The 144,179-nt window shown below is 41.6% G+C and overlaps 6 protein-coding genes, 2 long non-coding RNA genes and 1 pseudogene across 11 annotated transcripts in view; 4 read left to right on the top strand and 5 right to left on the bottom strand.

Annotated features, from left to right (window-relative positions):
* ncbp3 (nuclear cap binding subunit 3) overlaps nucleotides 1-2,749 on the top strand; it is a 16,148-nt gene extending 13,399 nt beyond the window's left edge. The window contains exon 13 of the mRNA XM_039776996.1: nucleotides 1,936-2,749. Coding sequence (XP_039632930.1) covers nucleotides 1,936-2,279 — 344 coding nt within the window. The 3' untranslated portion in view covers nucleotides 2,280-2,749. The remainder of the gene's footprint in view (nucleotides 1-1,935) is intronic.
* The window catches only part of LOC120543772 (complement C1q tumor necrosis factor-related protein 3-like), a 57,552-nt gene extending 22,656 nt beyond the window's left edge, over nucleotides 1-34,896 (top strand). The window contains exons 1-3 of one of the 2 annotated variants that reach the window (XM_039777007.1): nucleotides 28,288-28,520; nucleotides 29,219-29,353; nucleotides 34,409-34,896. In XM_039777007.1, coding sequence (XP_039632941.1) covers nucleotides 28,451-28,520; nucleotides 29,219-29,353; nucleotides 34,409-34,692 — 489 coding nt within the window. In that variant the 5' untranslated portion in view covers nucleotides 28,288-28,450 and the 3' untranslated portion in view covers nucleotides 34,693-34,896. Of the gene's footprint in view, nucleotides 1-28,287; nucleotides 28,521-29,218; nucleotides 29,354-34,408 lie in introns of those variants that run through there. The other variant, XR_005636393.1, reaches the window with a different exon arrangement.
* LOC120543767 lies at nucleotides 17,754-19,448 on the bottom strand (annotated as a pseudogene).
* Nucleotides 24,824-26,586, bottom strand: LOC120543765 (tripartite motif-containing protein 16-like). The gene has a single exon (XM_039776998.1). It carries the CDS (start codon nucleotides 26,560-26,562, stop codon nucleotides 24,892-24,894), a length of 1,671 nt encoding a protein of 556 aa, XP_039632932.1. The 5' UTR covers nucleotides 26,563-26,586; the 3' UTR covers nucleotides 24,824-24,891.
* Nucleotides 34,897-37,066: 2,170 nt separating the features above from the next.
* Nucleotides 37,067-42,845, top strand: LOC120543774. Of its 2 annotated transcripts, none has more exons than XR_005636397.1 (5): nucleotides 37,067-37,250; nucleotides 38,145-38,198; nucleotides 41,317-41,360; nucleotides 41,828-41,903; nucleotides 42,150-42,845. It is a non-coding gene; the product is annotated as an uncharacterized LOC120543774 (long non-coding RNA). The 2 variants fall into 2 exon arrangements; XR_005636395.1 differs by having other exon boundaries at nucleotides 41,314-41,360.
* Nucleotides 42,846-84,215: 41,370 nt separating this feature from the next.
* LOC120543766 (tripartite motif-containing protein 16-like) lies at nucleotides 84,216-85,937 on the bottom strand. The gene has a single exon (XM_039776999.1). The coding sequence runs from the start codon at nucleotides 85,918-85,920 to the stop codon at nucleotides 84,253-84,255; it is 1,668 nt and encodes a 555-aa protein (XP_039632933.1). The 5' UTR covers nucleotides 85,921-85,937; the 3' UTR covers nucleotides 84,216-84,252.
* An 18,573-nt stretch (nucleotides 85,938-104,510) lies between these two features.
* On the bottom strand, nucleotides 104,511-109,489 carry LOC120543773. Its single transcript, XR_005636394.1, has 3 exons — nucleotides 109,456-109,489; nucleotides 106,469-106,642; nucleotides 104,511-104,557 (listed from the first exon to the last, which is right to left on the bottom strand). It is a non-coding gene; the product is annotated as an uncharacterized LOC120543773 (long non-coding RNA).
* A 7,767-nt stretch (nucleotides 109,490-117,256) lies between these two features.
* Nucleotides 117,257-119,071, bottom strand: LOC120543764 (tripartite motif-containing protein 16-like). Its single transcript, XM_039776997.1, has one exon. The coding sequence runs from the start codon at nucleotides 118,968-118,970 to the stop codon at nucleotides 117,285-117,287; it is 1,686 nt and encodes a 561-aa protein (XP_039632931.1). The 5' UTR covers nucleotides 118,971-119,071; the 3' UTR covers nucleotides 117,257-117,284.
* A 15,995-nt stretch (nucleotides 119,072-135,066) lies between these two features.
* Nucleotides 135,067-144,179, top strand: part of LOC120543768 (collagen alpha-1(VIII) chain-like) — a 13,271-nt gene continuing 4,158 nt past the window's right edge. The window contains exons 1-2 of one of the 2 annotated variants that reach the window (XM_039777000.1): nucleotides 135,067-135,295; nucleotides 136,345-136,398. In XM_039777000.1, coding sequence (XP_039632934.1) covers nucleotides 135,067-135,295; nucleotides 136,345-136,398 — 283 coding nt within the window. Of the gene's footprint in view, nucleotides 135,296-136,344; nucleotides 136,399-138,760; nucleotides 139,135-144,179 lie in introns of those variants that run through there. The other variant, XM_039777001.1, reaches the window with a different exon arrangement.

Genomic DNA, 144,179 nt, shown 5'->3' with positions numbered 1-144,179 from the left:
TCACCATCAATTCCATAAAGAAGTGTTAAACTAGTGGTAATAAGTTCTGAAGTTGGCCAAAAAGATGTAACGCAGAATTGGGTGATCATTTATAGACTCCTTTATGCTTTATAAACGGGCAAACCAAACCGGAGAACAAGTGCATGGTCGTCGGGAAGACGGTACGAGAGTTAAACCAATCGCAGTCGTCGTGGGGCGGGGCTAAGCTCCGGACGGAGCCACGGTGCCTCTGCTAAATAGTCTCAGGAAGGAACTGGTTTTGGTGGAACATGTGGACATTCAAAAGGTTGTTTTAGTCGTGCAACAGAAACTCTGACTGGACAGATAGTCTAGCTAGCTGTCTGGATTTACCCTGCAGAGATCTGAGGAGCAGTTAACCATAGTCCTCACAAATCCACCGGAGGTTAGAACGCCAACACAGAGACAGAGGAAGGAGACGGGACATCCCATGAATACTATATAATATATATATTAATGCTGTCAGTTCTTTTTGGCCTGGCAAACTTTGTAGTTCTTTAACATGCTGTTGCAACAACTAGTAACGTTAGAAAAACTACAACTACCACACCGGATCTAGCTAGACCGGAAACACAACAACAGGCACGCCTCACACACTGGTTTGGGCTCACGAGCCGGCCAAAGAGTAGCAGGCTAACGAGAGGATGGCGAGCGCGAGACGCCGAAATGGACGCCTGTAAGATTCCGAATGGAAAGTTTACTTTTAAAAAGTTGCCAAATTGTTCCATTGACAAGACCAAAGTGATCTGTGTGTGTTTGGTCGTAGTGAACTGAGCTATCATCGCAGCACGTCCAGTCTGAAATACCAGCTGATGGCCGAGCGCACAGCTGATGGCCGAGCGCACAGCTGATGGCAATTCTCTGTCCGCCCCCTTGTCAAAGCAAGCCGATCCAATTTTCCATGTTGATAAGAGCATTAAAATGAGAAATAATGGGATAAAAAGAAATCAAGGGACATTTAGAATATATAAAAATGTGCGATTAATTGTGAGTTAACTATGACATTAATGCGATTAAATATTTTAATTGTTTGACAGCACTAATGTATACTAAAACAAAAACTACACTATACTATATACAGTACAGTATGTGAAATATAACTGCTTAGTAAAAATACATTTGAGAATTAAAAAAAAAACTTGATCCAGGTCGGCTTTATGTAATATTTGTCTGTTTCCTGCAGGCGGACTGTGAGTTTTCAACTTCTAGCTTCTCAAATATAGAGCGTTGCTGCTTTTCTTTGTCTTATGAGAAAGTAAACTGAACTTCCTTTTGGGTCTTTTACCGACCAAAATGAATAAAAAATGCAGCAACTTTATAGGCCGACAAGCCAGACCCACATCCAGATGTTGGGTCTGGGAACTCCCCATTGGTCAGGGCTCAAGCCGAGGGGCGGGATAAACGGTTGTCTTTCAAATTCCCTTCTGCACCAATAGGATAGCTCTACAACCAATCAGAGCAACGCTAGCTGATAGATTCAACTTTAAATTCTCTGAACACATCTACCTTTTTTAAGAATGACTTCAGAGCTGTTCTTTGTTCTTTTCTCAAAGAAAAGCTGAACTCCAAGTCTTCCAGAAGACCGCTGTTCACCAGCAGCCATAAGCCCCGCCCATCGACTTTATACACTATGTGATTGGCCCGGCCAGAGTTTGGTTTTTCCAGCTCGCAAGCGAAACTGAGAGTTGCTATAAGAAATGAACAATTATTTAAAGAAAGGCATCATCAAACGCCAGTAGTAACTGATAGGTTGGATATTTCAGCATTCAGGTTTTCAAGTGTATTTCATATCTTGTATGTAGGGTACTACACAAGAAGGTTAGTCTGGGGACAACCTGAACTCATTGTACTCAGCATTTGTTCTAGTCTTCATCTCATTTCCCATATCAGTAACGTGTGTGTGTGTGTGTCCTTTAGGCGGTCTGTGGAGCAGACTGGGCTCCGTGGAAGACGACAGCAGCGCCGGACGCAGCGAGCGCAGGCCCAGCAGCCGGCCAGCGGGCCTCTTCACCTCCTCCTCCTCCTCTTCCTCCTCCTCTTCCTCTGCGGGGAGGAAGGACGCCAGCAAGGGCGCCGGCAGAAAGGAAGAAGAAGAGGAGGTGGAGGAGGAAGACGACTCGACGCTGCAGAAGATGTGGGGCGCCATGATCAAACAGAAACAGGAGCGTATCTCCACCAGGATCAAGAAGAGCCGGCTGGACAACCTGCCCTCACTGCAGATCGAGATCAGCCGCGACAGCAGCGAGGACTCGGACGCCTGAAGGGCCAGAGGGGACCGGGGGGGGGGCGAGGGACCAGGGTGGGCAGGGGGCCAGGGGGGACCAGGTTCTTCTCTTTCTGAACTTTACATCACACCTTTTCTCCATGAACAGAAATATAAAGAACAGACTGCAGATCTGAGGCCAGTGGGCTGGTCCTCTTTAGCTTTATTTTGTGTCTCCAGGACAGATTTACTGAATGGGGTCCCGATCCAGGGGCTCTGAGGGTCCAGGGGCTTCTAGGATCCAGGGGCTCTGAGGGTCAAGGGACCCCTGTTGGAAGTGGCTGTTAACATGTCTTGTCAGTGTAAAGTAGAGATCTCCTGATGGTGTTTTGTTGTTTTAATATCCACATCCACCCGACAATGTGTAAAGAAACCCAAACCCCAATAATAGTAATAATAATGTTCTAATGCAGACATGTGTTTTTGTTTCTCGTCTCCAGTGTCAATAAATCAGCCTGTTGTCATGAAGCATTGGTACATATATCTCTCTGAAAGTAAACCTCTGTATTCTAGTATTTATGACTGTCAGTAGCACGTTGACTTGAAGAAGTTGAGGAGAAAACACAAGACTTTCACCCAGGAAACAGGTCTTCATGTCCTGGAAGAAGTTAAAGAGAAAACACAAGACTTTCACCCAGGAAACAGGTGTTCATGTCCTGGAAGAAGTTAAAGAGAAAACACAAGACTTTCACCCAGGAAACAGGTCTTCATGTCCTGGAAGAAGTTAAGGAGAAAACACAAGACTTTCACCCAGTCTCTACACTCTGGGCTAGATTTATCAAGCCGTTTGCGCCTGTTTCCAGGCGCTAATTGGTCGCAAAGACGGACGTAACCGATGCGGGCTATTTACAAACAGGGCGCACTTGGGTAAAATCGCAGATTGTCTGCCACATGAGCGAGAAGAGACAAGTTGCGCTTTCAATATGCGTTTGTGGGAGGGTCGTGGGGAAAGTGGGAGGATAAGCGCAAAGTGCACCTAATTATATATCCCGTGGTATTTACAAAGACTGTCAGTAAGAGCGCGCCTCTGTTCTGCGGGGGAAATTCTCCGCCTCTTAAAAGCAGGTCTAAACCAGCCGCAGTCGAGTTTCCTCGTAGACCTTTATGACGCTGGTGAAATGGCAACAGTAATCTGAGCAAGACGAAGACATAGGCGAGGCTGAAAATATTTTTAACACAAGAATCACACTTTGTCAGTGAACACAACATCATTTAGCGTTACAGATTAAGCAGCCATGCAATATTAGAGTTACTGGAAGAAATCAAAGATGAAATTGAATCTCCCACTCAGCGTTCACATCCCATTCCAGCAGTTGTTAAACTCCTCCCTACATTACAAATATTGGCATCAGGATCATTTCAAACAGTCCTAGCATCAGCAGTGGGGATATCGCAGTCTGCACTCAGCCATATCATAGCACATGTACCGCTTTGCTACAGCGCAATTTACGGTATAGTGGGCGGAGAAAGACGCTGATTGCCTGATGGGTGTCAGGGTTGATAAATACTACGCAAAATGTGGAAGCATAGCGTGCGCTATTACCGAACTCGCATAAACAGACGCAGCGCAAACTGCGCTAGTGTTAGTAAATCAGGCCCACAGTGTCTCAACACTACAATGTGGAGAGCCCCCCAAACCAAATTCTTCTTGGGGCCCCCAAAAGTCTTGGGCCGGCCCTGTGCAGGCTGCAGGCAAGATGGAGAAAGACAGCAGAAAACATAATTCTGAATGGCACTTTTTATTTTCCAAAACTCCTGGGGCCTCATGTATAAAATATTGCGTAGCTTTCATACCAGAAGATGGCGTATGGCCAAAACTACCTACGCACAGAAATATTCACATGTATAAAACCGGGCGTACGCCAGGTCCTGCGCACCGTTCCTTTATACATCACAATCCATGTGAAATTGAGCGCACGTGAACGAGCCACCGCCCCCAGTCTTGTCTCCTCCCACAAATGAATATGGAAATAACTAAAAATGCACCCCCCAATGTCATTCTTTGTCCAATCACAACGGGTTATCCCGCTGCAGATGGAAAAAACTGTAAGGAGAATTTTTTGTTCGCTTTGTAGTTTTGTCATCTTGGATAAGCAATAAAAGAAAATGCCCAGTGTGGCAAATGGTGACTCCGAATCATTGCAGAAATTTTTTAAAATGTCGAAGTGGAAATCAAGAGACTAGTGGCAGTGCCACACCAGTTACAGAACAACATGCATCTCCGAGACGGTTCATCAAGCCACAATGGAAGTGAGCATATACGGAGCCCCCTCGTGACAGCTGAAAAAAAAGAACCAAGCCCAACAGATATTTAAACTGGCACACAGATTCACAATACCTGTTTAGTTTTTTTCTACACAGCAATGACTGGACTGAAACATTCTGCTATAGTAACGTTAGCTCCCAGGGATTTAAGCTTTTATTTACCTAATTTTGACAATATAACTTGCGACAACACATCTGTTAAGGTACTTAGGGGTATGACTGTTGGTAGGTAGGGGTCCAAACCTGAGGGGGCTGGGATCGACGCCTACAAAGCAGCATCGATGTCAGATTCAGTGGAGCTGGGATCCCTTTTGTTTTCGCTGAGGTTTTATTATTATTGTTATTATCAATGGTATAGTGGTATGTTCATGTTTGTTGTTTAAAAAATGTATAAAAATTGTTAATCACAAAAAAGGTCCTTTGACACTTTGTATCAGCAGACACAAACAAATTGTTAGCTGTTTATCAACTCAAGTTAATTAGAGTTCAAATGGTCATCAGTGGAATAGTTTAATGAATCCTGACGTGAGAGTCTCCTGTGTGCAGTGTGGACTCTTTAGTCCATCAGAGATAAGCTTCCCTCCAGAGTCCTGCAGGTTGTTTCTACTCAGGTCCAGCTCTCTCAGACTAGAGGACTGGGAGCTGAGAACTGAGGACAGAGCTTCACAGTTTCTCTCTGACAGATCACAGACACTCAGCCTGAAGAGAAAATAGTAAGGAAATAGTTATTTATGTTTCTCCCCGGTTGAAAGATAGCGTAGAGAGTAAATAGATAGAATAGAGTATTTAACACTCATGACCCTGAAGCCATTTTTACAATTCCTTGTCCGTCTGGTTTTATTTTCTAAAAAAGCTTGTAAAACATCAACCCTGTTGTGTATAGTCAATCAATGTATCATTTTGTTTCAGGAAAAACTGGGATATTAGAATATTTGTGCTGTAGTGAGGTCACTTGAATGTAAAAAAAGGTTGTATGACCTTAAAGACAAACAAATAAATAAAACGGAAAATGAATCTCACAGATATTTATTGATATCACACAGAGCATTAAAAGCTAATCCAATCTCCTGTCTAAATCAGTTTCCATATGTCTTGGTTGTCAAACTGTGAAGAAATAAACAACATACAGTTGACAAAATATATACATTTTTTCAAAAAAAGTCCAGACGCTTTTGCCAATAATCAAAATAATGTCATATTTGTTGATTTCACACACACAGCAATGCTACACAAGCATTTGTGTTGTCTAAAACAGTTCTCAGATTCCCTGGAGTGAACTCTCTTTTCCACTACATAGACTTTGTGTGACGGACCTGCCTTCCCATTGGTTGAAAAATGTCAACACACTCTCGCAAAGCATCATGGGAGATTTATACTAGACGGTAGCACAGAGCTAGCGGCAGAAATGACCGAAAACGTGATCAATTATGGACATCAAGTGGATAAATCTTGGATGTAAGAGTTTGGATTTATTGCTGAACAACTCCGAAAAGAGGCACAAGTTCCAGGCTGGATAGAAAACCTTCTGTAAAGGCTACAAAGACACCAAAGACACCCGCGTGATGGCTAACTTCTTAGCTTTTAGCAGGAAAAGTCCGTAAGCAGCTACATTAAACCGTTATTAAATTATCTAAATATTAATCAGAGGTGCCGTTTGTCATCGTGGACGATGCCTTAGGGCTCTGATGAATAAATCCCACTTACAGAGCTTTGTTGGAGGCTTTGACCACTGGCAGCAGCCTCAGAAAAGCCTCCTCTGAAATTTGGCGAAGATTGGCCATTATTTTGAATTTTTCAAATTCCATAACTTTTCCAGTTTTTTTCCAAACGTACGAACCCTGTATGTTATTAACCCTTAAGGCTCAGACACATAGAGCCGATAATCAGCCATTGGACAGTCTGGCGAGGTCAGTGACTCGAGTCTGTTCGGTGTGTTCTGTGCTGTCGTCAGTCCACTTGGCCTTCATTTTGGTTGATTTGACATGTATGATTGGTGGGGCGGGCATTGCCAGCAGTCGGACTAAAATGACCCATCTGATTGGTAGAGTGCTAACCCGGAAACGGGGAGCAGAATGAGCATGACAAGAGTCTCTCAAAATCTGAGGAAAATCTTTTAAACTGACCTTTGTTGAGCTGAAATGAAGACAGATTCAGCAACTGCATGGCCTATTTCTCTCTTAAAATGTTTTCAGAAACACGTTTCGGTGAACTATTTTAGTACAATATGAGATCGTATTCTGACAGTCTGTCTTTGAATTTCCGGAGAAAACAGACCACCGTGATGCATTCGTCCAATCATGTGCCAGTTTTCATTTTTTGGGCAACAACACAGATTAGCGCCGCCTGCTGTTATGGAGACGTATTACGTCTCGTCTCTTCGGTGTGTTCTGATGCATTTTTAGGTTCATTTTGCGCCGGAATTGTTCTTTAAAATATAAAAGATTTCTAGATCTCAGCCACAGTTCATATTTCATGCTTTATGACGTGTGATTATAAATAGAAACAAAATACTTTGGAAAAATTCAAAGATTTTCCGAAATTGTAAAATTTTAGTTCTGATATGAGATGGGCTATTTAAATTAAATGAAGCTTAAAGTTTATAGCAATATCTCAAATTAAAGAAAAACAGTAACTTGATCTAACCTGAGAGTTTCCAGTCTGCAGTGTGGACTCTTCAGTCCAGCCGACAGCTGCTCCACTCCTGAATCCTGCAGGTTGTTGTTACTCAGGTCCAGCTCTCTCAGGGAGCTGAGAACTGAGGACAGAACTTCACTTCTTCTCTCTGACAGATTACAGCCACTCAGTCTGGAGAGACTCTGCTCTTTATCCTCACCCTCCCTCTTACTCTCTGAGCATTCTGGGTAATCTGGACTCAGAAGCTTCTAGATCTTCTTCAGCTCGTTCTTCACAAAAGTCCTGATGTTCTCCTGCAGCAGCTGGAACAGAAGATTATATGAATGACAAATCAAACTGCAGCATGGAGATGATTGTGAACAGAATAGATGTAAAATAAGTAGTTGTACATGTACAGACCTTAATTATGTCCAGGTGTGTTTGATGCTGCTGGGCAGACTGACCACTGGGAACCTCTGAGATCTCCTGGTCCATCTGTGGAGGAATCAGGAAGAATTAACTCACATCATGTCTGTCCACACAGAAGGTCAAAACACAAAGCATTTCAAGAAACACTTCAACATTTCACAAAACAAATAAGACATTTGGTGAGACCCAAACCGGAAAAGGAAGGTACATATTGGACAATGATTCCTTGTTGCTGATTGGATGCACTGGCTGTCTGCGACAAACGGAAGATCTTCTTTTTATTTTGGATTTAAGGCCGACTGGGTGCCTTACAGCACATTGTATTTATTTATAGTGGCCAGCTGCGTGGAAATATTCACTCAGGAGACAGAGTTACCAATTTCTCAGCTATTTATTGAGCAATAAATACAGACTCACTGCCCAGAGGCCATCAATCCCCACCAGGGTCTCAGTCATGGTAACACCAATAAATGTACAGGAGATGAACAACAACACTAAATTATCCAGACAAAACTAAAACCCAGATAACATAAATGCACACCCAAAACATTAACAGAACATTATTAAAACACACGTCAACTATGACAGGAACAGTTCAGAACACAGTCCCATGGACAGTCAATTTAGGGCGCACGGCGTCCTGCCAGACATTGTTATAGCTACTATATTGCAGTTCGGAGTGTACAACAACTAGGGCTGTATGATATTTTGTTTCATTGTTTACATCGCGATTTGTGATAGTCACATCGCAGGACATTGATGTTAAAACTGCTGCTTTATAGAAAAGTAAACTTTCACCGTTCTCCTTTGACATGATTTTTACCGGCGACCCTTCCCCTTTAAGACAGGTGGTCATTTGGGCAGCGTGCGTATGTGACGTAATGTTAGTCCGACGGGGTTTATTGTTATGGAAAGTGAGGCTCTCCGTGTCATGGTGAATATTTCCACGCAGCTGGCCACTCTAAATAAATACATTTTTAAATATAGGTGTCAGATTTTATCGACTTGATCTGTGAGGCATCAATGTGCTGCAAGGCACCCAGTCTGCCTTAAATCCAAAAGAAGAAGAAGATCTTCACTGACAGCCAGTGCATCCAATCAGCAATGAGGAATCATCGTCCAATCCATACCTTCCTTTTCCGGTTTGGATCTCACAAAATGTAAATTTTTTCAGTTTTACAGATGCTTCTGTTGCCTCTGATGTCTGTTTCAGAGCATCAGAGAGCAGCGCAAGCATTTAAGTGGCACCATAATCCGTGTTACTATTCAGCCTGGTAGATACATATTGGAACTGGGTTTCAGTACCCAACCCAGAACACCTCTGCTCGGTTGGCTCTGATCCAAAAGCGACACGGAGGTCGCTTACAGGAGTTGAGGAGCTGCTGCATGGGTCTGGCCGAGGCAGTGTGGAGGTAGTGCTGGTGCCGGGGCTGGAGCCGCCACCAGATCCTTGGCAGAACCGGCTGATGGCTGTCGTTTGCTGGAGACCCTTCACAGTTGTTAGGGTGTTAAGATGTTGTAAGCAACTGGATTTTTGCCCTAAATTCAGTTTTTCAAGCCAAGTAAATCTAAACTTGCACTTCCACTTACCTAAAGAATAAAATCTGTTTTATGTCTGTGGTACAATCCGAAAGAGACTCGCACCAATAACACTAAAGCTGATTGGCTGCAATTTAAATTGCATTTTGGTCTTATTTGTAGTCGCAATACATCAAATTATATTCAGACTAGCGTAAGAAAGAACTACAACACCAAGGAATAAAATAAAAATCTAACTGCAGGAAGCTTTCAATGAGGAATTTAAGATTTTAAGAGGCCTTAAATTTTGATTTTTGAGTTTTTCTTGATTGCTTTGGTGCAGCAGTCAACTCAAACTCATTTTCAAAACAGTTAACACACAGGCTGAAACAGTGGCACTTATGGTCAAAATGACACATTTTGTTTGCAAAAGGCTCTAACCGTGCCAAAACATTTAAAATATCCAACAAAAGCAAATTTTGACTTCAAACAACACAACTTCCAAACAAGTGTATGAGCTCTTCCAATCAACCATTACACAGTGGACAACAAAATACAGCACTCAGTGCGAATCAGTGAACCATTGCTTTTCATTGCAGTCTATTACTAGATGTAGTTTTCATCCCAGTGACATTTGTTGTCAATTTGCCTTCTTTCAAAGAATTGGATCCAGAATCAGAAATGCTTTGATGCAAATTTTATTGATTCCAATTATTGTTATTTTTTAAACTGTGGCTGAAAACTGAAATACTGTAAATATTACACAAAATACATGTAAACCAAAATAAAATCTATTACAGTAAAGTATAACCATATATTACTGTAGAGTATGAGAAATAGCCACTATTGATACTCAGTCTCTTCTGTCTTGACGATGGGGCCGCATGGCCTAACCCTGCAGACTGATCTATGGGGCCAGATGGCCTAACCCTGCAGACTGATCTATGGGGCCACATGGCCTAACCCTGCAGACTGATCTATGGGGCCACATGGCCTAACCCTGCACACTGATTACTAATTGAAGATTTGTGTGGAGTGTCAAACAGGTGCTTCAGTGATTTCATACTGATGGAGGTAGTTTCTAATAGTTAGGAACAGATGGTTTCTGTTTGGTTACCATAACTAAAACAATGGAGTTTGGACTGCTTGAATGACATCCGTGTTAACTGTTCTGCAAAAGGGTGGGAAAATGTGTCAATCCAATGAGAAAGGGTTAACACATTTGCAAGAGGTGTCTTCTGCTCTGCTGAGACAGTGATGATGAAAACCGAGTGGATCGCAGTTTCTTTAAGCAGGTCAAAGCAATCAAGAAAAACTGTAAGACCCCGCTGACACCCTGTTTAAAAGTAGCCCAATCCCGCTGGAAAAACGCAAACCTGGTGATGACTCTTCAACTATTGTTTTGTTTGAAGTAGCGTGCGTGCGCCTGAGCAACCACATGCAGCCCCTGGCCAATAAGGTGGGTGGGAGGCTGCCGCTGGAGAACTTTACTACACATGAACAGCCAATTAAGCACAGGCATGTGGTTGTTGCTCTCGGCGTGTGTGTAGTAATTTTTTGACATTAATGCCGAGCCCTTGATCACACATTTTTAGTAAATATCGGCCGATAATGATCGGTGGTTGATCAATCAGGGCACCCCTTGTTCTTTCAAATGTTTTGTTAACTTTTCCTACTACAGCTTAGACAATGTACAACTGCAAACTCTGCTGTACTGATCTTATTTTACATCTATGTGCTGTATAGTCACTTGATATCCTCGCTACTAAACTTAAAACTCTCCTGCTCAGGCTAGCTTGCTCTCTCTGTAGTCACCGTCTCTTACTTACTCACGCCCCAGACTGGCGGGGGGTCCCTATTGGTTGTGGCTAGAAGGGATACAGCTACGGTGTTTAACTGAGAAAAAGTGAGCGACATGTGGCGACGACAGTTAATAGTTAACAAAACGACTCGTTAGCGTTGTTCTCTAAAGAGGCAGGTGCTGGGCACCAGGGCACGTTGTGTGTGTGTGGATCTGGTCCATCCAACCAGTGGACAAAAAATTCAACCTGCAGCAACACTTTAAAAGTAGCCCAATCCCATGGGAAAACCACAGACCTGGCAACCCTGGTGACGACTCTTCAACTATCGTTTTGTAGCAATTTTTCGGCGGCTAGAAGACATTAATGCCGAGTACTTGATCCCACGTTTTTAGTAAATATTTAGATAATGATCGGCGCTTGATTAATCGGGGCACCCCTTGTTCTTTCAAATGTTTTGTAATGTTGCTGACGTTATAAAGTAACTGAAGCTGACTTACTAAAATTTTGACTGGTCACTCTTAAAGGACACACAGCTGGGTTCAGGTTCAGGTCCCTTGAATGTCCTGTTAGAAAGAGAGGAAGACCACCAGAGAGAGAAATGTGTCAAATGTAATCCTTCTGTCCTCCTATAGGGCCAAAACTTTTATATGAGAATTAATCTCAACATTTATAAATAAACTAAATTAGGAGGAAGTAGAGCGGGGGTTAGGATATACAAGCAGTAACTCCCTTCTGTCATCATGGTAAAGATCTCTGGTTAATGATGGACGAGGTAACTAGAGTTGGGCCGGTCCGGTCCAGTGTACCAGCCTGAAACAGTTTGATTTTAACCTAACCGATTGTTTATTAGAGGTCTGACCAGATCTTGAGGGCCGATATTAAAACATGACAATATTTCTTGTTGAGGTTAAACGTTGTCTCGTTACGTACTGACAGTACTACTGAGGACCAATTCACATTAAATTAATAGGTGACAAACGTGTTCTCTGTGCCCTGGTGATTGACTGACAGGCTGGAGGTTGTAGGGCAAGGCAACTTTATTTCTATATCTCTCTCATCTTATTTTTCGACTTTGCTGACTACTCTTCCTCTGTAGTCTCTTCTGCAACTAAAAGCAAAACTACCACCTTCTGCTACTGGAGCTAAATGTTTATAAAGACTCTAGCACTAATGTTATCTTTTTAGTCCTCTAATGGAGCCAAGACTTCATCATGAGAATATTATATATTAGACTTTAGAAACAATGGATGCAGCATATGTGACGTCCACAGCATTACAAATCATAATATCAGTTAATATGACAGTAAAACTGTTTCCACAGCAGCCTGGCTGCTACTTTTAAACTAAGCTATCAGGTTTTAAACTTTCTAAAAAAATGTTAAAGGTTCCAGGGGAAATGTTAGTGTCCTGTTGTGTCTGACTTTATGATAAAATAAACTTAACTTCAGCTGTTGAATCCGCTAAATCAACAACATGTAGATTTATCTTCCAAACTTTCTCAGGAAATAAGAAATTACTTTACAGATTCTGAATATTAAAACAAAATCTAATCAGCTAGTAAATGATGATAGATTAAACTACCGAACAGTTTATAAAGTCACTAAATCAGTGTTTTATTCTTCTTCTAATCTTATATCTCTGTGTGAGCCTGGTGTTCAGACATCGTGCAGTTTACTGTCCCACCAGCAGATGGAGCCTCATGACTTCTGATGACGAGTAGAAGAAGGAAAAGAACTTCAATTTAAAACACTTATCTGTAACATTACATTATTATTTACTGCTGATCAATACTAAATTAATAATATAAGTTTAGGGACATAAAAAGTGGGGAAAGTACAAAGGGAAAATGTTACAGAAATCAATAAATACATTTAAAATAATTTTAAATAAATAAAATTAAAAATAAATTAGGAAAATAAATTTAAAAAGTGGTCAATTTCTGACATATTATATCAGTCAGTTAATTATTTTTTAAAGGTTTCCTTCTGAAATTAAAGGAAGTATTCAGACATGTTACTACAGTAAAAGTACTAATACCACAGTGTAAAGTTACAGCAGCTGGCTGAGCAGATAACTAAGGTGGAGAGAAAACTCTCTAGACTTTAAAAGCCCTGACTCACCTTTACAGAGAAGACCTCAGCAAAGAACTCTGCATTACAGACGGCACATTGAGGGCTGGGAGCCAAAGGGCTGTCACTGGGTTTAATCAGATTTGACATGAGAGCAAAAACAAACCAGTTTCTAACTGAACTCTGAAGTAGTTTTGTCAGGAGGAGGGAACAGAACCAAACAAACAAGGCAACAGCGCTGTGTCAGTGCAAACAGGCCTGTGGGACATCCATGAAAACTAAAGACCTGAATGAAAAAATTAATCATGGGATTACCATAAAGTAGGCGTGTCTGTGATTGGAGACTTGTGAGTACCCAGAGAAGCCGTTTTCAGTCAGATATCTGGAGGTTAGAGGTCAAGAGACCCCTTTGAAAATGGACATGCCAGGTTTTGCCTCAAAATCTAGACAAACTGTGGAGCTTTTTTGTATCACTTCCTGACAGGAATGGTATGATATAAGGTAAAGGTAAAGGTACTTTATTGTCACATACACATACATGTAGCGAAATTCATTCTCTGCATTTAACCCCTCCTGGGGGGGGACCAAAACAAAAACCCCAGGGACCCAACTCACATCAAGATCCAGTGATCAGTGAACTTAATCTAGTCACTGCCTGGAGAACCTAGTACATGTTTTTGATGGTATGGTTGATACCACTGGATTCCTTCAAGAGCCCGTTACAGCCTCTACTGCCAGGACCAGACTATCGACGAGGTCTTGCAGTCGGTGTAGAGCAACTGCAACTACATTTTGTTCATACAGTAGCAGTTAAATAAAATATTTAGTGTAAATCTCAACTTAAACAATGTAATCAAAACAAATACAAAATTAAAGCTTATTGCTACTGCCAGGGCATTCATGTTATCCTGTTTGTTATATATAAAATAAAACTGCCCACAACTTTTATCAGGGAGTAGCATGTTCAGTACCAAATGTCCCTGTTATAACCAGTCTATGTTCAGTACCAAATGTCCCTGTTATAACCAGTCTATGTCCAGTACCAAATTTCCCTGTTATAACCGGTCTATGTTCAGTACCAACTGTCCCTGTTATAACCGGTCTATGTCCAGTACCAAATGTCCCTGTTATAACCAGTCTATGTTCAGTACCAAATGTCCCTGTTATAACCGGTCTATGTTCAGTACCAACTGTCCCTGTTATAACCGGTCTATGTCCAGTACCAAATGTCCCTGTTATAACCGGTCTATGTCCAGTACCAAATGTCCCTGTTATAACCAGTCTATGTTCAGTACCAAATGTCCCTGTTATAACCGGTCTACGTTCAGTACCAAATGTCCCTGTTATAACCGGTCTATGTCCAGTACCAAATGTCCCTGTTATAACCAGTCTATGTTCAGTACCAAATGTCCCTGTTATAACCGGTCTATGTCCAGTACCAAATGTCCCTGTTATAACCGGTCTACGTTCAGTACCAAATGTCCCTGTTATAACCGGTCTATGTCCAGTACCAAATGTCCCTGTTATAACCGGTCTATGTCCAGTACCAAATGTCCTTGTTATAACCGGTCTATGTTCAGTACCAAATGTCCCTGTTATAACCGGTCTATGTTCAGTACCAAATATCCCTGTTATAACCGGTCCATGTTCAGTACCAAATGTCCCTGTTATAACCAGTCTATGTTCAGTACCAAATGTCCCTGTTATAACCAGTCTATGTCCAGTACCAAATGTCCCTGTTAGAGTGAGGTGAAGCACAAACGTTTCAGCATAATGTCTCTCCTCTGTTTTCATTACAGTCAGAGCATGTGAATGCAGCGTCCATTGTTCATCAATATAATGCACTGTAACTCAAAGGTAACTATGGTTACCCAGTGATGTCCAGTAGTCCCCAGTGAAAGGAACACGTTGTAAAGTTGTTGCGGTCCTTTCCTTTGCATACAACTCGTGTATTCTTCTTGTGATGGTGCGTCTTGAGGGAATCTCATACCTGCCGTCATTTGTTGAGATTCTCAGAATGTTTCTCAGACCGTTGTCCTCCACAACACTAATGGGCCTGCGGTCTGTAGTTATCCACTTCACTATGGGCCTGCAGTCTGTAGCTATCCACTTCACTATGGGCCTGCAGTCTGTAGCTATCCACTTCACTATGGGCCTGCAGTCTGTAGCTATCCACTTCACTATGGCATTTGTTAGCTTCTCTTGCCTTTGTTTATCTATACTTCTCCCACATGCTGCATCTAATGCGCCACTGTTTGTTTCGTTGAATGATTTGCTGGTATTAACGGTGTGAATTGCATTTAGGTGATATTTCAGACTGGAAGTACTCCGGTGATAAGAAAATTCAACTTTGCAGTGGTTAAAAATAACTTTGGTTCTGTTGACTGCACCGTCTGGAAGAACTTTATAAATTTCTTTTACAATCACAAAAGAGATAATAAAAACGGCATTAATGCGCGATAAAATAATTGTCGGCGTTAATGAATTATTGAGTTAACGCCATAATAACGCGTTACAGTTTTTTCCAACTGCTTACACACAAAATCTTTTCATGTCACACGATTTTTGAAACCTCTCACTCAAAGTGCAAAACTACACAGCAAATCTCCAAAACCATAAGCTATTTCTCAGCCTTTCACTCAGCTTTCAATAGCATAAAACACTTTTTTCAAAACATTACACACAATTCTCCACCTAAGACACAGAAATCTAACAGGAAGTGACTTGCTATCCATTTCTAAACACAACCAATCAAAATGCTACACTTATTTACCAGGGCACACACACACTTCTCACATTTGCAAACACATTATGTCAAAACTGAACACTAACCAATCATTGCTTTAGTATAGGCCTATACATAGTTCAAAGGCCAGATTACCTGTTTTGAACAATGGATGCCAACAATAGACAGAGAGCAAGAGGAGGAGGAGGGAGAGACAGGGGATAACAACGAGGAGGAGGAGGAGGAGGAGGAGGAGGAAGAAGAGTAAGAAGGAGAGCCATCTCTGATGAGATCAGGGAGAGAAGCCCATCTTGAGTATCTTTATAGTGGCGTCCATACTGCATGCAACTATCTAATGACTATTTCAGCATTACAAATCAATCAGATTTTGTTTTGCACAAAGTGCATACAATTCTGCCCCCCACCCCCACCGACAAGCACGGACAAACACTCACAACACACACACAACGCACACACACACACACACACACACACACACACACACACACACACACACACACACACACACACACACATATTCTTTATTCTAAAAATGATACCTTTGTTTTACATATGTTTATACTTTTGTTTTCTTGTTTCATGCTACTGTATACAACACTGAGCTACTCTTACAATAATAATGTGCCCAATAAATATTTTCTGTTTTACTGTAACATTACATTGTTTTTTACAGTGCACTTTTCAACCCCTCTCAGCAGATTACTTTCTCTCTAGAACATTGTAAATGTAGATATAAACCTATGAAAGACAAAAGAGCTTTAGATTTAGAACAACAGTGTGTACATGGTATATCCAAAAATTTACTATTATGAAAAAAGTGTTTGCCATTTGATGTAAATGCTTCATTTTGAGATGAGTTTATGGTATTTTGAATGCAGTGTTTCCTTTTGAAGGAGATGTGAGGCATTTAGCATTTTGTGTGAGCAGTTTTAGGAATTGTGTGTAGAGTTTTGAAAAAAGGAGACATAGTTTTGAAAACGTGTGTAAGCAGTTGGAAAAAACTGTAACTGGCCCAGCCCTATCCAAAACCCAAAAGATATTCAATGTAATATAAGATAACACAGGAAAGAGCCGTAGTTCTACATATTTGAGAGGCTGAAAACAGCATTTTCTGACCGTTTTTTAATGAAAAATTACTATTAACAATGAATCGATCACCAGTGATTTTACCTGGCAGAACACGGGAGTTGCTGCTCTACCGCTGCCTCCATTAGTTAGTTAGTTAGATAGTTTTGTCAGATGATAACTCTTAAAAACACATTAAGGCCCAGACACACCAACCAGACGGGCGACCGCTGGCAGTAAAGCCAGTCAGACTGATCAGTCTCCCCGAGTTGGTCCAAAAAGTTCCTCAGAACACACCGAAGAGACGAGACATAATACATCTCCATAACAGCAGGCAGCGCTAATCTGTATTGTCGCCCAAAAATGAAAACCAGCAGCTGATTGGATGAACTCGTTTAGAATACGATCTCATATTGTACTAAAATAGTTCACCGAAACGTGTTTCTGAAAACATTTTAAGAGAGAAATAGGCCGTGCAGTTGCTGAATCTGTCTTCATTTCAGATCAACAAAGGTCAGTTTAAAAGATTTTCATCAGATTTTGGGAGACTCTAGTCACCTCATCCTGCTCCCCATTTCCAGGTTAGGGCTTCAAAAAAAAATTAAAAAGCTACAAAAACATGTAAACACGTGAAAAACGTCAAACACTGACAAAAAAACCTGAAAAAATAGAATCTCACAAACAAAAAAAATACAGAATTGAACCCTTAAATTACTTCTGTCTATTTCAGTTTACACAGGTCAGCAGAGACTCCAGACCAACCATAAAAACCTTAGGTAAGGCCCAGACACACCGACACAGACAGTAAAGCGGCCGACCCCTCGGCAGTAAAGCCAGTCGGACTTATCAGTCTCCCCGAGTTGGTCCAAAAAGTTCCAAAACATCAAACATTGAGAAAAAAACACTGAAAACATAGAATTTCACAAACAAAAGAACACAGAATTTAACACTTAAATGACTTCTGTCTATTTCAGTTTACACAACTCAGCAGAGGATCCAAACCCATAAAATCTTAGTCCAGCATAGAGGGGCTGAGTGAATGTGGTCTGGACTCTGTGGAGGAGAGTCATGGTTTTAGAGACGCTGTAGAAGGACAGAATACCTGCACTGTGATCCAGGTACACTCCTACTCTGGAGGACACAGGACCTGAGACGGGAGTTTGGACTTTGTTGTAATAAAATGTATAACTGTTGTTGTTACAATCTAACATCCAAGATTTGTCATTTAGTCCAAATCCACATTCATCCGACCCCCCTGCTCTGCTGATATTCTTGTATGCAACTGCTACATAAACTCCTCCTCTCCTCTCCACCTCCCAGTAACAACGTCCAGTCAGACCCTCTCTACTCAGGACCTGATCCCAGTAAGTGAATCTGTCTGGGTGACTAGAATAAGACTTATGGATGTTGCTTTCCTGTTCCCCTCAGATAATACCAGCTTTGTGTATGCTGTGTTTGGATCCAGTGTGATTTCCCATGAATATTTTAAGAATCCAGCTTTGGTCTTGGGCTCTGGTTGTAGCAGTAAAACGTCCACTTCAGTCCCTGTCAGTGAGACGTTTGTCCACTTCTCTCTCAGGACGTCCTGTAGTTTATCTCTGACTTCTGACACGGCCGCTGTCATGTCCTCAAAGCAGCTCAGAGGATGGATATGAATGCTGGATGTTGATTGGCTGAGTGGTGACAGTGAGGGGTAGTTGTGTAGAAACTGGTTGTGATCCTCTGTGTGTGAGAGCTTCTTCAGCTCAGCGTCTTTCCTCTTCAGCTCAGTGATCTCCTGCTCCAGCTTCTCCTGAAGCTCTTTGACTCGACTCACTTCACTTCTCTGCTGGGATCTGACCTGCTGCTTCACATCAGAGCTTCTTTTCTCCAGGAGACGGATCAGCTCAGTGAAGATCTTCTCGCTGTCCTCCACTGCTTTATCAGCAGAGAGATTGATGGCCTCCGCCTGCTGTTGAAGCAGCTTCACATCTTTCTCTTTGTCCTGGATTCTCTGCTGGATGGTCTGTCGACTCCCCTCGAGCTCTCTCTGCCTCTCAGCTCTCTCTGCTGCAGCTGAGACTGTGTCGTGGCCTTTATGTTCCTCCATTAAACACAGATAACAGATAAGCTGCTGATCAGTACAGCAGAACATCTTCATCACCTCATCATGACGAGAGCAGACGTTCTCCTGGAGCTTCTTGGACGGCTCCACCAGCTTGTGTTTCTTTAATGGAGCTGATTCATAATGAGGCTGAAGGTGTTTCTCACAGAAAGAAGCCAGACATTGCAGACAGGACTTGTGTGCTTTGAGTTTTCTCCCGGTGCAGACATCACAGGCCACATCTTCATCTCCAGCATAGCAGTGATCAGCAGGTCTAGCTTGGAGTCCAGTCTTCTTCAGCTCCTCCACTAAATCTGCTAACAAGTTGTTTTTCAGCAGGACAGGCCTCGGTGTGAACGTCTTCCTGCACTGAGGACAGCTGTAGCTGTCCTTACAATCCTCTCCATCCCAGTGGCTTTTAATACAGTTCATGTAGTAGTTGTGTCCACAGGGAGTACTCACCGGATCCTTCAGTAGATCCAGACAGATTGAACAAGAAATAGTTTCCCGGTCCAGCTGAACTCCTTTCTGCGCCATTTCACCTCTCGCTCAGTGACGACGACTGTCTGAGTCTCACTTCCTGAGAAGTGAAACTAGTTTAAGCTCTGATCTAAAAACAGCATGTACAGTATTTGGGAGGAGTTATCAAGTTTAGCTTCATTCCTGGACAAGGAGCAGTTCGAGAGAGATACTGGGCGTGTTGCAATGCCCATACTACCATTAGTATCCATCCATCTTCGTCCGCTTATCCGGTGTCGGGTCGCGGCGGGAGCAGCTCCAGCAGGGGACCCCAAACTTCCCTTTCCCGAGCAACATTAACCAGCTCCGACTGGGGGATCCCGAGGCGTTCCCAGGCCAGGTTGGAGATATAATCCCTCCACCTAGTCCTTGGTCTTCCCCGAGGCCTCCTCCCAGCTGGACGTGCCTGGAACACCTCCCTAGGGAGGCGCCCAGGGGCATCCTTACCAGATGCCCGAACCACCTCAACTGGCTCCTTTCGCGACGCAGAGCAGCGGCTCTACTCCGAGCTCCTCACGGATGACTGAGCTTCTCACCCTATCTCTAAGGGAGACGCCAGCCACCCTCCTGAGGAAACCCATTTCGGCCGCTTGTACCCTGGATCTCGTTCTTTCGGTCATGATCCAGCCTTCATGACCATAGGTGAGGGTAGGAACGAAAACTGACCGGTAGATTGAGAGCTTTGCCTTCTGGCTCAGCTCTCTTTTCGTCACAACGGTGCGATAAATTGAATGTAATACCGCACCCGCTGCGCCAATCTCCTGCTCCATTGTCCCCTCACTCGCGAACAAAACCCCAAGGTACTTGAACTCCTTCACTTGGGGTAAGGACTCATTCCCTACCTGGAGAAGGCACTCCATCGGGTTTCCTGCTGAGAACCATGGCCTCAGATTTAGAGGTGCTGATCCTCATCCCAACGCCGCTTCACACTCGGCTGCGAACCGATCCAGTGAGTGCTGAAGGTCATAGGCCGATGATGCCATCAGGACCACATCATCTGCAAAGAGCAGCGATGAGATCCCCAGCCCACCGAACTGCAACCCCTCCCCACCCCGACTACGCCCGATATCCTGTCCATAAATATCACAAACAGGATTGGTGACAGAGCCGCCCCCCTGGCGGAGGCCAACCCTCACCTGAAATGAGTCCGACTTACTGCGAGAACCCGGACACAGCTCTCACTTTGGTCGTACAGAGATTGGATGGCCCTGAGAAGAGACCCCCTCACCCCATATTCCCGCGCAGCACCTCCCAACAGTATCTCCCGGGGGACCCGGTCATAAGCCTCTTCCAGATCCACAAAACACATGTAGACCGGTTGGGCATACTCCCAGGCTCCCTCCAGGATCCTTGCGAGAGTGAAGAGCTGGTCCGTTGTTCCACGACCAGGACGGAATCCACATTGTTCCTCTTCAACCTGAGGTTCGACTATCGACAGAATCCTCCTTTCCAGCACCTTGGAGTAGACTTTACCAGGGAGGCTGAGAAGTGTGATACCCCTGTAATTGGCACACACCCTCTGGTCCCCCTTTTTAAAAAGGGGGGAACCACCACCCCGGTCTGCCACTCCTTAGGTACTGTCCCAGACTTCCACGCAAGTTGAAGAGGCGTGTCAACCAGGCCCCCTCCACACCCAGAGCCTTGAGCATTTCTGGACGGGATCTCATCAATCCCAGGGGCTTTGCCACTGTGGGGTTGTTTGACTACATCAGTGACTTCCGCCCAGGGAAATTGGACAATGATCCCCATCATCCTCCAGCTCTGCCTCTAACATAGAGGGGCGATTAGTTGGATTCAGGAGTTCCTCAAAGTGCTCCTTCCCCCCCTATTACCTCCTCAGTTGAGGTCAACAGTGTCCCATCCTTACTGTACACAGCTTGGATGGTTCCCCGCCCCCTCCTGAGGTGGCAAACAGTTTTCCAGAAGCACTTTGGTGCCGACCGAAAGTCCTTCTCCATGTCTTCTCCAAACTTCTCCCACACCCGCTGCTTTGCCTCTTTCACGGCAGAGGCTGCAGCCCCTCGGGCCCCTTCCGGTACCCCCTGCACTGCCTCCGAGTCCTCCTGGGATAACATATCCCGGAAAGACTCCTTCTTCAGTCGGACGGCTTCCCTGACCACCGGTGTCCACCACGGTGTTCGTGGGTTACCCGCCTTGAGGCACCTAAGACCCTAAGACCACAGCTCCTCGCCGCAGCTTCAGCAATGGAAACTTTGAACATTGTCCACTCGGGTTCAATGCCCCCAGCCTCCACAGGGATGCACGAAAATAAGCCACGGAGGTGTGAGTTGAAAGTCTGTCGGACAGGGGCCTCCTCCAGACGTTCCCAATTTACCCGCACTACCCGTTTGGGCTTACCAGGTCTGTCCAGAGTCTTCCCCACCCCTGACCCAACTCACCACCAGATGGTGATCAGTTGACAGCTCCGCCCCTCTCTTCACACGAGTGTCCAAAACATACGGCCTCAGATCAGATGAAACGATTATAAAATCCATCATTGACCTTTGGCCTAGGGTGCTCTGGTACCAAGTACACTTATGAGCATCCCTATAGTAACATGGTGTTTGTTATAGACAATCCATGACTAGCACAGAAGTCCAACAACAAACAACCACTCTGGTTTAGATCAGGGAGGCCGTTCCTCCCAATCACGCCTCTCCATGTGTCTCCATCATTGCCCACGTGCGCGGAAGTCCCCCAGCAGAACAATGGAGTCCCCACTGGAGCCCCATGCAGGACTCCAGTCAAGGTCTCCAAGAAGGCCAATACTTCGAACTCTTGTTTGGTGCATATGCACAAACAACAGTCAGAGTTTTCCCCCACAACCTGCAGGCGAGGGAGGCGTACCCTCTCGTCCACCGGGGTAAACTCCAACATAGCGGCCAGCCGGGGGCTTGTGAGTATCCCCACACCCGCCCGGGCGCCACACCCTGGGCAACTCCGGAGAAGAAAAGAGTCCAACCCCTATCCAGGAGTATGGTTCCAGAACCGAGACTGTGCGTAGAGGTAAGCGCCACCAGATCTAACCGGTAGTGCTCCACCTCCCGCACCAGTTCCGGCTCCTTCCCCCACAGAGAGGTGACGTTCCACGTCCCCAGAGCCAGCGTCTGCCGCCCGGGTCTGGTCCGTCGAGGCCCCTGACCTTCACTGCCACCCATTTGGCAGTCTATATGCACCAATTGCATGCAGACTGTATGTGGTGGAAGTTTTTCTCGTTAGCAGCAGGAGTGCGTATTAAAAACACAAGATGAAACGAAATAAAGACTATTTGAGAATTAAACCAAAGTTTGGTCTTTGAGTATTTATTTACCATTGCAAATGTAGGAATACAGTTTCAGAAGTACCACGGCACATCTGAAAGAGTCTTCTATCTGAACCAAAGTTCAGCACATCTTTATACTACAAACTCTGTTAAAGCCACCCCTTTCAAGATATCTTTGCACAATCACAATTGCATGAATCACAATGCAACAACAAATACCACAAAAAACCTTGAAAAAAACAACGAATGAATTGAAAATTGTGAATATTAAAAAAGGCTACAAAAACCCACAACAAGTTGTCCAAAAAAACTCAGGAAAACACTACAAAAATGCCTATCATAATAATAATAATCCATCACCGCTTTGATTTCAGTCTGAGCTTTATTGTTCCTTAACAAAAACAATGGCAGAATCATTTTCTACTTCAGCAACTGACTGACTTGTTGACTGTGATCTGCAGCAGATTTGAAGTATCTGTAAATGCGTCATTATGGAAATAAACTGTTAAACACAGCAGCAGAAGAAGTTAAGGAGACCACGTTCCACTTCCAGGATGGCTCCGGTGCCACCGGAAATTCCACCAGATGTCACTAATTTCGGCCGGATGTCCGTGACCTTTCTTTTTCTTTGTGTTGTAATTTTAAACTCCGGTGGATTTATGAGGACTATGGTTAACTGTTCCTAAATCCGATCTTAAATTGTAACCTCTCCCCCCTCTATGTGGAAAAACATGTAACCACATGTAAATAATCAACTACACATTATCTGTTGCCTTATGTGTGTCAGAACTTCTAACTCTATTTATTGACTCAGTGCAGATAGGAAATGTTGGCTGTAAAAAGCAACAAGTGATAGAAAACTCTGCTCATTTCTCTGTGACGGAGCAGTTTGAGTGAGGAAAGTTGAAAGGACAGAGACTGACTGACTCTAAATATCAACACTGTACTTTGTGGTGTTTCAGGAGGAACAGTGCCTCAGTTATACTCTCATATCAGTTTAACATTTTCTCCCTCAGCTTTGTATGAAACCCTGGAATGAAGACAGAAAGAAAATACTTTGTTCATGTTAGTTTATTCATCACATAAAGCTTCAGTTTGTTCACAAATCACATCAGTAAAGTCTGTTCAAAGACTCTTGTTGAATGATTTCATGAACACATTCTCTTCATCCAAAAAGAACCAGAATCTCAGCTATGTAAAAGAGAAGAAAGAGTTATTGATTATGATTATGATAACAACATTTTGGTCCGCCAAACAAATACATGTAAATCTAGATTTCTTTACAAATGTCCACAAAGAGAACAAAGTGTGTAGAATAAAGGAGGTCTGGTGCTTTATCTCTTCAGAGACATGCAGTGGAAGAGAAAGTAAATACACTTTTAGTTTGATTTGATTTCGGTGTCACGCCAAACATTTGGCCCGTCCCACATGGGATTACAAGAAACCACTATTTAACAGACATCTTCCTGTCCCGCAGATACATAACATGGAGAAATACATGAATAACAAACAACAGCTAATATCTACAGATCATCTTGGTACTTGGGGTCAAAATTTGTCACTTTTCTCGGCCTTTTGTTGTTTTTTTCTCCAAGTTATTGTTTTTACGATGTTTTCGTCGATGTTTTTCGCTGCATTTCTGAAGCTTTTTCCAAAAAAATTTACACTGTTTTCAACGTTCTTTTGTCATTTTTTAAGTGCTATAAAATTTAATAAAACACCCAAATTCAATGAAAGTTGTGAACTGATCAGTTATTTTACTTGTGAAGAGTGTTGTATGGAACCATCCATGTTATTTTCTTTGACTATTTGGTTGAAAGAAACCCAAATTTCTGAAACGTTTTGAAAATGGGTTAAATTTGACCCGAAGACAACAGGAGGGTTAACATATCGTCCTGTTTCAACAATCAAAGGTAAAATAACAGATCTCAACTGAGCACACTGAGAGTTTCTGGGGCTCCCCAAATGTTTTTCTCAACAGACAAAAACATCTCATTACGTCTAAAACGTCAACACAAGCAAATAAAAAACGTCAAACTAATTTACAAAAACGTTTAGAAAAGCAAATAAATGTCGAAGAAAGTGACAAAACATATTGATGAAAGCAAAAAAAACCCATGTAAATACACAAAAAACGTCAAAAACATAGTGTGTCACAACAATCTGCTCTCAGCAACAAACATGAAGACTAAATAAGTCAAAGAGTTAAAACAGAAGTTAACCCTTAAATGACTTCTCTCTATTTCAGTTTACACAACTCAGCAGAGGCTCCAGACCAATAAAGCCTTAGTCCAGCATAGAGCGGCTGAGTGAATGTGGTCTGGACTCTGTGGAGGAGAGTCATGGTTTCAGAGACGCTGTAGAAGGACAGAATACCTGCACTGTGATCCAGGTACACTCCTACTCTGGAGGACTCAGGACCTGAGACGGGAGTTTGGACTTTGTTGTACCAAAATGTATAACTGTTGTTGTTACAATATAACGCCCAAGATTTGTCATTTAGTCCAAATCCACATTCATCCGACCCCCCTGCTCTCCTGATATGCTTGTATGTGACTGCTACATAAACTCCTCCTCTCTCTCTCATCTCCACCTCCCAGTAAAAACGTCCAGTCAGACCCTCTCTACTCAGGACCTGCAGATAATCAGTGAATCTGTCTGGGTGACTAGAATAAGATTGATGTTCACTCATGAATGTTGCTTTCCTGTTCCCCTCAGATAATAACAGCAGTGTGTTTACGGCGTTTGGATCCAGTGTGATTTCACATGAATATTTTAAGAATCCAGCTCTGGTCTTGGGCTCAGATTGTGGCAGTAAAATGTCCACTTCAGTCCCCGTCAGTGAGACGGTTGTCCACTTCTCTCTCAGAACGTCCTGTAGTTTATCTCTGACTTCTGACACGGCCGCTGTCATGTCCTCAAAGTAGTACAGAGGACGGATATGGATGCTGGATGTTGATTGGCTGAGTGGTGACAGTGAGGGGTAGTTGAGTAGAAACTGGTTGTGATCCTCTGTGTGTGAGAGCTTCTTCAGCTCAGCGTCTTTCCTCTTCAGCTCAGTGATCTCCTGCGCCAGCTTCTCCTGAAGCTCTTTGACTCGACTCAATCCTCTTTTCTGCCTGGATCTGACCTGCTGCTTCACACCAGAGATTCTTTTCTTCATGAGACGGATCAGCTCAGTGAAGATCTTCTCGCTGTCCTCCACTGCTTTATCAGCAGAGAGATTGATGGCCTCTGCCTGCTGTTGAAGCAGCTTCACATCTTTCTCTCTGTTCTGGATTCTCCACTGGATGTTTTGTCGACTCCCTTCGAGCTTTTTCTGCCTCTCAGTCCTTTCTGCTGCAGCTGAGACTGTGTCGTGGCCTTTATGTTTCTCCACAGAGCAGAGAGAACAGATAAGCTGCTGATCAGTGCGACAGAAAATCTTCATCACCTCATCATGACGAGAACAGACGTTCTCCTGGAGCTTCTTGGACGGCTCCACCAGCTTGTGTTTCTTTAATGGAGCGGATTCATAATGACGTTGAAGGTGTTGCTCACAGAAAGAAGCCAGACATTGCAGACAGGACTTGTGTGCTTTGAGTTTTCTCCCAGTGCAGACATCACAGGCCACATCTTCAGCTCCAGCATAGCAGTGATCAGCAGGAGCAGCTTGGAGTCCAGTCTTCTTCAGCTCCTCCACTAAATCTGCTAACAAGTTGTTTTTCAGCAGGACAGGCCTCGGTGTGAATGTCTTCCTGCACTGAGGACAGCTGTAGCTGTACTTACAATCCTCTCCATCCCAGTGGCTTTTAATACAGTCCATGCAGTAGTTGTGTCCACAGGGAGTAGTCACCGGATCCTTCAGTAGATCCAGACAGATGGAACAAGAGAAGGTTTCCCGGTACAGCTGAACTCCTTTCTGCGCCATTTCACCTCTCGCTCAGTGACAACGAGTCTGAGTCTCTCTTCCTGAGAAGTTAGACTAGTTTAATCTCTGATCTAAAAACAGCATGTACAGTGTTTGGGAGGAGGTATCAAGTTTAGCTTCATTCCTGGACGAGGAGCAGTTCGAGAGAGATACTGGGTGTGTTGCAATGCCCATACTACCATTAGTATGGCAGGAATGTTTTTGTAAGTACGAATTGTATGCAGACTGTACTGCAGGCAACAGTACATACTTTTATAAGAGCAGCTGCAGTTTGTACTAAAAGTAAAAATAAAAAGTATGTGATAAGGTACACCGCAACACTTGTTTACAACAGAGCTCATTTCTCATTTAAAAACTCTGCTGACTTCCGCTTTTAGGAGGTAAACTCTTCTTAGAATCAGAGGGTTTGGAGACGGATCTCCAGTTTACTAAATGACTGAGAAATGTCCTGTTATTAAGTTTATATTGTTTAAAGAAATCCAAACACAGAACATGGAAGACACATGAATGAATCACAGCTTTTTGTTAGAAAATAGCAAATTTGCAAAGTAACTACAATCTGTGAAATATATAGAATAGATTTAGCGCCAGCTTAACCATCATCAAAATGCTGCTGACATGTTAAATATAGTTCGGCCTAGGACAATAACACATCCTGAGAGGACTTCTTCTGAACGATGAGGACTCTAAGAGTGACTACAAGTCTCTTTGGTAACCTTACTGGGTTAAGATGACTTCTTTTATGGTGAATGAAAGGCTTGATCCCACCAAGTAGCTCATCCAATCAAATCGAAGCATTGACAGCAATGCTGCTGCCAGTTCTGCCGTTGTTTACTTTTTTCTTCTTCTAGTCCGTAGAAACAGCGTCAGTAGCCTTTCCTCATTAGCGCCACCTCTGTTCAGGAGAAGACTGCAACTAGTGTTATGGCGCTCCCATGACATGAAAAGCCAGTTGGACTGATCAGTCTCCCCGAGTTGGTCAAAAAAAGTTCCTCTGAACACAACGAAGAGATGAGTAATACATCTCCATAACAGCAGGCGGCGCTAATCTGTGTTGTCGCCCAAAAATGAAAACCGGCAGCTGATTGGACGAACGCGTCACGTGGGTCTGGTTCCTCTGGAAATTCAAAGCCGACTGTCATGGCGGCTCGTTAGAATACGATCTCATATTGTACTAAAATAGTTCACCGAAACGTGTTTCTGAAAAGATTTTAAGAGAGAAATAGGCCGTGCAGTTGCTGAATCTGTCTTCATTTCAGATCAAGAAAGAAAAGATTTTCCTCAGATTTTGAGAGACTCTAGTCACGCTCATCCCGCTCCCCGTTTCCTGGTTAGCGCTCCACCAATCAGATGGGTCCTTTGAGTCTGACTGTCTCGGGCTTTAAGGACTCCGGGAGACTGGCCCGGTGCTCCCAGTTGCACCGCCCATGGATCTGCAATGTAGCAGAGAAAAACACCTGCAAGAGACAGACACACAACAGGCCCTGCTCTAACAGACACAAAAACAAGGGGAAATAAAGTTAGAAAAATACAGAAGTTACCCTTTGAAAATGTATTTATATGAATACTTTTCTTCTGTACAGGGAAATAAGTGTAACATTAAAATAAACTGGTTCCCATATTTGTTCTTCATACTGACGTTTTCACCCTTCATCATGCAAAGTACTATTGATTTGTGTTCACACACACACCCTTTTGTTGTTGCTGTAGGCTTCTACATAAAGCTCACACAGGTTTACAGACGGCACAGTTCAACAGTAAGCTGCCAGTGCGAGAATGAAGATCTCTGTGAGTTTTACGCTGTGGCTGCTGCTCGGCGCCGCCTCCAAGTGAAAGTACCGATTATCAGCAGTCTTTTCCTCAAGACATCTACGCTGCGCTGAGAGAGATGACCGCCTCATTGGTTCAACTGAAGGCGGACGTGACGACATTGCAGAGAGAATTCCTGCAGACTCAAGGTACAGTAATGAAGCCATCTCTAGAAACCACTGTTGTTTTACACCGTGTCATAGCAGAAATACAGTATCTCACAAAAGTGAGTACACCCCTCACATTTTAGTGAATATTTCATTATATCTTTATGAATGCAACACGGATCAACACTGCTAATGTAAACTATTATGTAGTTGCAGCTTGTATATCAGTGTATGTGCGGTCCCCTCAAAATATACGCAAACCACAGCCATTAATGTCTAAACCGCTGGCAACAAAAGTGAGTACACTTCTTATGTTTAATTCCATATAGAGGCAGGCGATTTTTATTTTATGTTATTTCATGGATCCGGGATATATGCATCCTGATAAAGTTTCCTTAGCCTTAGCCATTAAATAGCCCCCACATCATCACATGCGCCACACAACAATTTTTTACTTCTGGTTCGGATGACGCGAACTGCTCGCACAATGTATAAAGTTGAATCTAAAAAAATATCCTGATTCAAAGTAACTCTAATTGATGATCTGATTTTTTTTTCTCTCTCTCTCTCTCTCTCTCTCTCTCTGTCGCTCTCTTTCTCTCTGTCTTTCTCTATCTCTCTCTCTGTCTCTCTATCTCTCTGTCTCTCTATCTCTGTCTCTCTCTCTTTGTCTCTCTCTCTTTGTCTCTCTCTTTCGCTCTCTCTCGGTCTCTCTCTCTCTGTCTGTCTCTCTCTGTCAGTCCGACAGGTTGCATTCTCAGCCTCTCTGTTGGATGGCGGCCAAGCAGCAAATGTAGGACCCTTTCCCTCGCCCCCTACCCTGGTCTTCCAAAACTTTATCACCAACATCGGAAATGCCTACAACTCAACCTCAGGTAGCGCTGATATTCTAACAATACATTTTAGGGATGCATTGATATCAACATTTTGGCAGAAAACCAATATTTAGCGATGCCGATATTTATCTTTATAAAAGTTTCTATGATGTGTACAGAAAAGCACGTGTAAACACTGTATTTGTAAAAGTAATGTATTTCTTTTTTGCAAAACATTTGAAAAAGCAAATAAATTACAGATTATTATTCTAAGTGTCTGACAACATTATGGAAAGTATCCCTACAGAGATAGACCTTTTAGTTAAAGAGTAAGATCCTTTTAGTTTAACATGAAACAGCCCCAAAATCACCATCACCAAACTCCACCAGACTGTAATGTAAATAATCAGGACTTTTAGCGTGTATAGAGCCAGCATATTTCCACCAGACTCCATGTAAATAATCAGGACTTTTAGCGTGTATAGAGCCAGCATATTTCCACCAGACTCCATGTAAATAATCAGGACTTTTAGCAAGGCAAGGCAAGGCAGCTTTATTTGTATAGCACATTTCAGCAACAGGGCAATTCAAAGTGCTTTACATAAAACATTAAAGAGCAGTTAAAAACAATTTAAAACAATTTAAAAACATTAATAAACAAATTAAAAACATTAAAAGACAAGAATAAAATTGATAGTGCAGTATAAGAATAAAAGTTACAGTGCAGTATAAGAAATTAAAGTTAATAGATTATTTAAAGAAAAGCAACATCAAAAAGATAGGTCTTTAGCTTAGATTTAAAAGAACGTGGACCTACAGTTTTCTGGGAGTTTGTTCCAAATATGTGGAGCATAAAAACTGAACGCTGCTTCCCCCTGTTTAGTTCTGACTCTGGGGACAACAAGTAGACCTGTCCCAGACGACCTGAGAGGTCTGGGTGGGTCATAATGTAGTAGCAGATCAGAAATATAATTTGGCCCTAAACCGTTTAGTGATTTATAAACCAGTAAAAGTATTTTGAAATCAATTCTTTGAGGCACTGGAAGCCAGTGTAGAGACTTCAGTACTGGAGTGATGTGATCCACTTTCTTGGTTTTAGTGAGGACTCGAGCAGCAGCGTTCTGAATCAGCTGCAGCCGTCTGATTGATTTTTTGGGGAGACCTGTAAAGACACCGTTACAGTAGTCAAGTCTACTGAAGATAAAAGCATGGACAAGTTTTTCCAGATCCTGCTGAGACATAAGTCCTTTAACCCTTGATATATTTTTAAGGTGATAATAGGCTGATTTTTTAATTATGTTAATGTGGCTTTTAAAATTCAGGTCTGAGTCCATGACTACACCAAGATTTCTGGCTTTGTCTGTTGTTTTTAACATTGTCGTTTGAAGCTGAGCGCTGACTTTCAATCGTTCCTCTTTCGCTCCAAAAACAACCACCTCCGTTTTTTCTTCATTTAATTTAAGAAAGTTCTGGCACATCCAATCATTAATCTGTTCAATGCACATATTTAATTGTTGTATTGGGCTATAGTTCCCTGGTGATAAGGTTATGTAAATTTGGGTGTCATCCGCATAACTATGGTAACTTATTTTGTTGTTTTCCATAATCTGAGCCAGTGGAAGCATGTAGATGTTGAACAGAAGAGGCCCCAGAACTGAGCCTTGGGGAACTCCGCACGTCATATTTGTATGCTCAGATGTATAATTACCTATAGACACAAAGTAGTCCCTATTCTTTAAATAGGATTCAAACCACTTTTAGCGTGTATAGAGCCAGCATATCTCCTCCAGACTCCATGTAAATAATCAGGACTTTTAGCATGTAAAGAGCCAGCATATCTCCACCAGACTCCATGTAAATAATCAGGACTTTTAGCATCGTAAAACACACTTCATTCAAAGTGGACAGAAACTAAATAAAATGAAAGCTGCGAGCACCGATGGACGGGCCCAAAGTCAAAGTTTGAAGTCCATCGAATGAAATCTCTAGGAGGAGTTTGTTAAAGTATAGCACCTTGACTTTTAGGCCTACTTCGTGTTGCCACTAGGGGGCGCTATGACTTTAAGTAAATATCAGCCTTTATTTGTCCTCAGGGTTGGACTCTTATGAATCCTGAAAAGTTTCGAGCCAGTTGGACAACGTACACTCGAGTTACACCCACTTCCTGTTTTGGCGGCGAAACGCACAAAATGGCCACCCCGCCACGGCCACGCCCTATGACGAAAAGTTTTTCTTTTAACAAATTTTCATCTTTAACGTCTTATGATGGCACAGACCGAGTTTGAAGTTGATCGGATGAAATCTCTAGGACGAGTTCGTTAAAGTTCGACCAAATTGCCAAATTACCAAATTTGGTGAGTTTTTGAATATGTTAAGCCCCTCAAAAAGCCAATTCATTTGACTGGAAAAAGAATAGAAAGAAAGAAAGAAAGAAAGAAAGAAGAAAGAAAGAAAGAAAGAAAGAAAGAAAGAAAGAATAATAATTCCTTCAGTTTCAATAGGGCCTTCGCCGCTGTCGGCACTCGGGCCTTCAGTCTCTCTCTATCTCGCTCCACCATATAACGCTACTGTGCTTTGTTCTAACGCTGGGCTCTCTCTCTTCACTCACTCTCTGGGCCCTATCTTGCACTCAGCGCAATTGCCTTTGTGCACCGACGCATGTATCATTCCTATTTGGCACCCGACTTTTCCCTCCACAGACGCACGTCGGTAAATTAGGGAATGTATTTGCGCTCCCGGGGGCGGTTCAGCGAAAAGAGGAGGCGTGTTCCGGCTCAAACATTCCCTGGTGCTATTTTGCAGTTTCAGAAAACCATTCCGCCACTGACCAGGAAAAACCTGGTCTAAAGTCAGTGGCGCTAGTCTAAAGTCAGTGGCGCTAGTCTAAAGTCAGTGGCGCTAGTCTAAGTGGCGCTAGTCTAAAGTCAGTGGCGCTAGTCTAAAATCAGTGGTGCTAGTCTAAAGTCAGTGGTGCTAGTCTAAAGTCAGTGGCGCTAGTCTAAAGTCAGTGGTGCTAGTCTAAAGTCAGTGGCGCTAGTCTAAAGTCAGTGGTGCTAGTCTAAAGTCAGTGGCGCTAGTCTAAAGTCAGTGGTGCTAGTCTAAAGTCAGTAGTGCGTTATTCAGATGCTATTTTAGGGGCGCATGCTTGGCCATAATGTAGCGTGTATACACTTTGCTTCTCTCATCTACACGAGCAGTTCCCATTTTTGCAAACCATACATAAATACAAGGAAAAATATTACTGAAAATGCGCTTCATGTGTTTGGATAGATCAGGAGGCACTTTACAGTACAGTCCTCAAAAAGTCGCAGCATTCTTTGTGGCTTGTTGTGTTTTACACAACATTTCCATGAATCATGGATGTGTTGATGACATAAATGAGGAAATATTAGAAGGAGACGTGATGTTGAACTACGGTGGGATTGGACACTCCGGCAGGATCTGGTCTGGGAGTGGCAATACGCGATGCGCTCCTGGTGAAGCGGGTAGACGGAAATGGATTGGGGGGAGGAGGAAGGGGCACAACAGGAGCAGTTGGTGCGTTTGGAGGCCCACGCTCCATGGCTGCAGCAATCCTCTCCAGACTTGAGGAGATGCGCCCAAGAGGCCGCAGCACCATCGCCACCCGGCCAAGATGGGCATTAATTACTTTGCCGCATCTCGGACAGCTCCCGCTGGCGTGTGCCAGGCAAATCCGCCATCATAATAGCAATCCGCCATAGAACAAGCGCGCCTGCTCTTAAAGGGAATGTGAGATGACGCTCTGATTGGTTATTTTCACGTTACGCCCAAACCACACCTAGCTACTTCAGACCAACCCATTTTAGATTTGCGTCGGGCACAGGAGTCATTTATCCCGCCGGTATCATAGCAACAGCGGCCGAGATCCGCCCACAAAGCTACTTGCGTTTCACGTTTGATACTTGCGTTTCTGATCGTTAAAATAGGGCTCTCTATCTCGCTCCACCATATAACGCTACCGTGCTTTTGGGCGGTTGTTGAGGCTCCTCCGCTGAGGATTTTAAAATGAATGCGCTGTCGATATCTTCTGTAACAGACGCGATGGTGGAATCTAGCTACACATCTCAATTCTCCAGCGGCAGCCACCTGTTGTAAACAAATTCAACCCAAGTGTTCTTTGGTGACGTGGTTGATTCTGTTACTGTTGATCATCTGTCCGACAATTTGATTGGTCCGAACAGATCCTGTTCGGTCAATAATTGCTCCTCAACGAAGCAAGTCCAGACCGAACTTCCCGACCTCGAATGTTGTAGGCAGGGTTAAGTTCGGCTGGCATCCAGGCTAGTGGAAATATGCTGGGTCTATACACGCTAAAAGTCCTGATTATTTACATGGAGTCTGGTGGAGATATGCTGGCTCTATACCCGCTAAAAGTCCTGACTATTTACATGGAGTCTGGTGGAGATATGCTGGCTCTATACACACTAAAAGTCCTGATTATTTACATGGAGTCTGGTGGAGATATGCTGGCTCCATACACGCTAAAAGTCCTGATTATTTACATGGAGTCTGGTGGAAATATGCTGGCTCTATACACACTAAAAGTCCTGATTATTTACATGGACTCTGGTGGAGATATGCTGGCTCTATACACGCTAAAAGTCCTGATTATTTACATGGAGTCTGGTGGAGATATGCTGGCTCTATACACGCTAAAAGTCCTGATTATTTACATGGAGTCTGGTGGAGATATGCTGGCTCTATACACACTAAAAGTCCTGATTATTTACATGGAGTCTGGTGGAGTTTGGTGATGGTGATTTCGGGGCTGTTCCATGTTAAACTAAAAGGATCTTACTCTTTAACTAAAAGCTCTATCTCTGTAGGGATCCTTTCTACAATGTTGTCAGACTCTTAGAATAATAATCTGAGTCTGTCAGCAGCAAGAACAGAACTTTTAGTGGACTCTAACTGCTGCTGAACATTAGTCCTGTAGGGTTACATTACAGCTCGGTTCTGGTTTAATACTGGACCAGTTTCAGAGATTAATGTTGATATATTGTGCATCTCCAATACATTTCACTTGTATGTTGAAGTTGCTGTTGAATTTTGTTTTTTTCTATTTGTAAAATGACAATAATGTACGTCCAACAGGTGTGTTCACTGCCCCGGTGAGAGGAGCGTACAACTTTGAGTGGACAGTCGGTGCATATGCAGACGGCAGCCACGCTTCAGCTGCCTGGTTGGTCAGGAACTCAGACCAAGTTTTCATTGCATACGAGTATCAGACGGCCGGTTTTATGAGTTCCTCTAAAGCCGTTACGCTGCTGCTGAAGGTGGGAGACACTGTGTCTGTGCATCTGGCGACTAACACATTGGCGTTTGACAACGAAAATCACCACAACACCTTCAGTGGGTTTCTGCTGTTCCCCATGTGAGACAGAAACAGCAGCTCTGTGATAGTCATGCAGGTTTTTGTTGTCTTAAACAAGTCTTCATAGCACTTCATAGATATTCTCTGATTTCATCTGCATCCAAATAATGAGAATTAATTAATTGATGAGTGATTAAAAGTGATTAATGTTTATGATTCTCTCTTGTTTCTGTCATTTTAATCAAATAAACACATATCATTGCAATTATATCTGTGAGCGTTTCTTTATTCTGTTTGTTTCAACTTTAACTTATTGAAAGTAGATAATCAAATTCAACATCACAGCAGTATGAAGAAACAACGAATGTAAAGCTGTTTTCACATATGAACTCTAGGGCTGGGACAATATGCTTTTGTCCCGGTTTGATTCTTTCACCATTCATGGGTGCCGATTGGACATGTTTTGCGGTTTTAATTTATTGCAAAAATCTTGGGACTTTTGAGCCCCAGACCAGCCCACCAGTCCTTGCACTCCCCATCAACACATGTACATACCAGCCCATAATACTGCCACTAAGCTGAGTGGTGAGTAAGATAGTATGATAATGTCTCACTGAGTCTAAAGGCTCTGACACACATACTCGACGGCCGACCGTCAGCAGAAAAGGCAGTCGGACTGATCAGTCTCCCCGAGGTCAAAAAAGTGCCTCAGAACTAGAGGTGTTGAAATTAATCAAATAATCGATGCATCGAATCGTGGACATGGACGATGCTGCATCGATAATCGACCGGCTCATAATCGTTTATTTCTATTTACAATTTAATGTATGCCTAACAACATTTCTGTTTACATATTCTGGTATGTTTTGCACATTCAGGAAGTGCCATGTGCTCAGTGCTGTATAGTTTTATGTATCCAGTTTATTTAGTATTAGAGCACTGCAGAATGTTTTGTTTTTGAAGCTTGAAAAGCTATGAATTAAATATCCTAGATGGCTTTAATAGTAAAGATGCATTTGACGCATCGTGATGCATCGAGATATCGAATCGAATCAAATTGAATTGCTGATTTTGATAATCGTAATCGAATCGGGAGATCAGTGAGATTCACACCTCTACTAAGAACACATCGAAGCGACTTGAGCGTACGTTCTGGGCGAGACGTAATACGTCTCCATAACAGCAGGTGGCGCTAATCTGTATTGTTGCCTAAAAAAAGTGAAAACCGGAAATGACGACCATCATGGTAGCTCGTTCAGAATACGATCTCATATTGTACTAAAATAGTTCACCGAAACGTGTTTCTGAAAACATTTTAAGAGAGAAATAGGCCGTGCAGTTGCTGAATCTGCCTTCATTTCAGATCAACAAAGGTCAGTTTAAAAGATTTTCATCAGATTTTAGAGGAATTAATTTGCTAGTCAAGGGCTAGAACTCCACCAATCGGATTCGTCGTTGAGTCCGACTGCCCACTGGCCGATTCAACAAGTCAAATCGGCCCAAATTAAAGCTAAAGGTTGAGGGTGGAGCAGCTGGCTGTCAATAAAGCTGCAGACACACCGACCAGACGGCCGACCGTCGGCAGAAAAGCCAGTCGGACTGATCAGTCTCCCCGAGTTGGTCAAAAAAGTTCCTCAGAACACACCGAAGAGATGAGACGTAATACGTCTCCATAACAGCAGGCGGCGCTAATCTGTATTGTCGCCCAAAAATGAAAACCGGCAGCTGATTGGACAAACGCGTCACGTGGGCCTGGCTTCTCCGGAACAACAAACAACAAACAAAGGTCAGTTTAAAAGATTTTCGTCAGATTTTGAGAGACTCTAGTCACGCTCATCCCGCTCCTCGTTTCCGGGTTAGCTCTCCACCAATCAGATGGGTCATTTGAGTCTGACTGCCGGCAGTGCCCACCCCGCCGATTATACATGTCAAATCGGCCCAAATGAAGGCCGACGGCCCCTCGGACGACGGCACGGACCACACCGAACAGACTCGAGTCACCGACCTCGCCAGACTGTCCAACGGCTGATTATCGGCTCGGTGTGTCTCGGACTTTAAGGACTCCGGGAGACTGGCCAGGTGCTCCCAGTGTTGCACCGCCCATGGAGCTGCAATGTAGCAGAGAAAAACACCCGCAAGAGACAGACACACAGCAGGCCCTGCTCTAACAGACACAAAAACATGGGGAAATAAAGTTTGAAAAATACAGAAGTTACCCTTTAAAAATGTATTTATATGCATACTTTTCTGCTGTACAGGGAAATAAGTGTAACTGGTTCCCATATTTGTTCTTCATACTGACATTTCACTCTTAATTATGCAAAGTACGATTGATTTGTGTTCACACACACACACCCTTTTTGTTGTTGTAGGTTTCTACATAAAGCTCACACAGGTTTACAGACGGCACAGTTCAACAGTAAGCTGCCAGTGAGAGAATGAAGATCTCTGTGAGTTTTATGCTGTGGCTGCTGCTTGGCGCCGCCTCCCCAAGTGAAAGTACCGATTATCAGCAGTCTTTTCCTCAAGACATCTACGCTGCGCTGAGAGAGATGACCGCCTCGTTGGTTCAACTGAAGGCTGACATGACGATGATGCAGAGAGAATTCCTGCAGACTCAAGGTACAGTAATGAAGCCATCTCTAGAAACCACTTTTGATGTTTTACACCGTGTCATAGCAGAAATACATTCACCTAAAGGATTATTAGGAACACCTGTTATATTTCACGTTAATGCAATAATCTTATCAACCAATCACATGGCAGCTGCTTCAATGCATTTAGTCCAGGTCTAGACAATCTCCTGAACTCCAAACCGAATGTCAGAATGGGAAAGAAAGATGATCTAAGCAGCTTTGAGCGTGGCATGGTTGTTGGTGCCAGACGGGCTGGTCTGAGTATTTTATAGATTCATATAGATATATAAAGATATTCAGTTTCCTGTCACAGAGGACAGAAGAAACTAGAAAATATTCATATTTAACAAGCTGACATCACACAAGTTTCACTGTTTTTACATAAAAAAATGACTCACACCGATTCATCGATTATCAAAATAGTTTGAGATCAATTTAATAATGACTAATCCATCAATATTTGCAGCTCTAGAGCCAGACTGATATCATGAAGGGGCATATGTATGATACGTCAATTCGTATGCCATTATTGGCGTGTTATCAAGACGCATACAAGTTTTTTAGCGTGTTTATCAACGCCGTTTGGCCTCCATTGACTTACAGTACCTTGCGATTGCGTGTGAATTGACACCGTAGCGAGTAGTATGAAAGGGCAAAAATCTGTGTAGTGAGGTTGGTCGGGGGGGAGGATGGGTCAAACAACACAGGACTTTCACCCAGGAGACCGGGGATCGTGTCCTGCATGTCACGTTTCCTAAACCCAACCGTAGCCTCGCGATAACACGCCATGTGGCTTTAGAAAGTGGTGTGTATGTTTACGCAAAGTCATGATGTCATGTTGCTAGAGCAATGTCTAAAGAAACTGTTTCTGATTTTGCAGAACAAGCAGCACAGCAGAAGACTGAAGTGGACAATCTGAATCAACAACAGCTAGGTATTTTTCTCTGATCATTGTTCTTGCTGCTGGCTGCTTCTTCTGCTGAGAGATTTACAGCGAGACAGTTCATTTTTACTAAATGAAATCATGTTAGCCAAACACTTCTAACGTCTGGTAAATTTAGAAGAAATCTACACACACAAATAGACAAAATATAAAGGTCCTATTTGCTTTGGTCCTTACTGCTTTTTGGATGCTTTTATATAGGCCTTAGTGGTCCCCTAATACTGTATCTGAAGTCTCTTTTATATAGGCCTTAGTGGTCCCCTAATACTGTATCTGAAGTCTCTTTTACATAGACCTTAGTGGCCCCCTAATACTGTATCTGAAGTCTCTTTTATATAGACCTTAGTGGTCCCCTAATACTGTATCTGAAGTCTCTTTTATATAGGCCTTAGTGGTCCCCTAATACTGTATCTGAAGTCTCTTTTATATAGACCTTAGTGGTCCCCTAATACTTTATGTGAAGTCTCTTTTATATAGACCTTGTATGTGCCATTTCTGTGTCTGTAGCTTTAAATGCTATTGAGGAGGAAAGAGGTGGGGCAAGGTGGAGGGTGGGGGTGTGGCCTTGACCAACTGCCACTTTGCTCGTTTGAAAGTCATGATGTCTCTCTCTTTCTCATGGGTGGGCCAAATTCTTGCTCGATGGTGTTTTAAGCCCCCAACGTCTCCTTCCAGGCAGTGTTGCCCGGAAGGAGACATTGGGGGCTTAAAGCGCCCATATTATACTCATTTTCAGGTTCATAATTGTATTTTAAGTTTGTACCAGAATAGGTTTACATGGTTTAATAAAAATAAAACACCATATTTTTGTTGTACTGCACATTGCTGCAGATCCTCTTTTCACCTGGTTTCTGTTTTAGCTACAGAGTGAGACCTCTTTTCTTCTTCTTCTTCTGTACTATCTTTGATTGCACTCGCACATGCTCAGTAGCTCAGATGTAGATCATGTCAGCTAGCTCCATAGACAGTAAAAGAAAGGCTGTTTCTCCAACTTGGGTCAGTTACAAGGCAGGATTAGCTGGGAGACTTCTTCTAAACCAGGGCGCACGTGGAAGTAGTTCTTTTGGAGCTTATGGTGAACTTGTGTGTGTTGTAGCAGTGCTTTGCCATTGAGAACGAGGTAGGGGTTAGCATCTACCTCGTAGGTGTTAGCAGTGCTAACGCTAGCATCCTAACGGTTGCGGTTAGCCAGCTCGTCTCGGCTAGTGACGTAGAAAGCCGTACAGATTTTGACCAGCTCACCAGGAGACTGAAGGCAGGACACATTCAGAAACCGTATCTCACTCAGAACACCATGGATATTTTTTTTTTTTCCAAAGTGTGTATGTGTGTGGAAGCACCAGAGACACAAAATAGCACCCCAAATCCCAGAAAAAGTGTTTTTTTCATAATATGGGCACTTTAAAACACCGATAAACCAAATTCTTTGGACGGGCAAAGCAGAGAAAAGGGAGGTAACCTTTCCCCTTATGACTTCATAAGGAGGAGATTCCAAATCGGCCCATCTGAGCTTTGAGGTGTAAACCGAGCCCTGGGTATCATGCTCTGCCTTTGAGAAAATGAAAGCTCAGATGGGCCGATCTGGAATCTCCTCCTTATGAGGTCATAAGGAGCAAGGTTACCTCCCCTTTCTCTGCTTTGCCTGCCCAGAGAATTTGGCCACCCATGAGAGAGAGAGAGACATCATGGCTTTCAAATGAGCAAAGTGGCAGTTGGTCAAGGTCACACCCCCACCCTCCACCTTGCCCCCCCCCTCTCTCCTCCTCAATAGCTACAGACACAGAAATGGCACATTCTAAGGAAAGCTCATTGTGGGACTGGCTCTAGTGGCTGTAATTCTGCACCAAGGCTGAATTTCGGGAAAGAGACTTCAGATACAGTATTAGGGGACCACTAAGGTCTATATAAAAGAGACTTCAGATACAGTATTAGGGGACCACTAAGGTCTATATAAAAACATCCAAAGAGCAACATGTCATGGGCCCTTTAATGTTAAAAAACCTCATAAAGTGAAATTTTCATGCCATGGGACCTTTTAATAAAATAAATGTTTTCTCTCCATCTAATCCTAACCTTGAATGAACGGTGGCACTGAAGGACATAACACAACATTTCACCAATGTTGTGTTTTGTCCTTAAGGGCCTCCATAAGAAGACATTTTAGGGAAGATAAAGAATACAAAAACTATAAACTGAAAAATGTTTCTGCCTGTAGTTTCTCCTCTTAATTTAAATCTTTGCAACCACTGCTGTTTTTCAGCTTCTGCAACAATGAAATGCTTTTAACTATCAAGCTTCAATGACAGATAATTGTTTTTATAGTTTTGTTATTGTTATTAAAGTCATTCTGCCCTCTTCGAAAAGCTTTTAGGAGCTTATTTAGGGTTCTCCATTTCACACATTCTACATATAGATAAGATAAGATAAGATATACTTAATTGTCTCCGAAGGGAAATTTGTTTTGGACTCCACTGTTCTGCAGCTTTACAAGGACAACACAACATACAGAAAATAAGCATCTCTCAACACATGATCTCATGCAACAGAAAACTTGCTCTCATATACATTACACAGGTACCTATATAGTAATACTCTCAAATACATTAGACAGGTACCTATATAGTAATACTCTCAAATACATTAGACAGGTACCTATATATATATGTATCCTCCTTTCATTGGCAGTTTCTAATTGAACAACCCTGTATGTATTGCACAACTAACATATTGCACAACCCAAATAGCCTACATATTGCACAACTAACATATTGCATAAACCAAATAACCTACGTATTGACGACATAAATCACCACACCACCTTCAGTGGGTCTCTGCTGTTGACCATGTAAGACAGAAACAGCAGCTCTGAGATAGTCACGCAGGTTTTGTCTTCATAGCACTTCATAGATTTTCTCTGATTTCATCTGCATCTAAATATCAATAAGTAATTGTTGTAGACAAGAATCTTTTTTACTTCAAATATAAAGTGATTAATGTTTCTGATTCTCGCTTGTTTTTGTCATTTTAATCAAATAAACATATATCATTGCAATTATATCTGTGAGCATTTCTTTATTCTGTTTGTTTCAACTTTAACTTATTGAAGCAGATAATCAAATTCAACATCATAGCAGTATGAAGAAACAATGAATGGTAAGCTGTTTTCACATATGAACTCTAGGGCTGGGACAATATGCTTTTGATTCTTTCACCATTCATGTGTGCCGATTGGATGTGTTTTGCGGTTTGAATTTACTGCAAACATTTTGGACTTTTGAGCCCCAGACCAGCCCACCAGTCCTTGCACTCCCCATCAACAATTGTACATAGCAGCCTATAATACTGCCACTAAGCTGAGTGGTGAGTAAGACAGTATGATAATGTCTCAGTGAGTCTAAAAGCCTGCCTGGCTCCTGATGGCAGGATGGCTGAAAGGTTGAGGGTACAGCATGGCTGTCATTAAGATATCTTGTACAGTAAACAAGTGACAAGTCTGTAAGTTAAACCTACATTGTGTAATTTTTTGAGTTGATTCTTAGTAAAAACCCCTTTGTTCTTTCACAAATATGAGCTCATTCATGTGTAATTACTGCCACTAACTAATCAAAGTATTCTTGTAGGCTACAGCGTATAGGAGGCAGTATGCTGTCTTCACAACTCGGAGACAAATTGTAGGCACTACGAACCGGAGCAAGGGTAAGATTTAAAGAATATGCTTTCATCTGCTGTATAAGGAAATAGATACATTAATAGACCGATCTTAACCATACACAGACTAACTTCGTCTCATAATGAGGCTGTGACCTATTTGCTCGGAGCTATATGTCTGCAAGTCCAGATTTACATGGTGCTGACAATTTTTCATGTTTTCTCATTCCTCATTCCATTTTACTGTGATTTATGTTTTTTTATTCATACCACTCTCATTTAATTGTTTTCCAGCTGCCTGTAATTACGAGCCAGTTAGCAGGAGCTTCAGGTAGAAACAACCAGATCTTGCATCGCAGGCGGAAGCTGTGAAGAGCTCAGCTCAGAGTCCAGCGAGAAGAAAGAGGGTAAGATTAGATCCCTTTTGGTCAATGTGACTATTTTTAATGAATTAATAGATGTGTTGTGTCCAGTGTTGGGAGTAAAGGCATTTAAGTATAAAGGTGTTACTAACGGTGTTATTTTTTCAGTAACGGAGTAATAAAATTAATTACTTTTCCCATCGTTGCAACGCCGTTATCGTTACTCGAATGAAAAGTGGCGAGGTACTACAATTTGGTTGAATGGAGATCGAGGTGTCAGGCTTTGGCTACACGTCAGCTGCCTGGAGACAGTGTGGGGGGGGCGGTGATGACAGCGTTGCAAATGCGATGGTGATTGGCTGGGTGGGTGGATGCCCTGCTCACGCTGTCTCACTGCACGCTCTTACTACCACTAAACACAAGACAGCGACAATGGCGACAAGTAAGGGAAATTTAAAATGTAGCGTTCTTGAACTGGAAGTATCGGCACTAGTTTTCCCTCATTGAAATTAAAGGCAAGAATGTTTATGTAACATGCACGCTATGGCCAGGAAAAAAGACTTTATCCACGTCTGGCTCAAGCAACTAAAATCTTATGAAGCACCTCACATCAACACATGAAGCTCATTCTTTCAGGAAGACGTCATTACCCCATTCACTACTCCATTCTTAAATCAAATCAGCTGTTCAAGAAGTGACGTGTCAGTTAAACCAATCAGACTCGACCACGAGATTCAAGGGCCAATCACAGCCTTACAACTCTGCTTTAAATCTGTTCTCTCCTTGTGCTGTCAGCTGTCGTTTCAGGCAAAGCGCTCGTCCCTCCTCCTCCCCTGCCTCCTCCGGTAGTTGTGTTTCTCCCGGCTGACCGCTCCGTTGCCTCTTCGGTCCAGTCTCTGGTCTCTTCACCGCCACCACCAGTGTCTGGACTCCATCGGGGGTTATGTTCCTATTCCCTACCCCTTTAAGAAGATTAATTCGATGGAGTCCAATCCCGGCTTGATTCGTCGGCCTTGCATGAGATTTACCCCATCGCCGTAGCTTGCCGCGCCTGGGGCCATCAATGGCAGCGCAAAGGTATCTCCGTTTTGTGCGACAATCGAGCGGTCGTCGACATCATCAATAGGGGGCGCTCTTCATGTAGTGCAATGATGCCGTTTGTGAGAAGCATCACCTGGTCTGCCGTCATGCACAATTTTCTCATCACTGCCCGTCATGTTCCCGGTCATTCTAATGGTGTGGCTGATGCTCTGTCTCGTTTTCATTTTCAGGCCCCCCCCGCGGGGCCCTACCGCCCGCCCCTTCCCTGTCACTCTGCCTTCTCTCCAGGAGCTGGCGCTGTATTGAACCTATCGCCCTACGTCCTTATCTAGATTCCTCTAGGGATTATATGAGAAAAGGCTTGCCGGCGCGCGTCTACTTTGAAAACCTATGATTTTGCTTGGCATACCTTCTGTTTCTTTTGTGTTTGTATTTCTGTTCCTCTTAAACCCGCTTCTACAAGCAGCATTTGTGGCTTCATTTGTTATTGTACTGACACTCGCAAATTTAAGTTACAGTATAATCGGGGTTTGCTCACCCGGCGTTCAGTTTCACATCCGCTGTTACGCACGTCGTTTCCGGAGCATTTTTCTAATCAGGCCGTTAAATTGCTGCGGAAAGGCATTTCCAAGTCCCCGCATCCCTCTCCCCGAGGCGGGCTTATCACTCTCGGTATTTTGCACGCTATGGTCTCGGTTTCTGGGCGGGGTGGTTTCTCCTACATTGACTCCTTACTGGAGTCCGTGTTTTGCTGGCTTTTTATGCCTTTCTCAGATGCGGCGAATTTACTACCCCTTCTAAATCTTTTAACCCTGATAGGGATGTCACTTTTTCTGATTTGGCTTTTTATCCTGGTCATTATCGCTTATCTCTCAAACATTCTAAACGCGGTGGCGCTTGCTCAGTCCTCGTCGCCCGCACTGATACTTGTTTTTGTCCCTTCACATCCATGCTAACCTATTTACGGTTGCGGCCTCGCAATGGCTCCTTAGCGCCTCTGTTCCTCGTCCCCGGGGGATTTCCCCTGTCGAGAGCTTTGTTTGGGCTTCATCTAAAGCTCGTTCTCCTTAGAGCTAATATGTCCCCTCAGCATTATTCGGGCCATTCGTTTAGGATCGGGGCTGCGACGACTGCAGCTACCCAGGGCATATCTTGTGCTTCCCTGCAACTGCTGGGTCGCTGGTCATCTGCTGCTTACTCCTCATACATTCGTCCTGACGTCGACGACCTTCTCACCATCCAAAGATCATTGAAGCCTTGATTCTGGTGAGCATGCATATAACTGGTGGTGGTATGTTTTCACGTCTCTGTTATTGTCTCATTTAGGATGTTGTCCTGCTTGTGTCACATTTATTCTTTTTGTCGTGGGTTCATGGCCTGCATTGCACTGCCGGTCATCGTGCGTGGGTTCTTCGGACTGGTTAGGTTTTTACTTTGTTTGGCCGGTATCGCCATTCCGGTCTCCGCGCTGAGCTTAATAAAATCAGTTAGGCTAGGGCTTTCTTTTGTTTTGGCCAGTATTGCATTCCGGCCACGTACCTCGGTTCCTAAACATACTTGGGACTTTCTTTTGCTTGTTGCTGGCCTGAATTGCCACCCTGGCAGGTATGCCGTGATTCGTCCTGCTGGTGCAGGGCGTGGAAGTGGCGCTAATTCCTATATGTCGTGGTAGGGCTCAGGGTTTCGTATCGCTTATGTTTGAGTAATTACTAGAAATGTGTTTTCAATGTTTAGTCGGTCGATCATTTCTTACTTCTGTTGCACGTTTCTTTATTGCATATTTTCTTGTTTTCATATTTACCTCCGAACAAGGTGGTGGTGGTGTTGGTGTTGTTGTTGTGGATGCCGTCGGTATGCCGGCTTGAGTTGCCAATGCCGGCCTGAGTTACCGATGCCGGCTGGTGTTGCCGATGCCGGCCTGACTTGCCGATGCCGGCCTGACTTGCCGATGCCGGCTGATGCGGCCGATGCCGGCTGGTGTTGCCGATGCCGGCTGGTGTTGCCGATGCCGGCTGGTGCTGCCGATGCCGGCTTGAGTTGCCAATGCCGGCCTGAGTTACCGATGCCGGCTGGTGTTGCCGATGCCGGCCTGACTTGCCGATGCCGGCCTGACTTGCCGATGCCGGCCTGACTTGCCGATGCCGGCTGATGCGGCCGATGCCGGCTGGTGTTGCCGATGCCGGCTGGTGTTGCCGATGCCGGCTGGTGCGGCCGATGCCGGCTGATGCGGCCGATGCCGGCTGGTGTTGCCAATGACCGACTTCCCCGATGTATTTTGCCTGCTGTATTAGGGATGGATCGTTGCATTAGTTTTCTACTTCCAGATCCATGGAGGTGCCATGTTATGCCAGCCTGATTTGCCGATGCCGGCCTGTCTTGCCGATGCCGGCCCGATTTGCCGCATGTGATGCCGGCTGAGTTGCTGGTGCGGCCAATGCCTGCTGGGCCGGCTGATGCGGCCGATGCCGGCTGGTGTTGCCGATGACCGACTTCCCCGATGTATTTTGCCTGCTGTATTAGGGATGGATCATTGCATTAGTTTTCTACTTCCAGATCCATGGAGGTGCTGTATTATGCAAGCCTGATTTGCCGATGCCGGCCCGATTTGCCGCATGTGATGCCAGCTGAGTTGCTGGTGCGGCCAATGCCTGCTGGGCCGGCCGTTGCCGGCTGGTGTTGCTGATGCCGGCATGACTTGCCGATGCCGGCTGGTGCGGCCGATGCCGGCTGATGCGGCCGATGCCGGCTGGTGTTGCCGATGACCGACTTCCCCGATGTATTTTGCCTGCTGTATTAGGGATGGATCGTTGCATTAGTTTTCTACTTCCAGATGCATGGAGGTGCTGTGTTATGCCGGCCTGTGTTGCCGATGCCGGCTGGTGTTGCCGATGCCGGCCTGTCTTGCCGATGCCGGCTGGTTTTGCCGATGCCGGCCTGAAATGCCGATGCCGGCTGGTGCGGCCGATGCCGGCCCGAATTGCCGCTTGTCATGCCTCCGTGTTTGCCTTTCTGTGTTACTCCGTGCCTGTGCTGCGGGAATTATTTGCTTCCGTTTTGGGGATGTATCACTTAACCGATATTTTTATTTTCAGATTCGTTGCTGCAAGAGGTAAGCCTTAATGTGTATATGCTAGTTTGTATGTAGCCTCTACCTTTAAGAATGCATGTTACAGTCTACATATTAAATGTGTTATATCTATAATTCCCGTCATGTTTTGGGGGGTTTGTTCCTATTCCCTACCCCTTTAAGAAGATTAATTCGATGGAGTCCAATCTCCAAAAGACTTTGTACATTCAATATCATACAGTTGTACAATAAATATTTTTTGCATATCTGCAAACGAAGTCTCTCCTGATTGAAATGAAGCTCAGCGCAAATTCTTTCAGGAAGACGTCATTACCCCAGTCACTACTCCATTCTTAAATCAAATCAGCTGTTCAAGAAGTGACGTGTCAGTTAAACCAATCAGACTCGACCACGAGATTCAAGGGCCAATCACAGCCTTACAACTCTGCTTTAAATCTGTTCTCTCCTTGTGCTGTCAGCTGTCGTTTCAGGCAAAGCGCCTCCCTCCTCCTCCCCTGCCTCCTCCGGTAGTTGTTTTTTTCCCGCTGACCGCTCCCGGCCTCTTCGGTCCAGTCTCTGGTCTCTTCACCGCCGCCACCAGTGTCTGGACTCCATCGGGGGTTATGTTCCTATTCCCTACCACTTTAAGAAGATTAATTCGATGGAGTCCAATCTCCAAAAGACTTTGTACATTCAATATCATACAGTTGTACAATAAATATTTTTTGCATATCTGCAAACGAAGTCTCTCCTGATTGAAATGCTAACACGACAATTGTTGCTGCTGCTAACCCAACCCCCCCGAGCCCAAATGCTGCTAGCAGGAGCTCCAGCGAAGGAGACGGAGCCACTCTGTTAAAACAAGCAACGCTCGATTTTGCTATTAAAGATGTTATAAAACATAAAAAATAACGTCAATTACTTTTACAATGTGGGAACTGAGTTACTAACTCAATTACTTTTTGGGAGAAGTAATTATTAACTGTAACTAATTACTTTTTTAAAGTAAGATGACCAACACTTGTTGTGTCCATAAGCAGTGGATTGCAGTACTGATTGCCTTTATTGATTGTTTTTACAGCTGCTGGAAGAGTGTGCTGGATGGATTGTACGTCCTTTTCACAGCCAGCAGCAGTACAGGGCAACGCACCACAGACGTCTGTAAAATGGACAGAATTAAGACAGAATGCCGCCAGTTACATTTTTTTTACCAGTTTACTATTTGTTGTGTAGGCTGTTTGTTGTGTGCTAATAAAGCTCTTTTTTTAAATAAACATAATGTTCCTGGCAAATTTTCCTTTCCTTAATAAATTCATGTCCTTAATGGTAATATAGTGTAGTCCATAACATAACAATGACATGAATATACAACATAATAGCATATATACAGTCATGTGAAAATTAGGACACCCATGCTAAAGTTGACTAAAAAGAGGAATAAAAAAATCATCTTTTGCAAATTGATCTTAATGCCTTAATTAAAAAGAATAGGAAAAATCCAATCTTTAAGGACACCAATTTTCTTTGTGAAAGAATAATGTATCGTAAATAAATAAATGTTCTTCCTTAAAATACAGTGGGCATAAGTCAGTCCACCCCTATGTTAAATTCCCATTGAGGCAGGCAGATTTTTATTTTTAAAGGCCAGTTATTTCATGGATCCAGGATACTATGCATCCTGATAAAGTTCGCTTGGCCCCCCCACATCATCACATACCCTTCACTATACCCCCACATCATCACATACCCTTCACCATACCTAGAGATTGGCATGTGGGTACTTTCCATAAAATCATCTCTCAGTGCAAATCAAACCAGCTATTAGGTTAACCGACATAAAACCATGCCAATCTCTCTAAATCTCATATCCATATGCTAATTAGAGCCATTAGCACCTCTGCAGGAGCTCTCCACATACCTCATGGTTCATTTCCAACAATATGTGGCACAGACAAATGCGACGTTCACGGCCTGTAAATTGTCATTAACTGCCGAAAATTAGGGAGATTTGCGGGAGATTTGCAGGCGTTTACGGGGACGAAAATTTCACTTTTCATGCAGTGTTCTCTTTTACCCTCCTCGAATCCGCTTTACGTCACAATGTGTCCCTGAGCAAGACACTTAACCCATAGTTGCTCCAGAGGCATGCGATCTCTGACATATATATATAGCAATTGTAAGTCGCTTTGGATAAAAGCGTCAGCTAAATGACGTGATGTAATGTAATTTGACATTCTCAACCGGTTCTCACTCTTAACTTGTCAAATACAGCAGCTTGGTCAGTGGCCCTCAGTCTGATACCGACACACAAGGCACCCTTGAGCGTCTGTATGAGACACACTGGGCTCACAGAGTCACAACTGCTAGACCACATTGCTGGAATGCAATGAATGCAATGGTGTCCTGGCCAAGAAGGCAGCAAAGTTACACATTGATAACATACAGTACATACATTCAATAAAATACAAATGGTAAGTAAGAGTAAACACTATAAACCTATCCACCTTAATGAAATCCAAGGTGTAGTGGTTACTGTTTAAATGGGGTAGCAGTATCTTTCCACAGATATTGAGACCCACCTACTGTACTGGGAAATATAAGCTGTAGGCTTTAGATGCTCCAATGATCACACCATTTCTGTAGAACAGATGTTTGAATAGATTCCAGTTTTATTTGGTAGCTGCTGAAACATGTCTTGCACAAATTATATAACAGTCACACATAACAAAATCAGGTAGTCACACACACACACACACACACACACACACACACACACACACACACACACACACACACACACACACACACACACACACTATGTTATCTCTGGTTACTAACTGGGAATTTAAACACTGAACACACTGGGCCCTATTTTAACAATCTGAAATGCAAGTATGAAACGCCAAATGCAAGTAGCTTTGTGGGCGGATCTCGGGCGCTGTTGCTATGATACCGGCGGGATAAATGACTCTTGCGCCCGACGCAAATCTAAAATGGGTTGGTCTGAAGTAGCTAGGAGGGGTTTGGGCGTAACGTGAAAATAACCAATCAGAGCGTCATCTCACATTCCCTTTAAGAGCAGGCGCGCTTGTTCCATGGCGGATTGCTATTATGACGGTGGATTGCACCGCCGCCACGGGGAGCTGTCCAGGATGCGGCAAAGTAATTAATGCCCGTCTTGGCCGGGTGGCAATGTTGCTGCGGCCTCTCGGGCGCATCTCCTCAAGTCTGGAGAGGATTGCTGCAGCCGTGGAGCGTGGGCCTCCAAATGCACCACCTGCTCCTGTTGTGCCCCTTCCTCCTCCCCCCACTCCATCTCCGTCCACCCGCTCCACCAGGAGCACATCGTGCATTGCCACTCCTGGACCAGATCCCGCCGGAGTGTCCAATCCCAAAGTAGTTCCACATCACGTCTCCTTAAGTCCTCTAATATTTCCTCATTTATGTCATCAACACATCCATGATTCATGGAAATGTTGTGTAAATCACAACTAGCCACAAAGAATGCTGCGACTTTTTGAGGACTGTACTGTAAAGCCTCCTGATCTATCCAAACACCTGAAGCGCATTTTTAGTAAAATTTGTCTTTGTAATTATCTATGGTTTTCAAAAATGGGAACTGCTGTAGATGAGAGAAGTGTATGCGCATTGTGCACACCCTACATTATGGCCAAGCATTCGTCCCTAAAATAGCATCTGAATAACACGCTACTGACTTTAGACTAGCACCACTGACTTTAGACTATCACCACTGACTTTAGACTAGTACCACTGACTTTAGACTATCACCACTGACTTTAGACTAGCGCCACTGACTTTAGACTAGTACCACTGACTTTAGACTATCACCACTGACTTTAGACTATCACCACTTACTTTAGACTAGTACCACTGACTTTAGACTATCACCACTGACTTTAGACTAGCACCACTGACTTTAGACTAGCGCTACTGACTTTAGACTAGCGCCACTGACTTTAGACTATCACCACTGACTTTAGACTAGCGCTACTGACTTTAGACTAGCACCACTGATTTTAGTAGCGCTACTGACTTTAGACTAGCACCACTGACTTTAGACTAGTGCCACTGTCTTTAGACTAGCGCCACTGACTTTTGACTATCACCACTGACTTTAGACTATCACCACTGACTTTAGATTATCACCACTGACTTTAGACTAGTACCACTGACTTTAGACTATCACCACTGACTTTAGACTATCACCACTGACTTTAGACTAGCGCTACTGACTTTAGACTAGTACCACTGACTTTAGACTAGCACCACTGACTTTAGACTATCACCACTGTCTTTAGACTAGTACCACTGACTTTAGACTAGCACCACTGACTTTAGCACCACTGACTTTAGACTAGCGCCACTGACTTTAGACTAGCACCACTGACTTTAGACTAGCACCACTGACTTTAGACTAGTACCACTGACTTTAGACTAGCACCACTGACTTTAGACTAGCACCACTGACTTTAGACTAGCACCACTGACTTTAGACTAGCAGCACTGACTTTAGACTAGTACCACTGACTTTAGACTAGCACCACTGACTTTAGACTAGCACCACTGACTTTAGACCAGGTTTTTCCTGGTCAGTGGCGGAATGGTTTTCTGAAACTGCAAAATAGCACCAGGGAACGTTTGAGCCGGAACATGCCTCCTCTTTTCGCAGAACCGCCCCCGGGAGCGCAAATACATTCCCTAATTTACCGACGTGCGTCTGTGGAGGGAAAAGTCCGCTGTGCGTCGGGTGCAAAATAGGAATGATACATGCGTCGGTGTACAGAGGTAATTGCGCTGAGTGCAAGATAGGGCCCACTGTGTGTGTGTGTGTGTGTGTGTGTGTAATACTTATGGGATGTAATATTATACTGAGGAAACAAAGAGCAGACAGTGTGTCTGTTCTTTGTTAAAATCAAGTTTAACACTGGTTTAAGTGGTCCCAACAATGTTATGTTTAATTTGTCATTGAATGTCCAAATTTCTTATCGCACAGACTGTATAAAACAGATCTATGGTCGGAAATGTCAACTCTGAAAGATATAACATTATTTGCTCTATGAAAGACATTGACAAAGATGAAAACTAAGGACATTTACTTGATCATTTTGTTTTAGTTTTGCAAACAGACATCACAGTTTTAGTTAGTTATCGTTTTCTTGTAATGCCTCGTTTTTATTTTTATTTCAGTTAACGACAATGTTTTTTCCCTCCTAGTTTTCGTTATTTTGTTCATTTTCGTTAACGATTATAACCTTGGTCAACATACAAACATGGGAAGATAAGGCCACGTTTAAAGGTACCCTTTAAAAATGTAACCATAGATCATCAATGTGTTTCTCTTCTCTGAAAAATGTTGTGTGATATGTGGAAGAAGTGGTTACACCCTTGTTAATCAAACTGTGTCATAATGTAAATTAACATTCAACATCTGTGACGTCCTTTTTGTCCCTTTTTTTCTAAAGGCCTTCTATATAAAGCTCACACAGATTTACAGAAGGCACAGTTCAACAGTAAGCTGCCAGTGCAAGAATGAAGATTTCTGTGAGTTTTACGCTGTTGCTGTTGTTCAGCTCCATCCCCGCAAGTGAAAGTGTTGAAAGCCAGCGGGCTTCAGATATCTACGATGCACTAAGAGAGATGACCGCCTCGTTGGTTCAACTGAAAGCAGACATGGCGCTGCAGACTACAGGTACAGTAATGATCTTTTTGCATCGTGTCATAGTAGTTCAGAAATATCCAAAAGGATAGAATGAATTCTATTTCTATGTACTGGAGAAAAGTAGGGCTGAAACTACCAATTATTTTTACTGTGGATTAATGTGTGGAATATCTTCTGGATGTCTGGATGAGTTTTTTGGTCTTTAAAATGTTGATTGGTGTTTCCCACTTTCTCACTGTTTTTTCATGAAAAAAAAAAACGATTCATCGATTATCAAAATAGTTTGAGATTAATTGAATAGTTGACAACTGATTCATGCAGCTTTAAAGCAATGTCCAAAGAAACTGACGGTGCAGTAAAATGAAGCTGACAAAGAAACTGTCTCTGTTTTTGCAGGTCAAGCACAGCTGAAGACTGAAGTGGAGAAGCTGAATCAACAAATGCGAGGTATTGTTCTCTGATTTTTTTTCTTGCTGCCGGCTGCTTCTGATGCTGAGAGATTTACAGCAAGACATTTCATTTTTACTAAATAAAATACTGGTGGCCAAACACTTTCAACTTCTGTAAATTTAGAAGAAGTCTACACACACAAATAGACAAAGTTTAATACAATAAATGTTTTCTTTCCACGCATCTAACCCTAACCCTGAATGAACAGTGGCACTGACGGACAAAACACAACATTTCACAAATGTTGTGTTTTGTAAAATGTTGGCCTCCATTGAAAGACGACATTTTAGGGAAGATAAAGAGTACCCAAACTATAAACTGAAAACTGTTTCTGCCTGTAGTGTCTCCTCTTAATTTAAATGTTGCAAGTCCTGCTGTTTTCAGCTTCTGTAACGGTGAAATGGTTTTAACTATCAAGCTCCATTATAGATCATTTTAATAAGGGCCCGAGCACCAACAGCGGCGAAGGCATCAGGCCTGATGAAAAATTTTATAAGTTGGACATGACGTTGTTGCAAAGAGAGATTCAATGTACAGTAGTTAAGCCGTCTCTAGAAACCACTGTTGTTTTACACCATGTCATAGCAGAAGTCTATTCAAATGGTCAAACTGATTAATCAATTATCAGAATAGTTGTAGATTTATTTAATAGTTGATGACTAATACACTAATCTTTGCAAGTCTAGGAAAATGTCCAAAGAAACTCAAGCTGCAGTGAAAAGAAGCTGACAAGCTGTCTCTGATTTTGCAGAACAAGCAGCACAGCTGAAGACTGAAGTGGACAAGCAGAATCAACAACTGAAAGGTCTGGCCATTCTCATGAATGGGTCCGTATGATATTGTATGAAAATGTATGCACAGCAATATGTGAGATATTGTACAATACTAGGCTGGTCACATGACGCCAGCTATGGTGCTCTGTTGAATGTTTCTGCCTGTAGTTTCTCCTCTTAATTTAAATCTTAACAAGCCCTGCTGTTTTCAGCTTCTGTAATGATTAAATGCTTTTAACTGTCACGCTTCAATGACAGATAATTTTTTTTTATAGTTTTGCCTTTTTTTGGAGGATATTTTGTTTTGTATTGTTATTAATGTTATTTTGCCCTCTTCGAAAAGCTTTAAGTCGCTTATTTAGGATTCTATTTCGCACGTTCTACATATGAACAATAAAAATTTAGTCTTAAAGACGTGAAGATGAAGCGTGAATAAACTCAAAATGAACTGAATATATTTACAGAGAAGACTCAAAATATTGACACCTATACATGAAAATATCCTGATTCAAAACAACCACATCTATTAATTTTTACTTAATTCTGGTTATGTATGATCCCATAACTAGAACATTCTCAAAAGCCAATTAAATATTAAATATTCTATTTTAAACACATGTCCTGCTTTCTAAATACTAAACCTTGTTAGATATGTAGAACATTAGACACTTTGATTACATAGGATTCAAAATGATCAGTTTAATATTTGATGATTTTTAAAATAACATTGCTCTCTCCTTCTCTCTCTGTCTCTCTGTCTCTCTCTCTCTCTTTCTCTCTCTCTCTCTCTCTCTCTCTCTCTCTCTCTCTCTCTCTCTACTCTCTGCTCTGGCAGTCAGATGCATCGGAAAAAAAAAAAAAATTTTACTACCAACACGGTTACTACCCTTGTCTACAAACACGTTATCACCAACATCGGGAATGCCTACAACTCAACCACAGGTAGCTCTGATAGTCTAACAATACATTTTAGGGATGCACTGAATATGAACATTTTGGGAGAATAATAATATTTAGCAATGCTGATATTTATCTTTATAAAATAATTTTCTATGATAATTATATTTTGTGTGTACTGAAAAACACATGTAAACACTGTAAATTTGTAAAAGTAATGTATTTCTTTTTTGCAAAAGATTTGGAAAAGCTCATAAATCACAGATTATTATTCTAAGTGTCTGACAACATTATGGGATGGATCCCTACAGAGATAGACCTTTTAGTTAAACAGTAAGATCCTTTTAGTTTAACATGAAACAGCCCCGAAATCACCATCACCAAACTCCACCAGACTCCATGTAAATAATCAGGACTTTTAGCGTGTATAGAGCCAGCATATCTCCACCAGACTCCATGTAAATAATCAGGACTTTTAGCGTGTATAGAGCCAGCATATCTCCACCAGACTCCATGTAAATAATCAGGACTTTTAGCGTGTATAGAGCCAACATATTTCCACCAGACTCCATGTAAATAATCAGGACTTTTAGCGTGTATAGAGCCAGCATATTTCCACCAGACTCCATTTAAATAATCAGGACTTTTAGCGTGTAAAGAGCCAGCATATCTCCACCAGACTCCATGTAAATAATCAGGACTTTTAGCGTGTATAGAGCCAGCATATCTCCACCAGACTCCATGTTAATAATCAGGACTTTTAGTGTGTATAGAGCCAGCATATCTCCACATGTAAATGGGTGAATTAAGGGTTTATTTCAACCAAACCAGAGTGATGATTGTTGGAACAGTGGAAAGACGAACCTCTTTAACTAAAAGGACTATCTCTGTAGGGATACATCCCATAATGTTGTCAGACACTCAGAATAATAATCTGAGTCTGTCAGCGGTAAAACAGAACTTTTAGTGGACGCTAACTGCTGCTGATCATTAGTCCTGTAGGGTTACATTACAGCTTGTTTCTTACTAAATACTGGATCAATTTGAAATGATCACATAAAGATGTGAAATATTGTGCATCCCTTATATATTTTAATTGTATGTTGCTGTTCAAACTTTTTTTCCATTTTCCATTTAAAATGACAAAAACAAATGTCCAACAGGTATGTTCACTGCCCCGTTGAGAGGAGTGTACCACTTTGATTGGACTGTCGGTTCATGGAGAGATGGCGAGGCATCAGGGGGTTGGTTGGTCAAGAACTCTGAGTATGTTTTCTTGGCATACAAGCAAGGGTCAGGTTCATTGAGTTCTTCTAAAGCCACTGCGCTGTTGCTGGAGGTGGGAGACGTCGTGTTTGTGCGTCTGGTGGCTAACACCGCGGTGTATGACAACCTAAATCACCACATCACCTTCAGTGGGTCTCTGCTGTTCCCCATGTAAGACAGAAACAGCAGCTCTGTGATAGTCACACAGGTTTTTGTTGTCTTAAACAAGTCTTAATAGATTTTATCTGATTTTCATCTGCATCCAAATAATAATAGTAAAAAGTAATAACTGTCAACAGGAATCTATTTTTCCTTCAAATATAAACTGGTTAATTTTTCTGATTCTCTCTTGTTTCTGTCATTTTAATCAAATAATAAACGAATATTATTGCAATTACATCTGTGAGCGTTTCTTTAGTCTGTTTATTACAACTTTAACTTATTGAAAGCCGATAATCAAATTCAACATCATAGCAGTATAAAGAAACAGAGACTGTTAAGCTGTTGTAACATATCAACTCTGTACGTTGTCCACATGAGATTCTCTGGACATTGGACGGTTCAGTCTCGCTTTCTAACATGAAGACACACAACAGGAGATTTCTAAACTTAACTAAGTAGTTTTGGTGCCTAAATCTAACCAAACTGTGACTTTTTCACAGGGTTAATGATGTAATTTTAGGAGTTAAAATCATGTCTCTAGATCAGCTGGCCCACTCAGTTCAAACCACAAATCAATTTCCAAATATCAAATTGTTGGTTTCAAAGGTATTGGGAGCAAGTGGCCTATAACATTTACATTGTTGTTATACTGGCCGCCCTTAGAGGGCGCTCCCTCAAAAGGTAAGAGGTTTGTTGCCAAGCAACCGCGGCCTCGTGAGGTCTTGACTGTCTGACCTCACAATGACACGTGATGTGAAGAGAGACATAACAGCCCAAAAAAGAAAACTGGACCAAGAGAATCGTGTCTTCCAGGCAAGATGGGAAACAGATTATATTTTTATAGAATTCAACGTCTAAAGTTTGTGCCTGGAAACTAAATCAGGAAATAGTTGTAACATTATTGAAAGATGTTTTTTTTGTCATTACACTGAAATAATAGCTTGGTTGACACCAGACCCTTCTCATGTGTAAGGGGGAAACTTCATTGTAAGTTCATTTCCAAATGGGCGTCACCAACGGACGCCGCTCAAATGCCTCTGGGCGCCATTGGATAGTCCTTCAACCAATCAGAGCAACGATCTGGGTGACGCTGCGCTTCGGTGGCCGTCATGTTGAATGTAAACAAGAAGCTGCTCGCCGTCACTGCGCTATCGTTGTCGCGTAAAGCCCGCCTCAACGGTTGTGATTGGTGTAGAGCCCGCCTCAACGGTTGTGATTGGTGTAAAGACCTCCTCAGCGGTTGTGATTGGTGTAAAGACCTCCTCAACGGTTGTGATTGGTGTAAAGACCTCCTCAACGGTTGTGATTGGTGTAAAGACCTCCTCAACGGTTGTGATTGGTGTAGAGCCCGCCTCAACGGTTGTGATTGTGTAAAGCCCGCCTCAACGGTTGTGATTGGTGTAAAGACCTCCTCAGCGGTTGTGATTGGTGTAAAGACCTCCTCAACGGTTGTGATTGGTGTAAAGACCTCCTCAACGGTTGTGATTGGTGTAGAGCCCTCCTCAATGGTTGTGATTGGTGTAAAGCCCGCCTCAATGGTTGTGATTGGTGTAAAGCCCGCCTCAACGGTTGTGATTGGTGTAAAGACCTCCTCAACGGTTGTGATTGGTGTAAAGCCCGCCTCAACGGTTGTGATTGGTGTAAAGCCCGCCTCAACGGTTGTGATTGGTGTAAAGACCTCCTCAACGGTTGTGATAGGTGTAAAGACCTCCTCAGAGGTTGTGATTGGTGTAAAGACCTCCTCAACGGTTGTGATTGGTGTAAAGCCCACCTCAACGGTTGTGATTGGTGTAGAGCCCGCGTCAACGGTTGTGATTGGTGTAAAGACCTCCTCAACGGTTGTGATTGGTGTAAAGACCTCCTCAGCGGTTGTGATTGGTGTAAATACCTCCTCAACGGTTGTGATTGGTGCCTCGATTTTGGGGACATTGGAAATGGGTTTGAATGGGCTCTTCGCCGGACTGACTTCCAGAGCAAATCTCAAATTTGCCGGAAGTTCGTCAGGGTTTACCCAGGCTACCCAGACATAATCAGCCCAAAAAAGAAAACTGGACCAAGAGAATCATGTCTTCCAGGCAAGATGGGAAACAGATTATGTTTTTATAGAATTCAAAGGCCAACATTTGTATCTGGAAACAAAATCAGGAAATAGTTGTAACATTATTGAAAGATGATTTTTGTCATTGCACTGTAATATTTGTGTATCACTCAGGAATAGGGATTTTTAGTTTCTGTGTGAAGTTCATGGAAAGAATAGAACAACAGCTACATGCATTTGAATATAAAAAGAGATGCCGGTTAAATTAACTTTGATATTTTGTTGTTTTTATTAATTTAGTAAACCAAGCTATTCTTGGCTAACTGAATGATAAGGGTTACAGTATCCTACTGGTGTGTGTGTGTGTGTTTGTGTGTGTGTGTGTGTGTGTGTGTGTGTGTGTGTGTGTGTGTGTAGAGAACTCTAGTCGTGAGGGGTTAATAGGTTTGCAAAATTTCGGGAATTTTCAAAGTTGGAAACTTTTCATGGGAATTAACGGGAATTAACGGGAATTAATGGGAATAAATTTGTGTGTCTGCGTGTGTGCGTGTGTGTATGTGTGTGTTGGTGCAACCCAGTTTCACGGCAGTTAGTGAAATATTCACCTAATTTAATCTATTGATCCGTGTACATGACACGTTTATCTGTTTGTTTTTTTGTGATGACATCATAATACAATGGGAAGCATCTTTGGTGATCACAGCACAATTCCTTCTGTCAGTCAGACTGCAGCAGAGAAGCTGGATACAGCTTTACTATTATTGGTATTTTTAGCCCAATAACTGCTGTTTTACAGTTTCTCAATTGCTTAAACACATATTTACCCACTCTGACATCACATTTTCAAAACAGTTAACATACAGGATAAAACTGAAACTCAATGGCCAAAATGACTCATTTTGTTAGCAAAATGCTCTAACACTCACAAAACATTAAAAGCATGCAACATAAGCAAATATTTCCAACAAACACCGATCTGTATAGTTGCCAGACTCACACTGTTTATATTTCTAAATGCTCCCTGATCTGCAATTACTGCTGCCTGGATTTCACGCAGTCTGATTGCATTGTTTGCCACTACCATATCTACAATGGCAGACTCCTGTTCAATACTGAATATCTTTCCTCTGCCACCAGTGTGTGGTAATGTGTGGATCCTATAAAGTAAAAGCAAAAAGCATGTCAAAATTGACATTACCGTATGACAGTCACATAAATGGGATTGATAAAACATCTGCATTACTGTAGACACAGTTTGTTCTGCTAACAGGGCAATACAGTAAAGCTGAAATACACAGTGGTATACATTACAGTAACACTGTGAATTACCTGTTCCAATTCCGAAAAAGCCTGACAATAGATGCCACAGTGCTCCGAGCAGTGTTGGGAGTAACGCGTTACAAAAGTAACGCAATTACAGTAATGTATTCCTTTTTGCTGTAACGCAGTAATATAACGCATTACTAATTAAATTTCGGTAATATTATTACCCGTTACAATCTCAGTAACGCGAGTTACAACACATTTTAACGCAACATTTTTTAAGAATTTCCCAACACCGCGAAGCATTTGTTAACAGGAAAAAAAGCCGTGAGTATTATTTCATAACATCTGTGTCCCAACAGGTGACGGTACATCAGCGCGGACAGCAGTGTGTCCGAGCCGCTGACAGATTTAAACATTAATTAATGTTTAGGCTTGCTTACACGTAAATCATTGCAGTTTATCAGCCATGGAGAGTAACTCTGCCTGTAGTGGAAAGGCTTGACGACCAAAAACGCTTGTCTTTTACTGTGACCATTTACTGTTCAATATGTTTCTGTCATGAACGGTAATAATTATTACAGATGCAGTTTTACAAACAAGAAAGTGAGCAACTTAGCTTGACGGACATGTTGCATCCATAGACAGTATTTGTTGCATCAACAACATGCATAACAGTTGCATCTCAGTAAGCTAGCAAGAGTACACAAGGTACACAACCGACAACTTCCGTGTAGTCTACTTCAAAATAAAAGCACTTCCTGTGACGGTTCGCAGTAAAACTAAATTACTGTTAAACAAATAAGGTTGTGGACCTTTTCACATATCAGCTGTAAATTAAGTACTGTAAATAATGTAAATATTGAGTTTTAATCACACTATAATAGACAATTTCCTTTAGACTGTTTTAAACTCAACATGAATTTCTTATTCAAGTGCTTTAAACAAACATTTTACAACAATGCCGTAGTCTACTTCAATACAACTGTAAGGCACTTTTAATTGAGTATTTTCTCCTACTTGCCTATTGTACATTTTACTTATCTATTTTTTATAGCTTTAGTTACTTTGCATATTCATATACAAAATATTATGAATAATCTGTGATGTATTAAAGTGGGTAAAGAGGAGACTTTATTGACAAAAAAAAAAAAAAAAACAAAAAAAAAAAAAAAAAAAAAAAAAAAAAAAAAAAAAAAAAAAAAAAAAAAAAAAAAAAAAAAAAAAAAAAAAAAAAAAAAACAATTACTCTAAAATAACAGTAACTTTTTATTTAATATTGTAGGTAGTTTATTTCTATATTTTTTTTCCTAAATTTATTTTTATAATAAAAAAAAAAAAAAATTATTTTATAATTTTAAAAATTTAAAAATATTAATATTTTAATATAAATAATTATTTTAAATACAGTAATCTATAATGTATTACATTTTGGAAGTAACTTGCACAACACTGGCTCCGAGTCAGAATGGGCTGGACCCTTTGTCCAGCCTCTCTAAAGGACAAGCCATGATTGATGACATGGTCAATAATTGTTGCCCGAATTTCATTTGAAACTTGAGCTCGATTTTGTCCTCTTGCTGCTGCAGCTCCTCCACCACGCATACAGGCTCCTCTTCCTCTGGCCCCTCTGCCATGGCCTCTTACTCTATGGCCTCTTTGATCCATGCTTGCAAATAGCAACACAGAGGTGGCATCTTTTATAGATAGATGAGGACTGATTGCTGATTGAAGAGTTGTGCAAATGAGTTTCACACAGGTGCATAGAGTTTTATAATTATGCAAGTACTTTCTATCAGCTGTGAATAGATGTTTTCCTTTTGTTCAACACAGTGAATCCAATAGAGTTCAGGGTCTTTCAATGAGATCTGTGGTAACTGTTTTGACAAAGGGTGTGAAAAATGTGTGAAACAAATGAAAAAGTGTTAAAACATTTGCAAGAGAAGACTTCTGCTGTGTTAATAATGTGATGATGAAGATAAAGCAGATCCCAGTTTCATTTAGTGTGTCTTAGCAAATGAGAAAAACTGTAATCAACATTTATTCACCAGAGCTTAATATGGTTTATATGCATTGCTTTTAATGTTATTATTTCTGTCTTATTGCCAGGGAAGCTGGAATCCTTTGTTGTTTATTGATATTTTTTAAAACTATAACGCTACATCTATCAACATCTACTGTATTTAGATGTTATCATGGTATTCATTTCTTTATTTTAATAATATCATTTCGGTCTTATTACCGGTGAAATATTAGAGTATCCTGTATGACAGAACACTACGATATGGGCCGAGCTGGGTGCATTCTAAGCCCATATCCCGCAATGCAAGCATTTATATCAGAGAATCAGACAGTGATCAGCGTGTCTTTAACGCCAGTATCGCTTCAGTGTACATTTATTTAATCAGTGGTTTGGTCACCAGCAACAACACATTTCTCAGTTTTGTTCCAGTAAGTTATCCACTGTAATAACGTTTAAAAAAATCAGTTGAAGACTCTGGAAGATGAATAAATGTTGATTAATACAAAAAGAATCATGCTGTTATCACCAAAGATGCTTTCCATTGAAACACATTTAAAAAAAAAAAACACACATACATTTATTCTCACTACTCTTATGATGTTACCACACTGCACATAACTGTACATAGTGTACATATCTGTCTATATGGTTCATACTGAATATCCATATGTATTCTGTTTTTTTCCTATAATAATACACTGCATATATCTATATTATTTTTACTACTATTATAATCTCACTGCTACTACATATCTGTACAGGTTGTTCATACATTGTTCATATTAAATAGCCATATTTATTCTGCTCTTATAAGGTAACTGCTAATACACTACACATATTTATGTTTAATTTATATTACTGTAAACCACCTTCTATTAACCAACTGTATACTACTGTCACTGCACTATATTTCTTGTCCTGTCTATACTTGTATATCACATTGCACTTTTCTGCTCTTTTTGCATTTCTGGCTGCATGCAAACTGCATTTTGTTGTCTTTGTACTCTGCACAATGACAATAAAGTTGAATCTAATCTAATCTAAATACACACACACACACACACACAGACACACACAGACACACACACACACACACACACACACACACACACACACACACACACACAATTTTAAAGATAAACTACAGCATAATTTAAATAAAATTTAAAATACAAGCCCGTTCATAAATATGTTGTTCTGTTAGACAGTTTAAAAACTCTGAACTCTGGCCCTGATGAACAACATAAGTTCTTCCAAAATAAGTAAAGTCGACATGATTCAACATGAAATGTGACTCGTGTATAATTTGTTTTCTCTGAACTGGAACTCTTTAAAAGAACTCTCACACACACACACACACACACACACACACACACACACACACACACACACACACAGACACTCACACACACATACACACACACACACACACACACACAAGGCAGACAGTTTTATTGCTTTGACCTGCTTAAAGAAACTGGGATCCACTCGTTTTTCATCATCACTGTCTCAGCAGAGCAGAACACACCTCTTGCAAATGTGTTAACCCTTTCTCATTGGATTGACACATTTTCCCCACTCTTTTGCAGAACAGTTAACACGGATGTCATCAAGCAGTCCAAACTCCATTGTCTTAGCTATGGTAACCAAACAGAAACCATCTGTTCCTAACTATTAGAAACTACCTACATCAGTATGAAATCACTGAAGCACCTGTTTGACACTCTGTTAGACCATGTGGCCCAATCGTCAAAACACAAGAGACTGAGAAGTGGCTATTTCCTATACCCTAAAGTAATAGATGTTTATACTTTACTGTAATAGATTTTATTTCTACTTTCTTAATTTATTATACTCTTTTTGGTTTACATGTATTTTGTGTAATATTTACAGTATGTCAGTTTTCAGCCACAGTTTGAAAATAAGAATCAATGGAATCAATAAAATTTGCGTCAAAGCATTTCTGATTCTGGATCCAATTCTTTGCAAGAAGGCAAATTTGACAACAAATGGCTCTGGCATGAAAGCTACGTACAGAAATAGGCTACAAAAGAGATAGATAGATAGATAGATAGATAGATAGATAGATAGATAGATAGATAGATAGATAGATAGATAGATATACTTTATTTATCCCAAAGGAAATGAAGGTGTCCAATAGCTTATACACAACATACATCCACATAGTCACACAGACATATGACATATGACATCCAAGCACACACGAATACAAAAGGAAGATACCAACAGTGTGCCCTTACAGTAAAGTTTGGTTGTAGCATGTTTAAAGGAGTGGTGTGGAAAAAATGTAGAAAGGTGCAAATTCAAGTACAACAGGCAACACAATATATCAAAAATAGAATAATCATTACTTAACTATACATAGACACTAGTAAAAGACTAGAAGAAAAGTTTAAGTTACGTAAAGTTGAAAACTGTCCATACAGACAAAAGGACAGCATGGTGTTTTGACCATACATGCAAATTAGCAAAACATGACAAGCAATGGTGTACTGATTCACACTGAGTGCTGTATTTAGTATTTTGTTGTCCACTGTGTAATGATTGATTGGAAGAGCTCATACACTTGTTTGCAAGTTGTGTTGTTTGATGGCAAAATTAGCTTTTGTTGCATATTTTAAATGTTTTGGCACGGTTAGAGCCTTTTGCAAACAAAATGTGTCATTTTGACCATGAGTGCCACTGTTTCGGCCTGTGTGTTAACTGTTTTGAAAAATGTGGAGTTTGAGTTGACTGCTGCATCAAAGCAATCAAGAAAAACTGCAATAAGAATGTGAATTTAAAGCAAAAAGGTTACATGTTGACAACAAATGAAAAACACCATTTAAAACCATGAAAGAAACCAAACTGACATACTGCATTTACTCAAGTAACTGAATGCTGAAGATAAATAAATACAAAACACACTTTTACCCAAAATAACTCTACAACGGAGCGAATGTTAAGGCAGCTTACCATGCAGACTGTATAAAACCAGACAGTTAACAGCACAAAATAAAAATAATTATAACATAAAATGTAAATTTAAATGAAAACACATTGAAGTGATTGGGCTGGCTATAAATTCCATTACTGCTAAAACAATCCTTTAAAACTGTGTGTGTGTGTGTGTGTGTGTGTGTGTGTGTGTGTGTGTGTGTGTGTGTGTGTGTGTGTGTGGGTCTGTGTGCGTGTGTGTGTATGTGTCTGGTTGTGTGTATGTCTGTGTGTGCATGTGTGTGTCTGGTTGTGTGTATGTGTGTGTGTGTGTGTGTGTGTGTGTGTGTGTGTGTGTGTGTGTGTATGTGTTTGTGTGTGGGCTCTAAAACGTCAGAACATGGTGAAAAATGTGGATCAGTGTTCCCAAAAGCCCAGAGATGACGTCTTTTTAAATAGCTATTAAATCGCAAACTAGGGCTGGGCAACGATTAAACGTTTAATCGCGATTAATCACATTGTTATATGCAAAATCCAATAATTTTGTCAATAATGTAATTAATGAAGTCAAAAGTAGTGTAAGCGCAATTTTATTTTAAATGTTCTGCCATATGAATGAAAGTGCCATAACACTAGTTCTGCAAACACTTAACATCAGCATTTTGTTTATACAGTAGCAGTTAAATCAAATATTTAGTGTAAATCTCAACTTAAACAATGTAATCAAAACAAATACAAAATAAAAGCTTATTGCCACTGCCAGGGCATTTACCTTATCCTGTTTGTTATATATAAAATAAAACTGCTCACAACTTTTATCAGGGAGTAGCAAATGTCAGTACCAAATGTCCCTGTTATAACCAGTCTATGTTCAGTACCAAATGTCCCTGTTATAACCAGTCTATGTCCAGTACCAAATGTCCCTGTTATAACCAGTCTATGTTCAGTACCAAATGTCCCTGTTATAACCAATCTATGTCCAGTACCAAATGTCCCTGTTATAACCAGTCTATGTTCAGTACCAAATGTCCCTGTTATAACCAGTCTATGTCCAGTACCAAATGTCCCTGTTATAACCAGTCTACCAAATGTCCCTGTTAGCGTGAGGTGAAGCCCAAATGTTTCAGCATAAGTCTCTCCTCTGTTTTCATTACAGTCAGAGCGTGTGAATGCAGCGCCCACTCTTCATCAATATAATGCACTGTAACTCCGAGGTAACTATGGTTACCCAGTGATGTCCAGTAGTCCCCAGTGAGAGTAACATGTTGTAAAGGTGTCTATTTTGCAGTCCTCTCCTTTTCATACAACGTAGGTGATATTTCAGACTGGAAGTTCTCCGGTGATAGGAAAATTCAACTTTGCAGTGGTTACAAATAACTTTGGTTCTGTCGACTGCACCGTTTGGAAGAACTTTAAAATGAAAATGGCCATGCAAAAGTTCTGTACCCTTCTCCATGTTTGTTGGTTAGTTTATCTGCCAGTTATTTTCTTTTCCAGTTCCTGTAAGCGCGAAAGCAGTCAGCAACAGACTTTTACAAAATAAAAGAAATAATAAAAACAGCGTTAATGCGCGATAAAATAATTATCGGCGTTAATTAATTAATGAGTTAACGCGATAATAACGCGTTAACTTGCCCAGTCCTATTCAAAACCCAAAAGATATTCAGTTTAATATAAGAAAACACAGGAAAGAGAATAAATAGTTCTATATATTTGAGAGGCAGAAAACAGCATTTTCTGACCGTATTTTTATGAAAAATTTACTATTAACAATGAATCGATCACCAGTGATTTTACCTGCAGAACACGGGAGTTGCTGCTCTACCGCTGCCTCCATCAGTTAGTTAGTTAGTTAGTGTTGTTAGATGATATCTCTTCAGTGTGACTGATCAGTCTCCCCGAGTTGGTCCAAAAAGTGTCTCAGAACACACTGAAGAGACGAGACCTAATACGTCTCCATAAGCAGGCGGTGCTAGTCTGTATTTTCGCCCAAAAAATGAAAACCGGCAGCTGATTGGACAAACGAGTCACGTGGGTCTGGTTTCTCCGGAAAATCAAAGCCAGACTGTCATGGCGGCTCGTTCAGAATACGATCTCATATTGTATATTATTATATAAACATTTTAAGAGAGAAATAGGCCGTGCAGTTGCTGAATCTGTCTTCATTTCAGATCGACAAAGGTAAGTTTAAAAGATTTTTGTCAGATTTTGAGAGACTCTAGTCACGCTCATCCCGCTCCCCGTTTCCAGGTTAGCCCTCCAAAAAAAATTAAAAAAGCCACAAAAACATGTAAACACATGAAAAACATCAAACACTGACAATAAAACGCTGAAAACATAGAATGTCACAAACAAAAAAACAACAGAATTTAACCCTTAAATGACTTCTGTCTATTTCAGTTTACACAACTCAGCAGAGGCTCCAGAAGACCAATAAAACCCATAAACCATTAGTCCAGCATAGAGTGGCTGAGTGAATGTGGTCTGGACTCTGTGGAGGAGAGTCATGGTTTCAGAGATGCTGTAGAAGGACAGAATACCTGCACTGTGATCCAGGTACACTCCTACTCTGGAGGACTCAGGACCTGAGACGGGTGTTTTGATTTTGTTGGACCAAAATGTAAAACTGTTGTTGTCACAATCTAACGCCCAAGATTTGTCATTTAGTCCAAATCTACATTCATCCGACCCCCCTGCTCTGCTGATATTCTTGTATGCGACTGCTACATAAACTCCTCCTCCTCCTCTCCTCTCCACCTCCCAGTAACAACGTCCAATCAGACTCTCTCTACTCAGGACCTGGTACCAGTCAGTGAATCTGGCTGGGTGACAAGAATAAGACTGTTGTTCACTCATTACTGTTGCTTTCCTGTTCCCCTCAGATAATAACAGCTGTGTGTTTACTGTGTTTGGATCCAGTGTGATTTCACGTGAATATTTTAAGAATCCAGCTCTGGTCTTGGGCTCTGGTTGTGGCAGTAAAACGTCCACTTCAGTCCCTGTCAGTGAGACGTTTGTCCACTCCTCTCTCAGGACGTCCTGTAGTATATCTCTGAATTCTGACAAGGCCGCTGTCACGTCCTCAAAGCAGCTCAGAGGACAGAAATGGATGCTGGATGTTGATTGGCTGAGTGGTGAGAGTGAGGGGTAGTTTTGTAGAAACTGGTTGAGATCCTCTGTGTGTGAGAGCTTCTTCAGCTCAGCGTCTTTCCTCTTCAGCTCAGTGACCTCCTGCTCCAGCTTCTCCTGAAGCTCTCTGACTCGACTCACTTCACTTCTCTGCTGGGATCTGACCTGCTGCTTCACATCAGAGCTTCTTTTCTCCAGGAGACGGATCAGCTCAGTGAAGATCTTCTCGCTGTCCTCCACTGCTTTATAAGCAGAGCGATTGATGGCCTCCGCCTGCTGTTCGGGCGCAAAAACCTTTTTTTTTTTTTTTTTTTTTTTTTTCTGCTGCGACTGTGTATCGTCGCCCTTTTGGTCATCCATTAAGCAGAGAAGAACAGATAAGCTGCTGGTCAGTACGACAAAAAAAAATCTTCATCACCTCATCATACTTGAGCGAGAACGTTCTCCTGGAGCTTCTTGGACTCACTTGTTTTCGGTTTAATGGATTCATATTCATCTTTACAGGAAGTCAGAGATCTGATCTTCAGCTCCTCCACTAAATCTGCTAACATGGTGTTTTTCAGCAGGACAGGCCTCCGTGTGAACATCTTCCTGCACTGAGAGCAGCTGTATCTGTACTTACAATCCTCTCCATCGAAGTGGCTTTTAATACAGTCCATGCAGTAGTTGTGTCCACAGGGAGTAGTCACCGGATCCTTGAGTAGATCCAGACAGATGGAACAAGAGAAGGTTTCCCGGTCCAGCTGAACTCCTTTCTGCGCCATTTCACCTCTCGCTCAGTGACAACAACTGTCTGAGTCTCTCTTCCTGAGAAGTGAGGCTAGATTAAGCTCTGATCTAAAAACATTGTTTGGGAGGAGTTATCAAGTCTTGCTTCATTCCTGGACGAGGAGCAGTTTGAGAGAGATACTGGGTGTGTTGCAATGCCCATTCTACCATTACTATGGCAGGAATGTGTTTGTAAGTGCCAATTGTATACAGACTGTACTGCAGGCGACAGTACGTACTTTTATAAGAGCAGCTGCAGTTTGTACTAAAGTAAAAAAGAAAAAGTATGCGATAAGAAACGCAGCAACACAACAGAGCTCATTTCTCATTTAAAAACTCTGCTGACTTCAGCTTTTAGGAGATAAACTCTTCTTAGAATCAGAGGGTTTGGAGACGGCTCGCCAGTTTACTACACACTAAAAACTCTTATTTATTATTTATTATTTCTTCAACCCAGTTTCTGGGTTATTTCTGTTGGGTTAAAGTTATGGATTATTTTTTCAGAGAGTAACCATTTTCTGGGTTATAGGGCTAATATTTTGACACAATTCCTGAGTTGTTTGAGCTTCTGGGTTATTTTTATATTTGTAGGGTTGGCTTTCTCTCTCTCTCTCTCTCTCTCTCTCTCTCTCTCTCTCTCTCTCTATAATGTATTTTTGCGCACACACACACACACTAATGAGTCATGACATGGTATGGAAAGAGTAAAAAACGTGACATAAAAGACGTATAAAATCATTACATCAGATCATATCATATGTGTATAAGTTTAACTTAGTTTAAAAACAGTCTATCGATTTTATAATTATTTTATTTTATTTAGGTTCGTTTTATTCAAGTAACGTTATAAAATATAAATCCAACACAATATGCGTTGCAAATAGATACCAATAAAGGACTATGGTGGGCGGAGACAGAAACACATTGAGGAGTGCGCTCTATCTGGCACCCCGCCCACTGGATCTTCACACAGGAATAAAAAACGAGTGCACCTCTTCAACTGGCGTAACCAAGTCACCCCACATCGTCTCTGGGTGTCTCTAAAAAAATCCAAACACAGAACATGGAAGACACATGAATGAATCACAGGTTTTTGTTAGTAAATAGCAAATGTGCAAAGTAACTACAATCTGTGAAATCTATAAAATAGATTTAGCGCCATCTTAACCATCATCAAAATGCTGCTGACATGTTAAATATAGTTCGGCCTAGGACAATAACACATCCTGAGAGGGTTTCTTCTGAATGATGAGGGCTTTAACTTTTGAATATTTCAGGTTATCTCTACTCTCTCCAAAGCCACACACACACACACACACAAGCTGGGAATGACATCACACCTGAGTTGACTGCGTTCCATTAACAACTGCAAGAACAGATGGACATATAGTAGGGAAAACATCCTTAAAAAGTCGAGGAGGGACACTGTCACTTGGAAAACCTGAGGTCTTCAAGTGACCAACAATCGTCTACCCTATCTATAACCATTTGACAAGTGGAGTTAAGCCATGAGCTGAGCTCCTCTGGATCATCACAAATAGAGTCTGGTATGGCACTATTCTGATTGAAGACAGATGAGAAATGAACAGCACCTATAGCAGCAGCGCGAGGTTTAAATGTATTTCAGGCAAGAACAGACTCAAATAATACAGGCATGTGGTCAAAAAATGCTGCATCACAGATCTCTAAATTAATAATAGGCAAACCAAAGGATAAAACGAGGTCAAGTTTGTGCCCGCGTTCATGTGTGGGGCCAGACACATATTGCATCTGCATTAAAAGAGTCAATAAGATATAAAAAGTATTTTGCCATTGGCTTGTCAGGACAGCACACATGGATATTAAAATCCCCAACAATAATAAAGTCATATTTAGGCATGATTTTAGCCAAAAAGATTGCAAAGTGATTTATTAAATCCTTATTATATTTGGGAGGCCGATAGACCACTGCACACAGCACTGTATGAGAGCAACCCAGCTCAAATAAGCTGAGTTCAGAGCTTGTGTGCGTGGATTCTAGCAATAACGGTTTACATTTACATTCTTGTAGATAGTCGCTATTCCTCTTTCTCGGCCCGATCTCCATAGGGAGTTAAAATAACAACAGTCATGCGGCAATAATTCAGAGAAAGCACTAAACTCACCAACAGTCATCCAAGTTTCTCTCATAATAAAGAAATCCAATCCACGGGACGTGAAGAAGTCAGGTGGGCCTTTATCCTCACCAGCCACCCGCTGCGTTTACCCCTGTGGCGGTAGCGTTTCCACCGGGGAAGTGGAGCTGTGGGTCGGCACAGGTAGGATGGGATCCCCAATAGAAGCGGCGGCAAAGTTTTATATCCATACTCTGACTTTACTAGGTCTTTGGCAGAGAGTTGAATATCCATTAGTGCCTGGCGATCATACACCAGTAGAGGGTTAACATTTTGTGCAACAAAGTGACAAAAACTGTGGTGACATACAACAAGCCGCTAACAGTGCCCACAAAACCCCAATAGCCTACGTATCGCACAAATGACACAATGCACTGACATAATGCACAACCTCAATAGCCTATGTATTGCACAAATGACATAATGCACAACCCAAATAGCCTACGTATTGCACAACTAACATATTGCACAACCCAAATAGCCTACGTATTGCACAAATGACATAATGCATATATATATATAAATATATATATATATATATATATACTGTATATATATACACATATAGTAAGCACATGAACAATTCCTTTCATTGGCATTTTTTAATTGAACAACCCTGTCAGCTACATTCTCCGCAATAAGTGTAGTACAGCCCTTGCACAGTGAGATATTGCCCAACTAACATTTTGCCCAACCCAAATAGTCTACGTATTGCTCAAATGACACAATGTACACAATGCACTGACATAATGCACAACCTCAATAGCCTATGTATTGCACAAATGACATAATGCACAACCCAAATAGCCCACGTATTCCACAACTAAAATATTGCACAACCCCGATAGCCTACGTATCGCACAAATGACACAATGCACAATCCAAATAGCCTACGTATTGCACAAATGACATAATGCATAACCCAAATAGCCTACGTATTGCACAACTAACATATTGCACAACCCAAATAGCCTATGTATTGCCCAACTAACATATTGCACAACCCAAATAGCCTACGTATTGCAAAAATGGCATAATGCACAACCCCAATAGCCTATGTATTGCACAAATGACGTATTGCACAACCCAAATAGCCTACGTATTGCACAAATTACATAATGCAAAACCCAAATAGCCTACGTATTGCACAAATTACACATTTCCACATAGCCTATGCAGTACACAATGACACACGCGGGACACGATCCCCGGTCTCCTGGGTTAAAGTCCTGTGTTGTTTGACCTATCCTCCACCAACCAATGTCCATACGCTGATTTTCGCCGTTTCATACTACTCGCTACGCCGTAAATTGACACGCAATCGCAAGGAATTGCAATGTAAGTCAATGGAGGCCAACCCAGATAGCAATGAGTCGGCAGACCACCGGCGGTGCTCCAGAGGCAGTAGAAGCGTCAGAATGGCATAATCGCAAACACGTTTGCCGGCGCACAGCCGGCGGCAGACACTTTTTAAAAGCGGCAGCCACCTTCCTACCGCCTTCGTCCCGAGTCCGGCCCGTGGGCCAACCGCCATTCCGACGCCGTTATACCAAAGGTGTTTTTGAGCGATCTGCCGCCGCTTATTCATTTATATTTAATATTTATAGCATGCAGTTTATCAAGAATAATGATTGATCAAACCAGACAAATTTCCATTTGGCGTTTTAATTCCACATTTCAGTACAGTAACTGTCATTAAAACAAGACGTGTCAGATCACTGAAATACACACACACACACATATATATTTACGCATACATACAGAGGTAAAAACAGTAGTAGAACAGACCATTATAACTGCAATGCTAACTTGTGACATAAGGATTTACAAGTTCTATTTAACAATAGAATAAAAGTTAAGCACTTTGACGGAACGAAAAAAGCAATTGTTAAAAACAGAGTAAGTAGAATATTTGGTGAAATAGGATTTCCAAGCTATTTTTAATAGAATAACAGTTAAGCACACTGATGGAATGAAAGTAGAATTTTGGTACTAGTTAATGTGCAATATCACGTATGAAAGGTATGAAATAGGATTTACAAACTATAATACCATTGTTAGGCACTGATGGAATGAAATAAGCCAAAACTAAAGTCACGTTAAGTAGAATATTTAGTACCAGAACAGATAATGTGCAGATATCAAGTATTAGAGGTATAATCTAGGATTTACAAGCTATATTTATAAATAGAATAGTTAAGCACTGTAACAATGAAATAAGCAGCAAATTGTATAGGAAGTAATTGAGATCTTTGGTATCAAAGAATGTGCAGGATACCAGGTAATATACATTTTTACATTAAATTTACACATGACAACAAGTGGGCACAAACACAACTAGAAATGCAAGCAGTTATGACGGGGCCCAAGCCTCCGATGTGAGTCGCCTCCGACGCCAGTCGTCCCCGACGCCCCGGGGAGCCACGCCAGTCGCCTCCGATGACCCGGGAATCTGCGCCAATGCGGGACCTGAAGCATTACGTACGAGGGGCAAACGTTGGAGAATATCGAGAGGGTTGATGCACAAGGTCTGCGGTACTCTGCCGTGGCAAATGTAGTGGTTAACGGTTCATCTCCATGCATATACAGACTACCTTTAACAATTCTCTACTATAAACAAACTCGATAATAAAGTCGTAAAGTAGGCTTTCAACTCAGGACAGCACCACTTCTCACAAATACAGATAGGATTGGAGATGAAAAGTTTAACTGACACATAACCGCGATCAGCTTCGTGGGAAATTAAGAATCAATGCCACTGACATAACCAATCACACTATGACAGACTCTCCACTTAGCACCAACTGCAATGTGTAATTGCACGGTATCAGCGCCTATGAATGGTGTTGATTTTGGATTGAAAAAGTGGGAGAAAAGAGTTACATTTGTCCACTGTGAAGGTTGTAGAATCTTTGTCAGGTGTGTTAGGAAGTTTGTTGATTGTAGAACACCAGGGGAGCACGCGAAAGCGAAAACTAAAATGTAACACTAGGAGATAAACATTAGTAATTATGGAGAAGTGTGAGCTGCAAGCTCTGTAATACATTCCCATTGCAAATATTCCATTAACATTGATTAACAGGGCAAAACTCTTATACGTTGATTATAGCTCCCACTAATGTACCATCTTTGCCAAATTCGGTACAAATCCTCAGAACGGCATGCCGAACGAGCAACACGTCTACAGTTCTATATATTTGGAGTCATCCAGTGCAAAAATAAACCATTTGAATATTATAACTCATAAAGGACAAACTATTAACATTTCTTACACACAGTGTATCAATCTTGGTTTTTACAGTATGGATTAATTTCACAAAGACCCGAACAACTGACTTCTAGGGTGGATGCAAAACCTTCTGTAAGGGCTAGGAAGACAAAAAAAACACCAGCAGAAAGGGGCAACTGTTGGCTGTTAGCTCCAAAAGACCCTACGTTTTGACTATTTATAATTATGAAGTTATAAAGTTATGAATCAGAAGTGCCGTTTGGGGTTGTACACAACATGCTCAACCTCAGAAGGGGTTAAAAGGCCCAAAGTGATATATGTTGACTATAGCGCCCCCTAATGGCCAATCTTCACCAAATTTGGTACAGATCCTCAAAACAGCATGCCGAACGTGGATAACAAGTTTCGTGTTGATTGCTTTTACTGTGGAAGAGATATTACAATTGCAAATTTCCCATTTAAATGCATTAAGTTCTTGGCCAATACAAATAAACGTTGCTTATAGCGACACCTAAAGGCCGATCTTAGCCAAAATTGGTACAGAGCATCATAATCGTATGTTGAACAACGATCTCAAGTTATTTGCTGATAACATTTAATTTGGCCGAGATATGATATGATATGCGTGTGGTAGCTAGCTAGTAAAATGTATTTGGTCGTCAAATGCGCAGTTTAACGTAGCAAAATTCTTTCCATAAATTTTGGTCAGCTTTGTTTGGAGATGATATCTACAAGGTTTCGTACAGATCGGTCTCACGGCATAGGACGAGTTCGCAAAAGTTGGTTTTGCGTATTGTGCGATATTGCGAAATAACTCGTAAGCAGAAATGGGCGTGGCCTACATGACGTGATTCTGTTGAATCCAGGGAACACATCCATGTAAGAATTTCCAATGTGCCATGTGTAATGTGAGAGTTAAACACAAAAATCCATAATAGCGCCACCTAGTGGTCCACATGTGTAAATTTTGGTAGGTGTGGTCCATGGCCCATTGTCCACCTACCCTGTAAATTTAAAGTTGTTCACATTAGTGTAAGTGGTATATCTAGACTTTGGTCCCCTTGGGTCCCATAGGCCACGCCCATTTTGATCCCTCAGTACCCTACTCTAGGGTTGGCCTCAGGATTGGCCCGATATGGTACCCATCAAATTTTGTATGAATCGGATGAGCCGTTCATGAGATATAAACCTTATGAACATGTAGCGCCCCCTAGTGACCAATTTTCTTAAAACGCATGGGGCACCTCCAGAGGGTCATGGCAATCAATAATCTAAAGTTTGGCGTTGATAGCATTGACTTTGGCTGAGATATGGCAAAGTTGGTGTTTTAATAGTTAGCTACACAAATTAGTTTGTGTGTTATATACGCAATTTTTATCGTATAAAAATTCTTTCCATAACTTTTAGTCAGGTCAGTCTGGAGATGCTAGGTTCCAAGTTTCGTGCAGATCGGTCGCACGGTCTAGGAGGAGTTTGAAAAAGTAGGTTTTTGATAAATCACGTTTTTTCATGCATAAAACTATGGGCGGAAATGGGCGTGGCCTATATCACGTGATTCAGTTGGATCCAGAGAACGCGTAGAAGTATGGTCGGATGTACGGTGTGGGAGTTATACGGTCAAACGCGTTTTTTCTGCTATAGCGCCACCTAGTGGTTGAAGTGGGTACATTTTTGCGCCTGAGGTCCTTGCAGAGTTTTGGACCAGTCCTGAAAATACCAACCCCCCACCATGTACGGTTTAGGCTGCAGTCGGAGTTTTAGGCGGAGAAGAATAATGGAAAATAAAAATAATACTAGAACTGCAAGCAGTTATGACGGGGCCCAAGCCTCCGATGCCATTCGCCTCCGATGCCAGTCATCCGCCATGCCCCGGGGAGCCGCGCCAGTCGCCCCCGATGACCCGCAAAGCTGCGCCAATGCGGGACCGGAAGCATTACGTAGGGGGGGCAAACGTTGGTGAATGTCGAGAGATTTGATGCACGAGGTCTGCGGTACTCTGCCGTTGCAAATGTAGTGGTTAACAGTTCATCTCCACGCATATACAGACTACTTTTAACAATTCTCTACTATAAACAAACTTCTCAACCCCCCTGACCACAGGGGACAGCAGAGAGAAATGAGAGAGTGACTTAGAGGGTGGAGGTACCGGCAGGTGTTGTGGTTGAAAGAGCAGGGGAGGTGGTCAGGTTGTTGTAAATGGTGTCATAGGCGCCGATTGATGTTTTCCTCCGTGGGTGCTCACAGGCGCACGTCGTTTAAAAAAAATAAAGTAGTCAAAAGTTGTTTGCATTTCAAAACCTTAGGAAATGGACCGCGGCCGACACGAACACACGCACCTATTAACTCGATAATAAAGCCGTAAAGTAGGCTTTCAACTCAGGACAGCGCCACTTCTCACAAATACAGATAGGATTGGAGATGAGAAGTTTAACTGACACGTAACCGCGATCACCTCGTGGGAAATAAAAATCAATGCCACCAACACTATGACAGACTCTCCACCAACTGCAATGTTTATTTGCACAGTATCAGCGCATATGAATGGTGTTGATTTTGGATTGAAAAAGTGGGAGAAAAGAGTTACATTTGTCCACTGTGAAGGTTGTAGAAACTTTGTCAGGTGGGTTAAGAAGTTTGTTTATTGTATATAACACCAGAGGCCTGTACTACGAAGCAAGATCAACTTGTCCTGGATCTCTTTCAGTAATCCGGCTTCACCTAACCTAACAACCGCGGTACAGCATAACCTGTACTACGACGCTGGTTATCAACTAGTTCAGTCAACTCAGGGTTTCCCAATCCAGCGGCACGCATGTTCACATAAAAGAGGCGGTGTTTGCGCACCACAACCAATCGCAAACATCTACCAGAGCCGCATGTTATATAAGAAGAGCAAATTATAATTCTCCATAAATATGAAGAACACAGACACGGTTTTACAGAGAAAACGCAATACAGTCGCTGCTTCCTAAAACAGGAAGGAAAGCTGGAGAAAAAAAAAAAAATGAATAGCCGACGCTGTAGATGTGTAAATCACAACACTTATAAATATCACTTTCCCATCAGTCAGGACCAAGATCTGACCATAATTACACTTGTGCTTTCCATAAACTGTCGTTGCTTTAGCCTATTATTTCAGTTGCAACCCTGGCAGTGGGAAGCGATCGTGAGAGCAAATAAAAAATATATAAAAACATAATTCAAACCGATGAGCGACTAGCATACGCGCTCAAGAAGCCGATATCGTATTCACTCCCATTAAAATATATAGGCTATATTTCATAAAAATAACCATGTTAACGGGGTTGTTGGTCTCTCAATGTTTAACTTTTATGAGCGCACCCTCTCTCTCTCTCTCTCTCTCTCTCTCTCTCTGTACCGAGCTCCGCCTGATCTTCTTTAAGAACGGTGACGCCGTTATCAATCGACCTATTGATTGGTCAGTAGGCGGTGCTTTAACACCGGTTGATCTCTGATCTCCAACTTAACCTGCTCCCAACCAGGTTAGGTGTTCAGCATGAATTACCACGGTGATTGAACCTGATAACAACTGATCCACCTTCGTAGTACAGACAATCCTGGGTTGATCCTTAAGTTAGCTCGTTAACGCCAAATCCTGCTTCGTAGTACAGGCCTCAGGGGAGCACGCGAAAGCGAAAACCAAAACCTAACGGTAGGAGGTAAACATCAGTAAATATTGAGAAGTGTGAGCTGCAAGGTCTTTGATACATTCCCATTGCAAATATTCCATTAACATTGATTGACAGGGCAAAACACTTTTATGTTGATTATAGCGCCCACTAATGGCCGATCTTTGCCAAATTTGGTACAGCGCCTCAGAACGCCATGCCGAATGAGCAAAATGTTGTGTTGACTGCTTTTACTGTGGCAGAGATATTGCAATTGCAAATTTCCCATTGAAATGCATTGAGAAAATTGGCGGGAAACAAATAAACGTTGCTTATAGCGCCCCCTAAAGGCCGATCTTCGCCAAATTTGGTATAGAGTATCGTCGTCAGATGATGAACAAGGACCTCAAGTAATTTGCTGATAACATTTAATTTGGCCCAGATATGATATGATATGTGTGTGGTAGCTAGCTAGGACAATTTGTTTTGTCATCAAATGCACATACTTTAACGTAGCAAAATTCCTTCAATAACTTTTTGTCAGGTCCATCTGGAGATGCTACCTACCAGGTTTCGTGCAGATCGGTCGCACGGCCTAGGACGAGTTCGAAAAAGTTGGTTTTGCACATTGCGCGATATTGCGCATAAAAGTCTAGGCCGAAATGGGCGTGGCCTATATCACATGATTCAGTTGGATCCAGGGAACGCGTAGATGTATGGTTTTTGAAAGTCGGGTGTACGGTGTGGGAGTTATAGGGCCAAACGCGGTTTTTTTTCCACTATAGCGCCACCTAGTGGTGGAAATGGGTCAATTTTTGCGCCTGAGGTCCTTGCGGGGTTTTGGACCAGTCCTGAAAATGGCAACCCCCCACCATGTACGGTTTAGGCTGCAGTCAGAGTTTTATGCGGAGGAAGAAGAAGAAGAAGAAGAAGAAGAAGAAGAAGAAGAAGAAATAAAAGAAGAAGAAGAAGAAGAAGCGGAATAATAATAATCAGTAGAAAAACAATAGGGTTCCACGCTCCATTGGAGCTGTGAACCGCGATGCCTTGCATTACGCGGTTCCCATGCCCCCTCGGGCTTGGACCCCTAATAATCCTTAGAAAAACATTAGGGTTCCACAGCCCTGCTGTGAGAACGGCGTAGCTATTGCTACCGCCGGGTTCTTGCAGACTCGGGTTTGGACCCCTAATAAGTAAGAAGAAGAAGAAGAAGAATCCTTAGAAAAACAATAGGGTTCCACGCTCCATTGGAGCTGTGAACCGCGATGCCTTGCATTACGCGGTTCCCCTGCCCCCTCGGCTTGGACCCCTAATAAAAAAAAATTTTAAAATCCTTAGAAAAACAATAGGGTTCCACAGCCCTGCTGTGCGAACGGCGTAGCTTTGCCACTGCCGGTTCTTCCAGACTTGGGCTTGGACCCCTAATTAACAGCAGGGAATCTGGCTGAGGAGAACACAGCCAATCAGAATGTGTGGAGTGGTTGGGGTCTGCATGGGGTAGTGGGCTAAGAATTGCAGGACAGTTTAAGTAATGATAATCAGTCTTTCAAGCCTGACTACGAGATCTCCAGAATGAGGCAGTGCAAAATGGGCATATCGTCAGTGATCCCTAGTGCGCCAGTATAAAGGACAAATAACCTCACCATCCCATATCCATCCAAGGCGCTGCCCTCAAGGCCTGGACCGCCTCATCAGTGGCTCTCCAACAGACACATTGGCACTGAAATGTTGCTGCATAGTTTCCATTTTGTTGTCCATGCTACGCACAACATCGCCAAACTCTCCAAGACGTCGCAGCATTAGGGTCTGATCTGCACCTACAGGGGTTCCAAGAATAAAAGAATAAAGTAGTCAGTCCTGGTCCCTCAACTACTAAACTATGACATTTATATCTAGGTCTACTACATGTACAGGTGGCCCCAGTGGGAATTAAACCAACAACCACAGGTGTTTGCAAGTTGTACCTGATTGCCAAGTGCAAGCAAACGTCCTCAACATTGTCCCAACTTGCTTCACCTGCTCTTGAAGTGAGCCGCTGTCATCTGAAGCTACAAAATGAAAGGCATATGGTAATTTTGAACCTACATTACACACAAAAAAAGTAAAATTTAAGAAAGAGTGCATGTTCTCTCCTGCTCGTGCATTCCTTTCCCTCAGGGCGTGGTTCTCTTCCCTCAGAGCTTGGTTTTCATTCTGGAGTCTCTGGAAATCTACATAAAATAAGACAGAACTTTCCATATCTAAGAGGGACATTTTTAATCCTTTCTAAAGTTTAGGAGTAGAGATAACACACATCAGGTACTGATAAGAGAAATAAGGGTTAAAAGCAAAATTAAAGAAAATGATACATGTACACATACACTATATTATGTCTCGTATGACCGCTTCATCTCATTAGACCCCATTGCTTATTAAGTGCATTCACATCTTTGTGTGTAAAAAAAAAAGTTTTAAATCAGCATCAAATTCCATATGAACCAAGATAATTTAACTCACATAGCCAATGTCTGATCCATCATTCAGGGAATGTCTGAACCAATGATAGCGCCAGGGCCTCTTATGTTTGTGGATGGCCTGTAAATGTAAAAAAAAAAACACTTTCAGTAAATAAACAAACAAGTTACATTACAGATTTAAATTTCTAGATATTTGAATATTTCCAGAAGTAAGATAATCTGAAAATATCAGAGACATTGAATTTCAAGGCACAAGTATCTTTAACTATAAGGGTTATATGGATAGGCATACCCCACTGTCGAAGAAGTTGTGACTTTCACAAAATCTTCCACAGACACATTCAAGCCCCATTAAAGAAAAATGTTTAGGTATAGAGAGATTATGTCAGGGCAGTAAGAGTAAAATGCTCACCTCTAAAATTCTCTGTCAGCTCAGACAGCCGCCACTCAGTTAGCTAGCTTATCAGTGACAAAGCTGTCCATTCAAAATAACCTGGAGAAAACATAGCGATATAGCTAGAGGTTAGCAACAATTCGAAGACTTGACCCGCTTCTTTAGCTAACTCTCACTACTTCAACCAGTAGAGCTCTGTAATATGATAAGCACGGCACAGTTGGTAAACAATAGTCAATTATTGTGTTGCGCCGCGATAGCCGCGGCTACATGCCAACCACAGAATTAGCTAGCTACCACGGCTAACGCTAGTCTCAACGTAGCAACTAGCTAAGCCATGGTCATTTATGTCAGCAAATGGTGCTAAACTAGCAACGGGGACATGGACACAGAAAAGTTTACGTCACATCAACAGTGAAAATACTCGCTTACCTTGAATACACGATGAAGTTGCACCGAAGAAGCACAGGCCAAAACGGATCGAGCGCGAAGCGACGGTTATTTCCAACGACTGTTGTGAGAAAATTCAAAATTCCAACAACTGCGGGGGAGGGGGGCGTTCTTCTTCTACGGGGGGTAGAGAGGGAAGGAGGTGTTTCTTCTTCCTCTTCTTCTGAATTTCTGGCAGACTGATGTGTATGTTATAGGGGCAAGGGTTTCATATATGAACTTATTTCTTCTATTTCTTAGTTAATATATCCATGTTTAGAGGGTGTGTCAATGTAACCCTAACCCAGAAAATGGTTACTCTCTGAAAAAATAACCCATGATTTTAACCCAACATAAATAAACCAGAAACTGGGTTGAAGAAATAAACCAGGAGTTTTTAGTGTGTCTCAGTTGTGCATAAATCAAAGAAATGTAAACAATTTTCACCTAAGTGTAAAAAATAATTCGATATATTTTACATATATTACTGTAGGCAATAATCGCTTTAGAGTTTCAAAGTAATTTTAATGTAATTTCCTAAACCTTACCTTATCATAGAATCAAGAGTCAAGAATCTGTTATAAACCCTAATGGATTTGGAGCAAAAAAACTATTTGATGTAATTCACATATAGGCTATTATGATTTTATAATCGCTTCAAATGTGAAAATTAGTTAAAATGCTGTCAGTTCCACTCTAACTCCCAACATGCCAAACAAACATGGCTGGTCGATTTTGAGAGTAGCCTTGTATTTCAAAGCGGCTTGTCGCCAGCTGGCCGCGGTCCATTAGACAGAGGCAACCGCCAGAGAAAGTGAAGCAGTCGGCCCGCCAGCTGTTCGCCGGCGGCATCTCGCAAGAAATGGGAGTGACGTATTTGGCGGCAAATGTTTCATCCCCGCCAGCAGGACGCACCTATAGCCGACAGCTTAGGGCCGGCGGCAAAAAGAAGCCCTGCGGATATTTTTTGCTATCTGGGAAACGGCGTTGATAAACACGTTAAAAAGCGAGTATGCGTCTTTATAGCACACCAGTAATGGCATACAAATTGGCGTGTCACACATACGCCACTTCATGAGATCATTCTGCTCTGTTAATCATTTGTTTATTACACAGGATTAACCACTTATGCCAACTGACCAACCATTTCCCATCAGGCCAAATTCCATTCACTAACCTCGCCCCCTCATTTCCTGAAATCAAACAGCCTGACTGAATAACAGGAAAGACTTCCTGTTAATGTTATGAGTTATAAAACTACTGATTGCATGAACCTTTTATGAGCCGATTAACTATCTTGACTCCCAACTCCATTAATAAGACACTGTTGTGAACAACCTTCAGTCACTTTCTGTACTTTGCTGTGAGTGTAAACTGACTCTACTTACAAGTAAAAACGAAGTTTTGAGAGAACTCCAGTAATTTTGTCCACACTTTCAACGTAAGATATACAACAGAATGAAGATGTCTGTGAGTTTTACGCTGTTGCTGCTGCTCGGCGCCATATCAGCTGAATTTTTCTCATGACATCTAAGCTGCGCTGGGACAGATGATCACCTCGTTGGTTCAACTGAAGGCAGACATGAGATTGTTGCAAAGAGAGGCTCAAGCTACAGTAATCGTGTAAGACATCGTGTCATAGCAGTTCAGAGATATCCAAAATGAGAGAAATAAGTAACCTATGTTTCTATTAATGTAGGGCTGCACATAGCTACCGCTTATTTTCATTGTGGATTAATGTGTTATTTGTTTAGTCTCTAAATGGTGAAAAATGTAGATTAGTGTTCCCCAAAAAGCCCAAGATGTCCTCAAATGTCTCGTTTTGTCCACAACTCAAAGATATTCAGTTTCCTGTCACACAGTAGAGAAGAAACTAGAAAATATTCATATTTAACAAGCTGACATCACACAAGGTTACCTGTTTTTACATAAAAAATGACTCACACTGATTCATCAATTATCAAAATAGTTTGAGATTAATTTAATATTGACTAGTCCATTTATCTTTGCAGCTCTAGAGCAATGAGTAAATAAACTGTCTCTGATTTTGTAGAACAACTAGCACAGCTGAAGACTGAAGTGGACAAGCTGAAGCAACAACTACAAGGTATAATTGTTTACGGGTGCATGATTCAGAAAATGTCACGATTTGATTTAAAGACAATTCTCGTTGAAAAAGATTCACGGTATGTAAATGTAATTACTTTTCCCATGTGATATGCAGTAAACATACTGTACAATTCATAAAAAAAACCAAAAAATATACAAAAACAAATAAAAACATAAAAAAAAAATGTATCGATTTTGAATTGGTAGAGCTTGAATCGCGATACGAATGTGAATAGATTTTTTTGCACATCCTTAGTATTGTTCTCTGATAATTTTTCTTGCTGCCGTCTCTCTCTCTCTCTCTCTTCCTGAGAAGTGAAACTATTTTAAGATCTGATCTAAAAATAACATGTAGAGTATTTGGGAGGAGTTATCAAGTTTAGCTTCATTCCTGGATGAGGAGCAGTTCGAGAGAGATACTGGGTGTGTTGCAATGCCTATTCTACCATTAGTATGCCAGATATTTTTTTTTGTAAGTACCAAATGTATGCGGACTGTACTGCAGGCAGCAGTACATACTTTTATAAGAGTAGCTGCAGTTTGTACTAAAGTAAAAAATAAAAAGTATGCGATAAGGAACACAGCGACACTTTACTTCACTTTACAACAGAGCTAATTTCTCATTTTCAAAACTCTGTTGACTTCAGCTTTTAGGAGGTAAACTCTTCTTACTGAGTTGTCCTGTTATTAAGTTTATATTGTTTACAAAAATCCAAACACAGAACATGGAAGACACATGAATGAATCACAGCTTTCTGTTAGTAAATAGCAAATGTGAAAAGTAACTACAATCTGTGAAATATATAGAATAGATTTAGTCCCACCTTAACCATCATCAAAATGCTGCTGACATGTTAACGTTTCTGCAAAAAATTAAATATAGTTTGGCCTAGGACAATAACACATCCTGAGAGGGTTTCTTCTGAATTTTTTATTTTATTTTATTTAACCTTTATTTAAGCAGGTAGACTGTTGAGAACAGGTTCTCATTTGCAACGGCGACCTTGCCAAGAAAAGTGTAGGCATGCAAGACAACATACAGTTTCACATTCAATACAGTACAAGAACACAGAATACAATAGGCTACATAAATACAGATTAAGTAGGCAATTACAAATGCCAGCACGTAGTGAGGTGCAAGTAAGTCGATGGATATGAAATATACATGAACAGAGAGTCTATATCTATATCTATATCACTGCTGAGAGGGTGTAAAGAGTCAATAAACACATAGTCTAGTTAGTGAAGTAGATCAGTTATAACACAATGTATATTAATAGACAGTCTAGATAAATGCTGAAGTGTAGAGAAGAGTTAATATACAGTTAGTGCAAATGGTGGTCTAGGTAGTGCTACATCACACATCAGTAATAATACAATATGCAAGAATAGACAGTCTGTATAAATGCTGAGATGTAGTAAAGAGTCAATGTAAAGTTAGTGCAAAGTGTGGTCTAGGTAGTGATGTAGATCAGAGTTAACACAATATACAAGACCAGACAGACTATATGAATGCTGACATGTAGTAAAGAGTCAATATAGTCAATATACAGTTAGTGCAGATTGTGGTCTAGATAGCGAAGTAGATCAGTAGATGTGCAAAAATTGTGTGACAACAAAGGTGGGAAGAAATAATGGTTGAGCATACAAGGGCATGTGAATAGTGCAAAAATAGTGTAAACAGATATGATAGTGCAATGCAGGTGAAGATGTACATTTGTTAGATGATAATTCTTAAAAACACATTAAGCCCCAGACACACGGACCAGATGGCCAACCCTCAGCAGAAAAGCCAGTCGACTGATCAGTCTCCCCGAGTTGGTCCAAAAAAGTTCCTCAGAACACACCGAAGAGACGAACCATATTTCTGAAAAAATTTTAAGAAAGAAATAGGCCGTGCAGTTGCTGAATCTGTCTTCATTTCAGATCGACAAAAGTCAGTTTTAAAAAGATTTTCGTCAGATTTTGAGAGATTCTAGTCGCGCTCATCCCGCTCCCCATTTCCTGGTTAACTCTCCAAAAAAAATAAAAAAGCTAGAAAAACATGTAAACACATGAAAACGGCAAATACTGACAAAAAACACTGAAAATATAGAATGTCACAAACAAAAAAACAGTATTTAACCCTTAAATGACTTCTGTCTATTTCAGTTTACACAATTCAGCAGAGTCATCAGGATACCAATGAAACCTTAGTCCAGCATAGAGCGGCTGAGTGAATGTGGTCTGGACTCTGTGGAGGAGAGTCATGGTTTCAGAGACGCTGTAGAAGGACAGAAGACCTGCACTGTGATCCAGGTACACTCCTACTCTGGAGGACCCAGGACCTGAGATGGGAGTTTGGACTTTGTTGTACCAAAATATATAACTGTTGTTGTCACAATCTAACATCCAAGATTTGTCATTGTATCCAAAGCTACATTCATCCGACACCCCTTCTCTGCTGATATTCCTGTATGCGACTGCTACAGAAACTCCTCCTCTCCTCTCCACCTCCCAGTAACAATGTCCAGTCAGACCCTCTCTACTCAGGACCTGGTACCAGTCAGTGAATCTGTCTGGGTGACTAGAATAAGACTGATGTTCTCTCATGAATGTTGCTTTTCTGTTCCCCTCAGATAATAACAGCCATGTGTTTGCTGTGTTTGGATCCAGTGTGATTTCACGTGAATATTTTAAGAATCCTGCTCTGGTCTTGGGCTCTGGTTGTGGCAGTAAAACGTCCACTGCAGTCCCTGTCAGTGAGACGGTTGTCCTCTTCTCTCTCAGGACGTCCTGTAGTTTATCTCTGACTTCGGACAAGGCCGCTGTCACGTCCTCAAAGCAGCTCTGAGGATGGATATGGATGCTGGATGTTGATTGACTGAGTGGTGACAGTGAGGGGTAGTTGTGTAGAAACTGGGTGTGGTCCTCTGTGTGTGAGAGCTTCTTCAGCTCAGCGTCTTTCCTCTTCAGCTCAGTGATCTCCAGCTCCAGCTTCTCCTGAAGCTCTCTGACTCGACTCACTTCACTTTTCTGCTGGGATCTGATCTGCTGCTTCACATCAGAGCTTCTTTTCTGCAGGAGACGGATCAGCTCAATGAAAATCTTCTCGCTGTCCTCCACTGCTTTATAAGCAGAGCGATTGATGGCCTCCGCCTGCTGTTGAAGCAGCTTCACATTTTTCTCTCTGTCCTGGATTCTCTGCTGGATGGTCAGTCGACTCCCCTCAAGCTCTCTCTGCCTCTCAGCCCTCTCTGCTGCAGCTGAGACTGTGTCGTGGCCTTTATGTTCATCCATTAAGCACAGAGAACAGATAAGCTGCTGATCAGTACGACAGAAAATCTTCATCACCTCATCATGACGAGAGCAGACGTTCTCCTGGAGCTTCTTGGACGGCGCCACCAGCTTGTGTTTCTTGAATGTCTCTGATTCATAATGAGGCTGAAGGTGTTTCTCACAGAAAGAAGCCAGACATTGCAGACAGGACTTGTGTGCTTTGAGTTTTCTCCCGGTGCAGACATCACAGGCCACATCTTCAACTCCAGCATAGCAGTGATCAGCAGGAGCAGCTTGGAGTCCAGTCTTCTTCAGCATCTCCACTAAATCTGCTAACAAGTTGTTTTTCAGCAGGACAGGCCTCCGTGTAAACATCTTCCTGCACTGACGGCAGCTGTAGATGTACTTACAATCCTCTCCATCAAAGTGGCTTTTAATACAGTTCATGCAGTAGTTGTGTCCACAGGGAGTAGTCACCGGATCCTTCAGTAGATCCAGACAGATTGAACAAGAGAAAGTTTCCCGGTCCAGCTGAACTCCTTTGTGCGCCATTTCACCTCTCGCTCAGTGACAACGACTGTCTGAGCCTCCCTTCCTGAGAAGTGAGACTAGATTAAGCTCTGATCTAAAAACAGTGTTTGGGAGGAGTTATCAAGTTTAGCTTCATTCCTGGATGAGGAGCAGTTTGAGAGAGATACTGGGTGTTTTACAATACCCATTCTACCATTAGTATGGCAGGAATGTGTTTGTAAGTACCAATTGTATACAGACTGTACTGCAGGCCACAGTATGTACTTTTATAAGAGCAGCTGCAGTTTGTACTAAAGTAAAAAAGAAAAAGTATGCGATAAGAAACGCAGCAACACAACAGAGCTCATTTCTCATTTAAAAACTCTGCTGACTTCAGCTTTTAGGAGATAAACTCTTCTTAGAATCAGAGGGTTTGGAGACGGCTCGCCAGTTTACTACACACTAAAAACTCCTGGGTTATTTCTTCAACCCATTTTCTGGGTTATTTCTGTTGGGTTAAAATTATGGATTATTTTTTCAGAGAGTAACCATTTTCTGGGTTATAGGGCTAATATTTTGACCCAATTCCTGGGTTGTTTGAGTTTATGGGTTATTTTTCAAAGAGTAACCCATGTTCTGGGTTATAGGGTTGGCTTTCTCTCTCTATAATGTATTTTTGCGCACACACACACACACACACACACACACACACACACACACACACACACACACTCACTAATGAGTCATGACATGGAAAGAGTAAAAAACGTGACATAACGTATAAAATCATTACATCAGATCATATCATATGTGTATAAGTTTAGCTTAGTAAAAAGAGGTCTATCGATTTTATAATTATTTTATTTAGGTTCGTTTTATTCAAGTAACGTTATAAAATATAAATCCAACACAATATGCATTGCGAATAGATACCAATAAAGGACTATGGTGGGCGGAGACAGAAACACATTGAGGAGTGCGCTCTATCTGGCACCCCGCCCACTGGATCTTCACACAGGAATAAAAAACGAGTGCACCTCTTCAACTGGCGTAACCAAGTCACCCCACATCGTCTCTCGGTGTCTTGACATCGGACCAGCGGCTTATTTTCTCCTCTAAACAACACTTTGGTTCCTGGGGCAGGGAGGCGAGGTAATCATTTTCATTTTACTGGTAGTTTGTTTGGGTTGAAATAACCCAGAAATTAGTTGGTCCCTTTTTAACCCAGGAGTTGGGTTATTTTTGACCCAGGAGTTTTTAGTGTGTAAATGACTGAGTTGTCGGTTATTAAATTTATATTGTTTAAAAAAATCCAAACACAGAACATGGAAGATACATGAATGAATCACATGTTTTTGTTAGTAAATAGCAAATGTGCAAAGTAACTAAAATCTGTGAAATATATAAAATAGATTTAGCGCCATCTTAACCATCATCAAAATGCTGCTGACATGTTAAATATAGTTCGGCCTAGGACAATAACACATCCTGAGAGGGTTTCTTCTGAATGATGAGGGCTTTAACTTTTGAATATTTCAGGTTATCTCTACTCTCTCCAAAGCCACACACACACACACACACAAGCTGGGAATGACATCACACCTGAGTTGACTGCGTTCCATTAACAACTGCAAGAACAGATGGACATATAGTAGAGAAAACATCCTTAAACAGTCGAGGAGGGACACTGTCACTTGGAAAACCTGAGGTCTTCAAGTGACCAACAATCGTCTACCCTATCTATAACCATTTGACAAGTGGAGTTAAGCCATGAGCTTAGCTCCTCTAGATCATCACAAATAGAGTCTGGTATGGCACTATTCTGACTGAAGACAGATGAGAACTGAACAGCACCTATAGCAGCAGCGCGAGGTTTAAATGTATTACAGGCAAGAACAGACTCAAATAATACAGGCATGTGGTCAAAAAATGCTGCATCACAGATCTCTAAATTAATAATAGGCAAAACAAGGATAAAACAAGGTCAAGTTTGTGCCCGCGTTCATGTGTGGGGCCAGACACATATTGCATCTGCATTAAAAGAGTCAATAAGATATAAAAAGTATTTTGCCATTGGCTTGTCAGGACAGCACACATGGATATTAAAATCCCCAACAATAATAAAGTCATATTTAGGCGTGATTTTAGCCAAAAAGATTGCAAAGTGATTTATTAAATCCTTATTATATTTGGGAGGCCGATAGACCACTGCACACAGCACTGTGTGAGAGCAACCCAGCTCGAATAAGCTGAGTTCAGAGCTTGTGTGCGTGGATTCTAGCAATAACGGTTTACATTTATAGTCATTCTTGTAGATAGTCGCTATTCCTCTTTCTCGGCCCGATCTCCGTGGGGAGTTAAAATAACAACAGTCATGCGGCAATAATTCAGAGAAAGCATTAAACTCACCAATAGTCATCCAAGTTTCTCTCATAATAAAGAAATCCAATCCAGGTGACGTGAAGAAGTCATTCAGGATAATAGTTTTTTTCGCTAGCTATCTTATGTTGACCAGGCCGAACCTGGCAGGAGCCGCTGGGTCTGCGGCGTTGACTGCCCTGGGAACCCGACACACAGCCGCAGGTTTCGCAAATTCACCCCGCGCCAAAGGGGACGAAGATAGCAGGGGCCACGGGGCTGTAGGCCCAACACCCCAATCACACCGACAATAGGTACCAACCAGGTGTCTGCCGGGGCAGGTTCCCACAATTGCCGCAAGATGGAGAGGCGAGAGACCACACAGTATTCACTCCGGGAAATTGGCCTTTATCCTCACCAGCCGTCCGCTGCGTTTACCCCTGTGGCGGTAGCATTTCAAGTGGAGCTGTGGGTCGGCACAGGTAGGATGGGATCCCCTATAGAAGGGGCGGCAACGTTTTATATCCATACTCTGACTTTACTAGGTCTTTGGCAGAGAGTTGAATATCCAGTAGTGCCTGGCGATCATACACCAGTAGAGGGTTAACATTTTGTGCAACTAGTGACAAAAACAGCGGTGACAGACGACTATTCGCTAACACTGGCGCCATCTTGCCTCTTGCCCACAAAACCCCAATAGCCTACGTATTGCTCAAATGACACAATGTACACAATGTACTAACATCATGCACAAATGACATAATGCACAGCCCCAATAGCCTACATATATACAAATGACACATTTCCACATAGCCTATGCAGTACACAATGACACACACGGGACACAATCCCTGGTCTCCTGGGTGAAAGTCCTGTGTTGTTTGACCCATCCTACACCCCGACCAACCTCCCTACGCGGATTTTCACTGTTTAATACTACTCGCTACGGCGTAAATTGACACGCAATCGCAAGGAATTGCAGTGTAAGTTAATGGAGGCCAAACGGCGTTGATAAACACGCTAAAAAGCGAGTATGTGTCTTTACAACATGCCAATAATGGCATATGAATTGGCATGTCACACATACGCCACTACATGAGATCAGTCTGCTCTGTTAATCATTTGTTTTATACACAGGATTAACCTTTAGTCAATCACTTATGCCAACTGACCAACCGTTTCCCATCAGGCCAAATTCCATTCACTAACTTTATCACATTAGGTCATCAGCCTCCTCCCTGACCAAACTGGTCACGCCCTCATTTCCTGAAATCAAACAGCCTGACTCAATAACACCAAAGACTTTCTATTCATGTAGTTATGTGTATACAACAGAATGAAGATCTCTGGGAGTTTTACAATTTAATAATGACTAATCCATTTATCTTTGCAACTCTAGAGCAATGACTAAATAAACTATCTCTGATTTTGCAGAACAATTAGCAAAGCTGAAGACTGAAATGGACAAGCTGAAGCAACAATTGCAAGGTATTGTTTAAGGGTGCACGATTAAGAAAATGTCACGATTCAATTCAAAAACAATTCTCAATTCAAAAACAATTCTCGATTAAAAAGATTCACGGTATGTAAATGTAATTACTTTTCCCATGTGATTGCAGTAGACATACAATTTATAAAAAAAGAAAAACATTCAAAAATAAAGAAAAATGAAGAAACAAACATTAAAAAACAAAAATATTAATCGATTTTGAATCGGTAGAGCTTGAATCGCGATACGAATGTGAATAGATTTTTTTTGTACACCCATAGTATTGTTCTGTGATCATTTTTCTTGCTGCCATCTCTCTCTGTCTCTCTCTCTCTCTCTCTCTCTCTCTCTGTCTCTCTCTCTCTCTCTCTCTTCCTGAGAAGTGAGACTAGTTTAAGCTCTGATCTAAAAACATCATGTACAGTGTTTGGGAGGAGTTATCAAGTTTAGCTTCATTCCTGGATGAGGAGCAGTTCAAGAGAGATACTGAGCTTGTTGCAATGCCTATTCTACCATTATTTTTTGTAATAACCAATTGTAAGCAGTACTGTACTGCAGCCAACAGTACATACTTTTATAAGAGCAGCTGCAGTTTTTACTAAAATAAAAATAAAAAGTATGCGATAAGGAACGCAGCAACACTTGTTTACAACAGAGCTCATTTCTCATTTAAAAACTCTGCTGACTTCAGCTTTTAGGAAGTAAACTCTTCTTAGAATCAGAGGGTTTGGAGACGGCTTTCCAGTTTACTAAATTACTGAATTGTCCTGTTATTAAGTTTATATTGTTTACAAAAATCCAAACACAGAACATGGACGACACATGAATGAATCACAGCTTTTTGTTAGTAAATAGCAAATTTGCAACTAAAATCTGTGAAATATATAGAATAGATTTAGCGCCACCTTAACTATCATCAAAATGCTGATGACATGTTATATATAGTTTGGCCTAGGACAATAACACATCCTGAGAGGGTTTCTTCTGAATTTTTTATTTTATTTAACCTTTATTTAAGCAGGTAAGCCGTTGAGAACAGGTTCTCATTTGCAATGGCGACCTGGCCAATAAAAGTGTAGACAACATACAGTTTCACATTCAATACAGTACAAGAACACAGAAAACAATAGGCTACATCAAGTGCAGAATAAGTGGGCGTTACAAATGCCAGCACGTAGTGAGGTGCAGTAAGTCGATGGATATGCAATATACATGAACAGAGAGTCTACATCACTGCTGAGATGGTGTAAAGAGTCAATAAACAGATAGTCTAGTGGTCTAGTTAGTGAAGTAGATCAGTTATAACACAATGTATATGAATAGACAGTCTAGATAAATGCTGAGGTGTAGTGAAGAGTTAATATACAGTTAGTGCAAGTTGCGGCCTATTAAGTGATGTAGATCAGTAATAACACAGTAAGCAGTAATCAGTCTATATAAATGCTGAATGTAGAGAAGAGACAATATACAGTTAGTGCAAAAGGTGGTCTAGGTAGTGATGTAGATCAGTAATAATACAATGTGCAAGAATAGACAGTCTGTATGAATGCTGACATGTAGTAAAGAGTCAGTATAGTCAATAGACAGTTAGTTCAGATTGTGATCTAGATAGCGAAGTAGAGCAGTAGATGTGCAAAAATTGTGTGACAACAAAGGTGGGAAGAAATAACGGTTGAGCATACAAGGGCAGGTGAATAGTGCAAAAATAGTGTAAACACATATGATAGTGTAGTGCAATACAGGTGAAGATGTGCATCTGTGCAACTATGCAATGGGGCATGACAGAGATAATGGAGTAAGGGTTTGCAAAAACGGTGGGTGAAAGACGGGGAACAATTAGCACATGCAGTGATCGGACAGGAGCATGGACAGAGCTTTGAAGGCAGTTAGTGGGATAAGGATTTTGAGTCTCAGGGTTTTTTGTAGTTCATTCCAGTCATTTGCAGCTGAGAACTGGAAGGAGTGGCGTCCAATGATGAGGGCTTTAACTTTTGAATATTTCAGGTTATCTCTACTCTCTCCAAAGCCACACACACACACACACACACACACACACATACACACACACACACACACACACACACACACACACACACACACACACACACACACACACACACAAGCTGGGAATGACATCACACCTGAGGTGACTGCGTTCCCACATGTTTTTACTGTGTCTGCTCTGTCTCTGTGGTGTTGTGTGCAGCAACCGGGTGGGGGGGTCGGGGTCACAGAGCCAAGTCCACGTTGCCCTGCAATGTGATGGACAACCGGCAGCTGCTGGAGGAGAAGAAGAGACACTCTCAGCACAGACACCCCCCCCGGTGGCCGCCAGCGGGAAGACAGGTCTGCTGCTAGTAACATGCAAACATGTATGTATGTATGTATGTATGTATGTATGTATGTATGTATGTTTGTATGTATGCATGTATGCATGAATGCATCCATACATACATCCATACATACATACATACATACAGTACAGGCCAAAAGTTTGGACACACCCTCTCATTCAATGCGTTTTCTTTATTTTCATGACTATTTACATTGTAGATTCTCACCGAAGGCATCAACACTATGAATGAACACATATGGAAGTATGTACTTAACAAAAAAATGTGAAATAACTGAAAACATGTCTTATATTTTAGATTCCTCAAAGTAGCCACCCTTTGCTTTTTCGATAGCGCTGCAAACCCTTGGTGTTCTCTCAATGAGCTTCATGAGGTAGTCACCTGAAATGGTTTTCACTTCACAGGTGTGCCTTGTCAGGGTTAATTAGTGGACTTTTTTCCCTTATTAATGGGGTTTGGACCATCAGTTGTGTTGTGCAGAAGTCAGGTTGATACACAGCCGACAGCCCTATTGGACAACTGTTAGAATTCATGAGATCTTTGGTTCCAACCGCTGTGTCTTTGTGCGATGCAGAAAAGGTGAACGGATGGATTCTACATGCCTGGTTCCCACCGTGAAGCATGGAGGAGGAGGTGTGATGGTGTGGGGGTGCTTTGCTGGTGACACTGTTGGGGATTTATTCAAAATTGAAGGCATACTGAACCAGCATGGCTACCACAGCATCCTGCAGCCATCCCATCCGGTTTGCGTTTAGTTGGACCATCATTTATTTTTCAACAGGACAATGACCCCAAATACACCTCCAGGCTGTGTAAGGGCTATTTGACCAAGAAGGAGAGTGATGGAGTTCCGCGCCAGATGACCTGGCCTCCACAGTCACCGGACCTGAACCCAATCAAGATGGTTTGGGGTGAGCTGGACCGCAGAGTGAAGGCAAAAGGGCCAACAAGTGCTAAGCATCTCTGGGAACTCCTTCAAGACTGTTGGAAAATCCTTTCACGGGACTACCTCTTGAAGCTCATCAAGAGAATGCCAAGAGTGTGCAAAGCAGTAATCAGAGCAAAGGGTGGCTACTTTGAAGAAACTAGAATATAAGACATGTTTTCAATTATTTCACACTTTTTTGTTAAGTACATAATTCCATATGTGTTCATGCATAGTTTTGATGCCTTCAGTGAGAATCCACAATGTAAATAGTCACAAAAATAAAGGAAACATTGAATGAAAAGGTGTGTCCAAACTTTTGGCCTGTACTGTACATGTGTGTTCATTTCCGGAACAATCCCGGAAATGAATACACAACCCAGTCTCACGTCAGTTCGTGATGGCATTATGAAATTAAATCTATTAGAACGTGATACCATTACGTTATTGTGAAGATTTACGTGTTGGGGTCACGTTTTTTAAACTAATGTATTTCAATGAGAAGCATCTTACGTAATCACAGCACGAAACTTTCTGCCACTTGGCTGCAGCAGAGAAGCTGGATACAGCTTTGATATTATTGGTATTTTTAGCCCAATAATCGCTTATGTTGTTTTAATCAACATTTATTCACCAGATCTTATCACGGTTTATATGTATTTCTTTTAATGGTATTATTTCGGTCTATTTTGGCCAGGGAAGCTGGATTGCTTTGTTGTTTGATATTTTTTAAATTGTAACGCTACAACTTTCAAAATGTATTTAGCTGTTATCATGGTATGCATTTCTTTATTTTAATAATATTATTTCGGTCTTATTACCGGTGAAATATTACAGTAAATAAGACAGAACAGTAAGCTACGATATGAGCCGAGCTGGGCGCATTCAAAGCCGATGTCCCACGATGCAATGCGGGCATTCATTCACAGAATCAGACGGCGATCAGCGGGTCTATAACGCCAGTATCGCTTCAATGTACGTAAGGGATCACGTAGAGCGTTGTTATAGCGAATACAACAACGACGGGGTGATCAGGACCCCGACGCCAATCTTCTTCTAGCGGATTTATTGATAGCTCTCCTCCAGAGGGAACAGAACTGCGTCCATGGCAACGCTCTGCTATGCATGGCAACGGTGTGTTATACTTAGCAACGGTCTGTTATGAAGAAAATAACAGACACATTGTACATTAGAATATAAGCAAGCCATGTAATAAATATATATAATCAGTAGTTTTGTCACCAGCAACAATACGTTGCTCAGTTTTGTTCCAATAAGTTATGCATCGTAATAACGGTTTAAAAAAAATCAGCTGAAGACTCCGGAAGTGACGTCGTAATTACTGCTCGGCGGATAGAAAAGGCAGCAGTGCAGGGACTGGAAAATTCACAAAAAATAAACTGACGCAGAAACAGAGGGAATGGCTACAAAACGATCAGACAAGACACAAAGGGATTCACAGAGGTTAAATACATGAGGTAAGGAGCAAACAAGGAACAGGTGGTAACATCAGGTGTAACACATCAGGGCGGGGCAGGACAATCAACAAAAGCGGGAAAACTCAGGAAGTAAATCGGACAAGACAAGACAGAAAACCAGACTATCAAAATAAAACAGGAAGCGGGAACAACAGACAGAAAACATGGCATCAACTAAACACAGAAACTTAACACTAGACAACACAAGGGGGAACAGAACACAGGAATCAAAACACAATACACAGAACAGTAATATACACAACAGAAATATACAGAAACCCATAAACGGGACAACAGAAATAAAAGAAAACCCAAGGCAACACACCGAAACCACAAGATTTCTCATAAGTAGAAGTTGGTAGCGTAAAAGTTTGGATACACCCTGGTTTTTTTTAAGATGGGGAACACACTGGTGTCATCAGATTTTAAAAATAGAATCGTTAAATAGGTGAAAATAGCTTATTACCATATTTGACAGTGCTTACAGTGGATAAACTTTGGAGACCATATCTACATGATAGCTGGGGTCCAGAGCTTTCTATAACAGCTGGTTTTATGTGTGTAGCACCTTCTGTTGCTAAATGACATCAGCTGAAGACTCTGGAAGTGACGTAGTAATTACCACTCAGCGGATAGAAAAGATTGCTGCACGTAAAAGAATAAAACAAATTGCTGCACGTTGTATGTGAGAATTTATACAATAAAAATACCAATAATGAAAAAATTGTGTTTTATGCTAAGCACTTTGATTTGCCTTGTCGCAGAAAAATACTAGGCCTATATAAACAAACTACAGTTGAGTGTTTAGAACTACAGCCTAATGGCTTGTTGGACTAATGGGCATTTGTTTTGACTTGTAGGCTACAAAATAAACTACTTACAAAGAGAAGCATTTTTCATTTTATTTTCCATGCATAGTTATTTAAAAATGCAATTTTCTAATTTTGCAGTTGATGAATGTTAATAGCAAAGACTAAAGGGGAAAAAAAACATGAGGATATTTATGTGTGGGACTTAATTTGATTTAACATCACACTGCATTACTTGTTTTAAATAACTGACTTTTTTAAAAATAATTTATGGTAGGCCTATCATATTCATTATTATTCAGAAGATGATCCTCATATATATCAGCATGGTTACAGCTTGTAGCTATAATCTTTGTAGCCTTTACTGAGACTACCTTTTCTAAATTAAGAAGGGGCTAGTTTTAGGAAGCATTTTAAGCAGATTTTTGCTGAGGTTTTTGTTCACAGAGATGTATAGCTTTGTATGGGTATGTGTACACAAACGTGTTTTGGCATTTTTGGCACACTCAGCCTACTGCACACAGACACAAATACTTTTGCATATTCTGCTAAAATAGAGACCAGAATGTGGTGCCAAACCAACAATCTCATTCAACGAGGATGAGGAGTTTCATTCATTCATTCATTTCATTTATTTGTATAGCACAAGTAAACACAACAGAAGTTGACCACAGTGCTTCACATAACAAGAGTCAGGAGAGATAATTGAATAAAACATCCTTCATACAGCAGAAAACATAAATAAAAATAAGAATTTAGAGAAATGCACGCTCCAAGAAATAAAACTTTAGTTTGAGTTTAAACTCATATAAAGAGGACAGCGATCTCAAGGAGACGGGTTAAATATGGTAATAAGCTATTTTCACCTATTTAACGATTCTATTTTTAAAATCTGATGACACCAGTGTGTTCCCCATCCCAAAAAACCCCAGGGTGTATACAGAATTCTACACTACCAACTTCTAGTTATGAGAAATATACCAATATATTTACAAGTCCCATTATAGACATGGCCCAGAATCTGTTACAAAGCTTGAGCACTTGTAGTTCTTCCGGGGTGGGTGGGAGGATTTTATTATTGATTTTTATTATTGATACTATCTTTATTGTTTAACTCCTCAAATACAACGTTAGACAAAAACATCAATATTACGAATATTATGTATTTGTATCTTTTCTATCCGCCGAGCGGTAATTACGACGTCTCTTCCGGAGTCTTCAGCTGATTTTTTTTAAACGTTATTACAGTGCATAACTTACTGGAACAAAACTGAGCAACGTGTTGTTGCTGGTGACAAAACTACTGATTATGTATATTTATTACATGGCTTGCGTATATTCTAATGTACAATGCGGTCTGTTATTTTCTTGATAACAGACCGTTGCTAAGTATAACACACCGTTGCCATGCATAGCAGAGCGTTGCCATGGACGCAGTTCTGTTCCCCCTGGAGGAGAGCTATTAATAAATCCGCTAGAAGAAGATTGGCGTCGGGGTCCTGATCGCCCCGTCGTTGTTGTATTCGCTATAACAATGCTCTACATTATCCCTAACGTACATTGAAGCGATACTGGCGTTATAGACCCGCTGATCGCCGTCTGATTCTGTGAATGAATGCCTGCATTGCATCGTGGGACATCGGCTTTGAATGTGCCCAGCTCGGCTCATATCGTAGCCTACAGTATCGTAGCCTACTACCTGTTCTGTCTTATTTACTGTAATATTTCACCGGTAATAAGACCGAAATAATATTATTAAAATAAAGAAATGCATACCATGATAACAGCTAAATACATGTTGAAAGATGTAGCGTTATAGTTTTAAAAATATCAATAAACAACAAAGCAATCCAGCTTCCCTGGCCGAAATAGACCGAAATAATAACATTAAAAGAAATACATATAAACCGTGATAAGATCTGGTGAATAAATGTTGATTAAAACAGTGGTTATTGGGCTAAAAATACCAATAGTATCAAAGCTGTATCCAGCTTCTCTCCTGCAGCCGAGTGGCAGAAAGTTTCGTGCCGTGATTACGTAAGATGCTTCTCATTGAAATACATTAGTTTAAAAAACATGACCCCAACACGTAAATCTTCACAATAACGTAATGGTATCACGTTCTAATAGATTTAATTTCGTAATGCCAGCATGAACTTACGTGAGACTTTGTCGCTTATTTGAATTTTTTCTCCTTTTTCCATCATCATTTAATTGTTTTCCAGGTCCAAGGCTAAATCTATCTCTGACATCACTGCATTCTTCCTCTTTATACAGACATTTTTCTATCAAAAATTATTCACGCTGGTTAGGGGGTACATGGCTTAAAAACACTGTTCATAAGGGGTACATTATTGAAAAAAGCTTGAGAACCACTGGTATATAGTACAGTATATAGTTTTTTTTAGTATAGGTTGAAAATAGTATCAAAAACATAGAAAAGAAACACAGTAGAAAGAAGGAAGGCAACACTAGGGCAACAAAAGATTTCAAATATGCGACAAACTTTGAAAAAAGTGACAAAAACTTTGGAAAAAAATCAGAAAATACACTTAAAAGTAAGGAAGAAAGACAATAATCGGTCAAAACAAATGACAAATCCTTCAAAAACAGGTGACAAACTTCAACAACAGCAACAAAACTGAAAAACATTTTGCATAAAATGTCACGTACCCCCTGCAGTCCTCCAGAGTACCCCTAGGGGGACACGTACCCCCTGTAGTCCTCCAAAGTCGCCCTAGGGGGACACGGACCCCCTGCAGTCCTCCAGAGTACCCCTAGGGGGACACATACCCTCTGCAGTCCTCCAGAGTACCCCTACGGGGACAAATACCCATATTTGAGAACCTCTGCTATGTACTATATATACTAAAAAAACTATATATTGTACACTATATGAAATACATTTGTGTCTCTTTTTGCTGTTTTCAACTTCTAGCTTCTCAAATATTAAGAGTTGAGAAAGTAAACTGAACTTCCTTTGGGGGTTTTAGGAAACTATTTCCCAGTCTTTTACCGACAAAATGAATAAAAATGCAGTAACTTTATATAGACAGCCCGATCTGCCGGAGGTTTGATTCCTCCCTGTAGCTCATGCTGGAAATCTGTACGTTTATCTATCTTGCTTCCGTTACAAATCTGCAGGAACCAATCACAAACTGGCTTTTCTTACCTTGGCGCACTATTGGCCAGTTTAACACGATGATGATAGAGAAGCCACCAAGCAGCTTCTTGTTTACATTCAACATGGCGGCCACCGAAGCACAGCAACCGGTTGATGCCGCTGTTGCTGCTACGTCACCCAGATTGTTGCTCTGATCTGATTGGTTGGTCCAATCGCGTACAGAGTCATTTGAACTCTGCCCGTTGATCCCGCCTCTTGTGGAATTGAAAATACAGAGCAGACTCCCCCAGACTAATGCTCAATCTGAAAAGATTCAGCAGCTGGCCGGCCAGCCTCTTCCTCTCCTCCTCCTCCTCCTCTTCCTCCGCGGGGAGGAAGGACGCCAGCGAGGGCGCCGGCGGCGCCAGAAAGGAAGAAGAAGAAGAGATGGAGGAGGAAGACGACTTGATGCTGCAGAAGATGTGGGGCGCCATGATCAAACAGAAACAGGAGTGCGTCTCCACCAGGAACAAGAAGAGACGGCTGGACAACCTGCCCTCGCTGCAGATCGAGATCAGCCGCGACAGCAGCGAGGACTCAGATGCCTGAAGGGCCGGGGGGAGGTCAAGGGACCAGGGTGGGGGGGCAGGGGGGACCTGGGCCAGGGGAGAACATGTTCTTCTTTTTCTGAACTTCACATCTTTTCTCCATGAACAGAAATATAAAGAGCAGACTGCAGATCTGAGGCCAGTGTGCTGGTTCTCTTTAGCTTTATTTTGTGTCTCCAGGACAGATTTACTGAACGGGTCCCGATCCAGGTGGCTCTGAGGGTCCAGGGGGCCCCCAAGGGTCCAGGAGCTCTAAGGGTCCAGGGGCTTTGAGGGTCCAGAGGGTCCAGGGGCTCTGAGGTTCCAGAGGGTCCGGGGGCTCTGAGGGTCCCAGGGGCTATGAGGGTCCAGGGGCCCCTGTTGGAAGTGGCTGTTAACATGTCTTGTCAGTGTAAAGTAGAGATCTCCTGATGGTGTTTTGTTGTTTTAATATCCAGATCCAATCAACAATGTGTAAAGAAACACAAACCCCAATAATAGTAATAATAATAATTAAAGCTGCGAGCAGCGATGGACGGGCCCTTGCGGGTCCTGGCGACCGTGCATTTTCGCGGCCCTCAGACACCGCAAATCGTCAACAATGAAAAGGGAACTCCCTGCCAAGTTCAACGATACCTCACACAAGGCTCTACGTCATACGGTTCATTATCTGTGAAAAGGAGCGTGGCTAAGGCATAGGGGGCAGGTCAAACCATCACCAATTAAAAAGGAACTGTCTGCTGAGTTCAATGACACCTCACACAAGATTCTACCTTAAATGGTTCAAATGTTATGAAAGGGGGCGTGGCCTGAGTAAGTGGGCGTGGTTAAAGTATAGGGGGCGGCTCAGTATAACATGTTGACCACACATTATAAGTTTCATGTAAATCAGATGATGTTTGTCATATAAGGTGCATTTCCTCTTGCCAGCGGGGGGCGCTATGACCAAAAGTCAATTTTGGCCTATAAATGTCCTCAGGCCTGGACCCTTGTCAATCCTGAGAAATTTCAGGCAGATACGACAACGTACACTCAAGTTACAACAACTTCTTTGTTCATTGCTAAACACTCAAAATGGCCGCCACGCCACGCCCACACCGTCTGACGAAAAGTTTTCGGGGCCGAGTTTGAAGTTGATCGAATGAAATCTCTAGGAGGAGAGACGTGTAAATGGCCAAAATCGTACTAATTTCGAACTTTGAAATCAAAATGGCGGACTTCCTGTTGGGTTTAGGGTATGGCTCCAATGACGTTTTTTGTACAGTTTCACATGTTACATATGTGTACCGAGTTTCGTGAGTCTACGTTAAATGCACTGCAGGGGCAACATTTTTTTTTTTTACTTTGTAGGGGGCGCTAGCGAGCCATTTATGTGCGCCTATTCCCGAAACCCTTAACATACGCATATTTTCACCAGAATTGATGCAGACTTGAGTTTTTGAATATGTTAAGGCCCTCAAAAAGCCAATTCATTTGGTGTAATAATAATTCCTTCAGTTTCAATAGGGCCTTCGCCGCTGTTGGCGCTCAAAACACAAGACTTTCACCCAGGAAACAGGTGTTCATGTCCTGAAGAAGTTAAGGAGAAAACACAAGACTTTCACCCAGGAAACAGGTGTTCATGTCCTGAAGAAGTTAAGGAGAAAACACAAGACTTTTACCCAGGAAACAGGTGTTCATGTCCTGGGGGTGTTTTAATCCAAACCACCCTCTTTTCTTCTAATCTTAACTAGTCATATTGGTGTCTAAACTTAACTGTTGTCGCTGCATGACGTTCACTTTTTTGTCGGTTAAACTCAACTGTAACGGCCGCTGAAAGGACCGCCCCTTCACATTGTTCTGTACCCGGCTCAAAGTCACCTTTTCACGGCTAAATCTAACTATAAACTAGGGCTGTCAGCAATAACACTTTAATGGTGATGCAATTAAGGGCCGAGCATAACGTGTTTCATTTTTTGTAATCGCATGCCGCCATTTATTAATTTATTTTACATTTCACTGGGCTTCGCTTCATGCCTAACAGGCTACTATTTTGACCCTTTGCTGCACCTTTACTTATCATCAAGCTGACATACTTCCTTGTAACACATCCCACTGCTGCAGGCTCAGAGCCGGCTGGACGCATAAGTGAACTAAGCGGCTGGTTAGGGCCCCGTGGCTACCCGAGTGCCCCCAAGAGCGCTTGAAATGTCTCACAATAGAGCTCATAATAGAGCTGATCTATTTAAAGATAGGGTTGCTGCTAATTGGTCTCATATTAGTCTTTAAATGCTTATTTGCACATTATGAGTGCTTAAACTGATATTTACAAACATAAGTTGGTTTAGTGCCAAGTGTAGTGGCAACACTACAATGTGGAGAGTCCCCAAACCAAATTCTGCTTGGGGCCCCACAAAAGTCTTGGGCCAGCACTGTGCAGCCTGCAGGCATGATGGAGAAAGACAGCAGAAAACAATTCTGAATGGCGCTTTTTATTTTCCCAAACTGCTGGGGCCTCATGTATAAAAGACTGCGCAGCTTTCATACCAGAAGATGGCGTACGGCCAAAACTCAAAAAGTACCAACGCACAGAAATATTCACATGTATAAAACTGGGCGGTCCTGCACACCTTTCCTTTATACATGACAATCAACGTGAAATTGAGCGCACGTGAAAGAGCCACCGACCCCGCCTTGCCTCCTCCCATAAATTAATATGGAAGGCTATAAATGCGCCCCCAATTCTTTGTCCAATCACAGCTGGTAATACCTCTGCAGATGGAAAAAACTGTAAGGTGCTGATCACGGGGGGGTGGAGGCGAGAATAGTTTTTTCTCTTTGTAGTTTTGTCATATTGGATAAGCAATAAAAGAAAATGCCAAGTGTGGCAAATGGTGACTCCGAACCATTGCAGAAATTTAAAAAAATGTCGGCGGCAGCGCCACACCAGTTAAAGAACAACATGTATCTCAGTGTCAGTCCAAATTACGCACAAGAAGCAGTGTGAACTCACTGATGTAATGCCATTTATTTATTAAGTGTTAGTAGGCTCAGTGAAACTGAGTCCAGCGCGAGGAAGACCCGACTCAGAGGAGGAGAGGTTAGTGAGACCAGACTCAGAGGAGGAGATGTTAGTGAGGCCAGCGTCTCCACAGCAGGTGACAGTGCGCATGGATCAGCTGCACCACGCATGGATGAAATAATGAAATAGTAAATAGGACTACAGTAACAGAAATATGTGTAGAATTAAGACAGTCAATACGGCCCAGTGTTTGGTGGACCGGGTACACCTTGTTCAATTAATAGTCTACAAATCATCCACAGGATCAATTACGCATCATATGAGTTTGCCCCCCCAACACAGCGTTTGTTCCTGGGGAGATGGATCTGTGCGTCCCGCCTCCTGTATGCCATGAATAGGCTCATTCAAGATGAGCTACGCCTCGCCTGTAAAGTGGACGAGAGCAGGCGGCAGCAGCTGGGGGCGGTGACAAAAATCGGCTCTCAAGTCAGTTTCCAGCTGATTCCAGCAGCCTTCAGGCTGAACAGGAAGTGACAGAAACACTGTGGTCTGATTCCGATTTAATAAAAGGTTTTCAGACCCATATATCAGTGTGTACACAGTCTCCAGTTGTTTTTATTATGACAGAGTAGCTGTGAAAATGCTCTACACGCAATCTGTTGATTTTAATTACCAACAGACTGTAGATGATCTGTAATCTGAACAGATTTAGTCTCTCTGACTTCTAAACATAACTATCAGCCACACAACATGTGGTCTATACAGAATAAGCCTTTAAATCAGACAAATAGCAGTTAAAATACCTCCAATTCAAAATCAATAAAAAGTTTATATGTCATCATATTGAGTCGATTTTGAACCAATCAGCTGTTAAATCAGCTGAGAGGCCAGTACAATACAAATGTTTTATGGAGATTATGGGTGAGATTAAATAAAGTCATACTTCTTCTCAGTCCTGAGCTGATTTTATGTTTTCTTTCAGCTAGTTTTAATTTAGTTAGAATCCAGAAAACGTGACGCAGGTTTTAAATCAGCCTAAATACATGCTTATAACACAGCTTATTATACAGCTTATAACACGTCTACTCACAGGCCAGAAAGTCTCTCCGGTGAGTAACTACCAATTTCCACCAGCTGGGTAACGGCTGTGGATCTGCTCCGGAACAGCGGCGGAGTCGTTAGGTTTCCATTAAAGTCAGTGTGTGTATTTGTGTGTATAATGTGTATAATTATAGCAGTTCAGACTCCAGGACTGATCATTATATCCAAACAAACTGTCGTTACGGTCTCCTTTCCTGCTGATTCCTCTGTAAGTCACTGCTACATCAACCTTTCCTCTCGTCTCGACCTCCCAGCAACAGTGACCAGTCAGACCATCTCTACACAGCAGTTGATGCCAGGGGTCAACCTCTCTGGATGATCAGGATAAGACTGATCCTCCTCCACACGTGTCACCTTCCTGTTGTCGTCAGACAGTTTGAGTTGTCTGTGCACTGTGTCGAGAGTGAGTTCAAAGGAATCTGACGGAGAGAACAAGACACAACACAGCTGCAGTTATTTATTTGATTATTTAATTACTTTTGGGGCATTTTTGGCCTTTATTTGATATGACAACTAAAGACAGGAAAGGGGAGAGAGAAAGCAAGGGAATGACATGCAGCAGTGGGTCAGACCTGAACATCAGGCCGCTGTGGTAAGAACTGAGTCTTAGTACAAACCCCATTTCCAATTAAGTTGGGACGTTGTGTAAAATATACATAAAAACAGAATACAATGATTTGAAAATCCTTTTTAACCTATAGTATATTCAATTGAATACATTACAAAGACAAGATTTTCAATGTTCAAACTGGTAAAAAGTTTTTTTGCACATTTGCACTCGTGAAAAGATTGTTGATATTTGAATTCAACTGGCAAACAGCTACAACCCCCCCCCCCCCCCTTCGGAAGCTCTGCCCTCCAGATTCACAGACAGATAACTACTGGCCGACCGGCACTTTCACAAGCTGCCTCCACCCCTTCCCACCATCAACTGCCGCTGCCTGTTGCTGATTGACTTGAATCAGGGTCCAAAGTTAGCACCTTCGACTAGAAAAGTGCTGGTAAAATATGCAAGTGGCTGGTAGATTTGCTTCAGCACACAGCCAGCGTACGGTAATGTCTTCCATGAGTTCATCCAGAACTCCCAGTCAGCAAGCATGTTTACTTAGTCTGTTTCTATTTGCCGTTGTTTTTCAGAAAGAACCGGGCTGGTTAAAGTTAACTTAACTGAAGTTAGAGAGGTCTGCTAAAACAAGCACTAAGGTTAACTAATGTCAGTTAAATGTTAGGCTGTGACAGACAACAGCAGAGACAAACAGACTTTACTTTCGATTTGCGAGCTCCAGGTGAAGTCGGGAACACGGTTGTTGTAGATGTAATATTACGGTAAAGCCAGAGGCTGACTGCGGTCAAGCCGTCATGATGACTTCAGAGGTTTGAATGACTGATGTCACAGTTTGATGAATAAAATTATAAAACACACTTACACTTCCTCAGACCTGGTGTCAACCATCTGACTCCAGCAGGCTCCACCCTGAAAGTTGGAGGGGGGGGGTCAGAGCAGCATTGAAACATGGACATTAAATCACTCTCACACACATATTAGACGTTTTCAGACCAGAGGAACTTGTATTCTTCTGAGAACCCAACTTTTTGTTGTTTTTGCACTGCAGGTGTTTTGAGACTCTTAAACTTAATTCTGCAATGGAAAATGTAACTATATGGCTTGAAAATTCTCACCTGTGTCTAAATGTAAAGAAAACTGTTTTTTTCAAAGACACACTCCGCTTCAGATCGTGAGCACAAAGTCTATGTGTCTGGTGAGAATATTCAAGTTGTCTCTCATGTCAAATATCTTGGTATCATCCTTGACTCCAACTTGTCTTTCAAAAAACAAGTGAAAAAAGTAATTCAAATAACTAAATACAATATCGCCAATTGTATGTATATATAAGAAGCTGCCTAACAACTTCAGCAGCAAAATTATATTTGAATTCAATGATTATTCCTCATCTACTATATCGTATGACAAGCTGGACGCAAGCAAACGATACAACCCTTAAGTCTGTTCTCACTCTGTATAAACAGGCCCTCAAAGTGCTAGACAGAAAACACAATACTTATCATCATTGTAAAATTCTTAACTAATATGACATCCTTAGTTGGAAAAATCTAATCAAATACAATGACACCTGTCTAATATTTAAGATCTTAAATGGTAAAGCTCCTCCACCACTCAATTCTTTTATTAAACAAAAAAACTAAGACTAGAACCACTCGGTCGGTTCTGAGAGGGGACTGTGTAACCCCTTACAGGTCCAGTTCCTTTAGTCAAAATTTATTTTCTGTTAGAGCTTCTAATAGGTGGAACACTACCAAATGAAACAAGAAGCTGCACCACTTACCATAATTTTACAAAAAGTCTCAAGACCTGGCTTATTATTGTTGTTAGTACTGCTGACCTCCTGCTAACATTTTTAATGTTTTGATATCTTGCCTGGTATCAAACTTAGCTCGCCCCGCATTTCTTGGATATGTATGAATAATTAATTTGTATATTAACTATTTTTACCATCATATTAACTTGTCCTATTATAATCCCTCATGAGTGATGTAGCTTATTTTATCTTTTCGTTATGGATTGTTACTGTTTTGCATGGTTGAACAGTGTTAGAGGATGGCTTGTGGCCGATGTTGCTTGGCTGTTTTTGGATGCTTGCATGATTTCTTGTACTAAATGTGGATGCTGTTTGATGTGTAAATATGCTGGTGCTTTGCTGCTTCCTGTGGCTCTGCATGGCAAACAGGGACAGCTTGTCTGTTGCTCTAGCTGTCTGTGTGGTGTCTTGTTGACTTCTGTCTGTGTAGTTTAACCTGTACTAATGTCTTGTTGACTTCTGTCTGTATAGTTTAACCTGTACTAATGTATTGGGGCTGCAAGCTGCTCTGGTCTAAAATCATCTGGCCAAAAGGACTACAGTTGAAAATTAACTGGCTGGCTAACACTGGCACATTTACAGAAATGTTGATTAATGTGTGTTGTCCTTTATAAATAAAGAATATGAATAAGAATAAGAGACCTTTTAGCTCCTATTCTAGTGACTGTGCTCTCCCAGCACAAGAGGCACTTTACACAATGATTGGTCGAGACGTCAGTGTACGTCTCTGATTGATCACATTCATTCACACACTCTTGTCACAGCATAGACAGCACATTGGTTTCTGCTAAGCTAGTGAAACCTGTACTGGATCTATGTCTGTAGAAATGAAAGATATCCTGGTAATAATTTGATCACTGGGATATTTCTCAAAATGACAGACAATTTCTCTACCATGCAGAGATGTGTCCAAACTGCATACAATATTAACAATAGGGAGCTATAGATGATCTCCTTGGAGACTTCCTACACAAATATCTCCTTTTTATGTTTACCAGTGTTTCTACCTGAGAGTGTCCAGTCTCCAGAGAGGATCCTCCAGTCCCTCAGACAGTAGCCTCACTCCTGAGTCTCCTGGATTATTGTACCTCAGGTCCAGCTCTCTCAGATGGGAGGGGTTGGAGCTCAGAGCTGAGACCAGAGAAGGACAGCCTTCCTCTGACATCAGACATCCTGACAGACTGAAAACACACAGAACAACACACAGGAACCCTCTGTCAAGATGTGGCGCCATGTTTGTTTGTTGTCCAGGTAAATTTTTACAGTGGCCGAGATGGTTCATCGGAAGTTCAAAAGCTACAACGGAAGTTGTCGATTTTAAGCCACAATGGAAGTGAGCATCTACGGAGCCCCTTCATGTCAGCTGAAAAAAAAGAACCAAGCCCAACAGATATTTAAACTGGCACACAGATTCACAATCTGTGCCCTAGGATTTAGTTTTTTTCTACACAGCAAAGACTGGACTGAAACATTCTGCTATAGTAACGTTAGCTCCCAGGGATTTAAGCTTTTATTTATCTAATCTTGACAATATAACTTGCGACAACACATCTGTTAAGGTACTTAGGGGTATGACTGTTGGTAGGTAGGGGTCCAAACCTGAGGGGGCTGGGATCGACGCCTGCAAAGCAGCATCGATGCCAGATCCAGTGGTGCTGGGATCCCTATTGTTTTTGCTGTGTTTTTTAAATTATTATTATTATTATTATTATTATTATTATTATATTATTATTATTATCAATGGTATAGTGGTATGTTCATGTTTGTTGTTATGTAGGTTGTTGATACTCAGGTCCAGCTCTCTCAGACTAGAGGACTGGGAGCTGAGAACTGAGGACAGAGCTTCACAGTTTCTCTCTGACAGATTACAGCCACTCAGCCTTAAGAGAAAATGGTAAGGAAATAGTTATTTATTTTTCTCCCCGGGTGAAAGATAGCGTAGAGAGTAAATATATAGAATAGAGTATTTAACGCTCATCACCATGAGGCCATTTTTACAATTCCTTGTCCGTCTGGTTTTATTTTCTAAAAAAGCTTGTAAAACATCAACCCTGTTGTCTATAGTCAATCAATGTACATCATTTTTTTCAGGAAAAACTGGGCTATTACAATATTTGTGCTGTAGTGAGGTCACTTGAATGTAAAAAAAGGTTGAATGACCTTAAAGACAAATAAATAAAACGGAAAATGAATCTCACAGATATTTATTGATATCACACACAGAGCAATAAAAGCTAAGCCAATCTCCTGTCTAAATCAGTTCCCATATGTCTTGGGTGTCAAACTGTGAAGAAATAAAAATAACTTATACAGTTGACAAAATATATACACTATTTTGCCAATAATCAAAATAATAATGTCATATTTATTGATATCACACACACAGCAATTCTACACAAGCATTTGTGTTGTCTACAACAGTTCTATATATTTGGAGTCATCCAGTGCAAAAATAAACATAATGAACATTATAACTCATATAAATGACAACTATTTACAACAGTGACGCCATTCTTCTCTGTAGAACGGTAATAGACCGGAGTTACCTCTCTTTTTCACTTTACTCTTTGTTCTTGCTCGGAATCCCTGGAGTGAACTCCTTTTTCCACTACATAGGCTTTGTGTGACGGACCTGCCTCCCAAATGTCAACACACTCTCGCAAAGCATCATGGGAGATTTATACTAGACAGTAGCACAGAGCTAGCGGCAGAAATGACCGAAAACGTGATAAATTATGGACATCAAGTGGATAAATCTTGGATGTAAGAGTTTGGATTTATTGCTGAACAACTCCGAAAAGAGGCACAATTAAGTTCCAGGCTGGATTGAAAACCTTCTGTAAAGGCTACAAAGACACCAAAGACACCCCCGTGATGGCTAACTCCTTAGAGAAGTCAGTAAGCAGCTACATTAAACCGTTATTAAATTATCTAAATACTAATCAGAGATGCCGTTTGTCATCTTGGACGATGCCTTAGGGCTCTGATGAATAAATCCCACTTACAGAGCTTTGTTGGAGGCTTTGACCACAGGCAGCAGCCTCAGAAAAGCCTCCTCTGAAATCTGGCGAAGATTGGCCATTAGGGTGCGCTATAATCAATGTAGACAAGTTTTGGCCCTTTCCAGGCCTGGAATTTGCAATTTTCAAATTCCATAACTTTTCCAGTTTTTTTCAAAACGTATGAACCCTGTATGTTATTAACCCTTAAGGCTCGGACACATAGAGCCGATAATCGGCCGTTGGACAGTCAGGCAAGGTCAGCGACTCAAGTCTGTTCGGTATGTTCTGTGCTGTCGTCAGTCCGAGGGGCCGTTGGCCTTCATTTTGGCTGATTTGACATGTCGGTGGGGCGGGCATTGCCAGCAGTCGGACTCAAATGACCCATCTGATTGGTAGAGTGCTAACCCGGAAACTGGGAGTGGAATGAGCGTGACTAGAGTCTCTCAAAATCTGAGGAAAATCTTTTAAACTGACCTTTGTTGAGCTGAAATGAAGACAGATGCAGCAAACTATTTCTCGCTGAAAATGTTTTCAGTAACACCTTTCGGTGAACTATATTAGTACAATATGAGATCGTATTCTGAACAAGCTGCTATGACAGTCTTTGTCTTTGAATTTCTGGAGAAAACAGACCCACGTGGCGCGTTCGTCCAATCGTGCCATTTTTCTTTTTTTGGGCAACAACACAGATTAGCGCCGCCTGCTGTTATGGAGACGTATTACGTCTTGTCTCTTCGGTGTGTTCTGATGCATTTTTAGGTTCATTTTGTGCCGGAATTGTCCTTTAAAATATAAAGGATTTCTAGATCTCAGCCACAGTTCATATTTCATGCTTTATGACGTGTGATTATAAATAAAAACAAAATACAAAAAAAATTCAACGATTTTCTGAAAATTGTAAAATTTTAGTCCTGATATGAGATGCGCTATTTAAATTAAGTGAAGCTTAAAGTTTATAGCAATATCTCAAACAAACAATAACTTGATCTGACCTGGGAGTTTCCAGTATGCAGTGTGGACTCTTCATTTCAGCCGACAGTTGCTCCACTCCTGAATCCTGCAGGTTGTTGTTACTCAGGTCCAGCTCTCTCAGACTAGAGGACTGGGAGCTGAGAACTTAGAACAGACCTTCACTTCTTCTCTCTGACAGATTACAGCCACTCAGTCTGGAGAGACAACGTTAAGGAAATAGTTATTTATTTTTTTCCCCAGTTGAAAGATAGCGTAGAGAGTAGATATATAGAATAAAATATTTAATGATGAATACATCCCACTTACAGAGCTTTGTTGGAGGCTTTGACCACTGGCAGCAGCCTCAGAAGAGCCTCCACTGTAGCAGAGTATTTCTTCAGTTCAAACACGTACAGATCTTTCTCTGATGACAGTAAGATGAAGACCAGAGCTGACCACTGAGCAGGAGACAGTTTATCTGTGGAGAGACGTCCTGATCTCAGGGCCTGTTGGATCTCCTCCTCTAGAGAAAGATCTTTCAGTTCATTCAGACAGTGGAACAGATCGATGCTACTCTCTGTAGACAGCTCCTCACTGATCTTCTTCTTGATGTATTTGACTGTTTCCTGATTGGTCTGTGAACTACCGCCTGTCTGTCTCAGCAGACCTTGTAGGATATTCTGATTGGTCTGCAGTGAAAGACCCAGGAGGAAGCAGAGGAACAAGTCCAGGTGTCCATTTGGACTTTGTAAGGCTTTGTCCACAGCACTCTGGTAGAAACCTGTTGATGTTGTTTGTTCTTCTGACATCAGGTTGACTCCAGAGTCGGTGAATGTCAGATGGACATGAAGAGCAGCCAGAAACTCCTGAACACTCAGATGGATGAAGGCACATGGAGTGGAGGCTTTGTGATCTCTTGATGTGGGAGATGATTCTGCTGGCCTGCTCCTCATTTTTGAATCTCTTCCTGAAGTACTCCTCCTTCTGAGGGTCAGTGAACCCTCTGATCTCTGTCACCATGTCAACACACCTAGGAGCAATCTGATTGGCTGCTGCAGGTCGTGTGGTTATCCAGAGGCGAGCAGAGGGAAGCAGATTCCCCCTGATGAGGTTTGCCAACAGCACATCCACTGAGGTGGACTCTGTAACCTCAGTCAGGATCTCAGTGTTGAGGAAGTCCAGAGGAAGTCAACACTCATCCAGACCGTCAAAGATGAACACAACCTCTTCAAACCTGCAGATTCCTGCTTCTTTGGTTTCACTGAAGAAGTAATCAACAAGTTCCACCAAGCTGTACAGTTTCTCTTTCAGCACATTCAGCTCTCTGAAGGTGAATGGAAATGTGAACTGGATGTCCTGGTTGGCTTTGCCTTCAGCCCAGTCCAGAGTGAACTTCTGTGTTAAGACTGTTTTCCTGATGCCAGTCACTCCCTTTGTCATCACTGTACTGCCCTAAATTCAGTTTTTCATGCCAAGTATATCTAAACTTGCACTTCCACATACCTAAAAGAATAAAATCTGTTTTATGTCTGTGGTACAATCCAAAAGAGACTCACACAAATAACACTAAAGCTGATTGGCTGCAATTTAAATTGCATGTTGGTCTTATTTGTAGTTGTAATACATCAAATTATATTCAGACTAGCGTAAGAAAGAACTACAACACCAAGGAATAAAATAAAAATCCTTTCAAGCTGCGGGAAGCTTTCAATGAGGAATTTTAGGTTTTAAAAGGCCTTAAATTTTGATTTTGAAATGTAAGACTTATCAAGACCCCGCAGACATCCTGTTTAAAAGTAGCCCAATCCCGCGGGAAAATCGCAGACCTGGTAACCCTGATGACCACTCTTCAACTATCGTTTTGTTTGAAGTAGCGTGCGTGCGCTTGAGCAACCACGTGCAGCTCCTGGCCAATAAGGTGGGTGGGAGGCGGCCGCAGGAGGACTTTACAACAGATGAACAGCCAATTAAGCACAGGCATGTGGTTGTTGCTCTCGGCGTGTGTGTAGTAATTGGGCCTGTCCGGTCCAGTGTACCACCCTGAACCAGTTTGATTTTAACCTAACCAGTTGTTTATTAGAGGTCTGACCAGATCTTGAGGGCCGATATTAAAACGTGACAATATTTCTCGTTGAGGTTAAACATTGTCTCGTGGTATCAGTACACAAGTGCAGAATTACGTACTGACGGTACTACTGAGGACCAATTCACATTAAATCAATAGGTGACAAACGCAGACAGCGTTTACTACATTATAATATAATGACAAGATTGCTTTGCAGTAAATGTTACACTTCTGAGACAGGCTCCACAGTGTTCTCTGTGCCCTGGTGACTGACTGACAGGCTGGAGGTTGTAGGGCAAGGCAACTTTATTTCTATATCTCTCTCATCTTATTTTTCAACTTTGCTGGCTACTCTTCCTCTGTAGTCTCTTCTGCAACTAAAAGCAAAACTACCACCTTCTGCTACTGCAGCTAAAACTCTTGAGTAGACGGAGATTTTTTTTGTCTCAAAACGCCATTTAAAAACCAAAGTGTAGTAGTGTGAATGTAACCTCAGAGTTCACCTGGATGACAGGCTACAGTGGGCTGGAAACACAGGGACCCTCTACAAGAAGACCAACCACCCAATGACACACCACTACTTCCAGTTTGCTGGAGGTTTCACAACAACTCACCTCAATTTTCTTCTTAAGATTTCAATTTCCATTTTCATTGCATTTCACTCCCTCTCATATTTATGTCTCTCCATATCAATTACATCCATCAATTCTCTCCGCTCCATTTCAAATAGCCTCTCGTCCATTTTAATTCTCCTCTCAATTACAGGTCGCCTTCTTTTTTTAACATAGTGGTGTCTTCATGGACACACAGCTGGGTTCAGGTTCAGCTTCAGGTTCAGCAGGGTCTGGTCTCTGATTGGTCCTGTTAGAAAGAGAGGAAGACCACCAGAGAGGTAAGTCCACTTTTTAATCTTCAGAAACAGAAGCTGCTGGAGAAACTAGAAGCTATCAACCAGAAAATAAAGTCTGGAGCTCTTCACTGAAGGCTTTCTGCTCTCTGCTCATCCTCTTCTATCATTCATTGTCTTTCTGAAACAACAGGAACATTATAAAGACTCTAGCACTAATATTATATTTTTAGTCCTCTAATGGAGCCAAGACTTCATTATGAGAATATTATATATTAGACTTTAGAAACAATGGATGCAGCATCCACAGCATTACAAATCATAATATCAGTTAATATGACCTGGATGCCAGCCTGGATGCTACTTTTAAAGTAAGCTATCAGGTTCTAAATTTTCCTTAAAGGTTCCAGGGGAAATGTTAGTGTCCTGTTGTGTCTGACTTTATGATAAAATAAACTTAAGTTCAGCTGTTCAATCCACTAAATCAACAACATGTAGATTTTGTAAAATGATGAATACATGTAAAATTTCTCAGGAAATAAGAAATTACTTTACAGGTCCTGAATATTAAAACAAAATCTAATCAGCTAATAATAGATGATAGATTAAACTACCTAACAGTATATAAAGTCAATAAATCAGTGTTTTTATTCTTCTTCTAATCTTATATCTCTGTGTGAGCCTGGTGTTCAGACATCATGCAGTTTACTGTCCCACCAGCAGATGGAGCCTCATGACTTCTAATGACGAGTAGAAGAAGGAAAAGAACTTCAATTTAAAACACACTTATCTGTAACATTACATTATTATATACTGCTGATCAATACCAAAATAATATAAGTTTAGGGACATTAAAAGTGGGGGAAGTACAAAGGGAAAATGTTACAGAAATTCTAAATAATTTTAAATAAATCAAATTAAAAATAAATTAGGAAAATAAATTTAAAAGTGGTCAATTTCTGACATATTGTATCAGTCAGTTAATTATTTTTTTTAAAGGTTTCCTTCTGAAATTAAAGGAAGTATTCAGACATGTTATACTGCTGTAAAAGTACTAATACCACAGTGTAAAGTTACAGCAGCTGGCTGAGCAGATAACTAAGATGAAGAGAAAACTCTCTAGATTTTAAAAGCCCTGACTCACCTTTACAGAGCAGACCTCAGCAAAGAACTCTGCATTACAGATGGCACAATGAGGGCTGGGAGCCAAAGGGCTGTCACTGTGTTTAATCAGATTTGACATGAGAGCAATAACAAACCAGTTTCTAACTGAACTCTGAAGTAGTTTTGTCAGGAGGAGGGAACAAAAGAAAACCTGTAGAACCAAACAAACAAGGCAACAACGCTGTGTCAGTGCAAACAGGCCTGTGGGACATCTATGAAAACTAAAGACCTGAATGAAAAAATAAATCATGGGATTATCATAACGTAGGCGTGTCTGTGAGGGGAGACTCGTGGGTACCCAGAGAACTTGTTTTTAGTCAGATATCTGGAGGTTAGAAGTCAAGGGACCCCTTTGAAAATGGACATGCCAGGTTTTGCCTCGCCAAAATCTAGACTAACTTGACTGACTTTTTTGTATCACTTCCTGACAGGAATGATATGGTTGATACCAATGGATTCCTTCAAGAGCCCGTTACAGCCTCTACTTTCAGGATCAGACTATCGACGAGGTCTTGCAGTCGGTAGAGAGCAACTGCGGCGCTTGGCTCTAATGCTGCATTCATGCCACCTGGGAATAACAGGGACCGCCCCCGTGGTTATGTTGTTTTTCCGACTGCCAGCGTTCACATGGTCAGGATGTGTGTTCTTCTTCTTCTATACTGTTATATTGGCGTTTGGCATAACAACTTGTAGCATGACTGCCGTAGCCGAGAGCATCAAGTGGGTGAAAACATGGAGACACAATAACAAAAGATCTGCTGCTGTTTTCTTATACGAGCATCCAAACAGCACATGGACAGGTGTGTGTTTGTGTTATCTGCAGGACAACGAATGGGAAAGGACACAGATAAACTGTTGGTTTATACATAGGCCTATTTATGAATAATATGAAACATGTTATGTCTGTGTATGTTTCTTGGCAGAGGCGTTTGTCCACAATAAACAGTTTATTGTCATTGAAATATGTTCAGTGAACCAAAGTCGCCTCCATCAAACGTCAGCTGTCAACAACGCGTCACCAACTGGGAAACTCTGTTAGCTAAATCTAGCCCCAGTTTCCCTCCTCTGGTTCCCACAGGAAGTGACGTGAATGATGACGTTTTCAGTCGGAAAAAGTTTTTTTTGATGTCTATGAAGATATATAGAACGCAGCAGTAGGTTCGTTCGAGATGAGCCAGGTCCGCGCAGAATCGATCACCGCCATCGCTGCCCAATCAATCAATTCCTTTACCACTAAAAAATCCTTTTAAAACTGTGTGTGTGTGTGTGTGTCTGGTTTTGTGTGTGTGTCTGGTTGTGTGTGTGTGTGTGTGTGTGTGTGTGTGTGTGTGTGTGGACTCTAAAATGTCAGAACATGGTGAAAAATGTGGATCAGTGTTCCCAAAAGCCCAAAGATGACCTCTTTTTAAATAGTTATTAAATCCCAAACTAAGGCTGGGCAACGATTAAACATTTTAATCGCGATTAATCGCATGATTTCCCTTATTAATCACAATGAATTGCATTGTTATACGCAAAATCCAATAATTTTGTCAATAATGTAATTAATGAAGTCAAAAGTAGTGTAAGCGCAATTTTATTTTAAATGTTCTGCCATATGAACCAAAGTGCCATAACATTTATTCTGCAAACACTTAACATCAGCATTGTGTTTATACAGTAGCAGTTAAACAAAACATATAGTGTAAATCTCAATTTAAACAATGTAATCAAAGCAAATACAAAATTAAAGCTTAGGGCTTTCATGTTATCCTGTTTGTTATAGATCAAATAAAACTGCCCACAACTTTTATCAGGGAGTAGCATAACCAGTGTATGTTCAGTACCAAATGTCCCTGTTATAACCAGTCTATGTCCAGTACCAAATGTCCCTGTTATAACCGGTCTATGTTCAGTACCAAATGTCCCTGTTATAACCAGTGTATGTTCAGTACCAAATGTCCCTGTTATAACCGGTCTATGTCCAGTACCAAATGTCCCTGTTATAACCAGTGTATGTCCAGTACCAAATGTCCCTGTTATAACCAGTCTATGTCTAGTACCAAATGTCCCTGTTATAACCAGTCTATGTCTAGTACCAAATTTCCCTGTTAGAGTGAGGTGAAGAGCAAACGTTTCAGCATAATGTCTCTCCTCTGTTTTCATTACAGTCAGAGCATGTGAATGCAGCGCCCACTGTTCATCAATATAATACACTGTAACTTAGAGTAAACTATGGTTACCCAGTGATATCCAGTAGTCCCCAGTGAGAGGAACACATTGTAAAGGTGTCACTTTTGCAGTCCTCTCCTTTTCATACAACTCGTGTATTCTTCTTGTGATGGTGCGTCTTGAGGGAATCTCATACCTGCCGTCATTTGTTGGGATTCTCAGAATGTTTCTCAGACCGATGTCCTCCACAACACTAATGGGCCTGTAGTCTGTAGCTATCCACTTCACTATGGGCCTGCAGTCTGTAGCTATCCACTTCACTATGGGCCTGCAGTCTGTAGCTATCTGCTTCACTATGGCATCTGTTAGTTTTTCTTGCCTTTGTTATCTATACTTCTCCCACACAATGCATCTAACGTAGTCTGCTGACGCGCCACTGCACGTGTTCATTCGTTGAATGATTTGCTGATATCAACGGTGTGTATTGCATTTAGGTGATATTTCCAACTGGAAGTACTCCGGTGATAGGAAATTCACTTTTGCAGTGGTTACAAATAACTTTGGTTCTGTCTACTGCGCCATCTTTAAGAACTTTAAAATGAAAATGGCCATGCAAAAGCTCTGTACCCTTCTCAATGTTTGTTGGTTTGTTTATCTGCCAATTATTTCCTTTTCTGGTTTCTGTAAGCACAGCAACAGTCAGCAACAGACTTTTACAAAATAAAAGCCTGTGAGCAACAGACTTTTACAATAACAAAAGAAATAATAAAAATGGCGTTAATGCACGATAAAATAATTGTCGGCGTTAATTAATTAATTAGTTAATGTGATAATAACGCGTTAATTTGCCCAGTCCTATCAAAAACCCAAAAGATATTTAGTGTAATATAAGATAACACAGAAAAGAGCCGGAGTTCTACATATTGGAGAGGCTGAAAACAGCATTTTCTGACAGTTTATGAAAAATTACTATTAACAATGAATCGATCACCAGTGATTTTACCTGGCAGAACACGGGAGTTGCTGCTCTACCGCTGCCTCCATCAGTTAGTTAGTTAGTTAGTTAGTTTTGTTAGTTAGTTAGTTATGTTAAATGATAACTCTTAAAAACACATTAAGGCCCAGACACACCAACCAGACGGCCGACCGTCGGCAGTAAAGCCAGTGTGTCTGATCAGTGTCCCCAAGTTGGTCCAAAAAGTTCTTCAGAACACACCGAAGAGACGAGATGTAATACGTCTCTATAACAACAGGCGGCGCTAATCTGTATTGTCGCCCAAAAAATGAGAACCGGCAGCTGATTGGACGAATTTGTTCAGAATCTGATCTCATATTGTACTAAAATAGTTCTAATAGTACTAACGTGTTTCTGAAAACATTTGAAGAGAGAAATAGGCCGTGCAGTTGCTGAATCTGTCTTAATTTCACATCAACAAAGGTCAGTTTAAAAGATTTTCATCAGATTTTGAGAGACTCTAGTCACGCTCATCCTGCTCCCTGTTTTTCATGGTTAGCTCTCCCAAAAAAAATAAAAAAGCTACAAAAACATGTAAACACGTGAAAAACGTCAAACACTGACAACAAAAACGCAAAAAAGTCACAAACAAAAAAAACACATAATTTAACCCTTAAATGACTTCTGTCTATTTCAGTTTACACAACTCAGCAGAGGCTTCAGTAGATGAAAAAAGCCCATAAAACCCATAAACCCCTAGTCCAGCATAGAGTGGCTGAGTGAATGTGGTCTGGACTCTGTGGAGGAGAGTCATGGTTTCAGAGACGCTGTAGAAGGACAGAATACCTGCACTGTGATCCAGGTACACTCCTACTCTGGAGGACCGAGGACCTGAGATGGGTGTTCGGACATTGTTGGACCAAAATGTATAACTGTTGTTGGTACAATCTAACACCCACGATTTGTCATTTAGTCCAAATCCACATTCATCCGTCCTCCCTGCTCTGCTGATATTCTTGTATGTGACTGCTACAGAAACTACTCCTCTCCTCTCGACCTCCCAGTAACAACGTCCAGTCAGACCCTCTCTACTCAGGACCTGACACCAGACAGTGAATCTGTCTGGGTGACTAGAATAAGACTGTTGTCGACTCATGTGTGTAGCTTTCCTGTTCCCCTCAGATAATAAAAGCCATGTGTTTGCTGTGTTTGGATCCAGTGTGATTTCCCGTGAATATTTTAAGAATCCAGCTCTGGTCTTGGGCTCTGGTTGTGGCAGTAAAACGTCCACTTCAGTCCCTGTCAGTGAGACGTTTGTCCTCTTCTCTCTCAGGATGTCCTGTAGTTTATCTCTGACTTCTGACACGGCCGCTGTCACATCCTCAAAATAGCTCAGAGGAAGGATATGGATGCTGGATGTTGATTGGCTGAGTGGTGACAGTGAGGGGTAGTTGTGTAGAAACTGGTTGAGATCCTCTGTGTGTGAGAGCTTCTTCACCTCAGCGTCTTTCCTCTTCAGCTCAGTGATCTCCTGCTCCAGCTTCTTCTGGAGCTCTCTGACTCGACTCACTTCACTTCTCTTTTGGGATCTGACCTGCTGCTTCACATCAGAGCTTCTTTTCTCCAGGAGACGGATCAGCTCAGTGAAGATTTTCTCGCTGTCCTCCACTGCTTTATCAGCAGAGAGATTGATGGCCTCCGCCTGCTGTTGAAGCAGCTTCACATCTTTCTCTCTGTCCTGGATTCTCTGCTGGATGGTCTGTCGACTCCCCTCGAGCTCTCTCTGCCTCTCAGCTCTCTCTGCTGCAGCTGAGACTGTGTCGTGGCCTTTATGTTCATCCATTAAGCAGAGAGAACAGATAAGCTGCTGATCAGTACGACAGAAAATCTTCATCACCTCATCATGACGAGAGCAGACGTTCTCCTGGAGCTTCTTGGACGGCTCAACCAGCTTGTGTTTCTTTAATGGAGCTGATTCATAATGAGGCTGAAGGTGGTTCTCACAGAAAGCAGCCAGACATTGCAGACAGGACTTGTGTGCTTTGAGTTTTCTCCCGGTGCAGACATCACAGGCCACATCTTCAGCTCCAGCATAGCAGTGATCAGCAGGAGCAGCTTGGAGTCCAGTCTTCTTCAGATCCTCCACTAAATCTGCTAACAAGTTGTTTTTCAGCAGGACAGGCCTTGGTGTGAATGTCTTCCTGCATTCAGGACAGCTGTATCTGTACTTACAATCCTCTACATCCCAGTGGCTTTTAATACAGTCCATGCAGTAGTTGTGTCCACAGGGAGTAGTCACCGGATCCTTCAGTAGATCCAGACAGATGGAACAAGAAATAGTTTCCTGGTCCAGCTGACCTCCTTTCTGCGCCATTTCACCTCTCGCTCAGTGACAACGACTGTCTGAGTCTCTCTTCCTGAGAAGTGAGACTAAAAACAGCATGTACAGTGTGTGGGAGGAGTTATCAAGTTTATCTGCATTCCTGGATGAGGAGCAGTTCGAGAGAGATACTGGGTGTGTTGCAATGCCCATACTACCATTAGTATGACAGGAATGTTTGTTTGTACGTACCAATTGTATGCAGACTGTACTGCAGGCAACAGTACATACCTTTATAAGAGCAGCTGCAGTTTGTGCTAAAAGTAAAAATAAAAAGTACGTGATAAGGAATACAGCAAGACTTGTTTACAACAGAGCTCATTTCTCATTTAAAAACTCTGCTGACTTCAGCTTTTAGGAGGTAAACTCTTCTTAGAATCAGAGGGTTTGGAGACAGATCCCCAGTTTACTAAATGACTGAGTTGTCCTGTTATTAAGTTTATATTGTTTACAAAAATCCAAACACAGAACATGGAAGACACATGAATGATTCACAGCTTTCTGTTAGTAAATAGCAAATTTGCAAAGTAACTACAATCTGTGAAATATATAGAATAGATTTAGCACCAGCTTAACCATCATCAAAATGCTGCTGACATGTTAAATATAGTTCGGCCTAGGACAATAACACATCCTGAGAGGGTTTCTTCTGAGTGATGAGGACTCTCAGAGTGACTGCAAGTCTCTCTGGTAAACTTACTGGGTTAAGATGAGTTCCGTTATGGTGAATGAAAGGCTTGATCCCACCAAGTAGCTCATCCAATCAGATCGAAGCATTGACAGCAATAGAGCTCAACAGTCCCGCCCACAGCGAGTTCCGGAAGTAAAAACACAATGCAATTTCTCCATTGACAAATTGGAGTATAAGCCATAAAATGGTAACCGTCGATGGTAGACTTAAAACCAGCATGCCGACATGACTCAGTGATTCTATATGCTCATATAGACGCCAAAAATCATGGGGCACCAACCTTGTTTTGAGATAAACGTCTTTTATTCACGATATCTTGGATAAGGACTTCATTACCCACAATCCTGAACAATCCTGAACAATCCTGAACAATCCCACAATCCCACAGTGATGCCTCTGATTGGTGGAACTCATGCTGGTATATATATTTTAACGGTTATTTTCATGTTTTATTTTGAGGGTCTTTTAAAGTTATTACATGCTGTCTCAGCTAGCAGTTAGCCCAATTAGCTGTTAGCTAAAGTAACGTAGCTTCCTTTATTCAGTGGTGCGCGGTGGTTTATGGGATGAGTAGTTCCTTCCCTCTGAAATGACGATATGTACACACACTTGTACCTTTGTCATTTTTTGGGGATTTTCTGTTTGTTTTTTCACTCTAAATGGTACGTTGTATTCATATGAGTCACGTACCGTCTGGTTAGCCAAAGGCACGGTCTTAAACTCGTTACGTACGGATTTTTCCAGACATCAATGGGAGAAATGAACGGGAAATTTACTTCAGGAACCCAAGGTCTCTCAGAGGAGGGGTGGGACTCTAAGCTCTATGCTGCTGCCTTTCTAGTCTTTAAAAAGAGCAAAGTCGGTAGCCTTTCCTCATTAGCGCCACCTCTTTTCAGGAGAAGACTGCAACTAAGACCACCACGCGGCAGTATAAACAGTTACGGCGCTCCCGTGACGTCACACTGGTGCGCTCATAGGTCGGCTGCGGCAGGTATACCGGACGCTTGATTCAGATTCAGATTCACTTTATTTGCCATTTGCAGTGTAACCCACATTGGAAAAAATGAGACAGGGTATTAAGGAGAAATACAGCATCGCATGAGGAAAGGTCAGGAGAAAAAAAGGCAACCCCCAGACTATGCCCCTGATAGGGGTACAGTGTGGGAACAGGAAAAAAAACACCTCAGCAACATAAGTACATAAAACCAGTACAAGAGCACACAAGACTCGCAAGTATGTTTCTCCGTTGAGCTGAAGATATTTAGGGTAACTCTCTCTTTAAATGAAGAATAAAAGAACTGGAGGTGAATGGTACTGTGTGGAGGCAGGTTGAAGCACGTTACCCTTGTTGTTTCTTTTCAGTTTGATCATTAAAAATGCCACATCTGGTCCGAAGCCATCCCACTTGGGTACTACATGGAAACAGGCCAAATGATGCCTGTTATTTGTACAGTAATAGCGTTACTGAAGGCTAGCTCTAGCTCCATAGTTACACTATTCCAAGCTTCTTCCCTTGAAAACACCTCCGCTCTTTCCCACGGGACTTCAGCGCAAGACTATAGCTAGCCTTCAGTAACACTGTTACTTTACAAGGAACAGACATAATTTGGCCCGTTTCCAAGTAGTTACATAGTCACTGATATGATCATAACCACTACAGTGCTCAATTATCTATTTTTGAGGGGGGAATAAACTTAAAAATTTCACAGAGAAAGCATGAACTGTCCTCCGGAGGACATCCACCAGATCAGCGGGCACCTGTGGATTGTTGTCGGCTGCAGCAGGCGAGTAAGGCGGGGAGGAAGTAGAAGGATTTTTTTTTGCTATCGACAGTACTCACATACGTATAGCGATCAAGATTAACGTAAAATCTTGTGTCTGTGTTGGGACAAGGTGGCAAAGAAAAGCTTTTTTGAGCTATGGGAACAGGTCCTAATGTTGTAGTTAGCTAGTCAAACATTGGTGGGGCAGTTTTGATGGTGGGGAGAATGTTTGCTGACAATGAGCACATTTGTGAAGTCTTTAAACGAATAAACCCAACATGATTCAACAGTGAACAGGTTCATCATGTAATGTCACTCTTTACTTTCGTTTTCTCTGAACAGCAACTCTTTACAGAAACCACTCATTCACGCATGCACACACACAGACACACACACACACACACTTTTAAAGACAAGCTTTGTAATAAATTTAACTGTTGTATGACCGGCTGGCGGCCCTCTAGTTTCATACAAACCCGTTCATAAATACGTTGTTCTGTTAGACAGTTTAAAAACTCAGAATTCCGGTCATGATGAAGAGGACTCCAACTTCCAACATAAGTAAAGTCAACATGATTCAAAGGCCAAATGATGCCTGTTATTTGTACAGTAATAGCGTTACTGAAGACTAGCACTAGCTCCATAGTTATACTACTCCAAGCTTCTTCTCTTGAAAACACCTCCGCTCTTTCCTATGGGACTTCAGCACAAGACTATAGCTAGCCTTCAGTAACACTGTTACTTTACAAGGAACAGACATAATTTGGCCCATTTCCATGTAGTTACATAATTACTGATATGATCATAACCACTACAGTGCTCAATTACCTATTTTTGAGGGGGGAATAAACTTCAAAATTTCGCCGCGAAAGCATGAACTGTCCTCTGGAGGACATCCACCAGAGCAGCGGGCGCCTGTGGATTGTTGTTGGCCGCAGCAGGCGAGGGAGGCGGGGAGGAAGTAGAAGGATGCCGGTCGGGCCTGCTAGCCCAGCTAAGACAACTAACACGTACTTCGCCATTGCCGAGACTCCTATTCATCAAACCAGATGGATTGCACACAAAATGGATATATATGCTACAAATACATACAGAACTGCTGCAAGAATTTATTACCGAAGCCTTGCTGAACACACTCACTCATCCCAGACGGCAGCTAGCAGCTAACAGGGTAGGTGAATTGAAACAATATCTGAGTTGAAAACACATTGTGTTGTCAAGTAAGGGCCCTGTTTATGTTGCACAGATATTTTAATGCATTTTGTGTCTGTTAAGAGGCACAAAGGCACTCTTTATCTTATGCCCCCAAAACTGCTGTTTTAGCTGAGTGGGAGCTCTCGGCATTAGCTGCAGCAGCTCCGTGTTGCTAGCACCGATTCGGCTAATTTTTTTTTGCTATCGACAGTACTCACGTATAGCGATCAAGATTAACGTAAAATCTTGTGTCTGTGTTGGGACGAGGTGGCGAAGAAAAGCTTTTTTGAGCTATGGGAACAGGTCCTACTGTTGTAGTTAGCTAGTCAAACATGGGTGGGGCAGTTTTGATGGTGGGGAGAATGTTTGCTGACAATGAGCACATTTGTGAAGTCTTTAAACAAAACACCCAACATGATTCAACAATGAACAGGTTCATAATGTAATGTCATTCTCTGAACAGCAACTCTTTACAGAAATCACTCATGCAGGCATGCACACACACAGACACACACACACACAGAGACACACACACACACACTTTTAAAGACAAGCTCTGTAATAAATGTAACTGTTGTAGACCGGCTGGCGGCCCTCTAGTTTCATACAAACCCGTTCATAAATACGTTGTTCTGTTAGACAGTTTAAAAACTCTGAACTCCGGCCCTGATGAAGAGGACTCTAACTTCCAACATAAGTAAAGTCAACATGATTCAACATGAAATGTGACTCGTATGTATCATTTGTTTTCTCTGAACTGGAACTCTTTACAAGAACACACCAGGGGCGATTCTAGGATCTGACCTTTGGGGGGGCTTTTTCATTTACAACATTGATAGAAACCGATATGGTTGTACAGCTAAATGATGAATAATCTAATCTAATAATGCCTCTGAACCAGATTGGGAAAATACAACATCTCTTTTTCTTAAGAGCCTAGTCCTCCATGAAATGTATATGGAAATATAATGTGAATGGAATATTTTGAGTGTTTTAAGTGTTGTTGCCCATACAATATACAGTGCCTTGCGAAAGTATTCGGCCCCCTTGAACTTTTCGTCCTTTTGCCACATTTCAGGCTTCAAACATAAAGATATAAAACTGTAATTTTTTGTGAAGACTCAACAACAAGTGGGACACAATCATGAAGTGGAACGAAATTTATTGGATATTTCAAACTTTTTTAACAAATAAAAAACTGAAAAATTGGGCGTGCAAAATTATTCAGCCCCTTTACTTTCAATGCAGCAAACTCTCTCCAGAAGTTCAGTGAGGATCTCTGAATGATCCAATGTTGACCTAAATGACTAATGATGATAAATAGAATCCACCTGTGTGTAATCAAGTCTCCGTATAAATGCACCTGCTCTGTGATAGTCTCAGAGGTCAGTTTAAAGCGCAGAGAGCATCATGAAGAATAAGGAACACACCAGGCAGGTCCGAGATACTATTGTGGAGAAGTTTAAAGCCGGATTTGGATACAAAAAGATTTCCCAAGCTTTAAACATCCCAAGGAGCACTGTGCAAGCGATAATATTGAAATGGAAGGAGTATCAGACCACTGCAAATCTACGAAGACCCGGCCGTCCCTCTAAACTTTCAGCTCATACAAGGAGAAGACTGATAAGAGATGCAGCCAAGAGGCCCATGATCACTCTGGATGAACTGCAGAGATCTACAGCTGAGGTCGGAGACTCTGTCCATAGGACAACAATCAATCGTATACTGCACAAATCTGGCCTTTATGGAAGAGTGGCAAGAAGAAAGCCATTTCTTAAAGATATCCATAAAAAGTGTTGTTTAAAGTTTGCCAAAAGCCACCTGGGAGACACACCAAACATGTGGAAGAAGGTGCTCTGGTCAGATGAAACCAAAATCGAACTTTTTGGCAACAATGCAAAACGTTATGTTTGGCGTAAAAGCAACACAGCTCATCACCCTGAACACACCATCCCCACTGTCAAACATGGTGGTGGCAGCATCATGGTTTGGGCCTGCTTTTCTTCAGCAGGGACAGGGAAGATGGTTAAAATTGATGGGAAGATGGATGGAGCCAAATACAGGACCATTCTGGAAGAAAACCTGATGGAGTCTGCAAAAGACCTGAGACTGGGACGGAGATTTGTCTTCCAACAAGACAATGATCCAAAACAAAGCAAAATCTACAATGGAATGGTTCACAAATAAACCTATCCAGGTGTTAGAATGGCCAAGTCAAAGTCCAGACCTGAATCCAATCGAGAATCTGTGGAAAGAACTGAAAACTGCTGTTCACAAACGCTCTCCATCCAACCTCACTGAGCTCGAGCTGTTTTGCAAGGAGGAATGGGCAAATATTTCAGTCTCTCGATGTGCAAAACTGATGGAGACATACCCCAAGCGACTTACAGCTGTAATCGCAGCAGAAGGTGGCGCTGCAAAGTATTAACTTAAGGGGGCTGAATAATTTTGCACGCCCCAATTTTTCAGTTTTTTATTTGTTAAAGTTTGAAATATCCAATAAATTTCGTTCCACTTCATGATTGTGTCCCACTTGTTGTTGATTCTTCACAAAAAATTACAGTTTTATATCTTTATGTTTGAAGCCTGAAATGTGGCAAAAGGTCGAAAAGTTCAAGGGGGCTGAATACTTTCGCAAGGCACTGTATGTCCACTTTCTCACCTGGTTCTTCCAGGTCCCTCTCTTTGTCCTCTCTCTCTCCCTATATCCCCCTCCCTCCATCATATCACTGACAATCACATACAAAACATTTTGTAATCAACTAGAAAATGATCTTCATATAAAAGAGAAAACAAAACACAGTAGTCCTACTATATATATATATATATATATATATAGGCGCTAGGCTATTTTTAGCGGTGCTCAAGCCGTTATGGAACACTTTAAAAACTCGTTGTAAGCTACTCCTAAGCTACATTTGCCTACAGTTAGCAATTTTATCTAACATTGCCACAAAATTTACCTTCGTGGTGAATAAGCTAAATCATATAGTAATAAATCAGATATAATTGCCATCATTGTGATCAGGGAATCACAGATTGGTTCCACAAATACTACACCTGTAGGCTGTAGCCTACTTAATGTGTTCATTCGATTAGCTCACACACACACACACACACACACACACACACACACACACACACACACACACACACACACACACAGGAACTTGTTACTCCCTGTTTGCAGAGAGGGAAATATATCACTAAAAATAACTCCAGTTTGAAATCTAAACTCTCAGCAGGTAAACTGCAGTCTGGAGTTCATTTTAAAGCCAGACTCTTAACAGACAGAAACATCTTTCACACTAGTAGAAAGAAAAAAGTATGTTTCTCCGTTGAGCTGAACATATTTAGGGTAACTCTCTCTAAACCTTTCTAATATTAAATGAAGAATAAAAGAACTGGAGGTGAATGGTACTTTGTGGAGGCAGGTGGAAACAAATAAACCCAACGTGAGTCAACAATTAACAGGTTCATCATGTAATGGGACTCTTTACTTTCATTTTCTCTGAACAGCAACTCTTTACAGAAATCACTCACACACATGCACATACACACCAACACACACACACACACACACACAGAAGAAGAATAAAAGAACTGGAGGTGAATGGTTCTGTGTGGAGGCGGGTTGAATCACGTTAAACAAACCCTCAGCACATTTAAAGGGGTGATAGAATGCAAAACCGATTTTACCCTGTCATAGTTGAATAACGACAGTTCGGTGGGTAAATAGGACATACATAGAAGCTCAAAATCCCACTGACACCCCTTTACTATGAAAATCTCATATTTTGAAACTGCCGCTGAAAATGAGCAAATCCCAACAAAGCTGAGTTGCTTGCGCAAGCATCTCAAAATCCGGAACCTTAAGAGAACAGTCACGCCCCAACATTTACATAGGCTACACAACTGACTTGAGATCAGGTAGTCTTCTGAATCTAGCTAGGTCACGCAGATCTCTGCTATTCCATTACAAAATTCACTTCTGAAACTTTTTTATGCGAGAAATCAACCATATAAAGCTCGAATATGGGCCGCTTTACGAAAAAGGATGGCTAATTGCAAATTTTCTCCGACTGTGTGTCGGAGTTTAGTGCCGGTGTTGGTGCTGCCTGGGTTGCTACATCCCACCCTGACCGGCAAGTGTCAGCGAGCTTGTGAGGCCCGCAATCTTTTACCCCAGCCCGCAGGTTCCAGTTAATCTTATAATGGGTATGTGTGTTGAGTTATTTAAACAAACAATCGGGAAATAAACGCCTCTTGTCCGCGAAGTCTCATTGATAGAGCCGCGGTGAGATGGAGTCCATCAATGAGAGCTAGCTAGCCTCCTCCTAACTCTGACATTCACAAAAATACATTCAATTGAAATCCGAAATCGGACAAGTGTTAGCTAAGCTTTGTAAGACCTTGAGGAACCTGTAATATTCATGCCGTGACGAAATTCAAACTGTAAATATACTTTAGTTATGCGAAAGTGAGCAAGCTGCGATATTTCCCCATTGTAATGAATGGGACATATAGCAAGCAGCTGCTCGTCCTACAAAGACGCCTCGCGTTCATAAAAATGCTTTAAAATCAAATCGGACACAACGGTTAGCTTTATAAGACATTGGGGAATGATGTTATATAAGTGGCGTGACGAAATTCAAACTGTAAATATAATTTAGTTATGGCGACAATGTAGCTAGCTAGCTGCGGTATTTCCCCATTGTAATGAATGGGACATATAGCAAGCAGCTGCTCGTCCTACAAAGACGCCTCGCGTTCATAAAAATGCCTTAAAATCAAATCGGTTAGCTTTATAAGACATTGGGACATTCAAAACCGTAAATGTATTATTTATAGATATAGTTATGCCGGCAGCTGGCCGCGGAGCCCCGTATGCAGTATCCACAAAGGGTGACTTTGCCCTGGGTATGGAGCCCAGCAGGCTGCCGCTTTCTCCTCAGACTGTGTGGAGCTCCTAAAGTCTGACACGTCTTACCAAATTTGCAATTAGCCATCAATTTTTGTAAAACGGCCCATATTTGAGCTTTATATAGTTGATTTCTCGCTTAAAAAAGTCTCAGAAGTGAATTTGGTAATGAAACATTGCAGTGTCTGGAATATGAGATTCTGTCGCTTCTCTAATGTATGTGTATTGGGGATTCGCTCAACCAATCAACGCGCGTCTCTAAATGTCTGCGTATGGCAAGTCGCTCAACCAATCACCGCGCAGCTCATCTAAATATTCATGACCATACCATATTTGGAAGAAAAGCTCTTGTTACAAATAGGGCCAAAACACAGGGATGCATAAGGGCCAATAAAATATCAACCAGGCCATTTTCAGCCCAACCAATGTTACATACCCCATTAGGAGACCATAAGGAACAGTGTGAAATACCCTATATAATCATTCTATCACCCCTTTAATGTCATCATGCAAACTTTCCAAACTTGGGTCCCTTTTTGTTACTGTTCAACAACAGTGCACCGGTTGATCATTTCCATGCCACGTCTGGTCTGAAGCCATCCCACCCATTGTTTCTTCATCCAATCAGAGAGCAAACTGAGAAAGTAGAAATCTCATGTTCCAGAGATACTGTCTTCATTTTACCTGCAGCAAGAAGAACAAGATATACAGCCATCACATGGTCAGGTCGTTCCCTACTCTTACAGACAACTTCAGACAGAGATTTCAACTAAACATTCAGCTTTTACTGAGAGTCCTCGTCTGCAGAAGAGAAGTTGTTTTGTCGTTGCTGAACCTCCTCCCCTCTGGCAGGCACTACAGATCAATGTGCACAAAACCAACCAGACATAAGAACAGCTTCTTTCCCACTGCCATTACTCTACTGAACTGATCACAGAAACAACAAGGGGTGATAGAATGCAAAACCGATTTTACCCTGTCATAGTTGAATAACGACAGTTCGTTGGGTAAATAGGACATACATAGAAGCTCAAAGTCCCACTGACACCCCTTTACTATGAAAATCTCATATTTTGAAACTGCCGCTGAAAACGGGCGAATCTCAACAAAGCTGGAAGTTGACGTCAACCTCCCAAAAACCGGAACCTTTGTCAGCCCATGGGTGTATTAAGAGAACGGTCACGCCCCAACATTTACATAGGCTACACAACTGACCTGAGATCAGGTAGTCTTCTGAATCTAGCTAGGTCACGCAGATCTCTGCTATTCCATTACAAAATTCACTTCTGAAACTTTTTTATGCGAGAAATCAACTATGTAAAGCTCAAATATGGGCCACTTCACGAAAATGGATGGCTAATTGCAAATTTTGTCCGACTGTGTGTCGTAGTTCAGCGCCGGTGCTGCCTGTGTTGCTGCTGCGCCGCCCGGCCTGCCTTCCTTCACAGACCCCGGCCTGCTCTGAGGTACTTGGAGCTCCGTCACGACTGGCAGCCCACAGCACTCCATACCCGCGCAAAGTCACCGTCTCTTGGGCTAATGACAACCAAATGCCCCTGCCCTGACAGAGCTCCAGGGCCTGAAACTCCCCTCATCCTGCTAGCTAAATGCCCGGTGTATGTGAGTGAGAGCGCAGTCAGCGAGCTTGTTACACCAGCAATGTCTTACCACAGGTTTCAGTTAATCTTTTAATGTGTGTAATTATAATGTGTTGAGTTATTTAAACAAACGATTGGGGAAATAAACGCCCCTTGTCCGTGAGTCTCATTGATAGAGCCTGCGGCTGGATGGAGCTCTATCAATGAGAGCTAGCTAGCCTCCTCTTAGAATTCCTCTGGAATTCACAAATATTCATTAACTTGAAATCGGACACCGTTGTTAGCTTTATAAGACATTTAGTTAGATGTTGCATAACTGCCGTGACGAAATTCAAACTGTATATTTACTCAGAATTACGCCGAAAATGAAGCTAACTATCCGTGATTTGCAGCTACACATTACTAGGATTGAAGGGACAGTCGCAGCTAACGAAACCCTTACAGTTCACAAATATTAACTTGAAATCGGACACCGTTGTTAGCTTTATAAAACATTCAGTTAGATGTTGTATAAGTGGCGTGATGAAATTCAAACTGTAAATATACTCGAATTACGACCAAAAACGAAGCTAACTAGCCGCAATCTTGTACACATAGGATTGTAGGGACAGTCGCAGCTAACGAAACCCTTACAGTTCACAAATATTCATTAACTTGAAATCGGACACCGTTGTTAGCTTTATAAGACATTTAGCTTAAGTTATATATATTATATAAGTTATAGCTAAGTGGCGTGACATTGTGTGTAACATGGTAAGAGATTGCTGGTGTAACAAGCTCGCTGACCGCGCTCTCACTCTCACACAACGGGCCATTTAGCTAGCAGGAAGAGGGGAGTTACAGGCACTGGAGCTCTGTCAGGGCTGCCAGCCTAACGGAGCTGACAGCAGGCCGGGGTCTGTGAAGGAAGGCAGGCCGGGCGGCGAAGCAGCAGCACCGCCGCTGAAGTCCGACACTTACCAAACGTCTTACCATATTTGCAATTAGCCATCAATTTTCGTAAAACGGCCCATATTTGAGCTTTATATAGTTTATTTACATTAACCCTTTATGACATTATTCTCAATAAGATGAGGTCTGTAGTGTGTGAAAGCGGTCTGTGGCTCTGGAGCAAGTTTCTCTCTGTTTCATCCAGAACGATCAGACGCGAGGGCTACGTGCCGATGGAAGAAAACGAGGAGTGATATCTGATGATGGAACATACTATGAGATGGTGGGAGGGAAGGGTTCTTTTAACAGATGCTTTTTTTACTTACGTACCATACATACTCTCAGAAAAACAAGTTCAAAACAGTACCTTTAAAGTGCCCATATTATGAAAAAAATGACTTTTTCTGGGATTTGGGGTGTTCTTTTGTGTCTCTGGTGCTTCCACACACATACAAACTTTGAAAAAAATCCATCCATGCTGTTTTGAGTGAGATATGGTTTCTGAATGTGTCCTGCCTTCAGTCTCCTAGTGAGCTGTTCAAAATCGGACTGTGACGTCACAGTCCGAGCCAATTTTGAAATGAAATTGAAATTTTCGAAATGAGCTGGCTAACGCTAGCATGCTACGTTATTCTCAATAGCAAAGCACTGCTACAACACACACAAGTTCACCATAATCTACAAAAGAACTACTTACATGTGCGCCCTCATTTAGAAATCTCCCAGCTAATCCTGCCTTGTAACTGACCAAAGTTGGAGAAACAGCCTTTCTTTTACTGTCTCTAGAGTTAGCTAGCTGACATGCTCTACATCTGAGCTACTGCGCATGTGTGAGTGCAATCAAAGATAGTACAGAAGAAGAAGATGAAAAGAGGTCTCACTCTGTAGCTAAAACAGAAACCAGGTGAAAAGAGGATCTGCAGCAGTGAGAGCGAGCTGTGCAGTACAACAAAAATATGGTGTTTTTTGAAAATTAAACCATGTAAACCTATTCTGGTACAACCTTAAAATACAGTTATGAACCTGAAAATGAGCATAATATGGGCGCTTTAAAGCAGGCGTGTCAAACTCAACTTCCCAGAATGCAACACTGGAAAAAGAGAATCACGTCAAGGGCCAGACATGTAGAGTTTATTGACATGCTTTTATTTCATCGAAAAAGTAAAATATCTTTGACTCAATTATTGCATGTCTCATATAGTCTTCTCACTTACAGTTTGGTCCACATAAAGCCCTGAAAAAGTCAGCAAAAAAGTTCCAAATCCGTCCTACAGTTTAGCAAATCAAGCAAAACAATGATTACATTTTCTAAGTATGCTCCCACCCAGCTGACTCACAACAAGCTCTTTCACAGCCTGAATATTAAACTCTCTGGTTCTTCTGGAGGAATTTCTGAGTCTCAAAGTCGGCAAATTTGCCAAATTCTGCTTTGAGTCTTGCATACTTACAAGCTGAAAAACAGTTTCCCATATTTTTGGTTTGGCGCACAACTAGTGGGGCCAAGATTTAGATGGTCACGTGACGCGCTCTGACATTTCCGCGGTAGTTCAGAATGTCGAAAGAAGTGCGTCGAAAACGGTCGAAAATCACCTCAGAGAAGACGAAAACAGTTGTTATCAGCAAGAAGACCCAGGGGATTTCACACTAAGACAGCAGATGATGAAATGCCTTCACATAGTACGCCGATGTTTAAACTGTCGTTCAGAAAACAGGAGTTTTCAGACAGCGGAGGTAATCAGACCCTCTCTCTCTCAAAGCAGTTTACAGAAAACAGCCTACATGTCATATGTGTGTCACATACTACACTGTACTGATCGCGATACAACACACTATATTACAAAACAATTACATTACACAACAGTTAAAATGGATGTATAATATAATTACTATATAATAGGCTACTAAACAAATCTGTAATTCTGGGATCCTAAAGTGGTTGTGAGTCCCTCAGGCTGTGGCAGACAGATACACATTTAGCTGTCAGTGGAGCTGCTGTCTCCTAGGAGACCTACCAGCTTCTTTTCTGGTGTTAACTTTGGGAAGTTTAATTTTTTGGCTATTTTTCCAAGGTATAATTCTCTTAGTGAAGATAGTTTTTCCCAGTGGAGGAGGAGATGCACCTCTGTCTGACCCAGTTGGTGATCACTGAGCCTGTCTCTCTCTCTCTCTCTCTCTCTCTCTCTCTCTCTCTCTCACTGACTGACCTGTCTGTCTCACCTAGTTGGTGTTCAAATAACAATTTAGTCTACTTTGTTTGCTTTCTCCAATGTTCTAAATAGTGGTCTTTTGAATGATTCATAATTAGTGTTGTTCTGTTGGGTTGTTATGAACCAGTGCTGATGGGAGCCTGGTTAGTTAGCTTCACCATCAGCTGACTGAGGGGACTGTTTTGTGGGGAAAGTAAGCTTGAGGCAGCAGCAAGTATGGCCATCTCCATTGAGTAGTCACCGGATCCTTCAGTAGATCCAGACCAACCTCATCTCACAGAATTCCGTAAAATGAACACGGGCCCTTAACTCTAAATCCGTGGCAGTTTCACGGAATTGCAACAAAATCCGTTAAACTGCCACCGAAGAATTCCGTGAAATGAACACGGATCGCCGAAAAAGAAACGTGACACGCAAGAAGAACGTAGAGCGGTTGGGTTCAGGAAAAGGTCGTGGGTGAGCTTACGGTTCTGTGACACACGCGGGACATGCTTATAAAAAAAAATAATAAATAAAACCACAACTGACAAACGCCACACGCGGGACGCTACCTCCGGTCTCCTGGGTGAAAGTCCTGTGTTTTACCCATCCACCACCCTCCTTACGCGGAATTCTGGCCTTACATACTGCTCACTACCTTGCTATGTCATCTTCTCATTGACTTTACATTGGCATTGTTTTCCGTGGTGGCCACACGGAAATTTCACACATTCCGTACCACCACCACGGAATGAGCTGTTACCAGTCCGTGCCCATTTTACGGAATTCAGTGAGACCAGCCTGTCCAGACAGATGGAACAAGAAATAGTTTTCCGGTCCAGCTGAACTCTTTTATGCGCCATTTCACCTCTCGCTCAGTGATAACGAGGGTCTGAGTCTCCCTTCCTGAGAAGTGAAACTAAAAACAGCATGTACAGTGTGTGGGAGGAGTTACCAAGTCTTGCTTCGTTCCTGGAGGAGGAGCAGTTTGAGAGAGATCCGGGTGTGTTGCAATGCCCAGACTGTGCTGCAGGCGACAGGACCTCCTTTTATAAGAGCAGCTGCAGTTTGTACTAAAAGTAAAAAGAAAAAGTATGCGATAAGCAACACTTTTTTACAACAGAGCTCATTTCTCTTTTAAAAACTCTGTTGACTTCAGCTTTTAGGAGGTAAACTCTTCTTAGTATCAGAGGGTTTGGAGACAGATCCCCAGTTTACTAAATGACTGAGTTGTCCTGTTATTAACTTTATATTGTTTACAAAAATCCAAACACACTACATGGAAGACACATGAATGATTCACAGCTTTCTGTTAGTAAATAGCAAATTTGCAAAGTAACTACAATCTGTGAAATATATAGAATAGATTTAGCGCCACCTTAACCATCATCAAAATGCTGCTGACATGTTAAATATAGTTCGACCTAGGACAAGAACACATCCTGATGGTTTCTTCTGAATGATGAGGACTCTCAGAGTGACTGCAGGTCTCTCTGGTAAACTTACTGGGTTAAGATGAGTTCTGTTATGGTGAATGAAAGGCTCGATCCCACCAAGTAGCTCATCCAATCCGATCGAAGCATTGACAGCAATGCTGCTACCAGTTCTGCCATTGTTTACCTTTTTCTTCTTCTTCTAGTCTGTAGAAAGAGCAAAGCTGGTAGCCTTTCCTCATCAGCGCCACCTCTGTTCAGGAGAAGACTGCAACTATGACCACCACGCGGGCTTACGGCGCTCCCATGATGTCACACTGGTGCGCTCATAGGTCGGCTGCGGCGGGTATAACGGACGCTTGAGCAGGTTGACAGCCAGATCTTAAGGTCATGACACATCAACCAGACGGCCGACCCCTCGACAGAATTGGTCAGAAAAAGTTTCTCTGAACACACCAAAGAGATGAGACGTAATACGTCTCCATAGCAGCAGACGGCGCTAATCTGTATTGTCGCCCAAAAATGAGAACCGGCAGCTGATTGGACGAACGCGTCACGTGGGTCTGGTTCCTCTGGAAATTCAAAGCCGACTGTCATGGCGGCTCGTTCAGAATACGATATCTCATATTGTATTAAAATAGTTCACCGAAACGTGTTTCTGAGAGAGAGAAGATGAGAGAAATAGGCCGTGCAGTCGCTGAATCTGTCTTCATTTCAGATCAACAAAGGTCAGTTTAAAAGATTTTCCTCCGATTTTGAGAGACTCTAGTCACCTCATCCCGCTCGTTATTTCCACCAATCAGATGGGTCATTTGAGTCTGACTGCCGGCAGTGCCCGCCCCGGTGATTATACATGTCAAATCAGCCCAAATGAAGCCAGCCCCTCGGATGGACGACGGCACGGACCACACCGAACAGACTCGAGTCACCGACCTCGCCAGACTGTCAGACGGACGATTATCGGCTCGGTGTCTCCGGCTTTAAGGACTCCAGGAGACTGGCCAGGTGCTCCCAGTTGCACCGCCCATGCAGCTGCAATGTAGCAGAGAAAAACACCCGCAAGAGACAGACACACAACAGGCCCTGCTCTAACAGACACAAAAACATGGGGAAACAAAGTTAGAAAAATATAGAAGTTACCCTTTAAAAATGTATTTATATGAATAATTTTCTGCTGTACAGGGAAATAAGTGTAACAGTAAAATAAACTGGTTCCCATATTTTTTCTTCATACTGACATTTCACCCTAAATTATGCAACGTGCAATTGATTTGTGTTCACACACACACACCCTTTTAGTTGTTGTAGGCTTTTACATAAAGCTCACTCAGGTTTACAGATGGCACAGTTCAACAGTAAGCTGCTAGTGAGAGAATGAAGATCTCTGTGAGTTTTACGCTGTGGCTGCTGCTCGGCGCCGCCTCCCCAAGTGAAAGTACCGATTATCAGCAGTCTTTTCCTCAAGACATCTACATTGCGCTGAGAGAGATGACCGCCTCATTGGTTCAACTGAAGGCGGACGTGACGACGTTGCAGAGAGAATTCCTGCAGACTCAAGGTACATTAATGAAGCCATCTCTAGAAACCACTGCTGTTTTTCACCGTGTCATAGCAGAAATACACTCACCTAAAGGATTATTAGGAACACCTAAGTTAATGAAATTATCTAATCAAACAATCACACGGCAGTTGCTTCAATGCATTTAAGGGTGTGGTCCAGGTCTAGACAATCTTCTGAACTCCAAACTGAATGTCAGAATGGGAAAGAAAGATGATCTAAGCAACTTTGAGCGTGGCATGGTTGTTGGTGCCAGACAGCCTGGTCTGAGTATTTCACAATCTGCTCAGTTACTGGGATTCTCACCCAAAACCATTTCTAAGGTTTACAAAGAATGGTCTGAAAAAGGAAAAACATCCAGTATGTGGGAGTCCTGGGGGCGTGAAAATGCCTTGTTGATGCCAGAGGTCAGAGGCGAATGGGCCGACTGATTCCAGCTGGTAGAAGATCAACTTTGACTCAAATAACCACTCGTTACAACCGAGGTATGCAGCAAAGCATTTGTGAAGCCACAACATGCACAACCTTGAGGCGGATGGGCTACACCAGCAGAAGACCCCACTGGGTGCCACTCATCTCCACTAACAATAGGAACATGAGGCTACAATTTGCACAAGCTCATCAAAATTGGACAGTTGAAGACTGTAAAAATGTTGCCTGGTCTAATGAGTCTCGATTTCAGTTGAGACATTCAGATGGTAGAGTCAGAATAGGGCGAAAACAGAATGAGAACATGGATCCCTCATGCCTTGTTACCACTGGGCAGGTTGGTGGTGATGGAGATCCCTTTCCCTTTCAGAACTGCCTTAATTCTTTGTGTCAATGATTCAACAAGGTGCTGGAAGCATTCTTTAGAAATGTTGGCCCATATTGATAGGATAGGGTCAAACACAGTATTAGTATGGTGTTCCTAATAATCCTTTAAGTGAGTGTATATTCAAATGTTCAAGCTCATTAATCGATTATCAGAATAGTGGGAGATTTATGTAATAGTTGATGATTAATACACTAATCTTTGCAAGTGTAGGAAATTGTCCAAAGAAACTCAAGCTGCAGTGAAAAGAAGCTGAAAAGTTTTGTCTCAGATTTTTCAGAACAAGCAGCACAGCTGAAGACTGAAGTGCACATTCTGAATCAGCAACTGCAAGGTATGGACCTTTTTCACGGCAGACATGTTGACATGTCATAGTAGGAAAAGCACAGGTGTATTCAAAACCATTAATGATGGTATGCATTCCACTTAGGAGAGGCCCTGGTATTGTGCATGCTGACTCACTGAAATAGCTTACTGGGATATAATGACTAATCCGTTAATATTTGCAGCTCTAGAGCCAGACTGATGTCATGAAGTGGCATATGTATGATACGTCAATTCGTATGCCATTATTGGCGTGTTATCAAGACTCATACACGTTTTTTTAGCGTGTTTATCAACGCCGTTTGGCCTCCATTGACTTACATTACCTTGCGATTGCGTGTGAATTGACACCGTAGCGAGTAGTATGAAAGGGCGAAAATCCATGTAGTGAGGTTGGTCGGGGGGGAGGATGGGTCAATCAACACAGGGCTTTCACCCAGAAGACCGGGGATCGTGTCCCGCATGTCACGTTTCCTAAACCCAACCGTAGCCTCGCGATAACACGCCATGTGGCTTTAGAAAGTGGCGTGTATGTTTACGCAAAGTCATGATGTCATGTTGCTAGAGCAATGTCTAAAGAAGGCTTCTTCTCTTTATGTCATAAGGAGCAAGGTTACCTCCCTTTTCTCTGCTTTCCCCATCCAGAGAATTTGGCCCTCCCATGAGAGAGAGAGACATCATGGCTTTCAAACGAGCAAAGTGCCAGTTGGTCAAGGCCTCACCCCCAAAAAACCCCTCATCAAGTGAAATTTTCATGCCATAGGACCTTTTAATAAAATAAATGTTTTCTCTCCATCTAACCCTAACCTTGAATGAACGGTGGTACTGAAGGACAAAACACAACATTTCACCAATGTAACAATGAAATGCTTTTAACTATCAAGCTTCAATGACAGATAATTGTTTTTATAGTTTTGTTATGGTTATTAAAGTCATTCTGCCCTCTTTGAAAAGCTTTTAGGAGCTTATTTAGGGTTCTCCATTTCACACTCCGAAGGGAAATTTGTTTTGGACTCTGTTCTACAGCTTTACAAGAACAACACAACATACAGAAAATAAGCATCTCTCAACACATAGTCTCATGCAACAGAAAACTTGCTCTCATATACATTAGACAGGTACCTATATAGTAATACTCTCATATACATTAGACAGGTACCTATATAGTAATACTCTCATATACATTAGACAGGTACCTATATAGTAATACTCTCAAATACATTAGACAGGTACCTATATATACATATATATATCCTCCTTTCATTGGCAGTTTCTAATTGAACAACCCTGTATGTATTGCACAACTAACATATTGCACAACCCAAATAGCCTACACATTGCACAACTATCATATTGCACAACCCAAATAGCCTACGTATTGCACAAATGACATAATGCATAACACCAATAGCCTACGTATTGCACAAATGATACATTTCCACATAACCTATGCAGTACACAATGACATATTGAACAATTGCAATTGAATTACAATAGTCCAGCCTGGAAGTAACAAATGCATGGACTAGTTTTTCAGCATAGTTTTGAGACAGGATGTGCCTAATTTTGGCAATGTTACGAAGATGAAAAAAGGCTGTTCTTGAGGTTTGTTTTAAGTGGGCGTTAAAGGATATTTCCTGATTAAAAATAACTTGTAGAAAACGTCTTTATAGTTATGTGCTTTATTATAATAGCATAACATGAAATCAAAAGACCTGAGTATTTTCTGAAGAAAACAACCGAATCACTGTTCAACGTGGTATCATGACTTCGTGTAAACATAAACGGCAACTTTCTTAAGCCAAGTGGCGTGTTATCTCTACCCATTTTGAGCTATCCACGTGTATGTCTACGCCATATACAGCGGACGTAAATATACACACCACGTGGTGTGTTATTGCCGTTTTGCCGTGTTATCGCGAAAAAAAGTTTAGGAAAAGAAGAACGGGGTTGGCTTTATACAAACGAGAGCGAGAAAACGCCACATGCGGGACACGTCTCCTGGGTAAAAGCCCTGTGTTTGACCCCGACCAACCTCCCTACTCGAATGTAAGTCAATGGAGGCCAAACAGCGTTGATAAACACGCTAAAAAGCAAGTATGCGTCTTTATAACACACCGATAATGGAATACAAATTGGCATGTCATACATGCCACCACATATGATCAGTCTGTTCTGTTAATCATTTGTTTTATACACAGGATTAACCTTTAGTCAATCACTTATGCCAACTGACCAACCGTTTCCCATCATGCCAAATTCCATTCACTAACTTTATCACATTAGGTCATCAGCCTCCTCCCTGACCAAACTGGTCGCGCCCTCATTTCCTGAAATCAAACAGCCTGACTCAATAACAGCAAATACTTTCTATTCATGTAGATATGTGTTATAAAACTACTGATAGCATGAACCTTTTTAACTCCTTTAATAAGATACTGTTGTGAACAACTTTCAGTCATTTCTGCATGTTGCTGTGAGTGTAAACTGACTCTACTTACAAGTAAAAACGAACCTTTCAGAGAACTCCAGTAATTTTGTCCATTCTTTCAACATAAGATATACAACAGAATGAAGATCTCTGTGAGTTTTACGCTGTTGCTGCTGCTCGGCGCCGTCTCCGCTGAAGAAAGTACCGATTATCAGCTGCCTTTTCCTCAAGATATCTACATTGCGCTGGAACAGATGACCGCCTCGTTGGATCAACTGAAGGCAGACATGAGCTTTTTGCAAAGAGAGACTCAAGGTACAGTAATGAACTGTTGTACATCGTGTCATAGCAGTTCAGAGATATACAAAAGGAGAGAAATCTGTATTTTTCTATATATTGGAGCAAAGTAGAGCTGCACATAGCTACCGATTATTTTCATTGTGGATTAATGTGTTATTTGTTTAGTCTCTAAATGGTGAAAAATGTGGATCAGTGTTCCCCAAAAAGCCCAAGATGACGTCCTCAAATGTCTCGTTTTGTCCACAACTCAAAAATATTCAGTTTCCTGTCACAGAGGAGAGAAGAAACTAGAAAATATTCATATTTAACAAGCTGAAATCACACAAGTTTACGTGTTTGTACAGAAAATGTAACGAATCGATTTAAAATCGATTTTCGATTCAAAAACAATTCTCGATTAAAAAGATTCACGGTATGTAAATGTAATTACTATTCCCATGTGATTGCAGTAGACATACAATTTATATAAAAAATAAATAAAAACATTAAAAAAAAATTAATCGATTTTGAATCGGTAGAGCTTGAAAGTGCGATACGAATGTGAATAGATTTTTTTTGCACACCCATAGTATTGTTCTCTGATAATTTTTCTTGCTGCTGGCTCTCTCTCTGTCTCTCTGTCTCTCTCTCTCTGTCTCTCTGTCTCTCTCTCTGTCTCTCTGTCTCTCTCTGTCTCTCTCTCTGTCTCTCTGTCTCTCGCTCTCTGTCTCTCTCTCTCTCTCTCTCTCTCTGTCTTTCTCTCTCCCTGTCTCTCTCTCTGTGTCTCTCTCTCTGTCTCTTATGTAGCTCTCTCTCTGTCTTTCTCCCTCTGTCTCTCCCTCTCTGTCTCTCTCTGTCTCTCTCCCTCTGTCTTTCCCTCTCTGTCTCTCTCTCTGTCTCTCTCTCTCTGTGTCTCTCTCCCTCTGTCTCTCCCTCTCTGTCTCTCTCTCTGTCTCTCTCTCTCTCTCTCTCTGTCTCTCTCCCTCTCTCTCTCTCTCTCTCTCTCTCCCTCTCTCTCAATTCAATTCAATTCAAATTGCTTTATTGGCATGAATGTCAGAAATAACAATATTGCCAAAGCATCAAGGATTTAATTAATTAAATTAAATTAAATTAATTTAATTGAGTAAACTAAAATATATACATTTAAAAAATAAAAAATAAAAAAAACAGGAAAGCAACAACAGTATATCAATATACAGTAAAATCGCTAGTGTCAACGTAAGAAAGAAAACAAAGACAAAAGCAAAAAAAAAAAGGAAATAAACCAATGAAGTAGAGGAGTAAATGAGAAGGCAGAGTAAACTGAAGTAGAGGAGTCAATGAGAAGGCAGAGTAAACTGAGGGGAGGTGAACTCCAGATATTAGGTGTTGTTGTGCTGGTTGTCTCTCAGGCTGTGACATGCGCTCACATATCTCGCTGCTTCTACAGCGCTCACACTATTTTCTCCAAGTAGATGTTGCATTTTTGTCTAGGTGGTAAGTGTATAAAAATATGGGAGTTTACATTGAATTTTGGTAAAGAACTGAGTTCTGATGTCAGTATATGTGCTACATTGAAGCAGGAAGTGTTGCTCTGTCTCCACCTGTCTTTGTGGACAGAGCTGACACAGCCTGTCTTCTGGAGGCAGACAGGTCTGTCTGTGGTGGCCGGTTTCAACAGCCAGACTGTGTCCACTCAGCCTGTACCTGCTCAGAGTCTTTCTGAGTCTGTGGTCCTGGTCCGAGACTGTGTCCACTCAGCCTGGACCTGCTCAGAGTCTTTCTGAGTCTGTGGTCCCGTATGGTGCTCAGGTAGTCAGCTACTGTGTACTCTCGGTTTAGGGCTAGGTAACAATCCATTTTGCTTTGACGTTTAGTAGTGTCTTTCCAATAGGTCATGTATTTCTGTTTTTGTCTGCAGATGATTTGGTTTGTCCGGATGGTTTCGGGGGTGTCCTGAGGTTCTGGGGGCTGTGAGGTGAGGGAGCTGAGGGGGGTGTCCTGAGGCTCTGGGGGCTGTGAGGTGAGGGAGCTGAGGGACAGGGCTAGCTGACTGAGGGGACTTTTCTCTATGTTTCTCTCTTGGTATTGTAGTGCTTTGTAGTGGAAACAATGGGGGTCGCTTGTTTTCAGGTGGTTGTAGAATTTGATGGATCTTTTTTCAGTTGTAATTTGGAGGGGATATTTGTATATATTTGGAGGGGATATTTTTATATATTTGGAGGGGATATTGGCCTAGTTCTGCTTGGCAGGCGTTATTTGGGATATGTCTTGGTAGGTGTAGAAGATTTCTACAAAATTCTACATGGAATTTCTCAATTGGGTGATTGTCCCAGTCAGTAAATTTTAAATGTCTACTGAGCGGGCCCCATATTTCGCTGCAATATAGAGCAATGGGTTCTATTACTGATTTAAATATTTTTAACCAAATTTTAATTGGAATGTCTGTTTTGATTTTTCTTTTAATTGCATAAAATGCTCTTCTTGATTTGTCTCTCAGCTCATTCACACCAATTTGAAAACTACCTGATGAACTAATATTGAGACCTAAATATGTGTAGTTTTTCACATGTTCTAATTGAACTGTATTTAAATAGAATTGATGTTTACTGTAATTCCCAGATCTTTTCTGGAAAATCAGTATTTTGGTTTTGTTTAGGTTGACAGTCAGAGCCCATGTCTGACAGAAACTGTGTTGGAGGTCCAGGTGTTGTTGTAGGCTTTCTTTTGTAGGGGACAGCAGGACTAGATCGTCAGCATATAACAAACATTTGAGGTCAGTATCTCCCAGAGTGATACCAGGGGATGTAGAAAGTTCCAGATTTTTTGCCAATTCATTTATATAAATGTTGAACAGAGTCGGGGACAGGCAGCATCCCTGTTTCACTCCACGTTTTTGGGGAAAGAAACGTGTTTGTTGGTGGCCAATTTTAACTGAACATTTGGTGTTTGTATACATAGATTTTATGATATCATATGATTTTCCTCCAATACCCATTTCAATCAATTTATAGAAAAGACCATCATGCCAAATTTAATCAAATGCTTTTTTAAAGTCTACAAAACATGAAAAGATTTTTCCTTTGTTCTGGTTTAATTGTTTGTCAATGAGGGTGTGGAGAGTAAAGATGTGGTCTTAAGTTCGATATTTGGGGAGAAATCCAATTTGACATTTTCTCAGGATATTGTGTTCACTAATGAATTGTAAGATTCTGCCATTTATAATGCTGCAGAATAGTTTTGCCAGGTTACTGGTCACACAGATTCCTCTGTAGTTATTTGGGTCAAACTTGTCTCCATTTTTGTGGATTGGGGTTATCAGTCCTTGGTTCCAAACTGGGAAAATACCTGAATTTAGGGTGATATTGAAAGCTTTTAGGATGACCAATTTGAATTTATTATCTGTGTATTTGATCATTTCATTTAAAATGGAGTCAGCACCACAGGCCTTTTGGAGTTTAAGCTTTTTTATTTTGTCTCTTAGTTCTTGTTCTGTAATCAGGGTGTCAATGAGGTTCTGGTAGTCTTTGATTTATTGATTCAAGGAGTTTTAATTTCCTCTGTATTTCCTGTTGGCCTGGATTAGTAAAAGGTTAGTAAAATGAGTGGTCCAAATATCCCCATTTTGGTTTGCTAATTCCTCTATAGATGTGTTTAGTTTATGCCAATTTTCCCAGAATTGATTTGACTGTTTTGATTCTTCGATAAGGTTTAGCTGATTTTGGTTATGCTGTTCCCTTTTTGTTCTTAAAAAATGTTTGTATTCTTTTAGTGTTTCTCCATAGAGAAGGCGTACAGTTTGGTTATTTGGATCCCTGTGTTTCTGATTGGATACATTTCTTAGTTCTTTTCTTAGATTTTTACAATCATTATCAAACCATTTTTCACCACTAATATTTTTTTTGTTTTTGTTTTTTCTCTTTAAATTTGTTAGTTTTGCTGCCTTGTCAAAAATAGCATTCATGTTATTAATAGCTAAATTCACACCTTCTTCATTGTAAGGAAAGGATATACAAAGAAAATCATCCAAGAGTGACTGGATTTCCATTGGCTTTCTGTAGAGATCAGTGCTGTTCGCAGTCCATTTGGACCGGGTAGAGGTTTGTAGATTATTAGAATCTGGTTCTTTGTGTTTGAGATTTCCTCTACTCAGATAGATTGTTATTTTACTATGGTCAGACAGGGGAGTTAGGGGATTGACTGTGAATGCCTTAATATTAGAAATGGCAAGGTCAGAGATAAAATAATCAACAGTACTGCTGCCAAGGGAAGAACTGTGGGTGTATCTACCGAAAGAGTCTCCTCTTACTCTGCCATTGACAAGATATAGACCTAACATATGACAGAGCTGTAGGACCTGTGTCCCATTCGTGTTAGTACGTTTGTCGTAGTTGTTTCTGGGGGGATATGTGGGGTTAGTTAGGCTGTTGTTCCCCAGTATGTGCAGGTTTCCATGGCTGTCTATAGTGTCTAATTTCTCTGCTGTTCTGGCATTCAGATCACCACAGATTAAAATATTACCTTGGCTCTGAAATTGGTTTATCTCTCCTTCGAGTATGGAGAAACTCTCCTCATTGAAATAGGGTAACTCGTAGGGGGGAATGTATGTGGGGCAGAGGAATATATCTTTGTCAGCTGAGATTATTTGTTTTTTAATTTTTGTCCAGATATAAAATTCCCCTCTCTTGACTAATTCTATTGAATCATTATATTCCGATTTATACCAAATTATCATTCCTCCTGATTCTCTTCCCTGAGTGACTCCTTTTAATTTGGTGGATGGGACAATAATTTCTCTGCAACCTATTGGACAACCAGTGGAAGAACCTTTACACCATGTTTCCTGGAGGACAACAATGTCAGTAGTATTGATCTCCTTCAGGAACTCTGCATTTTTACTTTTTAATCCAAAAGTTGAGGACCGGAGGCCCTGAACATTCCAACAAGAGATAGAAAAAGACATTATACTGTTAAAATACTTAATGTTTCTAAATGAGGCAAACTCCTGTTAACGATATATGTAAATGTTTTCTTTTCTTAGATAAAAATAATAATAAAAAGGAAACTAAATTGTTTGTGTGTGTGTGTGTGTGTGTGTG

The sequence above is a fragment of the Perca fluviatilis genome, chromosome 16 (genome assembly GCF_010015445.1).
Source record: "Perca fluviatilis chromosome 16, GENO_Pfluv_1.0, whole genome shotgun sequence".
NCBI classification, from domain to species: domain Eukaryota; kingdom Metazoa; phylum Chordata; class Actinopteri; order Perciformes; family Percidae; genus Perca; species Perca fluviatilis.
This window is presented reverse-complemented; position numbering and strand designations above follow the sequence as displayed.

Excerpts from the sequence above, each read along its gene's own strand:
- LOC120543766 (XM_039776999.1), bottom strand. The coding sequence starts at position 85,920 with ATGGCGCACAAAGGAGTTCAGCTGGACCGGGAAACTTTCTCTTGTTCA.
- LOC120543764 (XM_039776997.1), bottom strand. The coding sequence starts at position 118,970 with ATGGCGCAGAAAGGAGGTCAGCTGGACCAGGAAACTATTTCTTGTTCC.
- LOC120543765 (XM_039776998.1), bottom strand. The coding sequence starts at position 26,562 with ATGGCGCAGAAAGGAGTTCAGCTGTACCGGGAAACCTTCTCTTGTTCC.